The sequence below is a fragment of the Helicoverpa zea genome, chromosome 29 (genome assembly GCF_022581195.2).
Source record: "Helicoverpa zea isolate HzStark_Cry1AcR chromosome 29, ilHelZeax1.1, whole genome shotgun sequence".
In the NCBI taxonomy this organism is placed as follows: domain Eukaryota; kingdom Metazoa; phylum Arthropoda; class Insecta; order Lepidoptera; family Noctuidae; genus Helicoverpa; species Helicoverpa zea.
This window is the reverse complement of record NC_061480.1, coordinates 4,671,831-4,775,894: the sequence shown is the minus strand read 5'-3', so window position 1 is coordinate 4,775,894 and position 104,064 is coordinate 4,671,831. Positions and strand designations below refer to the sequence as shown.

The 104,064-nt window shown below is 38.4% G+C and overlaps 3 protein-coding genes and 1 long non-coding RNA gene across 5 annotated transcripts; 3 read left to right on the top strand and 1 right to left on the bottom strand.

Moving 5' to 3' along the window:
* The first annotated feature begins 7,958 nt into the window (after nt 1–7,958).
* On the top strand, nt 7,959–15,490 carry LOC124643925 (serine protease snake-like). Its single transcript, XM_047183051.1, has 9 exons — nt 7,959–8,093; nt 9,139–9,206; nt 9,699–9,760; nt 12,681–12,865; nt 13,628–13,740; nt 14,227–14,379; nt 14,453–14,579; nt 14,683–14,814; nt 15,238–15,490. The coding sequence occupies exons 1-9, from the start codon at nt 7,959–7,961 to the stop codon at nt 15,406–15,408; spliced, it is 1,146 nt and encodes a 381-aa protein (XP_047039007.1). The 3' UTR covers nt 15,409–15,490.
* A 977-nt stretch (nt 15,491–16,467) lies between these two features.
* On the bottom strand, nt 16,468–17,797 carry LOC124644123. The gene is made up of 3 exons (XR_006986009.1): nt 17,626–17,797; nt 17,189–17,287; nt 16,468–17,050 (listed from the first exon to the last, which is right to left on the bottom strand). It is a non-coding gene; the product is annotated as an uncharacterized LOC124644123 (long non-coding RNA).
* A 1,279-nt stretch (nt 17,798–19,076) lies between these two features.
* On the top strand, nt 19,077–26,254 carry LOC124644121 (vesicle transport protein GOT1B). Of its 2 annotated transcripts, none has more exons than XM_047183344.1 (6): nt 19,077–19,226; nt 20,214–20,305; nt 20,781–20,959; nt 21,622–21,703; nt 22,655–22,693; nt 26,157–26,254. In XM_047183344.1, the coding sequence occupies exons 1-6, from the start codon at nt 19,202–19,204 to the stop codon at nt 26,169–26,171; spliced, it is 432 nt and encodes a 143-aa protein (XP_047039300.1). In that variant the 5' UTR covers nt 19,077–19,201; the 3' UTR covers nt 26,172–26,254. The 2 variants fall into 2 exon arrangements, with proteins under 2 accessions (XP_047039300.1, XP_047039301.1); XM_047183345.1 differs by having other exon boundaries at nt 22,655–22,700.
* Nucleotides 26,255–27,968: 1,714 nt separating this feature from the next.
* On the top strand, nt 27,969–103,567 carry LOC124643999 (Kv channel-interacting protein 1). Its single transcript, XM_047183155.1, has 7 exons — nt 27,969–28,304; nt 61,808–62,186; nt 74,053–74,122; nt 74,530–74,600; nt 93,202–93,411; nt 101,704–101,870; nt 102,552–103,567. The coding sequence occupies exons 2-6, from the start codon at nt 62,031–62,033 to the stop codon at nt 101,830–101,832; spliced, it is 636 nt and encodes a 211-aa protein (XP_047039111.1). The 5' UTR covers nt 27,969–28,304; nt 61,808–62,030; the 3' UTR covers nt 101,833–101,870; nt 102,552–103,567.
* Nucleotides 103,568–104,064: the final 497 nt, after the last annotated feature.

Sequence of the window (104,064 nt, the reverse complement as noted above, 5' to 3'; positions counted from 1 at the left end):
TCACTATGGTAAGGCTGACCCCACATTAGGCGTGCGCGATCCTCGGGCGTGTGAGTAGCGCGGGTGTCGCGAGCGCGCTGCGTGAACGTCGCGTTGTGCTGCCCTGCGGCATGTGTGAAGAGTGCAAGCGACGCGCTCGCGGCGAGCACGCGGCGCTCGAGTTGCGTTCTTACCCCTTCGCCCGCTATCCCCGCCGCCCGCTAAACGCCTTAGCAGTTAAACGTCAAGGATAGCGGCACGTGCGCGCCGCGAGCGCGCTGCAAATGCCGCAGGGCAGCAAAACGCGACGCTCACGCAACGCGCTCGCGACGCACGCGCGGCGCCCGCGCTACTCACACGCCCGAGGATCGCGCACGCCTAATGTGGTGGCCTAAGCCGGGACTCCACCGAAATGTTTGCATTAGTTCACGAATAGGCAAAATGTACGTATCTGTGAGAGTCCACTTCATGTGTTCGTACTTGAAACCTGCAGTTTTGCCAAGATTTTCAGAATGTACGCTCGCAATTTGTTATTTCTTGGTGGAGCCAGCAAATCAAAAAAAACATAAGTGTTGTATACTGAGCGTCACTACCGCACACCGGGAAAATTTCGCTCTTGCGGAGGACGTTTATATACCATATTTTGTGTCACACGTAAACAGGACGACAGTAAGTATCCACCGAAACACTTTCAAAGATCTGATGAACGAACAAATCAGACCTGACTTGGTCACCTGGGGCCAATCAGAGCTCTATGAAGCGATAATACGCTTTGGCTCCTACTGATATTGTGGTTTCTGAAAATTTATTCACCTCATTCAACGATGAATGTAATTCTGATGGTACTATTAAGAACACTTGCTTAGCGCAGAAGCTGACGTTGGCAGGTCAACTCTTTTGACTTCTCGAATAGGATACCATTGGTTTTTGTGCAATGCACACCTGCAATGCATTCTGGATTAGGATAGGATATAGGTGGATAGGATTTGCAACAGAGAACAATTCTGTCTTTGTGATTAAATGACATCAAACGTAGTTTTATATAAAAGGTGTTTTTTAGGGTTTTTAGACTTGGCTCGGGTCTTACTGAGACTGACACTTCGTAATCGTGAACAGTGTATTTGCGATCAGAAGTTGAAAGTAAGCATGTCTCTGGTATGCGGCGCGTAATTTGTACGTTTTCAGACGCATAAAGCATTTTACGTGTGTATGGTATTAAACAGAGAGAGCTCCCATTTCTTATCTGCACTTTGTATCTGGGCTTGTTTTTAAAGCTACAGAATCCTACATTACCTTCCTCACGCTTAGCAGCGCTTGCTAGAGATAGATCCTCATTTCTTCTAGGATTAAGTTTACATATTTTGCATCAGAAAAAATAATTAAGGTCTACTTAATACTACTCACTCAAAGTAATTTTAAGGCCACCACATTAGTGGAAGATAAGATTATCACACTGCCCCGCATGATGCAGCGTAGCGCGTGGATGCGTTTTTTTCCGTTGCTTGTTTGTATGGAAAACACGCATAGTCCAACACACTGAAAATGCATCCACGCGCGTTCATGCGGATCACGCGCATACACGCGGAGAAACATGCACCCCCGCGCGTAGGTGCGGGGCGAGACGCAAGGTATGGCACACTGAATCCCGCAGTGCCGCGCGTAATTTTGAATGGGCGTGACGTCTATATTTGAAAATGGAACTCGATGAGAGCCGCCATGCGTGAATCTACAAAACGCACCTACGCGCGTGAGTGCGCAAAAAACCCGCACGATGATGCAGATCTGCACTCCCGCAGGAACGCGCGTACGTGCGTTGACACGCAAGATGCAGCGTGATGCGAGGCAGTGTGAAGATCAAACTATGTTTATGAAAAAATCCTGATATGAACTCCATCTGTAACTTTAAATGATAATTAATTGTTCCACTAAAGTCATCATTTTTGACATAATGTTCAAAAAATAATTTAGATGGCACCGTTTTAAATTTGGCTGAGAACTATTAATTTTCTTTTCATCAAGGTAATAATTATAGTTGGATTTTGATGTGGCACGGCAAACTGACAAACACTATTGAAATGTCTATCGAAAAATTACACTACGTGTTAAAATATGGCGAATTACGGAAAATACACAACTCCACCTGTTGAAATAATAATCCTCTATAAAGAATGTATGGTAATATTGTCATTTACCACCTCGCTCCTTTGACAAATTGATGATGTATTTTATTTACCACAGATGGAGCTACTTTAACCTTGGCTAAACAAAATTTTCATATTTTTTTTTCTTCCGATGTTACTTATAAAGGTGTGATTTTCTGTGTAAAGATTAATAATAGGCCGATCAACTAATAGAAGTGCAACATTCAAATGTACAGTTTTGACAAATAGATTGCGTGTCGTAATATTTTACATCTTGAATTCACAAAATTAATCATATCTTTTGATAGAGTGAATCGATTTCGATGAAACAAAAACTAAGTAATACCCCAAGTTACGTAGAATTTTTGTATATAAGCATTGTCTACATTTAATTCGTAGATTTTACGTGAATCCCGAACAAACAAACAGATAAACAGACAAACAGACAAACAGACAAACAGACAAAAATGACAAAAATGATGGAAATGGGTTCTGTTAGTTATCCTTTAACATGCTGGCTATTTTTTTTGTCAATTTCTTTAATGTACAAAAATTACTTTTCTACAGATTTATTATATGTATAGATATCGACTGCAAGCAAGCAATACCTCCTATCTGACATTTTTGTTACAAAAAACTCGTATCTACTATTAACTATCCTTAGACTCAAAATAAAAAGAAAAAAACTTTATTAATCGATACTATCCGTAAAAAAAGAAAACTTAGATTTTCAGTATCTCATTATACCTTGGAATAAGGATATTATTAAGTTTTATTGTTCCCCTTTAAAATCCACCCGGAGTCAGATAGGAGGTATTGCTTGCTTGCAGTCGATATAAACCTTCCTCTTTAATCGCTCTATGTATTTAAAAAAGGCATGTATTTAACGCGGCGACTAAGTAAAACGAATATATGGTTTTAAAAAAATTACCCAATCCATTCAGTGGTTTAACCACAGGAGTCATTTTTCGTTTTTATAATTTACAACATCATGTGTAAAGCAGAAATAAAGTTAGGAGTATTGAATGTTCTGAACAGTGGACAGCTGTCAGTTTTCAAGGTAGATTTTCAGTGGTTTTTAATGACTGACTTTTATTTTGTGTTCTAATTTTCGCACATTTTTATTCTATTTACTTTGTTTCAAAAATTCATTTTTGATTTTTACGTATTGTTTTTTTTTCTTTGTGTTAGTCGACATATATTAACTAGTATATTAACGCATTTCATTTAATGGGATTGTGAACGACACATCCGAACACTAAAAACAATTATAAAACGGCATCAAAAAACTCCTCATCGCTGCCACGTTGGATGGCATGCTTAATTTTTTACCAAAATAAAAACCAGCCTTTGGGTCACTTGAAGTGTCAGCCAGGTTATGCCAGATCTTTAAAAATATCATTTTAGGAGAAGGTAAGAAGAGAACACTCATTTGATTCTTGATTTCCGTTTATTATGGTGATTGTTTTAGACCTAATTTCAGTGACAACTTAAGCGTCAGTTCTTAGGGTTCCGTACCCAAAGGGTAAAACGGGACCCTATTGTTTTCGCTCCTCTGTCCGTCCATCCGTCCGTCTGTCACCAGGCTGTATCTCATGAACCGTAATAGTTAGAGAGTTGAAATTTTCACAGATGATGTATTTCTGTTGCTGCTATAACAATAAATACTGAACATTAGAATTAAATAAATATTTCGGGGGGCTCCAATACAACAAACGTGATTTTTTGGTCCATTTTATAAATAATGGTACGGAACCCTTCTTGCGCGAGTCCGACTCGCACTTGGCCGTTTTTTTAAATCAATTATTTACTTTGATAATATAAAAAAAACCTAAAAACGAACTTACCGGTGTTTTTCTATGTCTCTTCTTGTCTAAAAGTGTACCCAAACATCTGTACACACTGACACAACGCCCATTGATGCTATCCACCTTACAGTCTGATCCTGGAATTAAAAATAAATAAGCTGCTTCTAATTTCATTCTGCTATATCATTATCTGCCTAACTTTTTCCTATAATCATCGGCACGAATCTTGAGCGCTGACTTTCGCCTACGCAGAAGCAATTTATTGGGTCCCTTTTATGGTATGAAGTGAGGCGCGGGGGCGGGCTAAAGCGGTGATTGGCCCGCAGTGCATCGCGTCATAGCTGTCAGTCGGGATTGGTTCTTTGCTAATAAATTACTTCTGCGCAGGTGAAGGTCAGCGCTCAAGATTCGTCAGTGTTTTACAAGGAGCGACTGCCCTATCCGACCTCCTCAACCCAATTACCCGGGCAACCTAATACCTCTTGGTAATACTGGTTCAATACCCCTTGGTTAGACTGGTGTCATACTTACTGGCTTCTGACTACCCATAACGACTACCTAACTAAGATGTCCGATGACAGCCGGGACCTTTTTTTTTTTTTTGTTTTCGCTGGGCTAAAAATGCTATTGCCCCTTCCCGTCGGGGGACGGGAGAGGGGTATGTGGGACTCCCCACTCCCCGGCAAAATCGTTTCCGGTATACCCACTAAAAAGGCCCAGCGGCACTCCGACCTCGCCTGAGTGGAGGGGGTCTGGGAATCTATGGCGTCCAGTCCCCCACCGGCGATTGCCCGCCTTACGGCAGGCCTATCATACCTCCCCCCAGTGTGAAAGGGTCCTTATAATGGCCGGAGCGCAGGGTTTGATCCATGTAATGCAGGCGGTGGCGCCCCCGCGCCTGTCGCCCGCTTTTCGCCCCCCGGGGCGGATGGGGACGGACGGCCGGACGGATGTCGTCTTCTGCCCCTTCTTCGTCTGCGGAGCGACACCGCGAGAGGGTCGTTCTCCCGCATGCGCTCCACCGCTTCCTTCTGTGACATGATGTCCTCACAGAAGGAGGTTACCGCTTCCCATGCCTCCTCACTTCCCAGCATGGCGGCAATCACACTGGGAAGCGAGAGGTCGTTCCCGACCACTGCCATCAAGGTGCAGGTACGATCCGAAGCAGTCGTGCCCGGACAGCACCTGCACCAGACGCATCGAAAGGCACCCATGTTGCCGATCGAGCCATCCGTTCAGGACAGGCCCGACGGCATCCAGCGTCCAGCGCCCGTACGTTGCGAGGTTCCGAGGCAAGGTCTTCGGCCCAGTGCAAAGTTGTTGCCTCCCTTGCCTCCTCACGCACCTCCTCCTTTTCTATCGGGTCTGGGCGCCGGTTTAGCGCCATCTGCGCCACCGTCCAGTCGTACACTCTGGCGAGCACCCATGCCTCGAGTTCCCGCCAGAACGCACGCCGCCGCGAAGCTCACCGTGCGATACGCCCTCGCCACCCGCTGTGCAATGGCCCTTTGTGGCCTGCGGATGGCAGCGGCGTTCACCCGACTGCACAATGAGTCTGCCCAGATTGGGGCCCCGTACAGTGCCATACTTTTGAGTATGCCGGCGTATAGACGCCGGCATTGGTCGCCGGGCCTCCCGATGTTTCGGAGGAGCCATGAGAGGGCGCCTGCGGTCCTCATCAGGCGCGTTGACAAGCCGCTGAAGTGTGCTCTGAAGCGCCACTTACTGTCGAGGACATGACAGCCGGGACCTACAGTTTAACGTGCCCTCCGAAACACAGTAATTGGTGTTCAAGATATACTTAGAAAGTACATACGAATTTAGAAAAGTTGCATTGGTACTTGTCTGATCTGGAATCGAATACACACACTCATACTAGAGAGGTTGGTTCTTGACACACTAGGCCACCATGGAAAAGGCTGGGCAGATGATGACGCCTTATCTTTAGAAACACTTTAACAGAAGAGCATTGAGCATTAATCCCTACTAATATTGTAAATGCGAACTCTACGCGGGTGAAGCCGCGGCTTCACCCGCGTAGAGTTCGGTTATATCGCGTTTCCAACAGAATTCTTCAAAAGTCCGGGATAAAAACTATCCTATGTTCTTTCTCAAGGTCAACTCTATCTCTGTACCAAATTTTATTAAATTCAGTGGTTTAGACGTGAAAGCGTAACAGACAGACGGACAGAGTTACTTTCGCATTTACAATATTAGTAGGGATTAATGCTCAATGCTCTTCTGTTAAAGTGTTTCTAAAGATAAGGCGTCATCATCTGCCCAGCCTTTTCCATGGTGGCCTAGTGTGTCAAGAACCAACCTCTCTAGTATGAGTGTGTGTATTCGATTCCAGATCAGACAAGTACCAATGCAACTTTTCTAAATTCGTATGTACTTTCTAAGTATATCTTGAACACCAATTACTGTGTTTCGGAGGGCACGTTAAACTGTAGGTCCCGGCTGTCATGTCCTCGACAGTAAGTGGCGCTTCAGAGCACACTTCAGCGGCTTGTCAACGCGCCTGATGAGGACCGCAGGCGCCCTCTCATGGCTCCTCCGAAACATCGGGAGGCCCGGCGACCAATGCCGGCGTCTATACGCCGGCATACTCAAAAGTATGGCACTGTACGGGGCCCCAATCTGGGCAGACTCATTGTGCAGTCGGGTGAACGCCGCTGCCATCCGCAGGCCACAAAGGGCCATTGCACAGCGGGTGGCGAGGGCGTATCGCACGGTGAGCTTCGCGGCGGCGTGCGTTCTGGCGGGAACTCGAGGCATGGGTGCTCGCCAGAGTGTACGACTGGACGGTGGCGCAGATGGCGCTAAACCGGCGCCCAGACCCGATAGAAAAGGAGGAGGTGCGTGAGGAGGCAAGGGAGGCAACAACTTTGCACTGGGCCGAAGACCTTGCCTCGGAACCTCGCAACGTACGGGCGCTGGACGCTGGATGCCGTCGGGCCTGTCCTGAACGGATGGCTCGATCGGCAACATGGGTGCCTTTCGATGCGTCTGGTGCAGGTGCTGTCCGGGCACGACTGCTTCGGATCGTACCTGCACCTTGATGGCAGTGGTCGGGAACGACCTCTCGCTTCCCAGTGTGATTGCCGCCATGCTGGGAAGTGAGGAGGCATGGGAAGCGGTAACCTCCTTCTGTGAGGACATCATGTCACAGAAGGAAGCGGTGGAGCGCATGCGGGAGAACGACCCTCTCGCGGTGTCGCTCCGCAGACGAAGAAGGGGCAGAAGACGACATCCGTCCGGCCGTCCGTCCCCATCCGCCCCGGGGGGCGATCAGCGGGCGACAGGCGCGGGGGCGCCACCGCCTGCATTACATGGATCAAACCCTGTGCTCCGGCCATTATAAGGACCCTTTCACACTGGGGGGAGGTATGATAGGCCTGCCGTAAGGCGGGCAATCGCCGGTGGGGGACTGGACGCCATAGATTCCCAGACCCCCTCCACTCAGGCGAGGTCGGAGTGCCGCTGGGCCTTTTTAGTGGGTATACCGGAAACGATTTTGCCGGGGAGTGGGGAGTCCCACATACCCCTCTCCCGTCCCCCGACGGGAAGGGGCAATAGCATTTTTAGCCCAGCGAAAACAAAAAAAAAAAAAAAGGTCCCGGCTGTCATCGGACATCTTAGTTAGGTAGTCGTTATGGGTAGTCAGAAGCCAGTAAGTATGACACCAGTCTAACCAAGGGGTATTGAACCAGTATTACCAAGAGGTATTAGGTTGCCCGGGTAATTGGGTTGAGGAGGTCGGATAGGGCAGTCGCTCCTTGTAAAACACTGACGAATCTTGAGCGCTGACCTTCACCTGCGCAGAAGTAATTTATTAGCAGAGAACCAATCCCGACTGACAGCTATGACGCGATGCACTGCGGGCCAATCACCGCTTTAGCCCGCCCCCGCGCCTCACTTCATACCATAAAAGGGACCCAATAAATTGCTTCTGCGTAGGCGAAAGTCAGCGCTCAAGATTCGTGCCGATGATTATAGGAAAAAGTTAGGCAGATAATGATATAGCAGAATGAAATTAGAAGCAGCTTATTTATTTTTAATTCCAGGATCAGACTGTAAGGTGGATAGCATCAATGGGCGTTGTGTCAGTGTGTACAGATGTTTGGGTACACTTTTAGACAAGAAGAGACATAGAAAAACACCGGTAAGTTCGTTTTTAGGTTTTTTTTATATTATCAAAGTAAATAATTGATTTAAAAAAACGGCCAAGTGCGAGTCGGACTCGCGCAAGAAGGGTTCCGTACCATTATTTATAAAATGGACCAAAAAATCACGTTTGTTGTATTGGAGCCCCCCGAAATATTTATTTAATTCTAATGTTCAGTATTTATTGTTATAGCAGCAACAGAAATACATCATCTGTGAAAATTTCAACTCTCTAACTATTACGGTTCATGAGATACAGCCTGGTGACAGACGGACGGATGGACGGACAGAGGAGCGAAAACAATAGGGTCCCGTTTTACCCTTTGGGTACGGAACCCTAAGAACTGACGCTTAAGTTGTCACTGAAATTAGGTCTAAAACAATCACCATAATAAACGGAAATCAAGAATCAAATGAGTGTTCTCTTCTTACCTTCTCCTAAAATGATATTTTTAAAGATCTGGCATAACCTGGCTGACACTTCAAGTGACCCAAAGGCTGGTTTTTATTTTGGTAAAAAATTAAGCATGCCATCCAACGTGGCAGCGATGAGGAGTTTTTTGATGCCGTTTTATAATTGTTTTTAGTGTTCGGATGTGTCGTTCACAATCCCATTAAATGAAATGCGTTAATATACTAGTTAATATATGTCGACTAACACAAAGAAAAAAAAACAATACGTAAAAATCAAAAATGAATTTTTGGAACAAAGTAAATAGAATAAAAATGTGCGAAAATTAGAACACAAAATAAAAGTCAGTCATTAAAAACCACTGAAAATCTACCTTGAAAACTGACAGCTGTCCACTGTTCAGAACATTCAATACTCCTAACTTTATTTCTGCTTTACACATGATGTTGTAATTTATAAAAACGAAAAATGACTCCTGTGGTTAAACCACTGAATGGATTGGGTAATTTTTTTTTATTATTCGCCGTAAAATATCATAAAGTATATGCGATAGGATTTAATGTCATTGTGAACGACACCGCCTGTATAAATAAGTCAATAAATAAATTCTTTTAAAATGTTTTTCTTTCAGATATGTTCTTTTCAAGGCAAGACGCCCATAGTATGCTGCACAGACTGCGACCTGGTTGATGATGTCAGGTAAACTACGATTTGGTAATTAACAACTTTTAACACATATTAAAATACAGTCACATCGCACTACCTTAGAGGAAGTCTGAAAGTAGCACCAGTTACAGAAAAGATGAGAAGTAGAAGATTGTCGTGGTATGGGCATGTAATGAGGAGGGATGATACGCATGCAACAAAGTGTGTGCTAAGTATGAATGTTGATGGATGGAGAGGAAGAGGAAGACCTAAGAAAAGATGGATGGATTGCCTGAAAGATGACATGAATAGGAAGGGAGTGAGTGTCAGTATGACGAGTGACAGGGGAAAATGGAAGAAGATGACATATTGCGCCGACTCCAAATAAAATTGGGTACAGGGCAGGAGGAAGAAGAAGAAGAACAACATACAGGCTACTTGTTATCAGAGTTCGAAGAACAGTCTTATAGAAGAGGGTGAAACTGCCTGCGGAAGTAATTATTCTAAGTTTTAAAAGAACTTTGAATTGTTTATCTTTTTTTGTAGGAATATTATAATAAACGAACGTTTGGGCTTCCTCTACAAAACTGGGCGGAAAGCTGAAGATGGTGAGTTGGACCACTATTTTGTTTACACGTTTTAGGGTTCCGTACCCAAAGGGTAAACGAGACCCTATTGTTTTCATTCCTCTGTCCGTCCGACCGTCCGTCTGTCACCAAGCTATATCTCATGAACCGTGATAGTTAAAGAGCTGAAATTTTCACAGATGATGTATTTTTGTTGCCGCTATAACAGCAAATAGGTACTGAAAACTAGAATTCAATAAATATTTTGGGTGGCTCCCATACAACAAACGTTATTTTTTTGTCCGTTTTATAAATAATAGTTGTCTTATACTCCCTATTCTATTTAGTACTTCTTCATTGCTAATTCTTTCCGTCCAACTATACTTCGGCCGTTCAGAGAATGCGTTCCTGACACCTATCAGTTAGTCACGACTAGTGATGGGCACAACATAACACTGAGTTCGTTACCGTTCCTTCAAAATGAACCGCCGCATTATTTTAAGATTATTTTCGTTTTAAATTGGCGGAATCATTTGTTTTATATTTTAGTTATTTAAGTGGAAACCAAAAAAAGGTAATATTCATATAATAAAATTGTTTTATTTATTCTTTGTTACAAGTACATTGAATTGAATGTGCGAACAGAATATTAATCAGACTCCGATTTGCTTGAGGAGGTGGTGTCTTCATCATCATCTTCGCCTACATGTATAATTATATTATTATCAATAACAGAATCAATCCTGATATCTCGGTCTAACAAAAGCCGGGTAATCAAATAAAAACAGATCGAAAACACTTGAAAAACGTGGTCTATGCGCACGAAACGACAACGGACGACTGTTTTAGCGTCACAAAATGGCGGCCCATAACGCCATTTGGGGTTACCATTTTTAATCTAAGTATAAAAATGCGGTTTGGTCATAGTTTTATTTTTATATTTCATAAACGTTATAATTAAGTCTTATAGTCCATTATTTTCCAATTCTTAAAAAGAAAATCAAAACGTATTATTTTATATTATAACTGTATAAGAACAGATTACGATACTTGCCTGTTATTTTTAGCACAGCACTACAAAATATAAACCGCTGACATAACCTTGTAATAGCGCAGTATAGATTTAGAAAAATATTGTTTACCAAGTTATTTGACACTCAGTTTGGCACAAAATTATAACATTCATTGATTATTGATATAATAATGTTGTTTTAATGCTCCTCAATTGTTAAAACGGTAAACAACCAGCAAAAATATTTTTATCGTAACTGCAACGCCATTGCAAAGTTACGTCGTCAGTTCAATCGCGACGTGTCAGGAACGCATTCTCTGAATGGCCGAACTATAATTCTCTCCATCCTCCTCCAGCACCAGATCTCAAAAGCCTCCAGTCTGCTTATATCCTGCTTAGTCAGTGTCCAAGTTTCACAACCGTACAACGCAATGCTCCAGATGTATGTCCTTATGAAATTCTTGCGAATGTTTCTGTGTATATTAGATCGAAATAAATATTTTTTGTTGTAAAAGGCTTGTTTGGCCATTGCTATTCGGCATCTGATATCAGCGGAACACCGAGAGTCAGATGTTATGTTGCTTCCTAAGTATTTAAAGCTTTGAACTTGGTCTATTTGTATGTTATTAATTTTGATGGTCTTAAGCTGGGTACTCACTTAGAAGTGCAGCACGTAACGTATCAGATACGGTATCAACCTGCAAGTGGGTACGGCTCGTCCACGGTCCTCACGAGCACACTGCGAGCCGCCTTTGTGTTCGCAGTGAAACCGCCACTCGGCGGGTCACTGCGAGCTTACAGCGCTCCAAGCGCGAGCGGCTTGCAGCGGGCTCGTGCCTACGTACTCACTTGATACCGTATCTGATACGTTACGTGCTACACTGCTAAGTGAGTACCCAGCTTTATAAATTGGTGTCACTTTTGCTGTTATTAAAGTTTTTGTTTTGTTGACGTTAATTTTTAATTGGAAATCGGTGAAAACTCTGTCCATATGGTTCAGTAAAGTCTCTAGCTGTATGTGATCTTCGACTACCGCTGCTATATCATCCGCAAATCGTATGAATAGAACCCTCTGCCCATTGAATTTAACCCCTCCATAAGGTTGTTCTGCAATTTTTTTTATTGCCTGTTCTATGAAAATATTAAATAGTATCGGGGATAGGGTACAACCTTGCCGAACTCCCTGTTTTATTTTGGCTTTAGCCTTCTTTTCCCCTATTTCAATAAGTGTTACATACTATTATATACATAGCATAGTAGAGAACAGGAGAGGAAAAATGATAGGACACCTTATACGTCACGACGATTTTATAAAAAACATCGTGGAAGGGAAAGTCGAAGGAAAGAGGGGAAGGGGTCGTCCAAGGTACAGCTACATCAAGCAAATTTTATTATAGAGAAGGTGAATGTTGTGACGTATAAGGAAGTTCAGGAGTTGGCGCTAGATAGGCGTAAATGGAAGGAGCTGCACCGACAAGAGCTGGGCTCTTAAATTGAAGAAGAAGAATAAATAATGGTACGGTCCCTTCGTGTGCGAGTCCGACTCGCATTTGGCCGGATTTTTTTAAGCCAACCCCAAAATAGTTTGGACAAGGCTAGGCAGATGGATGACAATGAGACAAATATTTACATTACAACTAAAAATTTACTACAACAAGAGTCAAAAAATTCTCGATTCGACTCGAGTCGATTTATTTATTTATTTTTATAACTAGCGACCCGCTCCGGCTTCGCACGGGATAACAGTATTTCCCCACTATTTAATGTATGTTATTATACATAAAAACCTTCCTCTTTAATCACAACGCATGAAAATCGGTTGCGTAGTTTTGATGATTAAGCGTACATAGGGGCATAGGGATATAGGGACAGAAAAGGCGACTTTATTTTAGACTATGTAGTGATTTCGATTATTAACGATTATTTATTTATTTATTTCTATAATTTCAGCTTGCACCAAGTACAAAAATGAAGTGGATTTCGCCTGCAAACATAAATACGAAGAGACTATTAAATTCGAGTTGACTCGCTACTACAAGATATCTAAAAACTGCTATAATGTCACTGTGACAGACTTTGATCTGGTCTTCTATACCCTCGGAAGTGATGCTGCAAGGTACCAGTATACACATATGGTAAGAAAACCCTGATAACTTTCTTCAAAGTCAAAGTTAAAGCCCTTTTTGAGGGTTCCGTACCCAAAGGGTAAAACGGGACCCTATTATTTTCACATAATGTATTTTTGTTACCGCTATAACAACAAATACCTACTGAAAACTAGAATTAAATAAATATTATTTTTTTCACAAACGTTATGTTTTTGTCCGTTTTATAAATAATGGTACGGAACCCTTCGTGCGCAATTCCGACTCGCACTTGGCCGGTCTTTTTATTTCTAATAGGCCTATGAAAGCTCTTTGTAAACGTCAAACTATTTGCACAGTTCCAAAGAGTTGGTCTCATGGAGAAGAACTGAGAAACTCCATAGACACTCTTTTCAAAAGAAAAAACAATCTTAGTTTCATCATCTGCCTAGCCTTTTCCCAAGTATGAGGACATCTCCTTCCAGTATTACCGAATGCAGCTGAGTCCCAGTGTGCCACATGAAGTGACTGCCTATCTGATCTCCTCAACCTAGTTACCCGGGCGGCCGGAAGCATGCCTATCATATATTTTATATCTTCCATTCACACCAAACTGTGTAACTGGGTTGAGGAGGTCAGATAGGCAGTCACTTTATGTGTCACACTGGTACTCATATTAGTACACGGATAGTCCAGGGACTGAGATAGGACATAGGCTACTTTTTATCAGCTAATGTCCCTGTTCTGACGGTGGGCCACAAGTTAATTAATATGCAATAATAATGTTAAACGATCGGTTCCCTGCATTTCCAGGCTCTGCTCGGGTATGGCGAAGACATGGACTCAGCTCTCTGGCTCTGCGGAGGCTCTGTGATCAGTGAGCGGTTCATCCTCACAGCTGCCCACTGCATATCACAGCCAAGAGTGTAAGTCTACCAGCTTACTTCACCATCATCTCCCGAGCCTTTGCACAACTGCTCAGATGAAGCTGAGTACCAGTGTTTAACAAGGAGCGACTGCCTATCTGATCTCAATCCGGTTACCCGGGTAACCCAATCCCCCTTGGTTAAACTAGCCAGCCAACTTACTTCACCATGATCTGAAAATAAATATGTATGAACAAAAGACTGCCGTCGGCGTCTACTTTACGATATACGCCAGTCTTTTTGACATTGGCCTCGTGTCAAACCCAATCACTTCTTTGTCTTCGTCCTCTTTGTAAGTTTTGGTCGAATGCAAAAAAGGTACTTACGGCGCTTGAATAGAAAGTGGCTGGGAACTGTCCCCAAAATACCTTCTATGCCAGAATATGACCAGAAAAGTTATCTTACAGTACACTGCAGACTGAATTCTTCATGGATCAATTCTTGCCCTCAGCACCTGTTGTGTGTCATTCAATTCTTCCACTTCAGAGGACCCGTGAAGTACATCGCGCTCGGCATCCTCCGACGCTCCGACCCTCTGGACAAGTGGCAGAGGTACAACGTGAGGAGGGTGGTGCCTCATCCGGAGTATAAGTCGCCCTCCAAGTACCACGACATCGCACTGCTCGAGACTGATACACCGTAAGTTTATTTTGTAGACGAAGATGTCTTCCATGAAGAGAATGTCCTGCTTGACAGAATCTTTGAATTTCAGGATACAATTCAATGATGACGTGCATCCAGCGTGTCTCCACACGAAGGGAGAGGCTGAAGAGGTTCTGACGGGCACCGGGTGGGGAGCCCTGGGTAACAGAAAGCCGCTGGCTGACACATTACAAACTGTACGTAGCTCCAACCATACCTCTATCTCTTCTAAAGAACGAAATATTGAATCTTTCGTGTCAATCTAACTTTCAGTTACTAATAAAAACAATGTTTTACCAGCTGGATATAAAAAGGTTCAGCGAAGAGGAATGTAAGCAGCACTACCCCAAATACAGACATCTTCTGCAAGGATACAATCACACCACACAGATGTGCTACGGAGACAGAGTGACTGTGGCTGATTCCTGCGAGGTACGACCTTCAGATTATCATGCTAGACCTGTCAGGAAGTAGGAAGAAACGGACTAAGAGCAACCTGATCTGATTTGCAGTTCTCATATAACAGATTTCGGGGGACCTATCAGGGGGTCTTTTCCAAATAAGTTGGAAACAGGGCACGGTAGGTGCTCTCCCCTATATATCCTATACATTCTGATATTTTCCCAGCTCTGCTGGACCATGAGAATACCATAGCTTAACCTCTGCTTATAAATTCTTGAAACTGTTACGATGGTTACCCAAAAATCCTTTATTTAGGGATGCACATATACAAGAGAAAAACTTGCAAATCTATTAAAGAAACTCGTCAGATTATAGGAGCTTGATGTTGGCGTCTACATATGGCCATTTACAGGTATCTTCATGAAATTATTATGAGCCACAATTCTTCACCAGGGTGACAGCGGCGGACCACTTCAGTCAGAAACTCTAGACGAGCATCACTGCGTGACGACCGTGGTCGGAGTGACGTCAGCTGGGAAGCAGTGCGGCATCACTGTTGGCTCCGGACTGTACACCAGGGTCATACACTACGTGCCCTGGATCGAGAGCGTCGTCTGGCCCTGAGAAACGACATACAAGGAGGGAAGGATCAGCCAGCTTGGATGCTTGACGAAGATCTGAACATTAAATAAACATTACTTATCTATTGTGTATTTTAGCTGTTCCGTGAATACCTTTTGAAACTAGTTTAAACAAGAATGTATTTTTTTAAGTTGAGAATGTTTGGATCCGAAACATGGTGAACAAAATGACTAGCGGATATGCCACTGATAGTATTCTATTGAAAGACATAAAACTAAAAATAAAGAGTATCATAAAATTCGTCCCCATCGTTGTCAACTGGGAGCGTGCCCAAGAAGCTGGCAGCATTACCTCGTTGGATCGCCATGCTAATATGAGGTAATAGCTAGCCTTTTGGTCACGAGAAGCGTCAACCAGCCGCCTAGATCTTTAAATAGAATGTGGGCATTCGGACCTCACGAACCGAGGGTTTCAACTTCCAACGGTTCAAAAATGTAGTTGCCGACAAGGCCACTATATTTCCGCCGCTTGAGGTTCTCCGCAGCGGCAGCAGCAGCACAGCACGCAGAACTTGCAAGGTGTGATGGCGCAAGAGTATCGACACAGGTTGCGTCCCACGCACACTAAAGGCCTGCCCATCTTCCATTTTTAGGGTTCCGTACCCAAAGCTCTGTCCGTCCGTCCGTCCGTTCGTTCGTCACTGTAACTCATGAACCATGACAGTTAGAGAGTTGAAATTTTCACAGATAATGTATTTATGTTGCCGCTATAACAACAAATATTGAAAACTAGACGACTCCCATACAACAAACGTGATTTTGTTGCTCATTTTTGCTCAATATCCATAAAAATATATAGAATATTAGTTTGGATGGCATGGAACCCTTCGTGCGCGAGTCCGACACTTGGCCGGTTTTTTTGTTTATTAAATCTCTAAAAGGCTTTGAAACTACTGAACCGATCTGAAAAATTATTTTACTATTCCAAAGCTACACTCTTCCCAAGTGACATAGGTTATATTTTATCTCGGTACGGGCAGTAGTTCCCACGGGACGCTTGTAAAACCGCGGGAAAATGGCTCGTCTTCAATAAAACTCATTATTTTCAATTTATATTTATTTAGGCACTTGATTTCCAAGATGTCTAAACAATGTTACTTCATGATAATATAATAGTCTAAGTATAGGTAAGATAAGTATGAATGAGCGATTATGACGTAATGTAGTTTACCTAAATGTACCTTAAGCCTAATGACAATAATACTTCTATCATGATTTTATTTCTTAACCAGTCAGGTGTGGACCCAAAGTTTGACGGGAGGAATTCAAAGGACCAACAATTTTTTGGACCTTCGAATCCCTCCTTTTGAATCCACACTTGCCACAATATTTTCCCCACATCCCCAACATGTAAAAGTCGGCTAAATTAAGAGATGATGATGCATCTGTTTTAGAAGTAAAACAGACTACCATCTCATCTCCTCGACCTCATGTTGTGGAAGCAGGGAGTCGTCAGAGCCTCGTCGGTATGAGCAGGGCGCGCCGCGTGCAGGTGAGGTTGACTTTGGCGCTTCAGGTGTTGGTGGCGCCACTTGCGCCCCGTCGCAGCGCGCTCAAGTGGCGCCGCGTGCCACGTGCCGGAGCAATGCCACGTGTGGAGAGAATGCGAGCTGGTACAGCGAGATCTGGAAATTATAACAACATTTTGTTAATGAGCATGTTCTTCCCTGCTTTCATTAACTTTAGGGTTTACCATGACAAAAGAAAGTGATTAATTTTGGGACAACTTTCTTACAAGGATAGTTAGCCACAATTGTACATACCATCATGATGCCTCCTATCACTCGACTCGACGGCCCACTGCTTAAGACTGCATCTTCAATCATCAGCCGTTTTCAAAGATGCCTTCCCCAACCAGCAACCTGCAAAAGATTTTCCAAATTTTGTGTACCTAAATGAAAAATATTTCAAAAACTAATGATAAAACAAAATGGCGTCCTTCCCCTTGTACATAGATAAAGAGAGCTGGTAGACATTTTGGAATATGTCTTTGAGGCGAGCTAAATTGTTGTCCTACAGATACTTCTCCTATAATACTCTGATACAGAACTGTAGATCTGGCGAGTAGTGACTTGACATTCAATTTACACTTTGGCAGCCACGCCCTTCTTTTTATACGTTACGTGATTTGAAAGCCGCGATTGTAAAACAAATCATTTAATATCTAAAATAGGTTCCCGAGCAATATGTAGGCACTTACCTGCATAACTGAAGGCTACGTGATAAGATAGGGCTCCGGAACACAGAAGCAAGTCTTGAAGGAGTCACACGTGATGCACGGCAGACTTCGGGCGACGCACTGGATACTCAGACAAAGAGAAGTCTGGTCTAGAAAGCTCTAACTGCACTGCGCAGGTCACGATCAATACCAGATGAACATTCTAGAATGCAGCTTTGCAACGCATTGCAGAAAATTTTCAGAAGGTGGAACTTGCATCAAGACTTCTGGAATTCTCGTGAAATAACTTTTACATCTCTGAAGATAGTCATTAGTAGTACCTTCGGCAGTCGTAACTTGATACAAGGTGACTGAAGTCAGAAAGTATGACGATCAGTCTTCCTATGGGTATCAAATCTGTCTAACCTTTTCCCGAGTCCGGCACACCCCTCCGCCTCTCCCCAGGCGGAGGAAGTCCATGAGGATTTCCCCCTCTCAAAAAAAAGGCTCCCAGTCTTGGAAGAACTACCCTCTTCAACCCAGTTACCCGGCTAACTACTTAACAAAATATAGTTCTCGCCAAACATACTGGCGTCTCGCAACACATACATGTACTGAGGCCTAGCCTGGGCTAGATTAATGAAGGTACATCGGGTTGCGTGTCCAGTAAACACATTTTTCAAATTGCTTATCAAAGTAGTTACCCTAGCTTTATAATACCTTTAAATAGCTAGCCTTACAAAATTGGGTAGTATTATCATCCTCACAGAAACTAGGATTTATTTATACACTAGCTTCCGATCGCGGCTTCGCCCGCGTGGTGTGTTGATAAAAAGTAATTGTTAATCCTGGGTATCACCTATGTATCTACCTACATAATAAATTTTAAATAAATTGGTCCAGCCGTTTTTGCGTGAAAGAATAACAAACATACATCTTGCTATTAATACGCACATAGCCTATATATTCTACATAGGTATTTACAAATTTAATCAAAAAATCTAGGCGGCTGGTTGACGCTTCTCGTGACCAAAAGGCTGGCTATTACCTCGGACAAAGGATCAGCATGGCCATCCAACGAGGTAATGCTCCCAGTTGACAGCGATGGGGATGAATTTTTTGACGCCTTTTAGATATAGTGTATATATTTTAGTTTTTTTATTGTTCTACTAGGATAGTTTTCTTTTTGTGTTGTAAATATCTATTGATCAAGTTCTTATCTTAATACATAAAATTTTATAACTAAAAAAAAAAAATTAAAAATTATATTTTAGTTTTTTTATTGTTCTACTAGGATAGTTTTCTTTTTGTGTTGTAAATATCTATTGATCAAGTTCTTATCTTAATACATAAAATTTTATAACTAAAAAAAAAAAAAAAAAAACAAAAAAGGAATAAAAATAAAAATTGAGAGGAAATTCGGAAATTTTGAACAGGTAATATTAGACGTTTTGCTGTCACTGTCATGACTCACGTCAACTGTCATAATGACATGACAGAAACAAATTGATAAAATGACGTGGAGCGAGGTTAGGAATTTGTGAAAAATATATGTTTTAACCGGAATAGAAGTGATAAGATAGTTTTAATAACTAATTAAGTACCTAAAAAGCACAAAATGATCGAGATCTCAGATACACAGAGTAAGTTCTCTCGCTTTTATGTCATAGTTTGTACCTTAATAATATTTTCGTTATATCTCGACATTTTAATGTTTAATTCTATGAAATCACTTTAAAAGATGTTATTGAGATGATTATCTACGTTTTTTTAACAATTCCTCTAATATTGTATCATTATTTTAGTATACAATTGAGATTGAAAGTGAGACAATCCCTAATATATAGCACTTTAGTCAGTGGGTCGTCTTAGGACTGTACACCTAGATTAATAGCAACCTACAGCCTTCATCGACAAATGAGCCATCTAACATTAAAATAATTTTTCAAATCTGTCCAATAATTCCTGAGATTAGCATGTACAAAATAACTGTTCAGCTTTATTTATTTATTTAACAGTTTATGTACACAGAACACGGACGAGAAGTAAAATGGAACAAGTAGGACATAAGCAGCTTATTTCATAAGAAATCTCTTCCAGCAGGACAGTTATGTATACTATATTATCATCCTCCGAGCCTTTTTCCCAACCATGTTCGGGTCGGCTTCCAGTCTAACCGGGTGCAGCTGAGTACCAGTGCTTTACAAGGAGCGACTGCCTATCTGACCTCCCCAACCCAATAACCGGGCAACCCAATACCCCTTGGTTAGACTGGTGTCAGACTTACTGGCTTCTGACTACTCATAATGACTGCCAGAGATGTTCAATGACAGCCGGGACCTACAGTTTAACGTGCCATCCAAACACAGTCATTGGTATCTAAGATACACTTAGAAAATACATACAAACTTGAAAAGTTGCATTGCATGGGTTGAGGAGGTCAGATAGGCAGTCGCTCCTTGTGGCACACTGTTACTCAGCTGCATTCAGTTATCTGATTGCTATCTGTCTTCAACCCAGTTACCCGGGCAACCCAATACTCCTTAGTAAGACTGGTAGTCAGACTTGCTGGCTTCTGACTACCCGTAACTTTATCATTGTTAAAAGATGTTTTTTTTTTGTAATTTCAGAGATAGGCGTTGGCCTGGCAGGGTTTGGTATGACATTCCTATTCCTTGGCGTGCTACTTCTGTTTGATAAAGGCTTGTTAGCTATAGGAAATGTAAGTATTATCTTAATAATCCAAAGAAAATATTTAATCTTCATCAAATATTAAAACAGTTTTATATTCCAAAGTCAAAAGTCAAATCATTATTTCATTTATTTTCGCTCCACTGTCCATCCATCCGTCCATCTGTCACCAAGCTGTATCACAGATGATGTATTTCTGTTGCCGCTATAACAACAAATACTGAAAACTAGAATAAAATAAGTATTTTGGGGGTCTCCCATACAACAAACTTGAGTTTTTTGCTCAAGTTTGCTCTGGTACGGAACCCTTCGTGCGCGAGTCCGACTTTCATTTGGCCGATTTTTTTATATATACGTATTTTTTTTTCTTTGTGCTAATCGACATATATGAACCAGTATATTAACGTATTTAATTTCATGTAATTAGGTATGACACACACTGTATATTTGACTTTGCCTTCAAAAATGAAATTATTTGTCCTGAATTGCACTTCTTAAAATTCCAGATTCTCTTTATCAGTGGTCTGGCGTGTGTCATAGGGCTCCAGAGGACATTCTTCTTCTTCTTCCAAAGACATAAGGTAAAGGCCTCGGTGGCTTTCTTTGGTGGCATAACTGTTGTCCTATTGGGATGGCCTATGATCGGTATGATCGCTGAAATATATGGCTTCCTACTACTATTCAGGTGAGATATTCATCCGTAATTATATTATTTATTTATTTGTATCAGGCATCTTAAGGCCCATAGAAAAAAAACAATATGTAAATATGATAATATAACGTTATAAATAAATATTTATAAAATTATATCATACACTAATACATACTTTATATCAATAACTTAAATATAATAATTATAATTGCTGAGCACGAGATCTCGGATTCGATTCCCGGATCGTGCTAAAATCGTTTTGTGGGTTTTCGAAACTTTCACAAAGCAGCCAGACGCCTGGAAATTGGTAGTAATCAACAACCAGCTTTGTGGAAGTTTCGAATCGGCAGATAGAAGAGTATGGAAGAAGAAAACATGCTGCGCCGACCCCAAACAAAAATTGGGATAAGGGCAGGTGGTCTTTTTATCGTCCCACTGCTGGGCTGCGCCCTCCTCTCACACGGAGAAGGATTGAGCATTAATCACCATTCTTGCTCAATGCGGGTTGGTGATTTCAGACTTTAAAGTCCAGGTTTCCTAGAGATGTTTTCCTTCACCTTTTTATCAGCTATTGGTGTCCAAGATATACTTAGAAAGTAGTTAGAAAAGTTGCATTGGTGCTGGCCCGATCTAGACTTATTGCTTTACCTACTAGGCCATCACAACGAATAATAATAATTTATTTATTTTTACAGAGGTTTCCTGCCTGCAGCTGTGAATTTCCTAAGAATGGTACCTGTGCTAGGATCTCTGCTCAGCCTACCTATTATACGAGGGGTGAGTACAACCGATTCCCTGCCTCATTGGTCTAGTGGTCGCAAGCGCTACTGCTATTACTAAGGTCTCGGGCTCGATTCCCGAAATCGCTTTGACATACGATTGATATCCAACTGAGATCCAATCACGACTCAATTACGATTGAAGCGTATATGGCATTCCACTATTTTTTATTTTAAATAAACGTTTCATCCTTGTCTGTGATTGGATAATTAATAATTAATCATATTGTCTGCAAATGATTTACGATTGCAATATGATTGTAGAGCAGACTACCGTATAGACGAAATGGCAGACCAATCGCGAATCAATCGAATTTCGTTTGAATACGATTGGTCTTATATTAGTTGCAGAATGCCCGATATGGTTAAACCTGCTATTGCGATTCAATTTCTATTCAATTTTGACATATTAACTTAGCAGATTCAGGCTCCTGTTGGCGTCTATATAATTGGATCTGTCTAAATGAGGTGTAAATGTTTATTTTCTTTTTTACTAACACGCTTATATTAGCTTCACTTGTAACTATGTATGTAAAAAAATCTTAGAATCTTAATTTGACCCACTTTCCGGTCTTCGATTACGATGAAATTTTGAACACGCTCTGAGTACTGATGACAATACATGACTAGCGTGTTTTTTAGGGTTCCGCACCCAATGGGTAAAACGGGACCCTATTGTTTTCGCTCCTCTGTCCGTCCGTCCGTCTGTCACCAGGCTGAATCTCATGAACCTTGATAGTTAGAGGGTTGAAATTTTCACAGATGATGTATTTCTGCCGCCGCTATAACAACAAATACTGAAAACTAGAATTAAATACATATTTTGGGCTCCCATACAACAAATGTGATTTTTTTGCTCATTTTCTAAATAATGGTAAACCCTTTGTACGCGTGTCCGACTCGCACTTGGCGGGTTTTTTTTAGTAAACTGTGTATTTTTTTTTTTCAGATTGTGGATAGAATAGCCGGCGACAATGGCCGCAACATGGTATGATGTTAGTGCGATTAATATGTACAACATACATATTATTATATACTTATATAGTGTTTCAAGTGACTGTGTGAACGTCAAGTGAATGTTGCCAGTGTAAATTATTGTTTTTCCCCACATTTTTTTTTTAATGTGGCGTCGGGTTCCATTGATGGGGTATTTTCTTTTTATTTTTTATTTATTGGAAATCGAACGGCTATACAAAACAATGTTTAAGACAGAAAAAAAGCAAGTTATAGTTATCGGCACGAATCTTCAGCGCTGACCTTCATCTGCGCAGAAGTGATTTATTAGCAAAGAACCAATCCCGAGTGACGGCTATGACGCGATGCACTGCGGGCCAATCACCGCTTTAGCCCGCCCCCGCGCCTCACTTCATACCACAAAAGGGACCCAATAAATTACTTCTGCGCAGGTGAAGGTCAGAGCTCAAGATTCGTGCCGATGATTATAAAGGTTTTCATGGACAGCAATAGAATAACAATAGCTAATCAGCTGATCTATGAGATGTTAAAATTAGTGATTACTAAGTTACATTTTGAAAAGTCATGATTTAGCTGCCTACGAACCGCAACACTCTTGGTATTGAATGGGTCAAAAGAGTACTCTTTACATCATCATCATCATCTCAGCCATAGGACGTCCACTGCAGAACATAGGCCTCCCCCTTAGATCTCCACAGATACCTGTAGGAGGCGACCTGCATCCAGCGTCGACGGCGACCTTTATAAGGCCGTCTGTCCACCTTGTTGGTGGACGTCCTACGCTGCGCTTGCTAGTCCGTGGTCTATCAGCCATCTGCTCTGCGAGCAATATGGCCGACTATTAACATAATTTGTTAAAATCCTTGCTCCTGTTATTTTCCTAGCTGATGTATAGATGGCGCTGATCTTGATACGTTACTGAAAATAACGGAGCTTCATATGAATGTCATATAATATTGAGATCGTATAACGAAACGTACTTGTCATCAACAATTAAAATAATTGAAAATAGGGAAAAATTTCATACAGAGAGAGGAGAAGTCAGTCAGAATATTATCTGAGATTTTGAAATCAATTCGTTCACAATTCTGACACTTACGCGAATATAAGACATTTAAATAAAACTACTTTTATTTATTTTATCGCGGATATAGTCTGTCTGCCCGTGACCATGGATGCTGTAAAGGATCCGAAACGTCGGGATTCGTCCCACCTAATATCATGTCCACTGTGCCCTGAAACTTGCTCGTGGGAGGACTTAATGAGCGCATCCGGCCGTGCTCTCGCTGTGGCGGTATATTGGGCTGACAAAGTGTAGTCTCACTATACTGATTTGTAAATGTGAACACCATGTAGCATTTTAACCTTTTTTTATTATTATTTATTCTCATATTCTTTGTCTATTGTGATTCTACATGATCTTCGCATGTTATTATAGTATGTATCAATACATACAAACTGTAATACCTATTATTTTTAAAAAGAGTAACCATGGAGTTTCTTGCCCGTTCTTCTCCATAGGAAGCTACTTTTGGAATGGGCAACTAGAATCAACTTTATTTATATTTTTTGACGTTCATAAGTGCTTGTGAAAGCCTAAGTGAAATAAATGATTTGACTTTGACTTTGACTTTGACTTTATAAGACATATCATCGACACGAAAGAAGAAGAACGTCGGGATTAAATAATTTTAATAGAACCGCGATAAAATCTGCAAAAGTGGTTTTATTTAAATTCGTTCAGAGGTCTGACTTTCTTGAACCAAGCCACGTAAAGGTCTCGGCGCAAAGTTTATTTTATCGCCATCTATCACTTTCTTGGGAACTATTTTTTTTTTAATTCTCAAAAAGAAAACCTCTCATTGAGGTGAATATTTCAACTGGTATAGTTATCGGCACGGATAATGAGCTCTCGGCGGAAGAGTGGGGATCGCTTTGCGCACTGTTCACATAAGGCAATAAACCAATAAATCGCTTCTGCGCAGGTGAACGTCAGGGCTCAATATCCGTGCCGATGATTATAGTCGGATATAAATTTTTTTTATACATATTTACCATGGAAATAATTAAATGGAACCTAATTCAATAAAATAATACAAGACATTAATGGATCCTGACGCACCTGGCTGGGATATACGTATGAGTAATATATTTAAGTGTGTTTGTAAACGGCTGAATAGATTTTGATGCGATTTTTGTCATTTGCTCTGAAGTTCCAGCCGATTGTAATATACTTTTCACTTTGCCATACATTATATTATGATGGGCTAAAATGGCTTAAAACCTCATTTTTAAATTATCTATACTAAAATAATAAAAAGAAAATTGCCTGAAGGCTCCGAAACTATTGAACCGAATTGAAGTGTTCTTTCATTGTTTTAAGCTAGTCTATTTCTGAGTAACATAGGCTGTATTTTATCCCGGTACGGGCAGTAGTTCCCACGGGACGCGGGTGAAACCGCGGGAAAACGGCTAGTAAATCATACACATATTGTAAATAGGCAACGATTTTATTTAAAAAATCTTTATTATACTTTAATGCTAATTTTGTTACGTGTTGTAATGGTTATTTCAAACGAAATAAATAATAATTGGTTTAAAATTTTGTCTTCTTTTTTTTCAAATTTTTATTTAATTTATTAAAAGTAAGCTGAAAATCAGCACTATAAGAATGTTACGTTTACAAAAGACAGCCCCCAAAACGCCCGCCCTTCACCACTTCCTATGTGTTTTTGCTGGGAAGAAGAAGTGGTGGAACAAACTCCCCAGCAACACATGTCTGTCTGTATGGTACGAGGAACCGGTTCTATACTGTTAATGTTTTTTCCACCTTTTCAAATACAAGTATTAAAATGTAACCAAGACTTTCATTTAAGTCCCCCTTTCATACGAGTCTCAAAAATATTGCATCAAAATTGGTTCGGCCGTTCCATGTCTATTATTATATAATGTAAATAAGTATATGTTTAGTGTGCTTTATTAAGTAATTATTTAAAGATTTTTTCAATTAAATAATCATGATGACAGGGTGAAAAAATAATGGTTCTAACTAGTCCGTCTTTTAGATTTGCAAAAAATATTGGACCCATATTTTTTATTTTAACAAATAATTTAATACTTACAGTCAACTTCAGGTCAGTGGTAACAGTTTTATAGGAAAATCGTACTTATTGCTATTGAGTTAAGGTGCATGACAGTTACCACTGATGTGCAGTGTACTGTACTAAGATATAACGCAACAAAGGTTGAGAGTGGCTCGTGACGTCACGTCTATGTAAAACTACTCATATGTGACGTAACACAAAATTGTGAGAGAAAAGAAAAAATACGTGTCCATTATTTTAGGGTTATCTAAAAGACGGACTAATTACTTTTTTTCGTTCATCATGCCAATTTTTATTGTCCCACGTTGGGTGCCATTTATTTGTAAAAGTGGTAAAACATTGGTGTAATTCAAGATATTTTTCTTCCCTCAGGAAATCCAATCGTGACCCCTGATTCTTACAAATAGGATCTTCCACATTCCTAATTTAATTAATTATTGTTTAAAATAAAAATTATTTTTTCATTATAATAATGCGTTTTGTTTTTCTAATCCTGTCTTCGCGTCGCATAGAAACAGGTCTAGAACTATAGCTAAAAATAACTCCAAATAATAAGGCTTAAAATATCATGGCGTCCACAGCCGATTTCGACCACGGCGGCTTTTCTCATACATGGAGATCAGCCAGCTGCGCAAGACATATTACAGTGCACGCACATTTGCTTGGACACAGGTGCACTCACTATTCCTTCACTCTCATAGCGCGATGGACGGCAATCCGACACCTGAGAGAGATCAGGCGCAGGACCGAAATTAACGTGCTCTCCGATGCACGGGTGTATCAATCACCAACTTCCGGACTACAGGGGCTGCTTTATGAGAGTCTTAGAAAATCCAAAAAGCGATTTCGGTCCAACCCGGAAATCGAACCCGAGACCTCAGGCACAGCAGCCGCGGTTGCGACGACTAGACCAACGAGGCAGTCCAAAATAACTATCTACCTTTTGGAAAGTAGAATTCGAAGTCAAACGTTAAATCATTTATTTTACTTAAACCTATACAAGCACTGCCCATCATCTGCTTAGCCTTTTCCTAACAACGTTGGGGTCGGCTTCCAGTCTAACCGGATGCAGCTGAGTACCAGTGTGCGACAAGGAGCGACTGCTTATCTGACCTCCTCAACCCAATTACACGAGCAAACCAATACCTCTTGGTAAGACTGGTGTCAGACTTACTGGCTTCTGACTACCCGTAACGACTGCCGAAGATGTTCAAATTACATAATTATGAAGAAAATAATTATAATGAATTTATATGCGATCACAATAAGCTAATCATCACTTTCTATGGATCCTTTGAAGAAATAAACCTCTTTCGAGTCAAATCGTTTAATACAGGCACAAAATATGTTACAAATAGATATGCATATAGTGCACTGTATCAAAACCTAAATAGATGTGCAAATATTTATTCTATGCATATATTTTCTTAGAAATATGTTTTTTTTATTTTTAGCAGTAACTAAACGCAACTCATCCTTGTAAGGGACGAGGTATTATCTGTGGGACATCGATAACGTTATGGCGGTGAGGAGGTGTCGCTGTGTTGCCATGCGTGAGAGTTTACCCCTAAAACCGGGGAGATATTATGTTGTAGGTGGCACAGGATTAATACTGAAAATGAAATATATTAGTGTGAAAAATTACAATTAATTCGTAACATAGATGAAATCTTACGAAGTAGAACAACAAACAAGTTATTAGCTGATTTTGCTCAATGTTGTTTTGGTGTTAAATAAAATTAAAATCGAGCTTTCCTATATACCAAGATATCAACAAAAAACGCTCTAGATCAAGCTATTCTTGTTGTATGTACAATGATAACTTAGTTTATTCAGAATTACAAGACAGAGTATGATAATTTTTAACACGCTTATATTAGCTTGACTTGTAACTATGTATGTAAGAAAATCTTAGAATCTTAATTTGACGCACTTCCCGGCCTTCGATTAGGATGAAAGAGTTCTCTCTCTAAGTTCTGATGACATTACGCGTGTTTTTTTAGTTTTTTAAACTATATTTTTTTTTATACAGGTATTCCTCAAATCATTAATTTATTCAATGCCCGGTTTCTTTACACATTCGTTTTTTTTTCCTTTATTTAACAAGGATTATTTGAAAAAACTGTTATCTCTTTATTTAATATTAACCAGGTGGGAAAAACTAAAGCAGTATGAGGCAACCCAACCAGTAACCGCCCGATCCCGGGCCGATGCAAACGCGCGTGAACCCGGTTACGAATCTATTTTTACCGTAAAAAACGCACAGAAAATACCGCGGTAAAAAAAACATACGCCTTACTGTTATAATCATGAATAAAATTGTAGCGAGAAACATGTGAATGGTCATTATTCATTCGTATATTTGTTAATTTGTAGTTTGGAAATTGGACGCGAGCATTTAGGGACTAAGGGACTCGTTCTATGACAATTTTCTCTGAAATAATTTCATTTTGTAGATTTACTAGTGTTTTTTTTTTCCTAAATTATAGTGTCCTGCTTATGTGGTTGCGTGATCAAAAAGTAAGTATTGATATTGTATTAAAATTAATATTTTTATACTCAATAATCGATTTTGCTTATTTATTTTTTTTCTATTTATTTTTAAGGTTGGTAACTCTGTGTTTGATTTTGTTTTTTTTTTTGCATTTTTTTTTCTTTTACACCTGTATCTGTTGCGTTCGTTTTTTTCCAATAAATTGTTTTATTTATGTTTTTTGTTGTTTTTGTTAAACCTTTTTCTAAATTGACATTATGCTTGTAATATTCTTTAGTTAGAAAACTAAATAATAGCGTTAAAAGGTTAATGCTATCATAAATAACGTTGTTACTCGCTTGCTAATAATTGTGAAAACCATGGAGCTTTTAGACTGACTAGATCATAGACAAAGCTTTTTCTTCCTTTGCGTGGAAGAAAATAAAGGACTATGATAACAAAAATAAAAATATAAGAACTATGTTTTATTCTGCTAGGTCAATAAATAAATAAAACTGGTCGGTATGTAATTCTTTGAATAATTGGAAATGTTAAAAAAAAAAAAAAAAAAACAACAAATAATGAAATATAATTTTCCCACGATAAAATGATTGCATCTTACCTTGCATTTTTTTACTTTCATTAACAAATTGACGTTACTGGCTAGTGGCTCCAGTCTATTCCTATAGCGGGTACCTATCTTATTCATAATTAAAAATTAATAAAATATGTATAACGGCCAGTTTCTTCATCAAAAGTTAAAGTTAAAGTAATGTCTAAAGTAAAAGTAACGGTTAAATTAAATTTTTCTATTAGTTTTTCTGTCACTTTAGCCTTGAAAAAACGAATTTGACCGTTACTTTTACTTTAGACATTACTTTAACTTTAACTTTTGATGAAGAAACTGGCCGTTACTTTTACTTTAGACATTACTTTAACTTTAACTTTTGATGAAGAAACTGGCCGTTAAAGTAAAGCAAGAAGTATTTGTAGGTACTTTTACCCGGGTGCGTGAAGTAGTTACCTCAAGGAACCTGTGAACTTGCTGACAGAAGCTATGACAATAATAAATAACAAAAAAACGTAGTTACCTATAAACATCCGAATTGACAACCTCTTTTTTAAAAACTCAGTTAAAAAGACAATTGAAACAAAGACAAAACAGTCGCAATTCCGCTGAGAAAGTGCATCTGGCTAGTAAAATTATAATTAATTTATTACCTATACCTATTCATGGTCAAACCCGTGGGAAATAGTAGTATGCTTTCTGAACAATCACTTAGAGTAACACACTGCAGACTAAACAGTTGGCCCTATGTTTTTTTCTTTCTTTCTTAGCCTTAACTGTCTCTAACCTAAGAAAAGATGGATGGATTGCCTGAAGGATAACATGAATAGGAAGGGAGTGAGTGTCAGTATGACGAGTGACAGGGGAAAATTGAAGAGGATGACATATTGCGCCGTCCCCAAATAAAATTGGGAACAGGGCAGGAGGAAGAAGAAGAGCCCTGACTGCCCTCACTGGTGGGCAAAAGCCTCCCCATTACCTCACATGTCTTCACACCTCTCGATCCTTCGATTGTTCCCACCAATCGGGGTTGTAGAAATCCAGGTCTTCATGTTTTCCTGGGCCTTCCTCGTCGGCGGTAGCTGTCTTGTGGTATCCACTGGGTGACTACGTTCGCCCACCTGTCTGACCCGATGCTTGGCAAACATTTTTTAAAGAAAATTGTGATTCCAATCAAAGTTCTCAGTCAGTCTGATGCCGGCTAAATACCTGATCTTTGCAATGCTTACTACCATTCATCTTCATACTGATTAATGAGCCCAAACAAACTATCGGCCGACTAAAAGTTTGCTGTGTGCGGGTCAGTCGATCAAGTAATGATAGTCTTATAACAAATTAGATTTTTCCCCCGGGGTCGCTCATGTCTTAAGCTCATAAAATATTATAAACTATAACTAGCTTCCGCCGTTGGTATGACCCGCGTCTCGTGGGAACTACTGCCTGTCATCGTCATCCTCCGAGCCTTTTCCCAACTATGTTGAGGTCGGCTTCCAGTCTAGTCAGTATCAGTGTTTTTCAAGGAGCGACTACCCTAACTACCTACTGCCTGAACCGGGAGAAAATATAGCCTATCGGGAAAAGTGTAGCTTCCCAACCAACAGTAAAAAAAAATCGAATTGGTTCAGTTTTTTTTGAGGCGTTTTGGTTAAAAACAAACAATTAAAAATATATTATTACTATAGAATTAAATTATTAATTATTATAGGTCCTTATATAGTTTTGATATAGAAGTATAGATAAGCGTATCCTCTCGGGATCGCCTGTCTTAAGCGCATAGAATGTAAGTAGCTTCCGCCCGCGGTTTGACCCGCGTCTCAAAGGCACTACTTACTTTGATGTCTATTCTGTACCAGCTCTCATTTAGACATCTTTGGCAGTCGTTATGGGTAGTCAGAAGCCAGAAACGAGAAAGTTTGACAAATAGTTTTACCAAGGACTGACTACCTTCTGTGGCACACTGGTACTCAGCTGCATCTGGTTATTTATTTATTTATCAATTTATGTACACAGTGAACATATAAAAGAAATAGACATAGCATAGAAATAGTGCAAAGGTACTGCTTATTTCTAAATCGAAATCTCTTCCAGCAGACCCGTAGTAGGAGAGTTAGAATAAAGAGAAGTAGATAGACTGTGTAAAAGGACATAGTAAAGATATATAAATTACACACATATATACATAAAGCAAAAGATAATCCATACATATTTTATAAAATGACTCTATGAAGAAGAGGAGGACAAATAGTAACTTTTGAGTTTCTGTTTAAAAGTTGCAACAGTTTGACAGCTCCTTAATTCAGGCGGCAGCGAATTCCACAACAGTACTGCGTTTACTGTGAAGGAGAAGGAATAAAAGTCAGTGGAATGGGAGGGGATTTTAAGGAGAGATTTGAGATGCGTTCTACAGAGCGCATCAGGCGAGCGAACAAATGAAAAGCGTTCTCGCAGATAGGAAGGAGTTTTGGGATTAAAAAGAAGATACAAAATGCGCTGGTTAGCCTGGAAGCCGACCCCAACATATTTAGGAAAAAGGCTAGGCAAATGATCGGTAGGCGACTTGATCACTACTGAGCGTCCCCAACTTACGCATACAAACACAATGCCTGTACATTCACACACAGCTATGTCTCACCCGCTTTCGTACAAAATACTTTTTCCTTCAGATTTCACACATTTATATCCAATTTTACACTCGGGACCCACTTGAATAATCAAGTAACAAATGGTAAATTAAAAATGCATGTAATCTTACCTTACGGGAACTTACAGAGTTGAGATAAATCGATGCGGTGTTAGGAAACTTACTAGCAACGACCCCTGACTTCCTACAGTTGAATATGTTTACTTCTATACTGATGATGTCCTCCTAGCCGATTATCGGCTACGGCGGCTGTTCTCATGTAAGGAGCTTAGCCAACTGCGCAGAACATAATATAGTGCACAAGCATTTGCACAGACACAGGTGCACTCACTATTCTTTCCCTCTCATAGCGCGATGGGACGGCAATCCGACGCGACCGGAGAGAGATCCGGCGCAGGACCAACATTAACGTGCTTTCCGATGCACGGGTGACTTCTATAGATAGATACTAATAGCATAAAGAGGAAACAACACTGGTACTCAGCTGCATCCGGTTAGACTGGAAGCCGACCCCAACATAGTTGGGACACGGCTCTGGAGATGATGATGATTAAGCAAAAAAGATCTTCTTCTTCTTCTTCTTCGTCTTAGCGACTCCCGTCTTGTGACGGGGTCAGCTTTCCGTATCTTCTTCTTCCACTTCGCTCTATCCTGGACATCTTCCTCTTCGAGTTCGCAGCTTATCATATCATTCTTTACGACACTCAACCACTGCAGTTTTGGCCTGCCTCTGCGCCTTTGACCGGGTATATCGAGATTGAGTGTCGCATTGCCGATGTATTCAGGTGGTCTCCTTTTTACATGTCCGTACCATCGCAGCCGTTTTTCCTGTATTTTGTCGGCGACATCGCGTACTCCAAGGCTACCGCGTACGTACTCGTTGCGGATCTTATCGAGCCTCGTTACTCCGCACATCCACCGCAACATCTTCATCTCGGCAACTTGGATGGTACTGTAGCGCGTGGTGCGCTAGGAACCGGGGATCTTCAGGATATTAAATTAAAACATTCAATAATAACTTTAACTTTGCGTTTATTCGCAGACTCCGGGGGTGAAGTGACATACTTCAATATATAAAAACTATTCTATTTCTATTTATATCATTGTCCGGCCAGTATCAATTACAATTAATAAAACCTACTTCTAATCTACTTTAGTACTACATCTCTACATCAGCTACGCCCTTAGGATAAAGTTGAACTTTATCTCAAAAGCGCAGCTTTAGGCGGACAATCATATAAATGTTACCTGCCTAAACCTATCAGAACTTTACCTACGCACGGAATTAACAATAACACGTTCCTTACAATGGGATAGTTAACGATAACATGCGTAGTCAATGATTTAATTGTGCCATGTTGCACCACAATAACGCACGTTAGCATTAACTCGCACGCAACAAAAACCGTGCGAAAAAGTTGCGTGGCGTGTTGCTAATGGCTGATTTACATTGAGTCAGTAACTGACGTCAGTCCACTGACAAGTCAGTGCTGACCCGGCACTGCCATCGTGTAAATTGATTTGAAGTCAGTACAGTACTACTGACGAAACACTGACACTACACTGACTTCGTGTAAATAGCACGCGTCAGTTTTCGGCGCCTACACTGACGTCAGTTACTGACTCAATGTAAATCAGCCTTAACAGCAAAGGATATTCAAAGTGAACACCCGTCCTGAAGGGATTACCTTTCAAGCGAAGAAAAACTTTGTATTGACAACTTACAACTTCGCCGGACGCTAACGTGTCAGATGAAGGGATAAGTCACCGTTATCAAAGTTTCTCACCTAACGTGATATAATTAAACATCTTACCCAATAATTATTTTTTTACAATTTTGGAATATTAAATAATAAATAAATCAAATATAGGGATCATAAATCTTCGGCAGAAACCATTGTGTCAAGCAAACACTCTTCGCAAGGCTATGCCCCTTATTGCGAAGTTGATCTCAACCTCAATTCACCATCCAAATATTTTTTTTTCAAAACCAAATCAGATAATTATTTTGGGATCAGATTTACAGAGCAATGTAAAAAAAACTTATAAAAATAACACAGGCTTGACCACATTGGTTATCTTCATCTTCCTTCATATTGAAGATGAAGTAGCTCTGCCGTGGACATCATCTTCTCACGAAGATGAAGTAGCTCACCATCTTATCCCTTCACCGGCAATGCTCGTACCACTCGTTCCAGGTAACATGTAATTATAAAATACGTATTATAAAAACGTCATATAAAATTAACGAAAATGTTTCCTATCTTTATATTTATCTACATTTTGCCTATTTAAAAATACTAAATTATCGTCAATATTACGCAGTTGTATCTGTTTTTTGTACTGCGTGTCTATCCTCTCCTCAGAAGGATAAAAATGATGATATTCATTGTTTTTCTTAACATTTTTCCGATAACAATAACAAGAATCTACAAACTTCTTATTGTTTATCACCTTTGATGATGTAGAAGTCTGACTAGACTTCAAAACCATACGTTTACGTCGCTTTCGCAAAACTTTTCTTCGAATATTATTTACTTTTAGTTTATTTTGAAAATAAATATAATTATTTTTATTTAATTTGTCGCCAATGTCATCTGTCGTTTTGTCATTATTTGTGTCACTATGGTGATCCTTATCCGTCAGTATTGACACTGACACCTTTTTTCTTAAAGTATCAATATCAATAAATTTCGAAACAAAACTCCTTTTCAAAATTAAATAATTATTATATAGAAAAATCTATCAAACAATCATTTTTAGAGAGAAAATCTCGGCCAAGAATTATATTTTGTTGAATATTCTTTATAACCAAAAACTTCTGCTTGAAAAAACAAGAATCTATTAATAAATTCAATGATGCTTCTCCTAAAATTGTTAAATTAGCACCAGAGACTGTCGTAGCAGAATTCTTCGTGCTCTCTTTGATATATTGAATATCGAGCTTTGTTGCAAACTCCTCAGATACACAAGAGATCGAAGCTCCTGTGTCCACTAACACCCTAAACTCCTGTTGAGCAATCAGAACATTAATAAATGGACCGGTCTCACCAGACTTATACTCTACTTCCGATCCAATCGCCAGCAGTTCCACAGGCTGCTCCGTATGCTGCTCCACGTGCAGCTCCTTCTCATTTTGCTGCATCTCCATGTCTTTGCTCGGCGTTGCTTCTTTCTTTACGCTAAAAATATTTTGTGCATTAAACGGTGTACATGGAGAATTTTCATATTTCTCAGGGTATTTCTTATCATCACTCCTCTGCGGAATGATTGGCAAATTCATGACATTTCTCTGTACTTTTCCAAATAAATCTCTCATTTGAAAAAGTGTATCACGCAGCTCATATTTTGATGCAAAGAGCTGTGAGCCTAATGCGGCTTTATATTTAAAAATAAGCCCTTTTAAGTACACTTTAATAAAAATGTTATCGTCTGCAATGTCTGCTTTGGTCTGTAACCCACACAGACGGTAATAGAATGACAGTAATTCTTCTTCTTGCTCCTGTCGAGCGTTGTAGAATTTTTCTACATAATTTATATTATCTGGGAACTCTGCCCTAAGTTTATCGCATAGCGTCTTATACTCAATGCCCTCTACGTAAATATATTTGAAAAACGTCAGAGCAGGGCCTTGTAAATATGCACCTAGTAACAGTGCTAGATCCTTTTCCTTCCATTTATTAATTGCAGCAATGATGCGAAATTGGAAAAGGAAATCTTCAAAAGAAACGTCATTGACGCCAGAAAACAACTCTATGTCCTGGGACATCTTTCACACACTAAATTAATTAAAATTTCACTTAGCTGCTTTCATGCGTGTTCCAATATCTCATTAGAACTTATTACAATGCCCAGGAAGACTTCATCCAGCCTTTTCTTCCTCCCGACTTCAAAATGTCACCAAGCGACTTTTTAGCGTGACCTGAAAAATACTTGGGGCTTTGGCGTCGGCGCCTCCACCAAATTGTAGCGCGTGTGTAGGAACCGGGGATCTTCAGGATATTAAATTAAAACATTCAATAATAACTTTAACTTTGCGTTTATTCGCAGACTCCGGGGGTGAAGTGACATACTTCAATATATAAAAACTATTCTATTTCTATTTATATCATTGTCCGGCCAGTATCAATTACAATTAATAAAACCTACTTCTAATCTACTTTAGTACTACATCTCTACAGTACTGACATGTTTTTTTGTTACGGCCCACGTCTCGCTTCCATAAATCAGAACTGGTCTTATGACTGACTTATAAATAATCCCTTTTAATTTAATGGGCATTCGACTGTCCCAGGTAACTCCTGTAAGCTCGCGCCACTTAAGCCAGGCGGCTGATACTCGGTTCTGAATATTATTTTCCAGGCTTCCGGATTTGGCAATTATGCTACCCAGGTATTTATACTCCTCGCACTGTTGAACTACTTGTCCATCAACCACTATCGGGTCAGTACGGGGGATAGGCACATTGTACTCCATATACTGGGTCTTCGAAACGCTCAGAACCAGGCCACCTGCCTGCAACTGTCTCTTCCATGCCTCTAGAGCGTCTTCCAGAGCCTCACGAGTCGTTGTACAGATTGCTACATCATCCGCGTATACAAACGTCCACGATGTTTTCTGTTGAGCATACTCGGTGAGCGTGTCCAGCACGAGGCTGAATAAGAATGGGCTCAAAACCGTTTGTCACTCCTACGGTAGTTCTTATAAACGAACGAACATTCCTGTACATGTCGGCAATTACTGAGACGTATGCTTCAGGGACATTTCGTCTCCTGAGACTCCACCAAATGGTACTTCGAGGGACACGATCAAAAGCCTTTTCCACATCAAGAAATGCGATATATAGGGGCTGGATCTTTGCTCTGTATTCGTCTGAATAGAATATAATCATTTATTTGCCATAAACATGTGTATACATAAATACACACGCAGCTGCATGTATGATGTATTGCATGTAAGATGGTACAATTATATTACTGAATCCACTGAATTTCAATTTCGCCCTTTTTTTTAACGACGTCAAAAATCATCAAAATCATCCCGCTGAGGGTGAGCAGCGGTGAGGGAGTGTCAGACTCTTACTGACTAAAAACCATCGTGCGGTAAATCACGCGAACAATCCCGCAGCCCCGGCAGCCATAGACTGACATAGACTATTTTGACTGGTTAAAGGTTCCCCCGGGATACGAATAAAACTGGGGGAGGAAGCCAGTTTATTAATAAGACTGTAAATATTCGAAGGGACTTAATCTTTGCATAATTAGTTTAATTGCGTTGTAAACTGTCTCAAGAGTAACCGTAGTTTGTATTCCATCAAGCTAATATTATGAAGCTGAAGTTTGTTTGGGCGCGGTAATCTCAGGAACTACTGGTCCGATTTGAAAAATTCTGAAAGTGTTAGATAGCTCATTTATTGAAGGAGGCTATTGGCTGCTTTTTGTCCAGGTGCGTGGAGTAGTTCCCAGGGGATGCGGGCGAAACCGCGGGGAGCAGCTATTTAATAAATAAACTGTTGGACATCGTTACATATCTTTAGGCTAAACTCTGAGAGTTTCTATCTTCAAATCCTCATTTGATGGTAATGGCATTACCTAGGATGGATGAATACTGTTTCAAGCAGGGGCCCGATTCTGCTTAGTTAATAATGTCAACATTGAATAGACATCGAATCGCAATAGCAGTTTTAACCTTAGCGGGCATTCTGCTTCTAATATAAGACCAATCGTATTCCAACGACATTCGATTGGTTTGCGATTGGTCTATACGTTAGTTTGCTCTACAATCATAGTGCAATCGTAAATAATTTGCAGAAAATATGATTAAAATCTCAGAAACAGATAAAAATGTTTAACTAAAAGAAAAAATAGCGGAATGTCACATACGGTTCAATCGTAATTGAGTCGTGATTGGATCTCAGTTGGATGTGAATCGTATGTCGCTTAAGTAAAATCAGTATAATCGCGCCCCAGGTCAAAAATGTAGCGTTGACTCCTACAATAACACTGGTAGATATTTCTGCAACTTTGTTTATGTGTTCGCAAAACGTATTTACAAGTCAATCATTTGGTTTTGACTAGAATATCTTTGGCTTGTCTATAACTCAATAACAATGGGCTTGTGGCTAGGTAACAACCCTAGTATTCGATCGATTATCATTCACCGGTTACTCCGTCTTCTTCTTATCAAGTGAGCTTCAGGTTTAATCACCTAGCAAGCTCTGGTGTCAGTTTTCTCAAATCCGCCTGACGGCCTCTGACATGGCATTGTAACAACGACTGCTACTGAGTAGCATTTGTGGCTTAAAAAGCCCTCTCAGTCGCAGGAGTGTAACACAGCTAACTTCCAGACTCCGAGCTGCTTTGTGAAAGTTTCTTAAACCCACACAGCGATGATTTCGATTCGACGAATTCCTCCGTGTTTCGGAAGACACGTTAAATTCAATTTGTAGCTGGAACCCCACAATTTAGGTCCCGGCTGTCATTTGAACATCTTTGGCAGTCGTTACGGGTAGTCAGAAGCTAGTAAATCTGACACCAGTCTTACCAATGGGTATCGAGTTGCTCTGGTAACTGGGTTGAGGAGGTCAGATAGGCATTCACTCCTTGTAGCACACTGGTACTTATATCCGGTTAGACTGGAAGCCGACCCCAACATAGTTGGGAAAAGACTCGGAAGATGATGATGTAAGCGCAAATGCATTAGCAAATGCGTTTGTAAATTAGTATAAAAGCGTATTTTTCTAATGTGTACTAAACTATTGTCTCACGAACATCTGTAACACGACTAATGAGAAATGTCAGTCCTGCACCTGATCTCTCTCCGGTGGTGTCGGATTGCCGTCCCATCGCGCTTTGAGAGTGAAGGAATAGTGAGTGCACCTGTGTCTGCTCAAATGCTTGTGCACTATAATATGTCCTGCGCAGTTGGCTGATCTCCTTACATGAGAACAGCCGTAGCCGATAATCGGCTAGGAGGTCATCATCAATGAGAAACACATCAGTTTGCTGTCATTTCAAAGTTCGTAATAACTGTGCTACACTGAAAACCAAGAAATTGGGTCAGCTGAAAAGATTATACTATTTTTGGTATTAGCTACAAATAACTTTGCGGCGATAGATTTGGATGTTAATGACTTTAAGACAGTTATAATCATCGGCACGGATCTTGAACGCTGACCTTCACCTGCGCAGAAGTAATTTATTGGGTCCCTTTTGTGGTATGAAGTAAGGCGCGGGGGCGGGCTAAAGGGGTGAAAGGCCTGCAGTGCATCGCGTCATAGCCGTCACTCGGGATTGGTTCTTTGCTAATAAATCACTTCTGCGCAGGTGATGGTCAGCGCTCAAGATCCGTGCCGATGATTCTACAGTGTATGAATTAAACACAACAGCTCTCGTTAAATAAGTTTTCCATTTTGAAGTCAGCCATTTGATATCTTGTTTTCCCGTTTTATGACATTCATCATCATCATCATCATCTCAGCCATAGGACGTCCACTGCTGAACATAGGCCTCCCCCTTAGATCTCCATAGATACCTGTTGGAGGCGACCTGCATCCAGCGTCTTCCGGCGACCTTTATAAGGTCGTCTGTCCACATTGTTGGTGGACGTCATAATGACATTCACTAGTTTCTTATCGAAAAACAAAAATCGAATTATAAAACCTTCGAGTCTATGCCAATATTATACAGAAGAGTTTGTTTACAGTTTGTATACTTGTCATAGTCCATCCATATTTTATTCTAGTTTTCAGTATTTGTTGTTGTAGCGGCAACATGAGATGCAGCCTGGTGACAGACGGTCGGACGGACGGACAGAAGAGCGAAAACAATAAGGTCCCGTTCTACCCTTTGGGCATGGAATCCTAAAAATTAAATAAGTTAGTCTAACACTCATAAATAGATAGTAACACTCATTCTTGCTTCTTTTTGAGCTGTAAAACAAAGCATGCGGTGTTTACCTTTAAATAGGTATGCAGTCTTGTTTATCCGAAGCTGAAAATCGATCTCAGTGGCGTGCACTTGGAGAGGCCTATGTCCAGCAGTGGACTGCGATAGGCTGATGATGATGATGATGATGATGATTGTTTATCCTAAGCTTACCAAACATAAGTCATACATGATTAGCTGTAACACCTATTGGTAAACCATAAATAAATAAATAAATGGTCCGAAACTATTGAAGCTATTTGTAAACACTTCCCCCGTGTGTCATGGCTACTTTTCTATCCGGTTACGCGAAGCATTAAAAAATAAACTTACAAACAACAACACAATTAATCAAAATAAAATCCCGCGCAATATTACGCCACAGATTATACACTTATACGAAAACTCCGCCAAAACTATTAAAACCTCTTTACAGACCCAAATTGAATTAGTATGCAAACTCCTTGGTTGGCATCTTGCCAAGATGTCGCCTTTAATATCAACGATAAACTATTTACAAATAACATACTAATGTGTGTACGAAAATGTCAGACTTGTTTTTTTAACTCTACCTCATCATCTCTCGAACCTTTTCCCAACTATGTTGGGGTCGGCTTCCAGTCTAACTGGATGCAATTGTGTACCAGCGTGCCACAAGGAACTACTGCCCTACCTGACCTCCTCAACCCATGTAATGCAACTTTTCATGTGTATATATACATGTGTGGAGTATCTTGGACACCAATGACTGTGTTTCTCTCACGATAAACTGTAGGTCCCGGCTGTCATTGAACATCTTTGGCAGTCGTTACGGGTACTCAGAAGCCAGCAAGTCTGACAGCCAGTCTTACCTAGGCTTATTGGATTGATCAGGTAACTGGATTGAAGAGGTCAGATAGGCAGTCGCTCTTTGTAAAACACTGGTACTCAGCTGCATCTGGTTAGACGTAGTTGGGAAAAGGCTCGGGAGATGATGAGTTTTGTCAAGTGTCATAGATTGGCTTAGATTCGTTTTCAGTCAAACATACATTTGTTTTTATGGTTCCGTACCCAGAGGGTAAAACGGGACCCTATTGTTTTCGCTCCTCTGTCCGTCCATCCGTCCGTCACCAGGCTGTATCTCATGAATCGTGATAGTTAGAGAGTTGAAATTTTCACAGATGTTGTATTTTTGATGCCGTCATAACAACAAATACTGAAAACTAGAATAAAATAAATATTTTGGGGGGCTTCCATACAACAAACGTGATTATAAATAATGGTACGGATCCCTACGTGCGCGAGTCCGACTCGCACTTGACCGGTTTTTTGAGATGTAACAAACAACAGTTTTACTCCTTGCATAATTTGCAGCGTGCCAAGATATTCATATTTCACACACTCGTAAAATAACAACTACACTGCGAGCAATGAAAATGGGCTAGTCAGAGTAGTGTTTATTTGCTCATAACTACATATATTTAGTCTTATCTCGTTTTTCGATTACGTAGGTCCTTTCTTATTTATATAAAAAAAAAACCAAGTGCGATTCGGTATCGCGGACGGAGGGTTCCGTCCATTATTTTTAAACGACCAAAAATCACATTTGCTATAATGGAATCTACCTGAAATATTTATTTCAGTATAGTAGTTTTCAGTATTTGTTGTTATAGCGGCAACAAAAATACATCATCTGTGTCAACTCTCTAACTATCACGGTTCATGAGATACAGCCTGGTGACAGACGGACGGACGGACGGACAGACGGACGAACAGAGGAGTGAAAACAATAGGGTCCCGTTTTACCCTTTGGGTATGGAACCCTAAAAAGCAAGCAGTGTGATTCTATAAGACTTCACTCTAAACTTCGCATCTGAATCCGCCGTGAGTTACTACACTAGCGCTACTCTTGCGAGCGTGTTTGCGAGTTGAACTAAATTAAACTCGAGATTTTGACAGATAAAATATGAGATGACTTTTGGAACGTTTTGAACCGAATGTGAAGTGAGAGTGAATAGCGAAGTGAAATGCGAGTTGTTGTCTGAATTTTATAGAATCGACGTAAAGGTTCGAGTCGGAATAGCGGACGAAGGGATCCATACCATTTTTAAACGACCAAAAACACCATTTGTTAAATGAAATCCACGGAAAAATCGGATAATAAATGGGACCGATTTTTTGTAGGTCGTTTTGTAGGACATGGGCGTTGCACAATTGCTAATCGTATGTTCTATTTTTAACCTACAAAAAAACATTTTTGTTTGTTTGTTTGTGCCCTAAACGCTGCGAAACTGCTAAACCTATATTGAAAATTCTTTCACTGTTTTAAAGCTACGCTCTTCCCTAGTACCTAACATAAGCTATTTTTTAACATAGCGAAAACTAGTGTTTACAAATGTTTTGGCAGTAGGTAGTTCCTAAAACTAATCTTAGTGAAAACAATAATATTACAATTTAAATCCAGTTGGAATATTTCTTAAAAGATTCAGTCAAAATATGCAGTTCTTGTGTATGTCTGTCAGACAAGTTTATTTTAGACTGGCTGATATCCCGCGGTTTCACCCGCGTCCTTTGAAAACTACTGGTCGCACCGGGATAAAAATAATGTAGACTATGTTACTCGCAGATAATGTAGCTTTCTAATGGTAAAATATTTTTTTTTATCGGTCCAGTAGTTCTTGAGTTTATCTATTACAAACAAACAAAGATTTCCTCTTTATAATATTAGTATAGATTTAACATCTTTCTAAAAGTAAATATAAGTTTTATAGCATTTTTATACATTTTACGACAGCTTTGAAGTTTTATATGTATATAATTCCAATTTGTTTATCTTTGATAACGTATACCCTAACATTCTTACTCTTAATATAATAGGTATGCATGTACTAGCTAAGTATATTCCGCGGTTTTACCTGAGAAAATATTACTGTCTGTCTTCGTTCACCAAAACTACTGAAGCGATTCAAATTAAAGTAAGTACTTAGATAATAGTCTAGGGCTCATGGCTATGTCTAAGCCACGGATCGATCGATCAAAAGGTTAGGCAACGCTTAACGCGGTCGGTCTCTGGATGGGTAACCATCTTATCATGACGAGTTCTTCCGTGTTTCGGAAGGCACGATAAATTTGTGTGTCCCAGCTGTCATTTGAACATCTTTGGCAATTGTTACCTTTCGTTGACTACCTACCCACCCAATCAGAAGTCAGAAAGTCTGACACACACAAATAGTCTTACCAAGAGGTATTGGGTTGCCCGGGTAACTGGGCTGTGGAGTTCAGATAGGTAGTCGCTCTTTGTAAAGCGCTGGTACTCAGCTGCATCCGGTTAGACTGGAAGCCGACCCCAACATAGTTGGGGAAACGGCTGTCTGAGAATGGTCTAAGGATGTTTTTTATCCAGATGCGGCAAATAGTTCAGGTATGTATATTATATAAAAGCTACAGCTTCCTAAAAAATAGCCAAGTAGTTAAAATAATATATTTTTATATTATGAATGTCAAGTGGGGCAGTCTGGTTACTGTCTAGTTTGAAATTATACGCCAACTGTAAGATATCGAATTATTGGCATAAAAACGAATGAAATAACATTAGATTATACATATCTACATAACAAAAATACGTACAGGGCCGATTATCGGCTATGGCGGCTATTCTCATAATGAGATCAGCCAGCTACGCAGGACATATTATATGCACACAGGTGCACTCACTATTCCTACACTCTCTGCGCGCGATGGGACGACAATCCGACAGCACCGGAGAGAGATTAGAAGCAGGACTGACATGCAAATATCCTCGCGCTAATCTTAGAAAGTACTGATCCCACTCGAAAAAATCTTTCAGTGGAACAGGAACAGGACCAGCATTTATCAATGTTAAATTCCTATCTCTGGTAATCAAAACCACAGGTAGATAGAATATTGGATCGGCAGTTAGTTACAATATGTAATTATCTGTCCATTACATACATTATAGCGGGTGGTCGACCACAATGCTATATTGGCAAAATCTATATCTACCTATGTTGCAGTGAAACTATGACAGATACTAGACGTTTCTAAAAATAATCAGTTAGAAGCCAGTAAGTCTGACACCAGTCTAATAGGTTGCCCGGGTAACTTGGTTGAGGAGGTCAGTTCGGCAGTCGCTTCTTGTGGCACACTGGTACTCAGCTGCATCTGGTTAGACTGGAAGCCGACCCCAACATAGTTCGGAAAAGGCTCGGGAGAATGAAGATATTATTTATTTATTTATTTGCATCAGGCATCTAAGGCCCATAGAAAATACAATACTTAAATATAATAACATTATGATTATGAGAGATTGAGAAAAGTTGATGTGTCTTCTCTACATTTTCTGTTTTTTTATTTTTATTATTAACACGCTATATTAGCTTCAATTGTAACTATGTATGTAAGAAAATTTTAGAATCTTAATTTGACCCACTTCGCGGTCTTCGATTAGGATGAAATTTTGCACACGCTCTGAGTTCTGATGACAATACATGACTAGCGTGTTCTTTAAGTTTTTTAAAGTAGGTACCTGCTTCCTGCTACCTGTACATATTAATTTTGTACAAGTGGTTCAAAATGTACATAGTTTTGTGAATTACCTGCGACACTGCAATGCTCTATTTAACCACAAATGTATGATACGATCTACCTACGATATAATTACTGGGGTAGATTACTGATTACTGAGTACATGTATTGAACCTTTACTTTATTTGCCTGACATTTCAATAGTTGGTGAGCAAACCAACTTGGTTTGTTGGATTAAATAACAAAAAACACGCTTTTAGCACGCACAATTTTTTGGATTAATTGGATTTGTACCTAACATTGACATTTCGCTGGTCATGTATTGTCACCATAACACAGAGCGTGTGCAAAATTTCATCCTAATCGAAGACCGGGAAGTGGAGCATATTAAGATTCCAATATTTTCTTACATACATAGTTACAAGTCAAGCTAATATAAGCGTGTTAAAAATTAGGCTTAGGCTTTTCCTTAACTATGTTGGTTATATAAAGATAAAAAGTCATATATTCAAAATAGGCTCAAAATCAGCGCCTTTTGAAGGCTAAATTTAGAAAACACAGCCCCCAAAACGCCTGCACTTCACCAATTCCTATGTGTTTTTGCTGGGAAGAATTGGCACAACAAACTCCCCAGCAACATATTTTTGAATTGTACCCAGTAGAAGGCTACATTATCTATGAGTGTCATAGACTATGTATATCGTATCCTAGTACTGAAAGTAGTTCCCTCGGAAGTGGGTGAAATATATAAAATCTGAACTGTTTTATTGTTTTGCTTGCACGCGGTAATCTCAGGAATTATCAGTCCGATTTGGAAAATTCTTATACTATTAAATAACTCATTTACAGAGGTAGCTATGTTACTGTGCTGAGGTATAGGAAGAGCGAGAGGTAGAGGTTAGGGTTGAGGTATGTAATAGACTGTTTATACTGTGAATGTATTACTTTTTAAAAATAGTGTCTGGAGTTTCTTGCCGGCTCTTCTCCATGAAACCAACTTTTTGGAACCGTGCAAATAGTAATTAGTGTGACGTTTCATAGGTGCCTGCAATGGCCTATGTGAAATAAAAAGTTTTGATTTTGATTTTTGAGGGGGTCGGATAGGGCAGTCGCTTCTTGTAAAGCACTGGCACTCAGCTACATCCGGTTAGACTGGAAGCCGACCCCAACATAGTTGGGAAAAAGGCTCGGAGGATGACTTACAGAGATAGCTATAGGTCTACTTTTTATACGGATACAAGAAGTAAGTAGTTTTCACAGGAATCGTAAAAAACAGTTAGTATTTATAAAACATGTAGTTTCGTACTCGAACTATTGACCTTGAATACAAAAATAACAATCGGAAAGCACTCAGAAACAAATGTAGAATGTTTTAAAAGATTTATTTATTGCATTCTACGATGTAATACGTACTGTCTGTGTCGACAGGGCTGTTAAAACATAAACACGGTTCTTGTCAAATAACCAGATTTTATCCCACTTTATATTCTTTATTATAGGTACTTAAGCTTCTAATTGTCCACTACTTACAAACAATAATATATTATCTGACCTAGTGACAAACTCAGTGTATAAAAGCCGGGGGGTCGGCTCCAGTCTAACCGGATTCAGCTGAGTACCAGTGCTTTACAAGGAGCGACTGCCCTAACTGACCTTCTCAAGCCAGTTGCCCGGGCAACTAAATACCCCTTGGTTAGACTGGTGTCAGACTTACTGGCTTCCGACTACCTGGGGCCCGATTCTCCTAATTTTACTTAAGCGACCTTCGATTGACGTTCGACTCGATTCGACTGAGACCCAATCCCGACTCGATTACTATTGAAGCGTATGTGGCATTCCGCTATTTTTTCTTTGAAATAAACGTTTTTATTCTTTTCTGTCATTCAATAATGAATCATTTTGTCTGCAAATGTTTTACGATTGCAAAATGATTGCACGGCAAACTACCGTATAGACCAAAATTACCAAAATAGCATACCAATCGCACACCAATCAAATGTCAATCGAATACGATTGGTCTTTTATTAGTAGCAGAATGCCCGATATGGTTAAAACTGCTATTACGATCGTATTGCGATTCGATTACTATTCGATTTTGACATTATTAACTTAGGAGAATCGGGCCCCTGTAACGACTGCCAAGGATGTTCAATGACAGTCGGGACCTACAGTTTAACGTGCCATCCGAAACACAGTCATCAATGTGTCCAAGATATACTTAGAGAGTACATACAAACTTAGAAAAGTTGCATTGGTACTTGCCTGACCTGGAATCTAACCCACATCCTCATACTCGAGAGGTTGGCTCTTTACCCACTAGGCCACCACGACTTTCCACCCACTCAACATATCGATGAACTGACTTTTTTAGGGATCCGTACCCAAAGGGTAAAACGGGGCCCTATTGTTTTCGCTCCTCTGTCCGTCCATCCGTCTGTCACCAGGCTGTATCTCATGAACCGTGATAGTTAGAGAGTTGAAATTTTCACAGATGGTGTATTTCTATTGCCGCTATTGTAACAACAAATACTGAAAACTAGAATTCAATAAATATTTTGGGGGCTCCCGTACAACAAACGTGACTTTTTTGCTCATTTTTGCTCTGGTACCGAACCCTTCGAGGACGAGTACGACTCGCACTTGGCCGGTTTTTTTCAATTAATATTTAAAAATGAAAACGTATGTTAAATAAAAGAAAACCAAAAAAAAAATAATAGATACTAGAGATCTCGTTCTGTCTCTTACGATCCCAATCAGTATTATTTCTGAGCGTAGAAATGTTACTGGTGGTTCAAAAACTTCTAAATGACTTTTTCATACAATCATCGGTATAAAGCGAGGAATACAAACGTGTGCGTGCGCACCCTACATTCACAAACAAGCAGTAGTATATTTATAGAGTAATGTCTATCTTATCTACGAGTTTAGACTACAACTCTACACTTTTGTTATTCGGCAAACCAATGTCGTGTTTCTTCGCGTGTTTAGCCGCCTGTGCGACGCAAAATGGGTAATCTATACATTTTTTTTGTTATTATTTGTACCCTAAAGGCTCCAAAACTATTAAACCGATTTGAGAAATTCTTTCATTGCTGGTTACCTACACTATTCTCGAGTAACATCCTAATCCTAACTAATATTATAAATGTGAAAGTAACTCTGTCTGTCTGTCTGTCTTTTCTTCACGCCTAAACTACTGAACCGATTTGTGTGAAATTTGGTACAGACATAGTTTGGAACTTGAGAAAGGACGTAGGATAGTTTTTATTTAAAAAAATATATATAAAAATAAAAAATAAAATTTATTCCGGACATATAGCGCCATCTATTGGTCAAACCAAAAATATGCAGGAAGTCATTATTCCATGCGAACGAAGTCGCGGGCAAAAGCTAGTAGACTATATTTTAAACCGGTACGCGGTTGAAACAACGGGGAAACGGCTAGTTTGTGTTACTTGGACCAAACACGTAGGTTGATTTTGATAACTGATAGAAGTAATTTGATGAAGAATGATAAAATTCGGTGACGAATGCTTATACTGAATTTACAAATACTACTTTCTGAGCTGCGCAATGTGTCCCAACAACTAGACAGCAAAAGATAGGTGAAATGTCCAATATTGCAGTGCCCTTACAGGTTTAATTGTTTGTACCTGTAAGCTTTCACCTGCAAAAACTTGTGGAAAGGAAAATTTACAAAAAATATTGTTGACTGAATTTCTCAAAACTCGACGTACCTACTTCTTAAATAATTGGTTCTCATCTCCAAAATTCTTAAGTTCTTATTCTAGTCCAGCAACTGCACTAATCATTTGACAGTTCTGCACAAACGTCAGTTTGGTACCTGTCAACCTAATCCACTTATATTGTACGGACTCAAGCAACCCAGTTGCATCCTACTCCGGTCAGCTTCTAAACTATTCATGTGGCCTATTTCAAGCTTGGAGCAGACCACTATAATATGCAGTACTATAATAAGATTAATATCTGAAATAGAAACGTGACTTAGGAACTCCGTGGCTAAGTAGCAGTGTCGGTCGATCATAATAGCCCAAGATCCCAGGACCCCAAAACTTACTTATTTTCTGATGGACAAAACATATTCGGGTGTGTCGTACCTAATCACATTTAATTAAATACGTTAACGTTCAACTTAAAGAAAAAAATAAAATGGTAAAAGGTACGTAAAAAAATGAATTTTCAAACAATGTAAATAGAATTTGCGAGAATGAGAACACCATATAAGAGTCAGTCATTACAAACAACGGAAATTCTCCCTTGAAAACGGACAGCTGTCAACTGGTCAAAACATTCGATGCTCCTAACTTTATCTCTGCTTTACACATGATGTTCTAAATCATAAAAACGAAAAATGACTCCTGTGGTTAAACCACTGAATGGATTAAGATATTTTTTTTACAGTTCGCCATCGAATATCTTAAAGTACATGTGATAGGATTTAATGTAATTATATAGGTGCGACACACGCGATATATACCTTCCTCTTCAATCACTCTGTCTATAAGGCTGATATGTGTGCAACGACCCTAACACACCCAAAGGGCATTCTTTGGGCTGGTCGGCCATAGAATATAATGAGCCTAGTTTACAAAACAAAATACCCATGCTATTTTCTTGACCTCCATAAACGAAATTTTCTTCAATATTTTTACGTTGAAAAAATGCTAATCTTGATATATGAGCTTCATGTGAGAAAATTTGTATTTTTTTACGTTGAGCAGTAAAATGTGCCTATACCTATTTAATTTTTTTATGGTGGTGTGGTACGAAGGGGTTTTAGAAGAAAAGCGGTTGTATGTTATTACTGGGGTAATCACAAAAAAATATTTTTTTTATAAATAGGTTAATGGCCGTTCTCAATTTTCATTACAGACATGAACTCCATACGCGTTATATCTTATAAGCGAAACAACAGTGGTTAGAATATTGGAAAAGGTTGTAAATGGATAAGGGGTATGGATAGGGTAATTTAGCAACTTTTCGACTTCAGAATGTGGGTCCGTGTCTAGATTTGGGGAGATTGTTCAAAACTTCTTCCCAGCAAAAACACATAGGAAGTGGTGAAGGGTGGACGTTTTGGGGGCTATCTTTTGTAAATTTGACCTTCAAAAAGTGCTGATTTTCAGCCTACTTTGAATAAATTACTTTTTTATTATATTGTTTTTTTTTTACAATTTCACATTCATCCTCCGAGCCTTTTTCCCAATCATGTTGGGGTCGGCTTCCAGTCTAAAGAACCGGATTCAGCTGAGTACCAGTGCTTTACAAGAAGCGACTGCCCATCTGACCTCCTCAACCCAATTACCCGGGCAACCCGATACCCCTTGGTTAGACTGGTGTCAGACTTACTGGCTTCTGACTACCCTTAACGACTGCCAAGGATGTTCAATGACAGCCGGGACCTACAGTTTAACGTGCCATCCGAAACACAGTCAATGGTGTCTAAGATATACTTAGAAAGTACATACAAACTTAGAAATGACTTATGTATAATGACATTAATGACTTGCCATATTATTTAAAATCATTGTGTGATGTAGTATTGTTTCCTGATGACACATCTCTAATTTTTAAAGTTGATAGGAATAGAGTAGATTTTGATGACGTGAATTCTTGTCTTTCACTAGTAACGCAATGGTTTACAGCCAATAATTTAGTTTTGAATACGAAGAAAACAAAATGTATTAAATTTGCTTTGCCCAATGTAAAAAATCTCGGTCCCGGTGTAATTTTGAACAATGAGGAACTTGAAACGGTACATGCTACGACTTTTCTAGGGATAACAGTAGACTCCAAAATTCAATGGGGTGAGCATATAACTGGCATCACGGGTAAATTAAGCTCTGCTGCGTACGCTGTCAGGAAAGTAAGAGCTCTCACCGATGAAGCCACGGCGCGTTTAGTGTACTTTAGCTATTTTCACTGCATCATGTCCTACGGAATTCTTATGTGGGGCAATGCTGCCGATATCGAGAATGTTTTCGTACTACAGAAGCGCGCTGTCCGTGCTATATACAAACTTGGTGCTAGAGTCTCCCTTAGGGAAAGATTTAAGGATATTGGTATTCTGACTGTGGCGTCTCAATACATTTATGCCAATATAATATACGTAAGGCAAAACCTAGATTCATATAGTAAAAACAGCGACGTACATCATTTTAATACTAGAAATAAACATAAGTTAACCGCACCTAATTATCGTCTACATAAGGTGCACGGTTCATTTGTGGGGCTTTGTGTACGCATTTATAACAGAATTCCGGTTCATCTGTTGGAATTAACGGACAGTTCTTTCAAAAACAAAATCAAAGAAATTCTTGTTAAAAAGGCATATTATAATGTTAATGATTATTTCACAGATAAACGCAGATGGCAGCTCTGAAGTGGAACAAAAGTGCTTTATTTTATTTTGTATTTTTCTGTGTTTTAAATTAATAATTGATAAAATTGGATTGTATAATTGTAAAATAAATTAATAATAATTAAATTGTAATAGACAGCTGTGTTGCTGGGAAGTTTGTTCTTCACCGCTTCTTCTTTCCAGCCATAACACTAGGAAGTGGTGAAAGGGGGGCGTTTTGGGGGTGCTGTCATTCTTGTAAAATCTTGACGTTAAAAAGTGCTAATCGTATTAGCCTATTTTAATAAATGATTTTGACTTTGACTTTGACTTTGACTTTGAAAAGTTGCATTGGTACTTGCCTGACCTGGGATCGAACCCGCGCCCTCATACTTGAGAGATTGGTCCTTTACCCACTAGGCCACCACGACGACTACAATACTTACAATTTCATATTGTGGTCAATAAAACAAACTTTTGCCATAACAGAAAATAGAACACTGAATATAAAATAAAGCAGTTTATAGGTCCAAGAATTCTACTTACATGCAAAACTCATGTGCTCTCGGTTTCATAAAAAAAGGGTAAGATTTTACGATCGGATACCTATTTACATAGTGTAGTATTACGTAACACGTGTATGGGAATCCTTAATTGTGTGTGGCCTCGTTTTATTTATCTATGCCTTTTTTATTGCGCGCCAAATTTGACAGCTGTCAAATTGGTATTTTGGCGCGATTTTGTGAAAGTTCATATTATAGAATGGTCGCTATTAGCATCGACGGCATCGTTTGCCATAATCAAAAAAGATAGATAGGGGTACCTAATGTTTTTTGTATTTGACAACAGCACCAAAAAAAAAAAAACGGTGAAACCCATAGTCTAATCGTTTTTTGGTTGATAACAAAATTGTGTTACCTACAACATCCAAAATGTTACAAAACATCCTATTGTCCATTTAAAACTGACAGCTGTCAATTGTACAAGATGCGGTGGCACTTTACTTTAGGTATATAGCACGCTAGTTAAGCGTGAATGTTTAGTGGATGTTGCAACCCCAAAACGTTTGGCGAGACTTGCACCATATTATATAAAAAATGCAATTATAAATAACCTTTCATTAAACGTAGTTTCATAAGGTCATGAGGTTACGTAACGTTACAGCCTTTTTATCGTCCCACTGCTGGGCTGCGGCCTCCTCTCACACGGAGTAGGATTGAGCGTTAATCACCACGCTGGCTCAATGAGGGTTGGTGATTTCAGACTTTATAGTCCAGGTTTCATCAAGATGTTTTCCTTCACCTTTTTATCCGCCATTGGTTTCTATGATATATTTTGAAAGTGAGACCTGCACCATATTAAACAGCTGGACAGTAAAAAATGGCAGTCTTAAAAGGCCTTAAAGGTAGTTTCATAAGACCCACATCTCCTAATGCAGGCTATTATGCCCAACGGTTCAAGGGTCAGAGACCTGTTCCTAAGAGGTTCTTCAAAGTCAAGCGTTACTTTCAAATCGTGCTGACTCTAATGTTTTAGGAGCCCTTGACGATAAGCATCGGTTAAGATTGGAAGGGATATATGTATAAAATGTAAAAAGGTTTATTTGCAAAGGAAAGGAATAAATAAATGCATATTATGATGCTTTGACTTTTTTTTTAACGACCTCAAAAATCATGAAAAGACTCCTCCCGCTGTGGGTTAGCAGCGGTGAGGGAGTGTCAGACTCTTACTGACTAAACACCGTCGTGTTCCGTCGTAGGCCTTTTATGTACCAGGGCCGCGGTAACTGTTTCGAACAATCCCGCAGCCCCGACAGGAACGCCTGATTGGACGGAAAATTAATAATCCTTATTGTTTGAATGTTCTAAATACTGACAACTAACATTTTTAATTAATGCACTTGTTATACTTGCAAACATGAACAAAAGTCGGAACTCACAATATAATATGCCTTCCGATATACAGAAGAACTCTCTAAAAAAATAATGATCACCAACTTTACACTAAAACAGTTTATAAAAAATAACAATAACAGATTACTAACCGGGTGTGTAAAGTCGTTCCCTAGTCTAGCTTGACTCGTAATATATCTTCATACACGTTCATAATCCATTTAAAACAAACCACGTAAAAAGATAACGTCACATCACATTTTATTTATGCCCAAACCAGAGACTAGAGAGGTTATTTGCTACAATATGGCGGCGTTTCCCGCGCTTTCCCGCCATTACGAATGGTATTCACGGTACGATCTTTATCTATGTTCCGCTTAGAACATAAAACCTACTGAAACTGCCTTGGGTACGATTTGGCGAAAATGTCTGCCGATTATGGGGTATGAAGCAACGTAACAAATAGTGATTGCTCATTTATGTATTTTCTACATTTGTTTAGGAAAGCACGTTCAATTGATGGATCCCGGCTGTCATTGAACATCCTTGACAGTCGTTACGGGTAGTCAGAAGCCAGTAAGTCTGATCTTGCCAGGGTAACTGAGTTGAGAAGGTTACATAGGTAGTAGTTGCTCCATGTGGCACGTTAGTCTTTTGCTGTATCCGATTGACTGCATCACAGTTGGGAAATAGTTAAGTAGATAAATGTTGAGTCAGTTGTTTTTGGGCACGAACGTAGACATCCACTTTCATGATCAAAACCAGCTGAAGTTTAAGCTCTGGTTATAGTGGAAGAGGACGACCAAAGAAACAATGGATGATGGCAGATAGAAGAGGATGGAAGGAGAAAACATGTTGCGCCAACTACAAACCCAAATAAAATTTAAATTAGGGGAGGATGATGATGTCGAAGCACAAGCTTGATGCACACATGTCTATACTTCTACACTAATAAAGATTAAACCTTTTGTTTGTACCCTAAAGGCTCCGAAACTAATGTCATCATCATCCTCCGAGCCTTTTTCCCAAACTATGTTGGGGTCAGCTTCCAGTCTAACCGGATTCAGCTGAGTACCAGTGCTTTACAAGAAGCGACTGCCTATCTGACCTCCTCAACCCAGATACCCGGGCAACCCGATACCCCTTGGTTAGACTGGTGTCAGACTTACTGGCTTCTGACTACCCGTAACGACTGCCAAGGATGTTCAATGACAGCCGGGACCTAAAGTTTAACGTGCCATCCGAAACACAGTCATTGGTGTCTAAGATATACTTAGAAAGTACATACAAACTTAGAAAAGTTGCATTGGTACTTGCCTGACCTGGAATCGAACCCGCGCCCTCATACTCGAGAGGTTGGTTCTTTGCCCACTAGGCCACCACGACTTATTACTGCTCCGAAACTAATGTACCGATTTGAAAAATGTTTTTACCGTTGAGAAGCTACACTCTTCCCGACATAGCTATATTTTAACATAAGGTATATTTTATCTCGTCACAGGCAGTAGTTCCTACAGGACGCTGGTGAAACTGCGGAGAAATACCCAGTGTAGGATATAGAGGAAGGCAATGGCGTATGCAGTTGGTTAAACAATCTAAGTGGTTGCGGCTTCTAGATTATGGTAATGCAGTAGCATTTCAAATTACCTGCATTATTATTTGAGAATTTCAGTGCAGCTATTATTGCAGTGCATACAATATATATTCAGTTTGCGTGCAAATAATTTGTAATGTCGGTAAATTAAGGCAATTTATTACAAGTTATTTAGAAACCAAATTGCCTACGTTGGTAAAACTACAGCAAATTATGTCAAACTACATTGGATTTGCTTAAGCACTGGAGATAAGACTGATATCTAAAACCAATAAAGTGGTAAAGCTGAAGAATTTGTTTTTGATTGCGCTAATCTCGAGAAATGCTTGACCGATTTCAAAAATTATATTAGTGTTAGATAGTAGTGTTGGATAGTAGTAGTTAGTGTTAGATTTTTTGAGGAAATCTGTTTTTTTTATTCTGTTATGGTATGTGTAGGAACTGAGGGACGTGGATGATACAATTGACGAAAGCTAGTTACTTATAGCTAATGTCAAAATTCTATTTCGAATAAGAATATCAACAAAGAGACATAGAATAACAGAAATCTGCAATCGAAATTATAATAATTTTATATAAAGAAAGCGTGTTTTAACCAGCCTCAAAAAAGAGGGTTCTCTATTCAAATGCGACTGTAATGCATTTCCTATTTTAATAGTCATCATCCTCCGAGCCTTTTTCCCAACTATGTTGGGGTCGGTTTCCAGTCTAACCGGATGCAGCTGAGTACCAGTGCTTTACAAGGAGCGACTGCCTATTTCCTATTTTATTGGTATTCTGTTTATTTAACACTTCAAACACCTATTCTTTTTTTTTGTGACAATACTTAAAAAAAAACTCATTTCACAAGCGACAAAAACACCAAAAACGTTTAATCACCGTGTGAACTCATCCTAAAACAGATTACATTGACATTCCGACGGTGTACCATCGCATAACCGCAGTGATTAGCGAATAAAAATGATTTATCACTTGGCGCCCAACGTGGGACTAACCGTTAATGACGAAGCGCTTTGTAAATTGCAGTTATATAAGAACAGTCGATTATATTCGAGGACAGAAATGTTTTTATTAATGTCATTTATATCTGGTGTGTCGTACCTAATCACATTAAATTAAATACGTTAATATACTGGTTAATTATTATGTGTTAACACAACGAAAAAAGAAAATACGCAAAAAAAAGAATTTTTCAAACAAAGTAAATAGCCATTACAATATATTACCATATAAGAGTCAGTCATTACAAACAATAGAAATTCTCCCTTGAAAACTGACAGCTGTCAACTGGTCAAAACATTCGATACTCCTAACTTTATCTCTTTACACATGATGTTGTAAATTATAAAAACGCAAAAGCATGCTCATCACACAAATTTTGACCGAACCGAGAACCCGGGACCTCAGATTCGGCAGTCCGGCATGGTGACCATTGCGCCATCGAGGTCATCGAACAAAAATGATTTATTACTTGGCGCCCACCGTGGGACACGGCGTCAAAGATGGCTACCCGTAATGACGCGCGTTGTAAATTGCACAGTTACATAAAAACAGTCGATTACAGTCCACAGAAATGTTTAATTAATGTAATTAACGTGTTTGCGGTTATGCTTGAGTTTTTATTGTAATTAACAAGGGGTAAGGTTATTTTTTTAAATGAAACAGAAGTTTCCGTGCATATTTACATATGTACATTTATAAAGCTTAACGGCCTTACTACAAAAACTAAAACATCTGTTAAACACTTGTCTAAAAAAGTGTGACTGTAAAACGGACCTTATTTCAACGTCATAATCTGAATTTTTTTTAGACAAGTGTTCAGCAGACTTTAAAATTTTTTTGTGGCACGACGGAAAGAGTTTATTTGTTTGTTTGAATACGCTAGTCTCAGTATTGGTCCATTTAGTGTCAGTTTCAGCTGGTTATAACCGGTTCCCCAAGGGAATTACTTCCCGCAATCGAATAAAACGGAGTCCAAAGCCTTTCTCGATAAATAAGAACCTGACAGCGAAATATTTTTTTAAATCATACCAGTCAATCCTTAGATTGACTCGTCAAATAAAATCAAAAAAGTCGTTTATTCAAACTTGCCTACAAAACAGCACTTTTCGAACGTCAGAAATTTACAAAAGACAGCCCTCAAAACGCCCACCCTTCACCACTTCCTATGTGTTTTTGCTGGGAAGAAGTGGCGCAACAAACTCCCCAGCAACACATGTCTTTCTATAGGTTAGAAGAACCTTTCAACAATTTATTATATAGAAACAAAGAATTTCGTCATTTTTTTTTTATATTTAAATTTTTATAATTATTAGTAGGCATTAGTTATAATATACTCTAACACAGTGAAACTACGTTCCCGACTATGTCTGGATGTCGTCCTAAAGTTATGTCTAACTTTGTCTGCACAACGGAAGAGCTCAGATGCTGTAGCCGAAACGATTTCAGCTAAATTAGCTCTAGGAATTCCTAGACCCTTGACTGTATTGTCATTTTCAGAGATATATTAGTATGTTATCTATATTCTGAACATGTTTTGATGCAGTTGACTGTCCCTGTGAGTGTGTTGGACTAACCAAACAACTGTATGCATGTTTTATGCAGTTGACAGCTGTCAATTTTCAAGAAGTTGATGATTGATACACCTGTGCATCGGAGAGCATGTAAATGTCGGTCCTGCTTGCCCCATCCAGTCCCATCGCGCTATGAGAGTGAAGGAATAGTGAGTGCATCTGTGTCTGCGCAAATGCTCGTGCACTATAATACTTACCTATGTCCTGCGCAGTTGTCTGATCTCCTTATTTGAAAACAGCTGTCACAGCCGATAATCGGCTATTAGGACAGCATCATCATAAGACGCGGTGACACTGTATATTTATAACCCGACTGCGCCGCAAAGGACTGTAATTTTATAGAAGTCTTCCTCTATATTAAGACGCCCTGTGCTCAAGAAACTACAACTAGGTACTTCAAAATAATAATATTACTCACAGATAGCATTCACTTTGAAACGGGAACAGCAAATCAGATTTTGACACTCGACTAGTTATGGATTGCATCTGACCTTAATTCGTCTTCATTGCTCCTAGATCTTTGCTACCCCCTCCTTCCTCCACCCGCTGGTTTATTACAAAGAGCTTTCTAAAGGTGCAACTATACTTTAGCTACTTTTTCTGGTCAAAATATGATATTTAAAAGTACTCGAATATAAATCTGCGCAAAAAAAATTAACAGAATCTCGCCAATACAAGAAAAGTCAAAATCGTTTATTGAAACTAAGCTAATTAAATTAGCACTCCTTCACGTCAATGTTTACAAAGAAAGCTCCCATTTCACCACTTCCCAATGTTATGGCTGGGAAGAAGAAGCGGTGAAGAACGAACTTCCTAGTAACACAGATGTCTATATTACAATTTAATTATTGGAATTACAATTTGTTTCTTTAGAACCAATATGTTGTTATTCACTTAAAATTGCGGATGCATACTACACATTTGTGAAGGGTTCGCTTCGGCCACTATAATATTACATTAACTTAGTGCGAGTTGCCTACACAAAAAAAATATTATTAAAAAAAAGTTGCGGTTACTGACCCGTGTAAACTCATTATCATTGTCTTTGTGTTAACTTGGCGACTCGATTACTACTGAGTCCTCTCGAGCTCCATCCAAAGACAAATGCATGAGGTACCTTCTTACAGTTATGAGGATACCAGCTGTCATGGTATGTGATGCGGAGGAATGAAAGTCATGTTGTGAGGAAGGTGATGAGTATGAATGTGGAAGGACGACCAAAGAAACGATGGATGGATTGTGTGAAAGTCGACATGGCTAGAAAGAACGTTACGAAATAAGATGATGGCAGACAGAAGAGTATGGAAGAAGAAAACATTAGGATAAGGGCAGGAGGATGATGATGATGACTTACACTTACACATGGCTCACCCGCTTTCGTGAAAATAAAACATTTTTACACGACCCCACTCAAGGCCCTAATCTAAATTCGAACGCAACGATTAAAGAGTTCAAACAACATTGCTATTTCGAAAAAAGAACATATTTTCCTGGTTGGCACAATGCCACGTTTTGGCGGGAAATGCTACGGTACAATTATAACGAGCAACTTTTAGGTTATCTGTCATGTCAAACTGTTTTGCACGATACTTTAATGAAAGTAGCGTGTTGTAGGATATTTATAATGCATTGATTTATTGAATAAATATATTTAAAAAAACATAATGGCGTCCACGGCTATGGCTACGGTGGCTTTTCTCATTTAAGGAGATCAGCCAGCTGAGCAGGACATATTATAGTGCACGAGCATTTGCGCAGACACAGGTGCACTCCCTATTCCTTCACTCTCATAGCGCGATGGGACGGCAATCCGACACCACCGGAAAGAGATCAGGCGCAGGACCGACATTTACGTGCTCTCCGATACACGGGGAAATCATTCACCAACTTCCAGACTACGGGCTGCTTTGTGAAAGCTTAAGAAAACCCACAAAGCGATTTCGGCCCGACCCGGGAATCGAACCCGAGAACCCGAGCACAGCAGCCGCGCTTGCGACCACTAGACCAACGAGACAACTATCTGTATAACTTCTGTAAACTATCTCTGATCCGTGGTTTTACCCACGTCCCATGGGAACTAAAAATTCGCAGCCGCACCCGTCTTAAAAGTAGCTCATGTATGTTATTGTAATTCTAACCATCCTAACCAATCCCTACGTATATGTCACCGGAAAATAACAAGATCCGTAAGTTTATAAATTTACTAGGAAGTTTATAAACTTTCGTAAGATTCTAAACGGGAGATAAAATGTAATATTTTACGTCCACATTTTTGTAAATTGATAAACTTACTGAACTCACTCGTAATAAAATAATAAGTAAGCAGTAACCAAACGCTACGCGCGATCTGATTGGTTGGCTGTCACGTGTCACTTCTCCTTCTTAAGCATTATAATTATAATAAATCATTTATTTGCTTTTTAAACATGGTATTTTTGGTGTTCCATAACATATAAAGGTACAATCATGTTTAGCTATGCTATAGCATGCAAAAATTTTATCCTCATTTGTCTTTGCGATTCTACATGATCTTCGCATGCTGTTACTGTATGTATCAATACATACAAACTGTAATATCATATTATTTTTAAAAAGAGTAACCATTGAGTTTCTTGCCCGTTCTTCTCCATAGGAAGCTACTTTTGGAATGGGCAACTAGAATCAAACTTAGTTATAATTTTGACGTTCATAAGTGCTTGTAAAGGCCTAAGTGAAATAAATGATTTGACTTTGACTTTGACTTTTCTAACTTAAACCTAACTCTTACTATCATAAACTAAGTAACCTATTTAAGATCAAAATTTATTTCAAGAAATTCACCAACACTATAAAAGCTACATTTGACTAGCCATTCATGTAGTTGTGCCTTCAGAGCTCTTACATATAATAATTTTAGACGTCTGGGAATTTGATTATAAATACGTACACACATTGCAAGGCAGTTTTTATTATACTTACAGCCAGTTTCTTCATCAAAAGTTAAAGCCAAAGTAAAAGTCAAAGTAATGTCTAAAGTAAAAGTAACGGTCAAATTCAATTTTTCTATTAGTTTTGCTGTCACTTTAGCCTTAAAAAACGTATTTGACCGTTACCTTTACTTTAGACATTACTTTGACTTTTACTTTGGCTTTAACTTTACACTTGACATTACTTTAACTTTAACTTTTGATGAAGAAACTGGCCGTTTGTGAGTCTAGGTAGGTCATCAAGAACTAGTGTGTATGGATCACGTCTGCTCCGCTGTAATACCTCATTTGCTGACTTAAACAATTTTTTGTTTTTTGCTACAAAGATACAAATTTCATAAATATAAAGTGATGGTAGCGGTAACAAACCAAGCTTTTTAAATACTGGTTGACATGAGTCATCAGGTTGCATCCCCCAGATTGATCTTAGGCACGGTTCATGTCGGTACTATTACCCCACACGATAAGTCCATAGCACAGCAATGATTCAACGTATGCATGATAAGACATGATTGCCGTTTTGATGTTTGTTACACGTTTCACTATTTTTAAAGCATGTACAAATTTATTGATTTTGGTACTTAGATTATCTACGTGTTCTTTCCAGTTTATATTGTTATCTATTATAACGCCTAAGAATCGCGTATGTGTAACTTCTTTGATACTAGGTATGTTAAGATTGATGTTATTTTTGTAATTGTTACATTGGTTAAATTGAATGAAGACGGATTTCTCTAAGTTTATTTTCAAGCAGTTTACATTTAGCCAGGTTAGTAATGAGTCTATTGTATTATTAATTTCAACCTCATGGTCTTTAACAGTATGACATGTTTTGTTGGACTGTTGTTACTATTCTAGATATATCATCAGCAAATAATATGCACTTATGTATAGTTATTTTAATGATATCATTTACGTAAATTAAGAATAGCATGGGGCCAAGCACACTTCCTTGTGGGACGCCATATTTGTTTAGATTATAGTTTGAACGGTATGAAGCCATGTCTTTATTTTTATTAATTTTGTTTATAACGACGCTTTGTTGCCTATCACTTAAATATTGCCACTATGAACATTGATCAATCAGAGAGCAGTGTGCTATTTTACGTATTTCAAAGATCGTATATTTAAAAGAGTTTCTATAATTGGTCGAACCATATAAAATCTTACGAATAGATATTCGTTACTTTATAAATTTACCGTATGACATCGGAAATTGATAAAACGAAAATGTGGACGTAGAATATTACAATTTATCTCCCGTTTAGAATCTTACGAAAGTTTATAAACTTCCTAGTACATTGATAAACTTACGGATCTTGTTATTTTCCGGTGACATATATAAAAATAGAAAAACTGACATCCAATTGTACCAAGGGGTTTCGAGTTGCCCAGGTAATTGGGCTGAGGAGGACAGATAGGCAGTCGCTCCTTGTTCAGCACTGTAAAGTAGCGTTTGCACTCGTAGCTGCTTCGAAGATAGTTGAGAAAGGTTTCGGCGTAGGAATCGCAAATCTATTTTAACGATAGTTTTGGCAGCTATAAAAAAAAAAAAAAAAAAAAAAACTATAACTAATTATATCCACCTGCATTAGAGACGCGGTCGTTGCAAGCCAAATGATAATTATAACATGAGAGTGACTAATTTTGATGTATTTGATGAAGTATTTAATGACAACGAATTCTTAATCACTATATACATAGAATACATGGTATGGGCATGTAATGAGGAGGGATGATACGTATGCAACAAAGTGTGTGCTAAGTATGAATGTAGATGGATGGAGAGGAAGAGGAAGACCTAAGAAAAGATGGATGGATTGCCTGAAAGATGACATGAATAGGAAGGGAGTGAGTGTCAGTATGACGAGTGACAGGGAAAAATGGAAGAAGATGACATATTGCGCCGACTCCAAATAAAATTTTGAACAGGGCAGGAGGAAAAAGAAGATATACGTATAATACCATAGATACTAATACTTACTACCATGTCTCGTGGGCATAGTAATAATTAATAATTCGTTTATTTAAAGACAACAGAAAGGTCCACTTGGTTAGTAACAAAATAAATACTTAAAAAAAAAAAAAAAAAAAAAAAAAAAAAAAAAAACTATGTTAGTAAGGAACACACAAATATAAAAAACAATGTTTAGCTTCGCCTAACTAAAACCTGCATAAAATGCTTGATGATAGGCGAATCAAGTTTTATAAGTTTGGAAAACAAGGTCTACAAGTCGCTTCGTGTCAGTTTGTCGCAAGATACTCAAAACTGATACACAGGTTTTCATATGGTTTTCACAAATAGATAGAGTGATTCATGACTACCGTATTGGAAGGTGCATTATGACTTGATGGATACCTATCCACCATCTACATTCCGTATCCACCGTATCGTGAAGTCGCTTATGACTAATTTGGGACCAGCAATATTATTTCACAAGAACTGTATTTTGTTTCAAGTAAAAGTGTTAGAATATAACTAATATTCTCTCTCTCTTTGTTTCAGAACTGAAATCCTGCCCTTCATCCATCCATCGCTCAAATCTGAACTGTCAAACTTCCCGCCAAAATGATCTGTCAAAAGGACCACAGCTAAAAAAAAAGTGAAGTGCTACGTTCGAAAACAAACGCTGGCATACAGATAGCATTTGGCAATTAGAAAAAATAGTGTTCAAAAATGATTTTTAGAGAATTATAACTTTGGAATTGGGTTAGGAGTATAATTAAAGATGGCGACTCCGCCGGAATCTCCCGTTGAGGAGCACGCTTACGAGTTGGAGCCTAGTCGGACGCCGAAACCGATCCCAGTTGCTTTGGAAGAACTTTGCCGCCAAACGAAGTTTTCTAAACAGGAGATCCGTGTCATGTACAGAGGTTTTAAAACGGTGAGTATTTTTAAGACATTTTTTTCAAAGTCAAATCATTTATTTCATTTAGGCATTTACAAACACTCATGAATGTCAAAAATATAAATAAGTTTGATTCTAGTTGCCCATTCCGAAAGTAGCTTCCTATGTAGAAGAACGGGCAAGAAACTCCATGGTTACTCTTTTTAAACAAACTATGGGAGGTATTACAACATGCGAAGATCATGTAGAATTGCAAAGAAAAATATATATGAGAATAAAAATGAAAATACAGGAATGAATTTTAAGCAGTGCACAAAAAAAAAATTCATGATAATGAGGCTGAGTTTGTTAAAAAATATATAAAGCTGAAAAGTTTGTTTAAACACGATATATCTGATACTAGGTACAGGTCAATTAGAAAAGATCTTTCAGAGTTTATAGCCCGATAGCCTAATTTATCGAAAAACACTATAGGTGACTCTTTTCCGAGGTGCTTAAAGTAGTTCCCAAAGGATGCAAGTAGCACTGCTGGTGAAAGCAAATTATAAAAAATAAACAAGAAAACAAACTTCTTAACCTCTACATAAATATTGTTACATCAATTACAAACAATGACTGCATATTTTTTATGAAACTCGTTAAAATACTGCATTTCAATACTAAGAAACGTTTAAAGTTATGACTAACACAAATCAAGATCGTAAACTTAGTCAAGCTTTACTTAAATCTAACTTAAATTGTAGTACAACACGACATGCGGTGTTTAACTTAGATTTACAAGCACAAATGACCTTTTAAGTAAATTCTAAGTTGTTTGTACTTAATTGGCGTTTTTAACACGCTTATATAGCTTCACTTGTAACTAAGTATGTAAAAAAATCTTGGAATCTTAATTTAACCCACTTCCCGAATCTTGGAATCCTAATTTGACCCACTTCCCGGTCTTCGATTGGGGTGAAATTTTGCACACGCTCTGAGTTTTAATGACAATATGTGACTAGCTAAGAAACGTCATTATAAATCCAATATGGCGGCCTCCCCAAAATGGCGGACTGGCTATTTGAAATCCACCCCCCATGATATGGGTATCAAATGAAGGGTTTGCTGTCAGGAATACGAAAAAAAGTAAAATAAAAATAATAGTTTAAAAAACGAAGTAAAAACCGCATGGGTCCGTCCATCATAAGGTGAAGCAACGCTTTTGGCTTCCGTGTTTCGTATGGCACATTAAACTGTAGGTCCCGGTTGTCATTTGAACATCTTTGGCAGTCGTCACGGGTAGTCAGAAGTGGATATCAAGAGAGTATCAGGTGGTCCAAATAACCGGAGGTCAAATAGACAGTCGCTCCATGAGGCACACTGGTACTCAGCTGATATTACTTAGTATGGAAAAATACCCCAACAAGGTTGGGAATAGGCTAGGGAGATGATAACATGCAAAGTACCTTCATATTGCAATGCAAGCAAAACCAAGGTACAGGCAATAACTAGTATGCTATACAAAATTCTATATTCAAAATGACAGCAAAGTTACCACAAACAAAATAAATAGCGCGGTGCTTTGTTTATGGCTCACTAAACATCCTCGAATTAATTCAATAGGTTCGGTGGTCTCGTTACGGTAAGGTTTGTAGCTTCTTAAGCTAGAATAGAGGTCGTAATAAATATTCTGTCACCTACTTTCGAACTAGAATTTATTTTATAGGAGATTTTATTAATCTAGAGATTTTAATAATCAAATATTTTTTGGGGTCGGCTTCCAGGCTACATTATTGCAGCTGAGTACTAATGTGATACATGGAGCGACTGATTTCTGACCTCCTGAATCCAGGACCTGGGAAACCAGTGCCCCTGGTAAAACTGGTTGTAAGGCTTACTAGCTTCTGACTGCCAAGGGTTCAATGACAGTCGGGACCTACAGTTTAGCGTGCCTTCCGAAAAACAGTCATTATGTTGGAGTCCAAGATATACTTATTCTTATTTATTTATGCACTAGAAAAAAAATTGCACTAGAAATAAAAAAGATATACTTAGAAAGTACATACATACAAACTTAGGAAAGTTGCATTGTTACACACTCATACTTGAGAGGTTGGTTCTTTACCCACTGGGCCACCACGACTTCAGAAGTAGCATCACTCCAATAATTTCAAGTACAGCTGATTCATACATAAGTACAGACGAAGCCAGCAAACGAAACTAGTCCACAGCCCAATAAAATAAACCCCAGTACACATTGGCACGCAATTTTGCGTGTTAAAACACGAGTGCTTTTTGGACACGGAAACTGTCTGTGTCACAGTGGAAGCTAAGCTTTTTGTTTTTATAGCGAAGTATAAAGCTAAAGTTTTTTTTTTTTTTTTTAATAATAATCTTGCGATCGGCTTTACCAGCCTTAAACAGATTTTTTGTGAGGATTTATTGACAGTTGAGAACTGTTCCTCCAGCGAGGAAACCGTCTCATATTAGATTGGGATTAGTCAACAAAGAACGTCAGATGTGTGTTGTCTTTTTAGCCGTCTGTCCTTTACCGATTCACAGAGTGCTGATGCAAGTGTGTTGGTATGAGCGTCGATGCGACTCTTGTAAGCTTTAACTCTATTTTCTATTTCTTTCTTGAAGCTAAAGCTAAAGCTTGAGTTTTTAATTAAGTCGTGGTAGGTAAAGGACCAACCTCTCAAGTATGAGGGCGCGGGTTCGATCCCAGGTCAGACAAGTACCAATGCAAATTTTCTAAGTTTGGATCCTAGATACCATTGACTGTGTTTCCGCTGGCACGTTAAACTGTAGGTCCCGGCTGTCATTGAACATCCTTGGCAGTCGTTACGGGTAGTCAGAAGCCAGTAAGTCTGACATCAGTCTAACTTAGGTGTATGCGGTTGCCCGGGTAACTGGGTTGAGGAGGTCAGATAGGCAGTCGCTCCTTGTAGAACACTGGTACTCAGCTGACTCGGTTAGACTGGAAGCCGACCCCAACATAGTTGGGAAAAAGCTCGGGAGATGATGACTGATCTACGGTAATACAATCTAACTGAATAAATACAGTTCAAAACAAACTGTCCTGCAGTAATATACTAACATATACTAATTACGTTTATACGATGGATTAACGTAACTGCTTCACAGAGAACAACTTTAGATTGGATTAGATTAGATTATTCTTTATTGTACATCAAAAAAAGAATTGACAACACAGAACATCACAACACGCAAAGTACAGTACAAATGGCGGTCTTATCGCTAAATAGCGATTTCTTCCAGACAACCTTTGGATGGAGTTTATCTGTAGAACACAATGAAAAAACGGGCAGTTTAGGGTGTACATACATAATATAGATTATATATAAGTGATAAGTACCAAAGATATAAAAAATAAATAAAAATAAATATTCAATAAACGGAAAATAAAGATAGAAGAACAAAGATAATAAAAGAAAAAATAATAACAATACAGCGATAGTAGTCAAAGAGCCAAGTAGTGATCCTTGACCATTTTTTAAAAAACTGCAATCGACTGCGCACGCCTTATTGCTACTGGCAGTGCATTCCACAGACGAGTGGCTTGTACAACAAACAAACAAACTTTAGATTGTAACTTTGTACCTAACTCGGATTAAAACTCACCAGTTGCCAGTTAGTTAAGCCTCCGTCAATTTTAACGATGGTTTCAATGCAGGACTTTAGTTAACTTTAGACAGCCTTGTTAGTATAGAAGTAGAAAAAACCAGCCAAGTGCGAGTCGGACTCGCGCGCGAATGGTTCCGTGCCATTATTTAGAAAATTAGCAAAAAATCACGTTTGTTGTATGGGAGCCCCCCAAAATATTCATTTTGTTTTAGTTTTTAGTATTTGTTGTTATAGCGGCAACAGAAATACATCATCTGTGAAAATTTCAACTCTCTAACTATCACGTTTCGTGAGATATAGCCTGGTGACAGACGGACGGACGGACGGACGGACAGAGGAGCGAAAACAATAGGGGCTCGTTTTGGGTACGGAACCCTTAAAAGTCGTGGTAGCCTAATGATTAAGAACCAACCTCTCAGCATGACTGCGTGGTTCGATTCCTTCTTAGTCAGATGCCAGTTAGTCTCACCAGTCTAACCAAGGAGTATTGGGTTGCACGGGTAACTGGGTTGAGGAGGTCAGATAGCGTAGCGATAGCCATTTCTTAACAGTTCAGACACCTTAAAAATGGAAGCTCGTCGAAAAATACATCTCGCGTGTCTGGTACACAAAGTAATCTTTAAAAAGAAGCCAACATACTTGTACGACAAGCTGGACTGGGTTAGAGACGTGCAGCAGAGATATACACGTAGGAGAGAGGCAAATAAGCTAGTGATACCTGTTCACAGAACGGCTCAGTATAAGGGGGGGTTTAAATACTCTGCTACGAAAATATGGAACGACCTACCCCCTCCTTTACGTAGTAGCATGTCCCAGGTAACATTAAAAAAATATCTGACAATATTATTTCTTAATAAACAAAAGTTAGAGTAGCAACCACCTAATATAGTGTCAGTCACACTATAGTTCGGCCATTCAGAGAATGCGTTCCTGACACGTCGCGATTGAACTGACGACGTAACTACATTCATTGATTATTGATATAATAATGTTGTTTTAATGCTCCTCAATTGTTAAAACGGTAAACAACCAGCAAAAATATTTTTATCGTAACTGCAACGCCATTGCAAAGTTACGTCGTCAGTTCAATCGCGACGTGTCAGGAACGCATTCTCTGAATGGCCGAACTATACCTACCTCTAACAGCGTTCATTGTTCATTGTTCTTGATGTGTGTGTAGTGTTATTTGTGTAGTGTAACTTGGTTTGGATATGTTAACTTTTTTCTACCTACCTAAGCTCTCTTACAAACTGTTTTTTTAAGTTATTTTTTTTTTTTAATTGTTTTAAAATTTCGTGTGCGTGTAAATTGTACCGTTTTAATTTCAATGATGGTCAGGGGATATCTGAAAATCAGGGCTGTGCGCAGCACAGCTTATACTGAGATATACCCCTTGCCACACTGGTTCTTTTTTTTTTTCTTGTATACTTTTTGTTATTTTTCAATGACTGTATGTGTGGCTAAATAAATGGTTTAAATGGTTTAAATGGTTTAGATAGGCAGTCGCTCCCTGTAAGACATTAGTACCTACATTAAATTAGACTGGAAGCACCCCAACCCCAACATAGTTGGGAAAAGGCTCGGGAATGATGATGATTAAAAATATTGTTAGAAAATGATTATCTATCGCTTTACTTTAGCTGGATAACAATCCTAATCTTTTGTCTTCAAGCTAAAATTGCCATTACTCGAAGTAATCGCACGCAAACTAACGGTTTCAATCAAAATTATATTAATCATAATCATCAGGCTTTTTATCGTCCCACTGCTGGGCTACGGCCTCCTCTCACACGGAAAAGGATTGAGCGTTAATCACCACGCTTGCTCAAAACGGTGAATTATTTTACACAAGCTGTTTTCCCGCGGTTTCACACGCATCCTAAAGGAACTACTGCCGGTACCGGGATAAAATATAGCCTACTAGCTTCCGCCAGCGGCTTCGCACGCGTCGAGTTTGGTTATAGCGTAATTACAAGAGAACTCCTCAAAAGTCCGGGATAAAAACTATCCTATGTTCTTTCTCGAGGTCAACTCTATCTCTGTACCAAATTTTATTACAATCAGTTCAGTGGTTTAGACGTGAAAGCGTAACAGACAGACTGACAGAGTTACTTTCGCATTTATAATATTAGTAGGGATGTTACTCGGGTATAATGTAGCTTTCCAACAGTGAAAGAATTTGTACAAAGAAAGAAACAAAGAAATGTAGTCTGTCAAAGAAATATGGGTCTCTTTATAATATTAGTATTAGTACAGAAGTATAGATTAATATAGATAGAATTTTTGAATTGAAAGCCGAGCTCCATTTAAAAATTCTGCTGCATCTACTTAACCTGAAAGGTGACCCTGCCAATTAGAGAAAAGGCTAGGCAGAAAATATAAACGTAGGAAATAGTTCCACCTTATTTGATGTCAGAGGCCGTCTTCAAACGGCCATGTTGTGAACATCTAGGGTTGCCAGATTACAAATACCTATATTTTAGAAATTTCTGAACTTTTTTTTGTATTTCAAGTCGACCCCTAAAAGAGTTGGTAAGAGGCTAGGCTATATACTGATAATAATATAAAGCTGAAGAGTTTGTTTGAAATCTCAGGAACAAATCGAATAGGTACCTATATCAGGAAAAAAAAAACTTTCACTGTTTTTTTCTTTTTATGTTCATTGTTTGTTTTGTCCCTTATTTATTTATTTGTTGTTTGTTGCGTCATTTGTGTGCTAAAATAAATGGATTTTCTTTCTTTCTTTCTTCTTCACTCTTAGGTAAGTAACCCATTATGGTGAGAAGGCTACAGGTTACCTTTTATCCACGTGCAGGAAAAACTTCCATCAGTACTCGTATAAAATGACGGGCGAGAACTTAATCACATTCAAAATCTACCTTATTTATTATAAACATCTTAATCATTGTTATTAACACGCTTATATTAGCTTCACTTGTAACTATGTATGTAAGAAAATCTTGGAATCTTAATTTGACCCACTTCCCGGTCTTCGATTAGGATGAAATTTTGCACACGCTCTGAGTACTGATGACAATACATGGCTAGTGAGTTTTTTAAACTATTACCTAATTATATTTTTTAACTTAAAAAAACTACCATTCTGCTTAATTTTTTACTTGGCAACCCTGTCTACAACAATGAAACAGAGTCTGTCTGTCTGTTTTGAACAAAACATAGCAAGCTTTTGCCGGGCGGTCTATTCTTTAGCAAAAACTAGCTTTATCATTCGGATTTGCTTGGAAAAAAGTAAAATAAAAAGCTTGCTTAATTTATATGTATGGCTGCTTGTTTTGCGTATTATCATCGGCACGAATCTTGAGCGCTAACCTTTACCTGCGCAGAAGTAATTTATTGGGTCCCTTTTGTGGTATGAAGTGAGACGCGAGGGCGGGCTAAAGCGGTGATTGGCCCGCAGCGCATCGCGTCATAGCCGTCACTCGGGATTGGTTCTTTGCGAATAAATCACGTCTGCGCAGATGAAGGTCAGCGCTCAAGATTCGTGCCGACGATTATAGTAACTTCTGAATACATACTGATAAAACTTTAATTTAATTGTTTAGCCTATAGTTTTATAGTTTCGTTGTCTAGTCTTATGTTTGTTCCTACACTAATTTTTTTTTATGTTTAATAATAAGGTCAATTGTTGGATTTTTATTTTTTTATTTAATTTTTTTTCTCTCTATAGATTTATTAATTATTGTGTTAGTTGTAAGTTTAATTTTATTTTGCTGTGCCCTACAGGGTCCACAATTGTACTTAGCTCTAAGCCATATTGTTACACCTATTTTATACATACTGATAATTGGATATGAACTGAAGGGTAATACCTAAACAAATATAATAAAGAGGATTTTTTTTTTCTTTATTTCTTTGTACCGTAAAGGCGACGAAACTACTGAACTGTTTTGAAAAATTCTTTCGCTATTAAAAAGCTACATTATTTCCGAGTAACATAGGCTATATTTTATTCCGACACGGACTGTAATTCCCACAAAACAGCTAGCTTATATCGGGTGTGTCGTTCATAATCACATTAAATGAAATGCGTTAATATACTGGTTAATATATGTCGATTAACACAAAGAAAAAAGAAAAATACGTAAAAATAATAAACGGAATTTTTCAAACAAAGTAAATAGAATAAAAATGTGCGAAAATTAGAACACCATATAAAAGTCAGTCATTACAATGGTTACATTACAAACAACTGAAATTCTCCCTTGAAAACTGACAGCTGTCAACTGATCAAAACATTCGATACTCCTAACTTTATCTCTGCTTTATACATGATGTTGTAAATTACAAAAACGAAAAATGACTCCTGTGGTTAAACTACTGAATGGATTAAGTTATTTTTTTTACAATTGGCCATAGAATATCATAAAGTATATGCGATAGGGTTTAATGTGATTGTGAACGACACACCCTGTATATAGCTTAGGTATACATAAGAAGTAGTTCCCCCGGAACACGGCCAGTCACTCATTTTACAATTTTTCAAAATGTACGAGCAAAATTTTGTCTTTTCAAGTTTACAAAACAGATTTTCCGAAAATAAACATGATCCCCGTCACAAACTTTCATATGAAGACATAAAAACATCAGTAAGTATTACTCATAAAAATACGAAAGCAACCCTTGCATACTAAAAATCCCGCCATTTGCATTTTTCTCTCGACACACAAACAAACAATATTATTATGACTTCGCAAATGTTACCGTGCTAATGACTGCGAGGGAGACAACGCTATATATTTTCTACAAGAGAGAGCGAGACAGGTAGCTGTGTATTGTTTCGTTTCGAGTGAAAGGTTAGTAGGTGAAGACGTCGACCTTTCGCGCCAAAAATAGAGCGTCGCCGCCATGATTGTTTTATTAGGACACTTCGAATTAGATAAATTGTGTAATCGGGAATTAGCATCTGTCCTTTTACCTACTGACTGCGAATTTCAATAATCGGTCGATCCATTTTTGCGAATAGAGATTGAGTTTTGTCATTGGCTCTGTATAGATTATGTCAAAATGTTGAATCTCTAACAGTAAAACAGTCGATGGATTGGTTATTGAAATCTGCAGTATTTTGTAACTGGATGCAGCTGATGAATGCCACTTATAATACTAAACTAATATTGTCACTTTGATTTCTTTACTTTCTTTATATTATAAAGGCGAAGGTAAGTAACCCTGTCTGTCTAACTTTCAAGCGAAAACTATTGAACCGACTAAAATGCTATTTTGTACACAGACAGTCCAGTTCGTGTCTTTTTTCTCCTTTTTTTGGAAATGATCAAATGACCCCACTCGCTGTGGGTGCAGCGTGAGGGAGTATTACTCTCTTACTGACACCACGTTCCACCATGTTCCTTCTGGAGCACCAAGGCCGCGGTAGCGCCAGGCCAGTAGCTGGAACGTCTAGCTCGACTAGCTCAGAAAGGGCATACCTATACTTTTTAACCAATTTCGGAAAGTAGTGCTCTCGCCACTGAAACCACAGGGAAAAGTCTACTTTGTAATATTATTAATCAACATAATCACAGGTGACCCATTAGACAGATCGACTGTCCAATTTTTTTAACACTAACGGAAGATTATCAGTCATTAGTTGACTTCTATCTGACGAATAAATATGGCGGTTTGACACATTTCCTACAGGCACAAAGGCTGTCAAAACGGTCAAAACGTCAACCATATTTTTCAACTAAAAGTTCACTGACGATTGAAAAACGGCAACTGTCAAAAATCAACAAATGACATACATGGCAGCCTTTTCCTAGCACAAACAGAAGCTAAAATCCGTGTATTTTTGTAGAAATAGTGTCAAAACACTAACAGCGACGTATGAGTGACGTTGAAAGCCACTTCCGTAGGTCTGTGCATGGCTTTATTTGAATTGTTTGTTCGAAATAGACGAGACTGTGGCTACGGGTCAAGTTTTGTGAATATTTTTACTAAAAACTAGACGTTTTAGTTTGCCGGGGCTGCGGGATTGTTAGCGCGAGTTACCGCGGCGCTGGTACATAAAGGGCTTAAGAAGGAACATGGTGGGTTTTAGTCAGTATGACGCTCCCTTCCTGGTTTCACTTTAGTCAGTAAGAGTCTGATACTCCCTGCCTGGTTTCACCGCGTGCCGTGGAAACTACTGCCTGTACCGGGTTAAAATATAGCATATGTTACTCGCAGATAATATAGGTTTCTAATGGTGAAAGAATATTTAAAATCGGTCCAGTAGTTTTTGAGTTTATCCATTACAACCAAACAAACAAAGTTTTCCTCTTTATCCTATAATATTAGTACAGACAAAACTCATTAAAACATTGAAACAATCAACAGACATTTGACACTGAAAGTTAAAATGCTCAGTTGAAATCACAATACCTCTTTGCTGGCGCGGTCGGTTAAAAAGTGACACTCCATAGAAGCTTCCGTTGCGACGCTCTGTTTTGACGTGCGAGCGAACACGCGTGAGTTATAAGCGGTAGCGATTTTATAATAAAGTCAAAACTTCATTTATTCAAAGTAGACTGAAAATTGGCACTTTTTGAAGGTCAAATTTACAAAAGACAGCCCCCAAAACACTCACACAACGTTTCTTAAAACACCCGCCCTTTCTTAAAACACCCGCCCTTTCTTAAAACACCCGCCCTTTCTTAAAACGCCCGCGTAGAGTTCGGTTATATCGCGTTTTCAAGAGAATTCTTCAAAAGTCCGGGATATAAACTATCCTATGTTCTTTCTCAAAGTCATCTCTATCTCTGTGCCAAATTTTATTAAAATCAGTTCAGTCGTTTAGACGTGAAAGCGTAACAGACAGACAGACAGAGTTACTTTCGCATTTATAAAATTAGTAGGGATTAGTATAGATGAACCAGTATGATTGCCTGCCTACCTACGAGCTCCAGTTTAGTTTTGCAATATTTTTGAAAGACTTTTTTAAAATTAAAATTAATGATGACTCCGCTTATGACTCGCACCAAACGTTGAGTTACAAATACCCTCCGTTTGTTAGGACTTACCCTGCCGCCAACCTATGTTTAGATCGATACGTACATTTTACATAACTTGTAACAATGGAAACATTTTAACATTATTATACATTCATTTTAAATGAGTTTTTGTACTTCTAGAGCCCTTAATAGCAGTTTCCCAATCTGAACTCTATGATAATCCTAGAAAGAAAACATACTAGTGTCTCAGAATTCCTAAATGATAAAATAATTGTTTGAAACATACGACTGTTGTTAGTACCTTATTTATTATCAGCCTTACTTATAAAAATCAACTAATCATCTTCTAAGCTTTGTTTTAACTAATTACTACTTAAAGCCTTAAGTAGTGATTAAATTATTTTGACCTATAAACGTTGCTTAAGCATGTCTTAAGTAATGAACAGATAAGGACATAAAAACATACTAATTTCTCAACACTACCGGAATGTTGGTAGCTTCAAAAAATATTTGTCATCAAAACGTTGTGTAATGGCAACAATGGCATCCGTAAAATATAAAATTAAAAAGTTGAGCTGTCAATAAACCGGAAATGAAAAATCAGCTGGTAAGAATCCAGCCATTTTGCTAATTAGCGGGTTAAACAAGGGTGTGAGGCTACTTAATTTGACAGCTCATTTAAGACATTACTAAGAAAACGATTTAGTTAAGCCATGTTTATAAGTTAGATTTTTTCTTAAACACCCCTTAAGTATAACTTATTATTTAATTCTCGTTTATAAGTAAGACTGTATATTTTTAACTTAATTTTAATTTTAGGAGGCCAAACATGGCTACGTTTATTATTTTGTGAGCCCATGTTTATATAAATAAAGTATATTGTATGCCATATCGCTGCCTGCTCATGAAAATTCGTTCATCCGTTTGCGGTTGAAGAGCTAAGCTAAAAAACACATTATCAAACTATGGCCTATATAATATTAATGTGATAGCTATCAAAATAGACACACTATTGGATTAATGGGAAACTATAGCCTTCCTCGATAAATGATCTAAGACTCATCTCCCGAGACCTTTTCCCAGCTATGTTGGGGTCGGCTTCCAGTCTAACCAGATGTAGCTGTGTACCAGTGCTTTACAAGGAGCGACTGCCTATCTGACCTACTTAACACATTTACCCGGCAACCCAATACCCCTTGTTAGGACTGGTGTCAGACTTACTGGCTTCTGACTACCCGTAACTACTGCCAAGGATGTTAAATGATACAACCTCCCTATAATAAGACTGAAGATGATGATTTAGTGACGATGTTTCTTTTGTTTTACAGGAGTGTCCTGAAGGAGTGGTTCAAGAAGAATCCTTCAAGGATATTTACGCGAAGTTTTTCCCCCATGGAAGTAAGTACCTGATATTAGTTTATTTTAGAAGGAGAGTCTAATTTTTCAAGTGTGTGAACGTGTGTGTGTATGTTTTCGAGATTTTTAGGGTTCCACACCAAAACGGTAAAAATACATTGTAAGATAGTAATAGGGTCCCTATTATTAAGTCTTCGCTATCGGTCTGTCATTAATCTGCTTTTGATAACCCGTGTTAGCTAGACAGTTGAAATTATCACAGCTGCTAAAACAATAAATACTGAAAACTAGAATAAAATCAATATTTTAGACTCCCATACATTTTTTGGCCATTTTAAAAGAGAATGGTAAGGGAATCCAACCCTCACCAGGCCAGTTTTTTGAACTGAAATGTTTTTTTTGTATTATTTTTTTTTGCAACACAAACAATACAAATTGTTCTGTTTCAGACTCAGCACTGTACGCCCATTATGTGTTCAAAGCTTTTGATGTCAACTGCAGCGGTGCCATCAGTTTCAGAGTGAGTATAAATCATTCATTCACTCACTCAGTCACTCACATAACCATTCAATCATTCAGTCATTAATTCACTCAATGATTTTCTCAGTCACTTATTGGCACTCATTCAATCATTCACTCACTCAATCATTTACTCAGTCACTCATTTAATCATTCAATTATTTACTCAGTCTTTCATTTAATCATTCACTCATCCAATGATCGTCCTCCGAGCTTTTTCCCAACCATATTTGTGTCGGCTTCCAGTTTTACTAGATGTAGCTGAGTACCAGTGTGCCACAAGGAGCGACTGCCTATCTGACCTCCAAAACCCAGTTACCTAAGCCAGCTAATGAACTTTCTTTGCCATACCAGCTGTTTTCCCACTGTTTCACCCGCGTCCCGTGTTACTCGGGAAGAGTGCACTTTTCCAACAGTGAACGAATTTTTCAAATTGATTCAGTAGTTTCAGAGCCTATAAACAAAAATATGTTTTCTCTTCATAATTAATTGTATAAAATTACGCCATTTTACAAACTTACGTTAAAATTTTGAATGTAAGTTGGTTTCCTAAAAACTGATCATTGATTTAAATGGGGCGCCGCAAAATCCTATTCTATCTAAACTCAGACTTACAGAGTAATTCAGAAAAGAAGAGAGAATACATAATAGAAGATATATTATTTCTGTTATGTCGATGTAACGACAGCAAAAGCAATCGCTGGCTCCCAACTTTAGACGTAAAAGTACGGTTAGAATAAGAAAACTATGGAGTGGCAACCATGTTTTATTTTTAGAATTTTATTTTTAAAAAAGGCTTTTTATTATTATTTTCATTTTGACAGTTTATTTGACTTATAACAGACGCTATTTTCGTTCAATTATTCGAATTTATTTGAGATAACTCGAGATTTGTCGTCGTGGTGGCCTAGTGGGTAAAGGACCAACCTCTCAAGTATGAGGGCGCGGGTTCGATCCCAGGTCAGGCAAAGTACCAAAGCAACTTTTCTAAGTTTGTATGTACTTTCTAAGTATATCTTAGACACCATTGACTGTGTTTCGGATTGCACGTTAAACTGTAGGTCCCGGCAGTCATTGAACATCCTTGGAAGTCGTTGCGGGTAGTCAGAAGCCAGTAGGTAAGTCTGACACCAGTCTAACCAAGAGGTATCGGGTTGCCCGGGTAACTGGGTTGAGGAGGTCAGATAGGCAGTCGCTTCTTGTAAAGCACTGGTACTCAGCTGAATCCCGTTAGACTGGAAGCCGACCCCAACATGATTGGGAAAAAGGCTTCGAATGGAAAAACGAATTATAATACCTACCAATAAAAATTATAAAAAATAAAAATAAAACGTAATATAAATCATTCTTACAATTCCAATATATTAAATGAAAACTGCACTATATTCAAGCATCTTAATTATAGTACACTATAAGAGCCTGTACAGTATTGGGCCAACCGTCCCAGTTTGGGCGCCAACAGTCCCACGTTGGGCGCCAACTAGTTTCTTTACAAACTTTAATGGTCTTACTACAAAAACTTAAACATGTGTCTAAGACTTATTTAAAAAAAATTGTGGCTGCAAAATGGACCTTATTTCAACGTCATAATCTGACAACAAGTCTTAAAACGTAATATAAATCCTAGAATCGCTAGATGGCGCTCATCTAGTAAACAAGTAAAATAAATCCCTGTGTAAATTTTATCTAATTAAAAATAGTTTAAGTGCATTACGAGTAGTTAATAAAGTTAAATTAGTAAAAGTGAGTTCCAAATTACATGTGTAAGTGTTATCCAAAAGAACCGTACTATAATAGTGACAAAAAACTATAATAAACAATTGGCGGTAAAGTGTTAAAACATTTTCTAAGATAACAGTTAATTCAATATCTTTTAACTCTGGAAGTGATTTGAAACTTTGGAAATACCAAGAACCACAGTTTTGAGTGATTGAAATAACATTTTAACCCATAAAACGTTTAAAAAGTGCATTTGTGAAAACTTCATATATCGTTGGAAACTCAAATTATCACAAGTCATTCTCAAATATTGCATTAGTATAGTAACAGCACCGCCATCTATGTTCTCAGTAAGAAAAACTGTTTCTACGACACCTATTGACGAGTCACTGAACTAACTAGTTGATCGATATTTCAACATTAAATATAGTACTGCTATTAGGCACTAGAGGGCATTAAATAAAATTACCATCCAAGAAGAAAAACAGTGTTACTCATTCAAGTTTGATAAATTAGTGAAATGAATTTCTTAGAAAACATCACGTTCCGCCGACCCAGAACAAAATCGGATTCCATGCTCACAGATGAAAACGAACTTCATACAACAAATGTAGTAAATGAGACTGCCACTAGCCTACCCGAATTGTCTGATGACGACGATGACGAAATAAAAAAACTGAAAGAACAAGTGTTCAACCTCACGTTAGAACTACAAAGTGCCCATTCAGAAATAGAATCCCTATCAATTGAGAATAGTAAGCTAAAAAAACTTAACGAAAACTTAACGAAGAAAAATGACATCTTTAAAAAAATAACTAGTAGTCCAGCTAAGTTGAACGTATCAAGTAAAAAGATAAATATAACTAATAACGATGGGTGTGATAAACAAACTCAAACTGAACCAAGCTCTAAAGTCACATCATCAAAACAAGCAAAAAAGGAATTACCGATACCGAAACCACATAAAAGCGCGGGTACGCCGAATAAAGTTTGCGATACACAAGATGATAATACGAAGAAACAGAAGAACCCTAATAAACTACAGCCTACCTCCACTGTCAAACAATCTAACCAACAGGACACGAGTAGTGATATGAAGATATGCATTTTGAGTACGAATAATAAAAACAAAATACTCACAATCGCAGAAAAAACGTTCCCCAATTACAAAGTTTGCCACTACCTGTCACCTGGTTGTGGTATAATGAAACTTATCGACAACATTGATCTCAAGTTGAAAAACTATACAATGGATGATTACTGCCTAATTTTCATCGGTGAAGCAGATTTCCGGCAAACGAACAATTACATCGATTTAACCATCGCTATACGTCAAACTCTTTCAAAAATTAATCATACAAATGTTATAATATGTGCGCCTACTTTTAGACTTAATGGCTATTCAACTATGTATAACGGAAGGATAGAATCATTTAATAGTCTTTTATATCTTGATGCATGTACTCACCATTATGCATATTTGTTTGATTCGAATTATTATCTATCTTATGATTATAAAATGTTTTGGAAGAAATATGGAATTGTAAATAACTACGGCATGTCTAACATATTTATGAATTTGGGCTTGATGATTAAGGAATTTGATATGTGTGATGTAATTAATGTGCCTGATAGAGAAAATTTTGAATCCTCCCATTGTGACACCAACCACAATGAATCTCAATCGTTTTTTCTCTAATAAATACCTCAAAATATTACATCAAAATATTGCAGGATTAGTAAATAAATCTAATATGCTCACTTTATGTTTAGATGAACTGTCAGAAAAAAAGATAAATGTGGATGTTCTGTGCATAACGGAACACTTCATAATGAAAGGATATCAGCATGAATTATATGTGCCTAATTATGGTTTAGCAGCTTACTATTGTAGAGAGGGGAAAAAAAGGGGAGGGGCCTGCATCCTTGTAAGACACGGAATACAATGGAAAGAACTACCTAATATATCAAATTTATCTACATCAGGCTTATTTGAGTGTTGCGCAATTGAACTTACTGATTATAAGATAATTGTTGTTTGTATATATAGAGTACCTAATGTAAATAATCTTAACTACTGTCTGGATAGACTTGAACACCTTCTACAGGTAATATCGCGTGCGCGTTACACTAACATTGTGATAGCTGGTGACTTTAACATTGACGTACTAAAACAAAACAGTTACACAAATGCTTTTGAATATCTTTTAATGAGTTATAACTTAAAACTTGCAATAAAAAAACCTACCCGCTTAGCTAGTATGACTTGTATCGACAACATTGCGCACAACTTTAGTAAGTCATGTAAGACAGACGTAATAGAGCTAGCGTTATCCGATCACACTGCACAACTGATTCATTGTCCAGTACAAACGACGTTTGCTATAAACTATTGGTACGTAAATAAAAGAGACTACAGTACTGAAAATACAGCCAAATTTAAAAATTATATAAAGAGCCTTACATTCTCAGAGATTTACGATACGGATGACCCCAATATAGCGTACAATGCATTTATTGATTTATTTAAATTAATATATGACTTATGTTTTCCAATCAAGCTAACTAAAATAAATGTTGTAAAAAAACCTAAATGGCTGTCCAAAGGTATTAAATTGGGTAGTCGTAAGAAAAGAAAACCTTTGTGGCAGTTTAGATTAAACCCAAACAAAACTAATAAAAAATGTTTTACAAATTACTCACAACTGCATAAAAAAATTATAAATTTAACACAAAAAGCGCAAAACAACCATAAAATAAAATCATCTAATAATAAATCTAAAACAACTTGGCAATTGATCAACCGTGCAAAATATAATCTACCTAAATATAATATCAATAAAATAAAACTAAAAAGCCATACTCTGACAGATCCCAATGACATAGCTGAAGAGTTTAATAACTATTTTATTGATAAAGTGCAGGGGAAGCTTCAGGTTAATAGCAAACCAAAACATTGTAAAATTAACACAAATAGCAAATCAATGTTCATGGCTCCCAGTGTACCACTAGACATCCACAAAATAATAATGTCATTGAAAAATACGAATAGTGTAGGGTACGATTGTATAGCTACCAAGATACTTAAAAGTGTATCAATGGAAATATGCAATCACCTAAGTTATATACTTAATCTATCTATCAGTGCGGGTATCTACCCAGACGCCCTAAAAATATCAATTGTAAAGCCACTCTTCAAAAAAGAAAATAGGGAACAAATGGAATATTACCGACCTATTTCATTAATACCTGTACTATCTAAAGTATTCGAGAAATATATATATAAGGAACTCTATAAATTCATCGAAAAGTTTAATATATTGTGCGAAGAACAAAAGGGCTTCCGAATACATAAAACAATTAATATGGCCATATACGACTTCCTATATAATGTCCTTAGTAATGTTGACAAGCGAAATCCTGTGTGCAGCATATTTTGCGATATGACCCAGGCGTTCGATTATGTACATTATCCCACCTTAATATCGAAACTGGAAGCCTATGGCATTAGAGGCAATGTACTTAGTCTACTCGAATCTTACCTAAAAAATAGAATACAAAAAACTGAGATAACTAAAATTAACATACATAATAAGCGCGAAGAAATATTTAGGTCCACCGAACGTGAAGTTTTATTTGGAGTACCACAGGGGAGTGTATTAGGCCCTTTCATATTTATTTTATACATAAATGACTTACCAAAATGTATTAAACACCCAGTGACATTGTTTGCAGACGATAGCACCATAACAATACCTTGTCAAGTTATAGAATCATATAGAAGTGATATCAATAATAGTTTAGAACAGGCTGTGAACTGGTTAGACTCTAATAATTTAAAAATTAATTTGACTAAAACAAAAACTATTCATTTTAGACAGCGTACTCCTAGCATTAATATTAACATTCAGCACGGTAATAATATAATAGAAGAAGTAGTGAATACAAAATTTCTGGGACTCATAATAGATCAAAAACTAAATTGGGAATCTCACATTGACACTCTATGTAAAAAAATTAGTAAGTCCGCATACGCTTTGCATACACTATCCTCAATAGTATATATGGATGCGCTTCTCACGGCCTATTATGGCCTAGTGGAATCGCACCTACGGTACGGTATTATTTTTTGGGGTAACTCTTCGGGAAGAGAAACAGCTTTCAAAGCACAAAAAAGATGTATAAGAGCTATCTTTAAGTTGCAAACCACTGATAGCTGCATGCCATATTTCAAAGAATATAATATATTAACCCTACCCTGTCTGTACATCCTAGAAATAGCTTTATTTGTCAAATCAAACCCGAATAAATTTCAACTCCTGGCCGATAATTTCCCACGGAGTAGGCGCAACAATAGTTTACTTTATCTACAAACATCTAAAACAGCACTTATGCGCAAAAGTGTTTACTGCATGGCTCCGGTGATATATAATAAAATACCTAAACAGTGGAAAGAATTACCCCTATTGAAATTTAAAAAGAAACTGCGAAAATTTCTACTGAATAAAAGTTACTACAGTATAAGTGAATTCCTCAATGAAAAAGACTTTACTATATAGAGTATTTTAATCAGGATTGATAATAATGCTATTGAAAGCCTTATGTAAGTTAATTACTAGTATATGGGTGAATTTCCCGGGACCAAAAATTGCGTGGCATCGATGAAATCGGTACTAAAAATCATTGTTATAATATTCTTATATTTTTTTCTAAGTAGGTGAAATAGTAATCTATGTGTAGCACTAAATATTTTGTTAATAGGATTAATAGGTTCTCCAAAAAAAATAATTAAACCTCAAAATCTTTCATTGCCGTGTTTGTCCACACGTCACCTTGATGTGTTCTAGACCTTATTGATAAAAATGTATTAGTTATTTATATTAAAACCTATTTTTATTTGATTCGTGAATAGTTAAAGTATTGTTACAGGATACATTTGTTCAAATATTTAAACAATACAACGAATGGTTAATAAAAAATAGTTTGTCTCAGAACTACCATTCATCGCCATGTCCTAAACATATTTGAGAATATTGCTTTTTCTAACGGTTTGCGTCCCTCCCGCTGTGCGCTAAATGTTGCATATTAGTGGACGTCAAGTGTTCGACGTGGAATTACGTGTGCACGTGCCTGCGTTTTCGCGCCATAAATGTAATTATTCAATTTTTTTAGTACTGGACATTTTTTCTTTCATCGCCGTGGATAGGTCTAACTTCTGTTTGAATAAGTTTGTCCTCTTAATTGATCATTCGGTACAATGCCATTTATCTTATGATTATTTGTGACGTGTTAATTACTGTGAATTATTAACAGATTTTTGTTTTTTTGATGTTTTTGCCTTGATATTCATCGCCGCGCTCTCATTTCCGTGGTTTCCGTGGTCAAAATTTGCTATGTCAATGAAAAAAAATACACGGGGATGAAAAAATTTTCATTTCCATGCCTTGTAAAACAATTTCGTTTCATTGCCGTGGCCACATGTTTCATTACCGTGACTTATGTTTTCATCGCCACGGCATGATTAAGAAAAAAAATCAATTTGTACTATACAGTCAACTACAAAATGATATTTCCACGTTCACCTCACAAAAAAATTATAAACATAATAATGGATTGATTCTTTCTAGAAAGCCAAGATGCCTAAACCGAAACTATCGGAAGAGGAGAGAAAGGAAAGAAAAATATTGTCTGAAAGAAACGACGTGAAAAGTTCTTTCATTGCTATGGACGCACGTTTCATTGCCGTGCATGCATGTTTCATTGCCGTGCCATGAAAATTTTAAGCTTGTATATCTCGTTAGATTTTTAAGCTATCTACTAGATATTAAGTAAGAATACATATCTTATCTAAAACTTAAATAAAAACTAATTTTCCTTGTTCTAAAGTTGAAGAATAAAAAATCCACGGAAATGAAGATTTTATTGGACCTGTTGAAATTCACCCATATGTCATTTTTTAATTTAGTTTATTTTATTTTTACTTATAATGTCCTTTAAAAAAAAATCTGTTTGTCTTAAAAAAAAAAAAAAAAAACTATTTAAATTTGCATGCCTTCATGGCAAAATATGGCTGAACTATTGTAATGTATCTGTGTCACCTGTATTGTACCCATATTTGCGAATAAATTTATCTTTATCTTTATCTTTATCTTTAAACTGACGTTTAAAAGTTTTTGTGGTAAGACGGTAAATATTTTGTTGAACACAACTCCACAGTTTTCATATTCTTACCCTTCATACAATACACGCTCTAATATCCTTGTTTTGATCGTAGATACAGCGTGTTTTCATCCCCTTTTATACAGGCTGCTCCAATTTGTTAATATACGGACGTTTTTACGGGAATAACAAACACGCTTCGTATGAAGTTAACTGTTTATATGTTGACTCTTGGTTATTAGTATAAAGTAGGGTATGTAGTTAACACATTCTACATTTGCGCTACAAGGATTTTATGAGTCCCAAGACTTAAAAATGAAGGGTAGCCAAGCATTTTTTTTTTTACTTATTTTTTCTTATAAACAACAAAAGATCGTTTTACTTAAAGACTATTTATAGGTACTATTTACGATACATCCAAACTAATATTATAAATGCGAAAGTAACTCTGTCTGTCTGTCTGTCTGTCTGTCTGTCTTTCTGTCTGTCTGTCTGTCTGTCTCTTCTTCACGCCTAAACTACTGAACCGATTTGTGTGAAATTTGGTACAGACATAGTTTGAAACTTGAGAAAGGACATAGGATAGTTTTTATTACAAAAAATAAAAATAAAAAATAAAATTTATTACGGACATACAGTGCCATCTATTGGTCAAATGTCGAGCTGTTCCTATGCTCCGTAGATAGATGGCGTTAATCGCGCAATGGTGTCACTACACGTGTTCGGTTCATGTTATTGTTTTAATTCATCCTGCGGGAGCGGGAACTTCTCAAAAATCCCGCGAGATCGGGAACTATGTGGGTAAAACCAAAAATCTGCCGGAAGTCACTATTCCACGCGAACGAAGTCGCGGGCAAAAGCTAGTTTTATATACTTTTGACGTTAACTTCATGCATGACTCTAATGTCAAAAATTTGCCATCCCTAAGCAAAACTAATTATGTATTTTATATGGTAAGGTAACCATGTATAAGATCTACCAAAATGGAACGAAAAAAAAAAATTAAGAAGAAGAAACAGTCGACTCATCATCCTCTGAGCCATTTTCCCAACTATGTTGGAGTCGGCTTCCAGACTAACCGGATGTAGCTGAGTACCAGTGCTTTACAAGGAGCGACTGCCCTATCTGACCTCCTTAACCAAGCTACCCGGGCAACCCGATAGCCCTTGGTAAGGCCGACCCTGGTAAACAGTCGACTCTGGTTATTAAAAATAACATAGAGAGAAAAGGCTAGGAAGATGATGATGATGGAAAAATTCAACTTTATCACTCCTACCATTTAACAGTGGTAACAGTTTTATAGGAAAATCGTACTTATTACTATTGAGTTAAGGTGCATGACAGTTACCACTGATGTGCAGTCTACCGTACAAGTAAATAAACATGCTTGGAGATTCTTCAAAAAATTACGTTGTACCCTTCTGGCTTTTTCATTTTGGGACGATTTTGGGACATTCTGGACTTAATACTCAGGGACCCTCTTAGGCCGTGTAATTAAACTGAACACTGTAGTAATTTTGGTAAATTTTGCTTAAAATTAACATGATAGGGTCTAGGGTCAGATATTTTGAATAAGTGTGTGTTTTTAGTAGATACTAGCTTTCGCCCGCGGTTTCACCCGCGTCCCGTGGGAACAACTGCCAGTATTGGGATAAAATATAGCCTATGTTACTCGGGAAGAGTGTAGCTTCCTATCAGTGAAATCAGTTCAGTAGTTTCTAAAGCTTTAAGGTACAAACAGACAAACAAAAAATGATTTTTCTTTATTATAACACACTAGCTTCCGATGAAAGTAGCCTATGTGTTAATCCAGGGTATCACCTATCTACATACCAAATCCGTCCAGCCGTTTTTGCGTGAAAGAATAACAAACATACATCCATACATTCTCATAAACTTTCACATTTATAATATTAGTAGGATAGTATAGATTATAGATTGAATAGAACCTTCAGCGGACACGGGCAAAACAGTGGTAAACAATACAGCTTCACTGCATAGTATAAAACAAAGTCGCTTTTTCTGTCCCTATATCTCTTTGTACGCTTAAATCTTCAAAACTACGCAACCGATTTTCATGCGGTGTGTTCCATGTTTTAATAGATAGAGTGATTAAAGAGGAAGGTTTATATGCATAATAACATACATGAAATAGTAGGGAAATACTGTTACCCCGTGCGAAGCCGGAGCGGATCGCTAGTTTAATAATAAATGACAGTACAAAACTCGCAAATTCAACAGTATTAAATCAAAGCCATTTTGGCAAGATGAGAAGCCTCAAATCGCTAGTTCCTGCTCTAAGCGTACGAACAATATTTATGGTACCCCATAAACTGTCGAATCGTGTGCATAGGTACGCAATAAAACTACCGAAGAGTTCCAAGATTTTGGAATCATTCCAGGATTGGGTGGAATTCCATTTTGTGAAATTAAAACGATGGCGTTTCTTGGTTTGGATAGATTGGGAATACTCATGTGAATTTTCTAATTTTTTGGTCATAAAAATTCTGGATGAAGAGTAGTTCAATAGAAAGGTTGTTGAACGTTTCATTAGCTCCTTCTAGTGGTTTCAGTTAGAGGTACCTACTTACCTCTTTGCGCACCTAGATAAAATATATGATTATATACACTCCTGCCTTTAGTTCCAACCTCGTCAAAATCAAAAGTCATTTATTCAAAATCAGCAATTTTTGAACGCCAAATTTACAAAAGGCAGCCCTTCACCACTTCCTATGTTTTTGCTGGGAAGAAGAAGTGGTGAAACCAACTCACCAGGCGTAATTAATAAAATGAAAAAATAGACTACTTAAATATTATTATGAATGCGGGTATCTTTAAAAAGGATTTAGGTAGCATGTAAATAAGTATGTTTGTAATTTTATGAAACTTACCAATACATTTACATGAACATATTATCATACAGGTTAATAGTGCAATTTCAGGACCAGCTAAAAGCATTTAAGTGTCTATTATTCGAGCCCTTCGTAATATTTCTGCAATTCTATTTTCAATCAATCACAAACGAAAACTTTTCACAATTTAATATTCCCCAGTTATTAGCAATTTGTAGTGCAGCTAAATTCATTGGCGTCTGAAGTTCTGACGGGGAACGATTCTGAAATTATTGGTCTGCAAGTTTTCAAACGAAAACTTTTCAAATTAGGCCAGTTCGTATTCTTGCTGATGTAGTTTTGATAGTTTCCGGCGGTTGTTTTGTTGTCTCTGGTTTTAATTTTAATAGGTACTTATTGTGGCAAATTTTATTGTAAGATTACGTGTAACGCTTAAATTAGGTTAATACTGTCAAAAACACTAAAAAGCATGCTTTTATAAATTGTCTTAAAAATCATTACAAGTCGAAACACAGCTATGATACGATGTTCCATCATGAAGTTCCAGTTCATATCTTCCGGCTCCATCATCAGATCAGTTCGGCAGTACCATACTGTTGTATTGTCATCAGAACTACATACAGCTGCTAATTTTCATGACGTTACGATCCTTGGAAGATGGTTAAATTAATTACCTTAGATTCCATTACATAGTTACATACAGGTCGACCTAATAAAAGCCTGTTAATATAAAAATGATTATAAAGAGAATTTTTACTTATAAATTTGAACTAAATCCTACCATTGTTTGTTTTACAATTGTTATGGCCTCTGTAGTTTTTCATAATACTGATCTGAAGAAAACTATATATTAACACAAAAACTAAATAGCACGTATCATTCAAAATTAATGACTCGAAGAATTTTCGCAATGGAATAGAAAATAACACCCTGAAATCAGAATTATATCTTCACAACAAATCTACAAACATAAAGTTATAAATTCCAGTAAAATATTAACATTAAAACTTTACTATTTCGGCAAATCCGTACGTCCGTTCGCAGAATCAATTTTCAATGCACCAACGCCATCTTTCATCTTTCAACCGCCATTACGTTAATATGTCACAGATTATAAACTGTATGCACCAAGAAGTTTTAACGCGTACATATAAATACAAAGTGTTATGCGGCTCATATAGGGTGTGTCATACCTAATCACATTAAATTAAATACGTTAATATTATGTCGATTAACACAAAGAAAAAAATAAAATATGTAAAAATAAAAAATAAACATTTTTTCAAACAAAGTAAATATAATAAAATTGTGCGAGAATTAGAACACCATAAAAGAGTCAGTCATTACAAACAACGGAAATTCTCCCTTGAAAACTGATAGCTGTCAACTGATCAAAACATTCGATACTCCTAACTTTATATCTGCTTTACACATGTTGTTGTAAATTATAAATACTAAAAATGACTCCTGTGGCTAAACCACTCGCCATAGAATATCTTAAAGTATATGTGATATGATTCAAAGTGATCCGGTACAACACACCCTGTATTAACAAATTGACAAGTTTTTAATATTGACAAAATTACTGTGATCTTTTAGCTGGATGATTTTATTATCAGGGTGTAGGTCTCGTCGCACTCAGTAGCAGGACCGAAATTGAACCAGGGACTCTATGCATGGCAATCGCGTTGGCGAAAACAGCGACCAACTGGGCAGTTTGTGGCAAAATGTTTTAATAAACTTCTTTTCCAAATGGGAAATCAACAAATGGCCCCTCCCGCTGTGGGTTAGCAGCGTGAAGGAGCGTCGGACTCTTACTGACTTAAACCCACCATGTTCCTTCTTTAGCCCTTTATGTACCAGCGCCACGATAACTCGCGCGAACAATCCCGCAGCTTGGGCTTTAACTCTTAGACACCTCTATATTTGGTTGACTAATCTTCGAGAGGCGCGTAGTACGGTAGACTGCACATCAGTGGTAACTGTCATGCACCTTAACTCAATAGTAATAAGTACGATTTTCCTATTAAACTGTTACCACTGACCTGAAGTTGACTGTACATGGAAGGCAAGCTTAACTTTGACAAGTCCCAGCTTTCTCAAATGCGTCTAACGGCTTACATTTGGCAATGCGTCTGTCTTCAAATATATCTGCATGTCTCTATCAATCCCCTATGATCAAGACGAATGGACAGGAAAGCCCCTGTTAGAATATTGCCAGAGACAGACTGGCAGACAGCCAAGCGTGAGCGTGCCTATTGGGGAAAGGTACTTAAATCGTGTTTGCATTGAATCGAACTTTAAATTAAGTTCTGCGAGCGATTTTTTTGGTCTTTGGGTCTGGTTAGAAATCACTTCATCATCTGACTAGTCTTTTCCCTATGTAGTGAGTGCTAACTAGCATGTAGTGATTTTATTAAAATGATTTTTACCTAATTAACACGCTTATATAAGCAAATCAAATCAAATCAAATCAAAAGTCATTTATTCAAACTTGGCTGCAAAACAGCACTTTTCGAACGTCAAAAAAATAAATTTACAAAAGACAGCCCACAAAACGCCCACCCTTCACCACTTCCTATGTGTTTTTGCTGGGAAGAAGAAGTGGCGCAACAAACTCCCCAGCAACACATGTCTGTCTGTAGGTTAGAAGAACCTTAAACATTGTTTGATATGTACATTTGTATACAATTTGATTTGTATGTTACAATAGAGGACAATACAGTAAAAATAATTTATATACCACATGCTAGCTAGCACTCACCCTACATACCTTAACTAACTCAAGCATTGAATATGTTTGATGAACAGAAAATTATAGCCTCCAAATATTTACACTTAATAGGATATCAGGGAGTGCCCACCTACATGTGCTATTCTTTTGTAAACTAGTAAATTAGTAAATTAGACCGCTCAGCCAGAACATATGTAAAATAAAAAGAGTTTACAAATAAGAAAATAAAAAACTAATATATATCTAGTCAGTAAGAAGACCTGGCACCACAAGCAGCACCCGTTCACGAGCATAACGCGAGGATCAGCCATCGCCCCCCTCGCACATTTTTGAGGGAGGGAGGCAACCCGACCACCGACGCTACCGCAAGCAGTGCCGTCTAAGGGAGCATGACGTACTCACTGCTACACAACTCAATATCAAGATTAAATTATCAGTTCCCGCTAAGTAGTGGTCCTTATTTACTAAAATCCAAAACAGAAAATTAATACAAAGAATGTATCTTGTCAATAATGTAAAAACATTAAAAAAAAAATAATTAAATAATAAATAAAAATAAAATAAATGTCATTGAGTCAAGAGATTGAATGGGAGAAATTTAAATTATCTAAATAATATAGCTAATATAGCTGTCTTGCGTTCATCATGGCGACCAACTATTTTTATCATTCAAGTAATCATTGATGGTGTAATATGCCTTTTTTATAAGAACAGCCTTAATTAATTGTTCTTTTGATTTATTAAACGGCAGTTCTAGTAAGTTCAGAGGAAGTTTATTATAAAAACGAATACCTAAACCCAGAAATGCGTCATGCACTTTATGAAGCCGGTGATAGGGTACACACAGTAATGTTTATTTCTAGTATTAATGCTATGGACTTCACTTTTTTTGGTATATAAATGTAGGTTCTGTCTAATATACAGAATGTTGGCAAAGATGAACTGTGATGCCACAGTGAGGATACCAATTTCTTTAAACAACTCTCTGAGGGAAGTTCTGGTACCTATCTTGTATATTGCACGAATAGCACGTTTTTGTATAATAAATATATTCTCTATATCAGCGGCTTTGCCCCACAACAGAATACCGTAGGACATGACGCTGTGAAAATAGCTGAAATACACTAATCGCGCAGTGTCGACGTCAGTGAACTGTCTAACTTTTCTGACGGCATAGGCAGCAGAACTAAGCCTTCCCGCGAGGCTAGAAATATGTGAACCCCACTGAAGTTTTGTATCAACTGTTACACCCAAAAACATGGTAGATGCAACGGTTTGAAGAACCTCGTTGTTTAGGATAACATTAGGACCTAGGTTTTTTACATTAGGCAAAGTGAACTTAATGCATTTTGTTTTTTTAGCATTTAGTACTAAATTGTTTGTTGTAAACCAGTGCGTAACTGTTGAGAGTGCACGGTTTACGTCGTCAAATTGCTCTCTATTTCTGTCAACTTTGAATATAAGAGATGTGTCATCTGCAAATAATACAACATCGCAGATATTTTTGATAGCTTCACTGATACCTATGTATGTAAGAAAATCTTGGAATCTTAATTTGACCAACTTCCCGGTATTCGATTTGGATGAAATTTTGTTCACGCTTTGAATTCTGATGACAATACATGACTAGAGTGTTTTTAGTTGTTTAAACTTTAATTTTTTTATGTCAGTATTGCATATTGTTTACTGTAATATGCCCATAGTAGGTATACTAATTTTTATATTTAATAAAACATTGTTGAAAGGTTTTTCTAACCTACAGACAGACATGTGTTGCTGGGGAGTTTGTTGCGCCACTTCTTCTTCTCAGGAAAAACACATAGGAAGAGGTGAAGGGTGGGCGTTTTGGGGGCTGTCTTTTGTAAATTCCTGACATTCAAAAAGTGCTGTTTTGCAGCCAAGTTTGAATAAATGATTTTGAATTTGCGTTCCCAACTATGTTGCCTAAATATCTATGTATAAAGGTCGCCGGAAGACTCTGGATGCAGGTCGCCTCCAACAGGTATCTGTGGAGATCTAAGGGGGGAGGCCTATAGGGCACGCCACCGTCGTGGCGGTAAGTCCCCTCTTTGAGGAGTGGCTCGGGAGGAGTCACGGCGCCCTCACGTACCGCATGACGCAAGTCCTCACCGGACACAGTTGTTTCGGGAGGTACCTGCACCGAATCGGTCGTGAGGAGGCGCCCGGGTGTCACCACTGTGCGGACAGCCCCGAGGACACGGTGGACCACACAGTCCAGGAGTGCCCTGCGTGGGAAGGGCACCGCCGGGTCCTCGTCGAGGCTTTGGGCGGCGGCGACCTCTCGCGTCCGGCCCTGGTTCAGGCCATGGTCCGGGGCGAGAGGGAATGGGATGCCGTCGCCTCCTTCTGCGAAGCGGTCATGCTCGAGAAGGAGGAGGCGGAACGCCAGAGAGTTCGCACCTCTCATGCCGGCCGCCGCGTTGGACCAGGTAGACACCATGGGCGCCGGGTGTCGCGAGATGACTCCCGGCCACCGCAGCCGTGGGTCTGTGGGCGGTGAGTTCGGGTGGCTCATCGTCCCTCTGTCTGCTTAGACGAAAGACCCGTGTCGACGGCGCGCGTTGTTCCACGCGCTCCTCAAAGAGATGTCAGCAACCCCAGCGGGGCCCAGCAGAGCCAAGGCCTGCCGGGGCTGCGGGTTGTTCGAAAGAGATACCGCGGCCCTGGTACATAAAAGGCCTATGACGGAACACGACGGTTTTTAGTCAGTAAGAGTCTGACACTCCCTCACCGCTGCTAACCCACAGCGGGAGGGGTCATTTGATGATTTTTGACGTCGTTAAAAAAAAAGGGGAGGCCTATGTTCAGCAGTGGACGTCCTATGGCTGAGATGATGATGATGAACTATGTTGTGGTCGCCTTTCAGTTGTGTCACATGGAGCGACTACCTATTTGATCTGATTTGCATTAATTGTATTTACACATTGTTGACCTAATAGGATTTTACTAGCCATACATATAGGATTACGATAAGTCGCTGTAGCTAAGACTGACAGACAAAGTCATAATAAGGATTCGTTATTAGGTTTCATGACTTTTTGGAAAACTTAAACGGCTCCAGAAATAATAGGGGTGGGTTGTAGTTATTAATAGTTTGACACTCTCCAGTTTCATATGTATGTGAGGGATTGTTCGAAAGAGTTACCGCGGCGCTGGTAAATAAAAGGCCTACGAGGAACACGACGGTTTTTAGTCAGTAAGAGTCTGACACTCCCTCACCGGTGCTAACCCACAGTGGGAGCCGTCATTTGATGGTTTTTGCCATTGCTAAAAAAAAAGTGGAATCCTTTGGAACCTTTTATTTTATTCCTATTTAATAAGTACTGTAAATACGATCTTCGGAAAGACATCGCGTAGTTCGTACGCGCAGCAAACAATTGACAACTGTCGGTACAAAATCCTCGCCGCCCATAAGAACCGGGCGGTGTTATCCAGAAAATCCGCCAGTGTTTTGATTTCAAAGCGTCAGCTTCTTATGCTCACGTTTTCATAATGGTATGGGTCATATTGATTGCAAGGTATTTAAATTATGCTCTGCTTAAGTAGCGAACCGCCGTTGAATTTTACTTACTGAACTATCGTTCCATCCATCCTCCGAGCCTTTTTCCCAACTATGTTGGGGTCGGCTTCCAGTCTAACCGGATGTAGCTGAGTACCAGTGCTTTACAGGGAGCGACTGCCACATAGCATTTATAAACTATAAAAGTTTGTGATTAATCTGACCCCCTCAATCCTACTCTACTACTGAACTATCGTTTGCATACACAATATCAATTACGCGGAGTAAGATCCGCTAGTCTATGCATAGCTTTACAATTTTCGTTCCAAAATGATGGAAGCTCGTTCCAATACACCGTAGGTATGGTATACACTAGATGTGTATTTCCGAATTTCCGAAGCTACACTTATTTTTGTTACAAAACGGAAATCGAGCGTGCGACCTATTAGTGACTCCTGTCGTACAGACGAATATCAGTCTTATTTCTACAACGTTACGGTTCAAATCTCTTTGAATGACGAATATTTTGTTTTGCTAGTGAAACTGTTGGCTAGTTTTGTCTATGTTTTTAATTTTGCATTGTTAGCCCAAATTTAAAACCAATTTTGAATACGCGAATTAAGTACTTCGGACAATCGTTTTGGAGTTTATTTCAGCATGATAGGTTATTAAGTTTAAAAGTAAAACCATATTGCAATACCCCTTGGTTAGACTGGTGTCAGACTTACTGGCTTCTGACTACCCGTAACGACTGCCATAGATGTTGAATGACAGCCGGGACCTACAGTTTAACGTGCCATCCGAAACACAGTCAATGGTCTAAGATATACTTAGAAAGTACATACAAACTTAGAAAAGTTGCATTGGTACTTGCCTGATCTGCAATCGAACAAACACTCATACTTGAGAGGTTGGTTCTTTACCCACTAGGCCACCACGACATATCTGAATGTTCATCCTAACTAATATTATAAAATGTCTGTCTGCCTGTCTTTTCGTCACGCCTAAACTACTGAACGGATTTGTGTGAAATTTGTTACAGACATAGTTTGAAACTTGAGAAAGGACATAGGATAGATTTAATAACAAAAAAATCATCATCATTAATTTAAGAGCCCAGCTCTTGTCGGTGCAGCTCCTTCCATTTACACCTATCTAGCGCCAACTCCTGAACTTCCTTATACGTCACGACGTTCACCTTTTCTTTAATTTGCAATCAAGCAAACAAAAAAATATAAAAATAAAAATGTATTCCGGACATATAGCGCCATCTATTGGTCAAACCAAAAATCTGCCGGAAGTCACTATTGCACGAACGAAGTCGCGGGCAAAAGCTAGTATATCATATCATAATAATAATGGCGTCCACGGCCGATTTCGGCCACGGCGGCTATTCTCATTTAAGGAGATCAGCCAGCTGCGCAGGACATATTATAGTGCACGAGCATTTGCGCAGACACAGCTGCACTCCCTATTCCTTTACCTCATAACCCGATGGGACGGCAATCCGACACGACCGGAGAGAGATCAGGCGCAGGACCGACATTTACGTGCTCTCCGATGCACGGGGATCATATCATATGTGAGATGTTACTAACCCAATACAACTTAATTTCAGGAGCTCCTAGTAACATTGTCCACGTTACTCCGAGGGTCAGTCTACGAGCGTCTCCGCTGGGCTTTCCGACTCTATGACGTGGATGGTGACGGAGCTATCACGAGGCAGGAGTTGGCTGAGGTGGTCGTGGCTGTTCACGAGCTGTTAGGCCGAAGGGCCCCACCAGGGTCACCGGCTGCGAGGCTTGATGATGCTAAGGCTAATGAGCAGGTGAGCAGTTTTGTAAGGTGTTTGTAAAATATGGCCTGTTATCTGGGGATAGTATGAGAGCAGCACGTCGATTCTATAAAATTCGAACAACAACTCGCATTTCACTTCGCTATTCACTCTCACTTCGCATTCGATTCAGAACGACCTTGATTTTGCATTCTGTGAACATCACCTAATCACTTGCGAAGTGAAGTGAGCTCGACATCGACCAATGCTGTGCTAGTGTTTCCTAGCTAAGCCACTAGGTGATCCGCCGACCTACTAGCACACAAGATGGGGTGAATATAAATAAAACCGCCTCTGTGTACTGATCTAAGCTGGTATATTATTTGGTCTTACAAATCAATTTTGCCTAATAGTTTCATTGGTAACGAAACCATAGCTCGCTTTTAAACGCGACAACGCCATCTATCGAGCCATGAGACAACTTTTGAACAATAATATTTTTTGACTTTAACAATAAGTTTGGTCTTGAACATACCGCCCACCAAGGACATTTAGTGGCGGAATGTCCTTCTTAACATTTGTCCTTCAACTAAAAGTAACTAATATAAAAATAGGTTTTGGATAGTAAAATTTTGCACAGGTTTAACAAAAGACAATTCATGAACTGGTAAAATTACAACTGTTTTTCTTAACATTAAATAAACTTTGAAAACTTAATAGTAAACATAAACAAACTTGTAAACAAAGTGAGTAAAATCTTCACCGAAAACATATACTCTATATAAAATAAAACCTTACAACTAAACAAAAATGGTTATCACGCATAACCCGTTGAGATGATACAAAGCATGTAGTTATTAAAGTACTATTTATCTGCTACTGGCAAAATACACAGTTTGTTAGTTGGCCTCTTAATAATGCTTGTTTTGGTTTTTAATGTGACAACACGAGTGACCTTATCATCCCCTGGATGTTTTTCGACTACACGTCCTAACATCCAACGACTTGGAGGTAGATCGTCCTCCTTAATTAGAACGACGTCTCCAATGTTTGGTTCAGGAACAATGAAAGACCATTTATATCTGTTCATTAGATTCGTAAGGTATTCATTGGACCATCGCTTCCAAAAGGATTGCAGCATTCGCTGCACGTATTGCCACCTTGTTAGAGAACCTACTGAGACATTATCGTAATTGTAATCCGGTACAGAAACAAGCGGTTCTCCGATTAAAAAATGTCCCGGAGTCAAAGGCATAGATTCTCCTGGATCGGCTAAATGAATAACACTAATAGGCCGTGAATTCAAGCAAGCCTCGACCTGAGTAAGGAATGTAGTGAGCTCTTCATATGTGAGAGTAGACTCGCCTACTACGCGCTTAATATGGTATTTTGTGGACTTCACCCCCGCTTCCCACAGACCGCCAAAATTGGGTGCATGGGGGGGAATGAAGTGCCATTCAGTACCATTTGCTTCTAAATTTTCTGCTATGGATGACTGCAAAGTTGAAATTTGCTGAAGTTCCCTAGAAGCCCCAACAAAAGTGGTACCATTGTCGCTCCACAACTTTGAACAGTGGCCTCGTCGAGACACAAATCGTCTAAAGGCAGCTAAGAATGCCTGTGTGGTCATGTCACTGACTACTTCGAGATGAAGAGCGCGTGTAGACATACACACAAACAAACATATGTAGCCTTTGTACGATTTGTGACCCCTACCTTTCGTGGTTCTAATGTTTATGGGACCTGCGTAATCAACACCACTGTGCAGGAACGGCCTTGCAGGGGAGCAGCGAATAGATGGAAGCGACCCCATCATTTGATTGCGAATAGTGGCTCTTTGTTTCGCACAAATGATGCACTTGCGAACGTATAGCTTCACCAGTTCTCTTACACCAATGATCCAATAAGCAGTTCGCAAATAATTAATCATTAATTGTGGACCTCCATGTAGAGTTTTACTATGAGCGTCCGCAATTAAGAGTTGGGTAAAGTGTGACTTCTTGGGCAAGATTATGGGGTGCTTTATTAGTTCATCCAGTGGAGCCTTATCTATTCGTCCCTGAGCTTTCATAATGCCTTTGTCATCAAGATAAGGACATAAGGATTTGAGTGTACTATTTTTCAGTGGTAAGTCTGATTTATCATACAATTGTTTGTACTCTGTGGAAAACTCTTTCTTTTGTACTATCTTTATACAACATTCTAATGCTTCATGTATCTCTTTATTTTGCAGGTAAAGTTTGCTCCTGGCATCTCTGTTTAGGAATCGACGACAATATGCGACAACCTTTAACAACTTTGGCAATGAAGAAAATCTCTCAAGTAAGTCAAAATCATCTGATATAATAACTCCTACATGAGTCTTAATCGACTGTTCTAAATTGATCTCTAAATTTTTTGGTCTAATATAACTAATTTCCGTTTCTTTCAGAAACTGTGGTCCTGAAAACCACATTGTATTTTGCCTAAACAAACTTGGTGACAACCCTCGAGAGGCAACATCCGCTGGATTATCTTTAGTCGACACGTGGAACCACTGCGAAGCCGTCATTGTGGTTAAGATTTCGGATGTCCTATTGGCGACAAAGGTTTTCCATTTACTGGGGTGGCTGTTGATCCAGGCTAACACCACAGTAGAGTCTGTCCACGCTTTTACCCTATCTTTGGGTATATTCAACACCTCAGCAGTTTCCATCAATAGTTGTGACAGGAGAACTGCCCCACACAGCTCGAGGCGAGGAATGCTAACTTGCTTTATTGGTGCCACGCGAGTCTTTGCAGCCACCAATGACACTTTGACCTCTCTTACGTCTTTAGTTATTCGCATGTATACTACAGCGGAATATGCTACCTTCGACGCGTCACAAAATCCATGAAGCTCTACGTCGGTTTCTATGGTTTTCCCCAGCCAACGAGGTATATGAACTTCGGTAAGTAATGTTAGCTGTTCCCGATAAGTACGCCATTCTTCCGTTAATTGTTTAGTAAGTGGTTCATCCCAACCGAGACCCGCGAGCCATAATTGCTGTATAAAGATTTTAGCTACAACTATTGTGGGAGCCAACCAACCCAATGGGTCGAATAATCGAGCTATATCAGAGATTACAGTTCTTTTTGTTGCAGGTGTATTCTGAAGCGGCGGGAGATGCACGGTGTACCGGAAGGAGTCATCATTACGATCCCAGGTAAGTCCCAAGATCTTCATAGTATTATCTAATTTCATTTCTAATTGCTTTTGATCTCTTTCTTTAGCTTTACTCTCATTTTCTTCGCTGTTCTCTACTTTATGTTCTATTGTATTAATTTGATCTAATAACTCTTTATTGTTAGTGCTCCACTTTTGAAGTTCGAAACCTCCTTTGGCTAAAAGTTCTTTCATTTGCTTGTAGATTTTGATGCCGGTAGTGACGTCATCGCATCCGGTCATTAAATCATCCATATAGTAGCACCTTAGTACTTTTTCAGTCACGAGAGGATACTCGTCGCCTTCGTCGTAAGCAATTTGATGGAGAGTTCGAACCGCCAGGTAAGGTGCCGACGCCGTTCCAAAAGTAACTGTTACGAGTTCATAGTCCTTGATCGACTCGTTAGGACTGCTCCGCCAGAGTATCCTTTGAAACATAGCATCCTCATCAGCTACCCTAATTTGACGATACATCTTAATTATATCTGCCACCAGTCCAATAGAGTGAGTTCTCCATCTCATAATTGTGTGCCTCAAGTCCGCTTGTAGTGTCGGTCCAACCATCAAAGTATCATTTAAGGACACTCCTTTATCGTTCTTCTGAGATGCATTGAACACAACCCGAACCTTAGTAGTGGTTTTATCTTCTCTTACGACGGCGTGATGTGGTAAATACACAGCTATTTCTTTTTTATTGTCATCTGGTTTTACAGGTCGCATGTGCCCTAAACGTAAGTATTCTTCTATTACATTCGAGTACTTTTCCTTTAGCTCAGTGTTCTTTGCCAACCTTTTCTCTAATGATTTTAATCTGTTTTCAGCTATAGCACGAGAATCGCCTGCTGTGCACTGCGGATCATTAACTCTAAATGGTAACCGGACTTCATATCTACCGTCTGCTCTTCTTTTAGTTGTGGCCTTGTAAAAGTCTTCACATTGTTGTTCTTCTGGCGAAAGTATCTTTTTTGTACTAGTTTGATCTTGAATTTCCCAAAACTGTTTGAGAAGTTGATCTAAATTGAACTGAGCGTGTGCTACACTAACACACGGTTGTGTGTAACTTGAACTATTGTTAGTGTTTGACCTATGTACTACACCAGATAGAATCCATCCTAATGTGGTGTTCTGAGCAATTAAAGTAGCAGTTGGACTTTTGATTATGCCTGTTTTTATTATGCAACCATAAACATCTGCACCTAGTAAAATATCAATTTTACTAGGTTGATTGAACTGTGGGTCGGCCAACTGTAAGTTGGTGATATCGAGCCAGTTAAAAGCATTTTTATTTAATGCTTGATCCGGTAAGTATGAAGTAATTTTACTAATGACGTAAGCGTTGAAATTTAATTTAAAACCTGAATCTACCCTGGATTGAATAGTTATATTCACCATATGTTTCGCTATAGTTGACTTCTGACCTAATCCTGACACCATTCCATGTATGGGAATTTTCTTAAGCCTTAAGAACTGCACTGTGTCCTCGGTCACAAAACAAGCCTGTGAACCTTGGTCCAACAGAGCTCTTACTACCTGATAGTTATCCGTGTTGGACTCAGCTTTTACTAGAGCAGTGGCTAGTAAAACTTGTCCTGGAACAGGAACCGTGTTAGTAGATACGCAAGAGACTACTGGAACAGAACTAGTCGAAGGACTAGCTTCAACGACAGTAGGTTCTGATGCAGTATCACCCTTGTTAGTACCGTCCAGATTTGGGTGCAGCAAAGAATGATGACGCTTATGGCAAAGTTTGCAAGTTGTTGGCTTCTTACAGTTTATTACCGTGTGATTACCTCCTAAACAATTAAAACAAATGTTGTGTTGCGCTACAAAATTACGTCTTTCCTCCAAGGGTTCCTTTGCAAATCTTTTACAAAAGCACAATTTATGAGACTCGTTACAATACTCACAACGTATGTTGCTTGAACTCACTACCATTGATTTAGTAACATGCGAATGATTGTTCTGATTTTGAAGATTTCTCTTCGGTTCTATAAATTCAAGAGCGCGGAATCGGTTCTCTAAAAACGTAGCAAATTCATCATATGTAGGCAACTCATTGGAATCGTGATTACTCAGGCTTAATTCCCATTGTTTCCGCGTTTCTGAATCGAGCTTAAAAGTAACTATGTGAATGATAATGACATCCCAATTTGTCACATCTACCTTAAGATTTTTCAAACCGTTAAGACAGTCATTTGTTGTGTCTAACAACTCCTTTAAAGAATTCGCTGACTCAACATGCATACGTTTTAACCCGAAAAGACGTTTCAAAATGCAATTAACTAAATACTTTTTATTGCTGTATCTTTTCTCTAATTGCGCCCAACACTGACTGTAATTTACTTCGGAAACCGGTGTTTGTCTAACAAGCTGTTCAGCCTCGCCGCTAAGATGACTCTTCAAGTAGTGCATTTTCTGAACATTGTCTAAACTACTATTGTTATGCACGAGTGATACAAATAAGTCTCTAAAAGTTGTCCACTCAGAGTATTTGCCACTAAAATTTGGAATTGATATTTTTGGTAATTTTACAAAAGAGTTTATACTTGATTTATTAGAAGTACCAGCTTCAGAAATAGTAGCCTTAGGAACATCATATTTAGCAAGCATTGACTTAATCAGACATGTGTATGTGACATATGTGTCTTCTGTACTATCATATAATTCCGATAACATTTTATTCCCTTGCGTTTCATATTGCTCATGCAGTTTAGTGTAATTAGTTACAAACAAATTCCAGTCCCGTTCTAATAACTCTCTTCTAGTTTGAATATAATCAACAGACAGTCTTTCTTTAGGCGACTTTTTAAAATTACTCAAGCCTCGATGAACAACATTTTGAAGTTCCTTTAAAAGATTGACTAACCCTTCCATTTTATTGACTAAAATAACAACTAACAAAAGATAAACAATTAACTTGTGTAAATAAACAACTCTAACCAAATGTCATCAAACTTAACAAGAACAATATATAACATACAACACAATTTAAAATAAATTTCATAAATACTTGAATGAATTTTTCTAAGTGACCAAACTAAGGAATTAAGCTAAGTGTAAAAATTTACTAAAATTTTCACAAGTGTTTGATCTTAATTTACTGGGACGGAAATCCGGCATAGACTCCCCGTTCCCTCGTTTTTTCTAAAACTATTCTAAGTCTAACATGCACAAATTACTCTAAGATAAAATTAAGTTAAAATAAACTAAGTCTTTTCTTCATAGATCACAATCCGATAAAATATTCTAAGTCCGAAATTTCTTTGGAATAGAGTTTAAAGTTACTTGAAACTTCTCTTGAAATATAACAATGAAAAGAGTACTCACAGTTGCACTTCACACTAACACACTATGAACCTGCAAGTGGCGCCCTCTGTGGCTGGTCGCGGAACTAAGCGTACGTCCCCTGTGACGTCGCGTGACGGCTGCGCCTGCGTCACCTTGCTGTCTTCTAGTGGAGTGTTGATCTGAGTGGCGCCCTCTGGTGGCCACTCGTTGAACTAATCCGCCAAAGCTGCTGGCTCAGCTCACCGCCTATGCTGTGTGAAGCTGTCGCCGCTAGTGCGGAGGACTCGCGTACCTTTCTGTAGCGATCCACTACAAGTACGCGGAAAAACGGCCAACGCGGTGGCCGTTTTGAACTCAAAAAAACTGTCCAAACGATCCGGGTCGTATAGGACCAATGTTTCCTAGCTAAGCCACTAGGTGATCCGCCGACCTACTAGCACACAAGATGGGGTGAATATAAATAAAACCGCCTCTGTGTACTGATCTAAGCTGGTATATTATTTGGTCTTACAAATCAATTTTGCCTAATAGTTTCATTGGTAACGAAACCATAGCTCGCTTTTAAACGCGACAACGCCATCTATCGAGCCATGAGACAACTTTTGAACAATAATATTTTTTGACTTTAACAATAAGTTTGGTCTTGAACAGCTAGTGACTTCCCCACTCGACAAAATGTCAACCGAGATTAATCAGTTTTTCATTTTATCAGTTTTTGACACAGAATTTTAGCTAAATATGTTGTTTTAATTATAATTTCTTATTGTAAGGAATTTGAGGCAGCTTTTAAGTATAAAATAAACAGAAATCTCTAAATTCGTGCTGTGAATATAATCTATGCTTACCCTACGAAAAAAAATACTGACAGCGCCAATTTAGTTCAACTCGCAAACACGCTCGCAAGAGTAGCGCTAGTGTAGATTCGAATCATCAAACACGCTCGCAAGAGTAGCGCTAGTGTAGATTCGAATTATCAACCGAGTTATAGAATGCCAATCACGAAACTCACGGCGGATTCAGATTCGAAGTTTAGAGTGAAGTCTTATAGAATCGCACTGCAGAAGCGCGTTGCTTTTCTTACACCTTACACAGATAAGAATTGACGCTCTTTAAAAGTAGTTTTAACTTGCAATATTAGATAGTTGTTTGAAAAAACGTTTATTCAAGCAGGAAAATTAATTTTTAAATATATTTATCTATTACCAACTTAGTTACGTGGTTTAACCTGCGTCGCAAAGATAAAATAAATTCAATTCAATTCAATTCAATTCAATGTATTTATTTGTGAGCATAGGTATACAGATAGGTCTTAAAATTAAACATGTTAGAGCTCTATGTTCTACCAAATGGAATTGGTGTACAAAAGTACACCAATTCATTTTCAACTTTGATTATCATACATTGGTAAACCTATGTTACTCGCGTTGACTGTAGATTTTGTACAGTGAAAAAAAAATCTAATCGATTCAATAGTTTCGGAGCCTTGAGGGTACAAACAAACAAAAAAGTTTCCTCTTTATTATATAAGTGTAAATATACTTATTTCTAGCTGTTATTTTTCCTTCGGATAGTAGGACATTTTTACAACAAAAAGTCGCAGGTCCCACCACAATTTTTTTTTATTTATTATTTTTATTTATTTATTTATTTATTTATCTTATATCACAAAGGTAGCCATCTTATGTGCTAAGCCCCACAAAACCGTTGTAATGGTTTGACTGTGGGGTCAGTGAGTATCTTTAATAACAATTAAAACTTATATCTAAATACTTTATAGATAATTTAACTTGCAATTACATATATAAAACTTAAATAATTTCTAAATAATATAATTTTAATTTACGCTTAAACTTTCCCAATCTCCCAAATTCCAGGTAGACCGCGTATTCAGGAAGCTAGACCTGAACCAGGACGGAGTGATCACCATCGAGGAGTTCCTGGAGTCGTGCCTCAAGGATGACGTCATCACCAGGTCCCTGCAAATGTTCGACACAGGACTATGACGGCAAACTGATGCGGCGCTCACGCCAACCCCCAACAGGTATTGTCGACTTTATGACTGTAAATATAGGGTCTAAATTCAATTTCAACCAACCCCTAAGAGGTATCTGTCAGAGGATTATGGACTCTGTGTACTTTGAGATAAGGTCTGAATTGAAATGACGTCATCATCAGGTCCTAGCAAATGTTCGACACAGGACTATGACGGCAAACTGATGCGGCGCTAACACCAACCCCCAACAGATATTATCGACTTTGTGGCCATTGAAATAAGGCGGCTGTTATCATATTAAGAGATCAGCCAGCTTCACATATTCTTCCAACTACACATGTTGGGATCGGCTTCCAGACTAACCAGATGCAGATGAGTACAAGTGTGCCACATGGAGCGACTGCCTATCTGACCTCCACAAGTTACCCGGGCAACTTTTTCGGGTTGTTAGACTTTCAGGCTTCTGACTACCCGTAGCGACTGCCAAGGATGTTCAATGACAGCCGGGACCTGCAGTTTAACGAACCCTCCAAAGCACAGTGATTGATATCCAAGATATACTTAGAAAGTACATACAAACCTAGATAAGTTGCATTGGTATTTGCCTGACCCACGCACTCACTACTTGAGAGGTTGGTTCTTTACCCACTAGCCCACCACGACTTTCTGTTAGTTCGACGACTACGTTCTATTAGTTTAGGTTTCTTATAAAGTCATTTTATCCCCCAGGACCGTAGCCAAGCGTCTTCGCGGCCGCAGCGTCCACCGTCGCTGCCAATGCGGCCGATCAGCCGGGCTGCTACGCGCGGCGGCTGACTGGCTGCGCCCGCGCCGCCTCTCGCCCTACATAGCGGCCCTCGATCACTTCTATAGCCGTGTCGTCAGACCTCGTCTGAGAAGTGTGCTGTTGCTGCAGTTTTAACTTGAAGGTCATTTTTGAAAGGATTCGTGACTCTTAAGACGTATATAAATGTCATTTTTTATCTCTGTTATGTATTATTTTAAACCAATCTGCCAAATGCGTAAGAATTTACAGAAAATCTAATTTAAATTAGATATTTTGCCAATGGCTAATTTATTACCCCCACACTCAGAGACATTTAATGATTACTTAAATCACTCCTCAGTGACGGATTGTCAAAGAAATCCTTCACTAAGGAATGGCTTAAGTAACCATGAAATGTCTCTGAGTGTGTCCATTTGGTATTTTTTATGGTATGCTACAAAAAAATATATTATTTACAGTTAATCACTGATAAATCTGAACTAGCAAAGTACAGATGGCAGCACAATCAACGTACCCCAATCTGTCAAATGTCTTTAATAGATTTTCAGCCTTACCACAATAGTGGAAGGTAAATGTTCGATTGGGAAAATTTTACAGATTCGGGTAGGTTGACCTGCTGGCGTCTGTACCACAAATATGTTAAGGTATCTATCTAACTGAAAAGTGGTCTCAAAAATGCATGATATATTAAATTAACAGAATTGTTAACTAGTAATACAAGCCCTAAACTCATATTCTACCATTGTTTTTAAATCATATATTTTTCCCAGAGTCGAATCCTCTCAAAAAACAATTATGTATAATTTAAAAATCATCCCAAAACTATTAAATTATTTAAATTGTAAGCGTTACGTAGCATCTTTAATGCATTGATCCTTAGATTTAAAATTTTAAAAAGGAAATAGATTACCTAGATTTAAAAAAAAAGAAATTTTAAAAAATCGTTTAAAAAACATAACCTTTTGCTGTTTTTATTTCATTATTATTCTATGCCTGTATTCATACACTATTCTTATGGTTCAGTTTAAAATATTTAAAATTTCTTTAAAAAATATGTACCGAATTTTTTCATGTTTTTTTTTTTTTGTAAAAAATAAACTAAATAACAGGGTAAACTACCGCTCCCAGGTAATTATGACATCTGTTATAATTTCGACGTGTGTTATATAAAAAAAAAAGAATTTTGGATGTGCTTACCACAATAACGATATTTTTCGAAAATAATCTTATTTATTTCTAAGATTTTTTTTTGGCTTTTTTGGTCCAATTTTTATCGATTTTTATAAATCTTTGAAGAGCTTTGAAATCCTTTTGAGCAATCACTTTACAATATTAAATTATTTTTGTCCATTTTACACCAGTTTTTTTAAGCTTCACTTTCTAACTTATTTCTCTAAATAACGCTTTATTAAAAAAAAACTGTTCATAAAATAGAATACAGAATTTAAAACCAAG

Bases quoted from the DNA above. Each gene is read 5' to 3' on its own strand.
- LOC124643925 (XM_047183051.1), top strand. From the start codon at position 7,959: ATGAAATTAGAAGCAGCTTATTTATTTTTAATTCCAGGATCAGACTGT. The intron at 13,741-14,226 runs GTAAGTCTACCA...CTTCCACTTCAG, and splicing joins TGCATATCACAGCCAAGAGT to AGGACCCGTGAAGTACATCG. The intron at 14,580-14,682 runs GTACGTAGCTCC...ATGTTTTACCAG, and splicing joins TGGCTGACACATTACAAACT to CTGGATATAAAAAGGTTCAG.
- LOC124644121 (XM_047183344.1), top strand. From the start codon at position 19,202: ATGATCGAGATCTCAGATACACAGA. The intron at 20,960-21,621 runs GTGAGATATTCA...TTATTTTTACAG, and splicing joins GGCTTCCTACTACTATTCAG to AGGTTTCCTGCCTGCAGCTG. The intron at 21,704-22,654 runs GTGAGTACAACC...TTTTTTTTTCAG, and splicing joins GCCTACCTATTATACGAGGG to ATTGTGGATAGAATAGCCGG.
- LOC124643999 (XM_047183155.1), top strand. From the start codon at position 62,031: ATGGCGACTCCGCCGGAATCTCCCGTTGAGGAGCACGCTTACGAGTTG. The intron at 74,601-93,201 runs GTGAGTATAAAT...ACTTAATTTCAG, and splicing joins GCGGTGCCATCAGTTTCAGA to GAGCTCCTAGTAACATTGTC. The intron at 93,412-101,703 runs GTGAGCAGTTTT...CCCAAATTCCAG, and splicing joins ATGCTAAGGCTAATGAGCAG to GTAGACCGCGTATTCAGGAA.